Raw genomic sequence first — 121161 nt, forward strand, 5'->3', positions numbered from 1 at the left:
AACATTTTCCTTTAAATAACTCATCTTTAAAACAAAACACAATAGGTCTACATGGCCCATCAACAAGCTGTAAAAAAGCTTGAAGCAATTATAAAAATAGATTCATAATAACAAATTTCCCCAGACAGCTGTTATGCATGAGAGAATTAAGAACCACAAAAAAACTAATTTTTCCCCTTATAAAAATCTTCATAAACTTAACAAGAAAAATTTCTCTCCCTAAGTAAACTAAAAAAAGACTATTCTAGAGATAGTAAACTAATTAGAAATTTTAAGTTTACTTTGTTTCCATTGTCAGAAAAAAGACAAAGTTGTAAAGAAAAAAAATATTCGGAAGAGTTTATTTTAATTCTTACTATCATTTTCTTTTAAAAATTCTTTTAAAATTTCTTTTTAACAAAATTTTCTTTCTACTCTTTGAAAATTTTAGGCCTACTTTACCTTTCCTGTAATCCTAACTCACAACAAAAAAAAATACATAAATAATTAACTGACCCTAAAACCCACAACACTCATCAATCCGCTAATTAGGAAATCTCAAGTTTAGAAAAATCTTCAATTAACAAACCAAAACCACTACAATGTCATAATAAACCATTTGGGAAAGTTTCTCTGATTTTCTGAAGTTGTCAGTAAAGCCTGTTAGATTGCTTTCAGCTCTTGACAATCTCTTGTTGGTATTTCTCCAGTGAGTCCAACTCAGAATACACAAACAATTGTAATTCCTTTAAATCTCTCCTTGAGAGTGCTTTGGGGGATGGGAGTCAGGGCTTGTGTGTCCTGCTTGGCACAGCCCAGGCAGGGCTTTCCCAGCCACATTCCACACTCCATTTCCCAGCTGGAGCCGCTGGTGCCTCTGAGTTGTGCTGCCCCAGCCCCAGGGATGCTCTCCTTGTCTGCCCATTCCCCCACGGTCTCTGGGCAGGGATGGCCTCAGTGGGGGCTGCTGACATCCTCAGCACCTTGGAGGCTGCTGCTGAATATTCCTGCTGCAGAGGCTTGTTCAGCCTTCAGCTCTTCAGTGCAGGAATTCAGTGGTCCAGGACTCATTGACATTCAGAACAGCTGAACAAGCCAAGCCTCTGGGACTAATTTGATTAAATTTTCAAATCTTTTGTGGTTAATTAAACGAATTCCAGTAGTGTATTCAAGTTGAATAGATTCTATTTAAAGAGACAGTGAGAAAAGATTTCCTAGGTCTAATTTAGGTTTCTTCTCCCTGTTAATTTATTGATACGTGTAATCTCCAGCTGACACTGAATCTAAGTACCTCTTCATGCAGTCTGAATAGATATGAAAATCAAGACCCTCCATGGCTGACAATCAATGTGACTCTGTCCCTACCCCCACCCCACCATTTCCCCCATCCCAGCCCTGGCACTCAGAGCGGCCTTGTGCAAATCTGAGCTCCCTCCAGCCCAGGCTGCACGTACAGCTTTCAGCTCCTTGGCTCCAACTGCCACCTGCTTTCCTTGGAGAAGGAGCTGCCCGAGACACAGAGGGATGTTCATTTCTTGTCAGCCAACAAAGCCAAGGGAAGGCACAGCTCCATCAAATGCAAAAGTCATTCCTCTGCTGGATAATAAATCCACTTTGCACAGAAGATACTCTCAGAGGAATGGAAAACACCTTCTGTGCCCAGCACAGATCCCGAGGTCCCCCCAAACCCTTCCTGCCCCAATTCTGCCCAGATTTGCTCTTTGCACACACGAGTCACAGGCTGAATTCAGGAGCTCCCTCCATGCCCAGAGGGAGGAAAAGAGAGAAAGGAGATGAAGAGCTCCCCTGTGCAGAGGCAAGGTCCAAGTGCACCCCCTGCAGTGGGAACCACAACTCATCAGGTTTGTGTCCTTTGGGCTCAGGGCCTGGTGACACTCAGAGGCACAGGAAGGTTTCTTGCCAACAAATACAAGTTGAACATTTGAACAGTTTAATAACCATCACAGCTCTTACCTCAGCTCTTTGTGATGTCCCAGCAGCATCTGACATGTCCACCATCCCCAGGAGATCTCTGTTCTGGAACAGTTTTAGACAGAGACATAAGAAAATGTAATTCTGTGATAGATATAATGACAATTAGGTTGTTGTATAATGTGATATATATTTGAAAATCAGAATGTCTGGACAATTCCCTAAAGTTCAAAGCATGAAGCCATTCAGTTGAGAGGCACTTGAATGACCAGAGAGCATCTGAAGAAGGAAATCTGTGATCAATGGGAAGGTCATAGATCAGGCTGGTCGAGTGAAGAGATGTCCTTAGATGTGGCCATTCAAACATGAGAACTGGAAATACTGGAAGGAAGAGGATCATGAAATATTAGACTAAATGTTGGTGACTAACATAGAGAAGAAGACTGATATTTTTTCCTGGAATCAGTACAAGAATCCAGTAGATCCAGAAAATTCGTGTTCCTTTTGGAAAAATATGCCATCTCCTAAAAGTACTCAAGTGAGTCAGATAATAAAGATTTGCTTGTATATTAGGAAACTAACAGGTATTAAAAAACCTGTGCCCCTTTCCAGGCAGACATCAGCTGTGTGCCCATGAACACGCAGCGCCACTTGTGCCCTGAGGTGCCCAGCTGGGATTGGATCTCTCAGAGAGCACCTGAGAGAGAGCAGAGCACCTTGCAAGCTGCAGGTCCCTGACAGCCCCGCAGGGCTCCTGTCCCATCAACATCTGCTCTGCTCCAGTCTGAAACAGGGCCCAGCATGGTGCCGGGATCATCAGAGAGCTGAGGTGTGTTCTGGAATTCAATGCCCTCCCCATCCCACAGCAGCCCTGCATTTCCCTCCTGCAGCCTTGGTCTCCAGCACAGCCATGGAGGCTCTTTGGGCTCTGGACTGTTCCTGCAGCCCCCAAGGGCATCTGAGCTCTGCCTTTGGCACAGTCAGGCCTGGCCAGCGCAGGCCATGCTCAGCAATTCCCTGTGTGTGCCTGGCCTTGCTGTCAGCCTCGGCAGCAGCTGCGTGGCCCCTTTGTGGCCCTGTGCTGGCCCAGCCCTGGTGGCTCAGCCCCTGTGCAGGCCCAGCCCAGGCCAGGAGCATTGCGGCTGGGAACGGCCCCTGTGCCGTGGTGCCCACAGCAGCCTTGGGGCTCTGTACCCCATGGCCTCCCTGCTGGGCAGCCTCTGCCAGCTCCTGCAGAGCCCCTGGCACCTGTGGGGCTGCACAGACAGCCCTGCCCCGGGCTCTGCCGGCCTCTGGGCCAGCAGAGAGGCCAGCCAGGGCTGGCCATGGCCGGGAACAGGCCCTGAGCCCCGCAGGAGGATGGAGCTGGGCCACAGCCAAACTCAGCCCAGGCCAAAGCTGGGCTCAGACGACAAGGGCTGCCAATGCATGGGCAGAGAGGCTGACAAATGTCCTGGGGCCCCTCCCTGCTCTGTCCATGCCACCAAGGGCACAGAGGAGTCTCCTCTCTGGACCACTTGCCTGTTTGCAATACCTTGCACAGGCGCTGGCCCTGCCCCACAAGGCCTGGCCTGAGTCCTGCCCCTGCACGCTCAGCCAGTCTGAGATGGACACTGATGGTTTCTGGGCCAGGCTCTCTGAGCCCAGCCCAGCTCCCTGCAAGCTCTGCCAGCTGCCCTGAGCTCTGGGCAGCACCAAGGGCCTCTCCCCAGCCCAGCCCAGCCGGCTCTGGCCCCACAGCTCTGCTCAGGCCACACTGCTCTGGGCACTGCCCCATGGCCTTAGCCCCTGGCAAGGGCACAGCAGCAGCTGCAGCTGCCACAGGACTCAGCCCCAGCCATGGGTGAAGGTGCTGGGCCAAGGCCAAAGGAGGCTCCCTGGCTTCCCTGCTCCCCTTGGGCTGAGGTGCTGAGAGCTCTGCAGCCCCTGCTGCCATCCCATCTGCCCAGGGCAGCACAAGAGCCCCGGCCCTGGCACTCTCAAGAGCTGCTCCTGCTCCAGGCCCAGGGCCCATGCCAAAGCTGGGGCAGCCACAAAGCTGTGCACATTTCTGTTCATTGCTGCTCTGATGGGGTTTGATTCTCAGCTTCTTGGCGTTTGATGATGAATTTTCCTACTGTAGAGGCTTCTTCTTTCTTGAGCTCTTCAGTTCAGGAATTCACGGGAAAAGGCTCATAAACATCTGTTCAAAACACCTGTTGCCTTCTGATATAAGGCAAGGTGACCTGGTTCTGAGGAACAGCACGGTGACCCAACTCTCCAGGGTCACTCGGGCCAAAGAGCATGCTGACACCAATGTGGTGGACAGTCAAAGGCTTTTATTATCTCTTCTCGTGGGGTTTTATAATCTAAGGGGTCTGCCTACGTCAAAGGGGGTCTGCAGTACCATCTATGGTTAGTAAGGAGTGGAAAGTTACCAGGAGTGGGATGGAAAGTTACTGGCACTACTGTTAGGGGGGCTACATTCCTAGTTACATTCCTTGGGAGATCTCTTATCTTAAGGGATTAGGGGGAAAAGGAGTCCCGCTGCTTTCCGTCACATCGCGTGATCTTCTGATCGCCTGTCCCTATCTACCACAAACACCTGAACAAGAAAAGCCACAGGGAATACTCTAGGTTTTCAATTCTTTTGTGGTTAATTAGACACATTTCTGAAGTGTATTCAAACTGAATATACTGTATTGAAAACAATGAAGAGAGAACTGATTTATCCTGTTAAGTTTTCTTTTACTGTTTATACAGTGATTTCAGCAATGTCCAATTGATATTGACCGCAGCACCTTCTAATGCAGTCTGAATAAATATTAAAATCAAGAGCTTTAAAGCTGACGATCAGTAACGCTTTGTCCCCACCACTTACCAACAATTTCCCTCATCCAAACCCTGAGAATCCTATGGATCAGGAACAGGTAAGATACCCTCCCTGGAAATGTTTAAGGAAAGACTGGATGTGGCACCCAGTGCCATGGTCTGGGTGACAATGTGGTGTTGGGTTCCAGGTTGGACTTGATGCTCTCCAAGGTCCTTTTCAGCCTGGTTGATTCTCTGATGATTGTGACACTAAACAAGGCCCTGGGGAAGCAAGGGGCCATTGTGACACTGCGGGGCCTGGTAGCACTAAGGGGACAATGGTGACACTGTGTGTGACATGGCAGCACAGAGCCAAGGGGCCATTGTGACAGTGTGGGGCTGAATGGAAGCAAGGAGTCCATGGTGACAGTCTGGGTCCTCCTGGAACCACAGAGGCCACTGTGACCCTGCGGGGCCTTGTGGAACCAAGGGGCCATTGTGCCACTGCAGAACCAAGGAGACCTTTGGGAGAGTGTGGGGACAATGGAATCAAGTGGGCATTGCAGCATTGCAGGGACTCTGGGAACTGAGGGAACAATTGTGACACTGTGGTGTCCCATGGAACCAAGGATCCCGGGTGACACGGCAGGATCTTGTGTCACCAGGGCTCCATTGTGACGCTGCAGCACCAAGGAATTCATTGTGGCACTCTGAGGCCTCATGGAACCAAGAGGCCACTGTGACCCTGCAGGGCCTTGTGGAATGCCAGGCATTGTGACAGAGCTGGACCTGGTGTCATGATGGGGCCATTGTGACACTACAGGGCCCCATGGAACCAAGGGGCCAATGCTGCTCCTCAGGGACTCCTGGAAAGCAAGAAACATGTTTGACACTGTGATGGCCCTTGGGAACAAGAGGCCATTGTGACACTATGGAACCAAGAAGAGGATTGCTGCACTGCCAGACCTCGTGGAACCAAGGATCCACTGTGACACTGCAGGGCCTTGGGGTACCACAGTGCCATTGTGACACTGCAGGGCCCAAGGATCCAAGGGACTTTGTGACACAAAGGGGTCCCAATGAACTAAAGGGACATTGTGACACTGGGAGGCCTCATGGAATCGTGGAGAACATTGGGGCACTGTGGGGCCCAATGGAACTGTGGTGAAACGAAGTTGGCTGGGAGTGTGGATCTGCTGGAGGGTAGGAGTGCTCTGTAAAGGGCACTTGAAAGGCTGGATTCAGAGCCCAAATCCAACAAGGTGAGGTTTAACAAGACCAAGTGCTGGGTCCTGCACTTAGGCCACAATAACCCCTGCAGTGCTACAGGCTGGGGACAGAGTGACAGGACGGCAGAAAGGTTCCTGAAGGGACTGATGGACAGCAGGCTGGACATGAGCCAGCAGAGTGCCCAGGTGGGCAAGAAGGCCAATGGCTCTCCTGGCCTGCATCAGGAATGGTGTGGCCAGCAGGAGCAGGGCAGTGATTCTTCCCCTGTGCTCAGCACTGGTGAGGCCACACTTCAAGTGCTGTTTCCAGTTCTGGGCTCCCCAATTTAGGAAGGCCATGGAGGAGCTGGAGCATGTCCAGGGAAGGATAACAAGGCTGGGGAGGAGTCTGGAGCACAAGTCCTGTGAGGAGAGGCTGAGAGAGCAGCTGGAGTTGTTTATCCTGGAGAAGAGGAGGTTCAGGGCAGACAAGGTGGAGTCAGGGCACAGGCTGGACTTGATGATTTCCAAATATTTTCCAACCTTGCTGATTCTGGGATTCTCTGAAACCACTCTTGGAGCAGTTGCAGGATGAGTCCTGGGCCTCCTCTTCAGCAGCTCCAGCAGCCCAAGTCCCTCAGCTTCTCCTGCCAGCCCCAAAGCCCATCCTGTCAGTCCTGCAGAGCCTCTGCAGCTCCTCCTCACTGCCCAGAACAGGGAGCCCCAGAGCCAGACACAGCAGCCCAGATGTGCCCCCCTGGCCTGGGGTGCCTCTGGCAAGGGAGCAGCACCAGGCACTGCAGGAGCCTGCAGACAATTCCTCCAGCACTTGTAGGGTGATCCTGCAGCCCAAGGGACGTTCCCATGGGGACAAGTCAGGAACTGCAATGGGGAGTGGGGCCAGAGAGGAAAGGGCAAACAGGGATGGGCTGTTTGCAAGGCAGGGAACAGGGGTGGGCAAGAAGGAGAAATTTGTAGTAGGAAGAGTAAAGAAAGCAAAGTTGAAGCAGAGGAAATGCTCTGGGCAGTTTGGGGGGGGCTGCCAGGCAGCCCTGGCTCTGAGCAACAGCGTCTGCAGTGGGACAGGAAACTCCCAGCTGATGGGAACAAACTTTCTGGCTGACTGCAGAGGCCAGGACAAAGCTGAGTGGTTTCCCTGGTGTCCCCCAGCCCTTGCTGGCCCCAGGGGCTGATGGCATTTGTGCTCCCTCAGGTTCATGTCCCCACATAAACAGCATGGGGGTGCTCCCCCTGCTCTGTGCAATGCAAACAGGGGCTGCTGAGCCAGTGCTGCCGTGTCTGTGCCTGCAAGGCTGGGGCACCTGTGTGAGCTGGGGGAGAGGCCAGGGCTGCAGAGGGGGGATGTTGTTGGCAGCTCCATGAGGACGCTCTGGAACGCTGCCTCGGGCTGTCCAGCGCACTGGGGATGGATCAGCCCCTGCTCTGCTGCTCCTTCCCGTCTGCCCCAGGGCCCTTGCAGAGCCCCAGCCATGCTGTTTGCCCCCAGCCTGCCCACGGCCAGCCTGGGGCTGCTCACGGGGCTTTTCTGTGCTGAGCATTGGCCTGGGTGTGTTCTTGAGAGAGCCTGGGCAAGGAGCCTGGAGCCCCCAGGGCCTGGTCTGAGGCGTCAGCGCTGCCCCAGCAGTGCCCATGGCCTGTCTCTGCTGCAGCCCTGGCACTGCCACCCCCAGGGCTGTGCCCGGCCCCGAGAGCACTCAGGCCCTGCAGCAACACCAGGGCCACCAGGGCAGCGGGGCAGGGCCACGGCAGCAGCACTGGCAACACCAAGTGCTGCTGCTGCTGGGCACAGCTGCTGGGCCAGCACTGATCTGCCCCAGCTCTGCACACAGATATTGCTGCTGCAGCTCCAGAGAAGGCAACAAGAGGGGGAACTCTGGTTAAAACTTAACTTTGAGATCCTTTAGTTCCTTTAAAGCCATTGAGAGCACAGCTCCTCACTGACACAGTCTGGGGGCCACAGAAAATGTGGGGAGAAACAAAATGAGAAATGGAGAAACCAGTAGCATTTTATTTGGACAATATTAAAAAAAAATTATTGAGATTAGTAAACTAACCACCATATGCAACAAGAACAATAAAAGATGACATTTATTTCAAGTGATTTGCGGAAATTGGCCAGCAGTTTAATGTTTCTGATATTGTCCAGTCACCAATCTCCACACTGCAGCCTTGAGCTCCTGGTTCCTCAAGCTGTAGATGAGGGGGTTCAGGGCTGGAGGCACCACTGAGTACAGAATTGAAACTGCCAGATCAAGGGATGGGCTGGACATGGAGGAGGGCTTCAGGTAGGCAAAAAATCCAGTGCTGACAAACAGGGAGACAACAGCCAGGTGAGGGAGGCAGGTGGAAAAGGCTTTGTGCCGTCCCTGCTCAGAGGGGATCCTCAGCACAGCCCTGAAGATCTGCACATAGGAGAAAACAATGGACACAAAACAACCAAATACCAAACAGACACTAAATGCAATGAGCCCAAGTTCCCTGAGGTAGGATTTGGAGCAGGAGAGCTTGAGGATCTGTGGGATTTCACAGAAGAACTGGCCCAGGGCATTGCCATGGCACAGGGGCAGGGAAAATGTATTGGCTGTGTGCAGCAGTGAATAGAGAAAGGCACTGGCCCAGGCAGCTGCTGCCATGTGGGCACAAGCTCTGCTGCCCAGGAGGGTCCCATAGTGCAGGGGTTTGCAGATGGACACGTAGCGGTCGTAGCACATGATGGTCAAGAGGGAAACCTCTAATGACATGAAAAACACAAAAAAAAAAGAGCTGTGCAGCACATTCTGAGAAGGAGATGTTCCTGGTGTTCCAGAGGGAATTGTGCATGGCTTTGGGGACAGTGGTGCAGATGGAGCCCAGGTCAGTGAGGGCCAGGTTGAGCAGGAAGAAGAACATGGGCGTGTGCAAGTGGTGGCCGCAGGCTATGGCGCTGATGATGAGGCCGTTGGCCAGGAGGGCAGCCAGGGAGATGCCCAGCAAGAGGCAGAAGTGCAGGAGCTGCAGCTGCCGCGTGTCTGCCAATGCCAGCAGGAGGAAGTACCTGATGGAGCTGCTGTTGGACATTTTCTGTGCCTTGACATGGGGATCTGTAAGAAAAGTAACCATGGAATAGTTGGGTTTGGAGAGGACTTGAAATATCCCAGCACAGCCTGTGGGAACTTTCCCCCGACTGCCTGCCCAGGGCTCTGCTGCCTGGAGCTGTCCCTGCCAGCAGCTGCTTCCCTGTGCCCAGGGCTGGGCCCTGCCAGTGCTGCCAAAGCCCAGCCCAGCCCTGGGGGCTCAGTTCTGCCCTGCAGACCCCTCCCTGCCCAGGGGCAGCTCTGGCTCTGCAGGCTCTGATGGCAACATCACAGGAACCCTGAGGAGGCTGGAGAAGTGACATTGACACTGCCTGTGAAGGGTCCTGTGCTGATTTCTGTCACTGCTTACTTTATTCAGAGCTGAGATCAAATTATTTATTTTTTCTAAACATGAACCGAGAGATAAATATCTACGTGCAATTTTCCATCCCAGCAACCCAAAGCAGTAGGGTAATAAATTTTTCCCTTTTATACAGCCCCTGCCTTGCTGTGCTCCCTGTATTATCTACTTGGAAATATTCTGCAGTTAAATGCCGGGATGGGAGCAGTTCTGAACAATGCAGCAACCTCCACACACAAGGAGAATACTTCCAAGCCTTACCAGCTGCCTCCTCCCACCCAGATCTTGTCCCTCAGTGCTGGGAGCAGCTGCCAGGGCTGGCTGAGAGCTGTCCCTGGCAGGCAGCAGAGTCCTTGCCCCAGCACAGTGCCCTGGGCTGCAGGACCCTGCTCTGCAGGACAGCCCTGGGCACCCCTGGCTGCTCTGCACAAGAGACAATCAGAGAATGTACTCACAGGGTCTGTAGGCATGGGGATGTTCCAGCTTTAGGAGATCACTCCAGGAGCTGCAGCTGCATTGTCCTGCAGCCAGAGGTTCCTGTGCCAAGGGCTGGCAGTGATTCTGCCCGAGGCACTTCTCAGCACCTCCCCAGCCCTGACTGATTGAAGCTGTCTGTGCCTCTGTGCTGTGCCCAGGGTGGCTGCAGGCAGTGCCCCAGTCCTGCTGGGCTGGCAGAAGTGCTGCTCATCAAGAGAAATGTGCTTTTGAAGCTCTTCTTGGTTAAGAAGAGCTGCCTTTGTGCCACGAGCCCAGCCTAGCCCAGCAGCAAAGACACAGCACAAGAACTTTAATGAGCCTTTGGGGCTTTGTGCTCAGGTCCTGAACATCAGTCCCTGAGAGGGAGCTGAAGAAACCTCTCCAGAACTCCAAGGCAGAATCCAACTCCAAAGTTTCTTGGACTTTTAATGGGTCCCACTGAGGTTCACGACTGAGCAAGTGTCCCCAGGCCCCAGGAAGAGCAGAGAACTGGAGGCAGTGATGACAGGTGGGGACAAAGAGAAGCCAAATCTTGGTGCCCTGGGGCAAAGCAGGGTCTGTGCCACCAAGGGCTGTGAGGAGACACCTTGTCCTGAGGCCCTGGGGCCTCCTGGCACAGCCCCAGCCAGGCTGGGCACTGTCAGCCCCTTGTCCTGCCCTCAGCATCTCCCCCTAGCCCACATCCCAGTGCCCTCAAGGATCTGCTGGAAGGAGTCCCTGGAGAGCCTTGCTCAGGAATGGCCCTGGGGGCTCCTTCATGCTCCCTGCAGGGACTGCAGGTTTTTCAAAGGACTTTGGGTTTGGCTTTTGCCTTGGAGTCTCTGAGAGCTTTGTGCAATCATGGCCTCCAATTATCTGCTGTAATTAGTCCCTGGAGAGCCTTTATCACTAATGACACTCAGTGGGGCTCATTAATGCTTCAAGGTACTTTAGTTATTTTAAGGTACTTGGTGTTTCCCTTTTGATACAGACTCTGTGAGCAGTTTGTGCAACCATGGCCCCAATTCTCTGGTTTAATGAGTCCTTTGAGAGCTTTGCACTGACACTCAGTAGGGCTCATTAGCACTTTGAGATACTCAAGGTTTTTAAGGTACTTTATGGATTTAAGGATACTTTTAGATACTTTTATGGATTTTTCTTCCGACACTCAGTCTCTGAGAGGTTTTTGTGCCATCCTGGCCTCCAATTCTCTCGTCCAAGGAGTCCATGAGGATCCTGTGTTGGGTATCTTCCCCCTTTTCTCTTGTACAACAAAGATGGAACTGAAAGAATTTTGTAAGACTTTCTAAAAGCATCCAAACAAACATGGGACAATTAACAATGCAGCAACAACCACTAAGAGAATTAATAGTCCTGTTTTAGATAAACATCTTCCAACCCTTTAGTCCCTTGGATTGGAAGAGTTTATTTAACCAGTCGTTGTTTTCCACTTGAAGCTTCTTGAACCCTTCCTTCAGTACTTGAATGCTCTTGTGGATTGACTCGCTGTGGCTGGAGAGGTTCATGCAACACATGCCCTCAGAGTCTACACAGCCATGCCCATGTGCCCAGAGTAAAAACTCTATCACTGTTCTGCAAGGTTGCACGTCTGATGGTCTCTATGTCTGAGAGCAGGCCACTCATTGTGAGGTAGGTAGCATTGGTTTTCTTACTTAACAGACACCCAGGATGGTCTGATTGTCCTAGAGCTTTAGCTGCAGCCACCCAAAGTATTTCAAATTGGGGGTGCTACCATCTGATACCTGGATTAAAGCTTTCAAAGCCATCTCTTTGATATTATTCAATACTTCTCTGGCGATACCTACTGCTTGATCATCTGGTAGGCTGTGTTGTCATTCTCCAGCTAGATAGTTGATTTTCAATTCCGCCCTTGCTTCATTATTAGCATAGTCATTGCTATTAGCATAATAAACACTTCCACCCCACTTCCCACCGGGTGTATTCTGTAGGTGACAACAACATAATATATTTTAAATCATAGGTTGTTGAGACATGTGCTGTAAACATGGCCCTCATTAGGTCATTAAAGCAAGGTAAGTCCTTCCTATGGTCTTTAGATACAAAAATCCTTGATTTCCCTGCAAACCAGTAGCTGATACCTGGGATTCTGCCCCCTTTTTTCATAACATAACAGGGCAATGAGGAATTTTGAGGCTATGTGCCAGTCTCCTTCCTTAACTGGAGGCATGGTCCAGTGTGGAGAGGGAATGATTGACAGTGAGGGCAGGACCCGTAGTTGTGTGGTTGGAGTCTGGAGCTTTTTTCAGGGCAGAGGCGAAAGTTGTGGTAGCAGGAAGTGGAGGAGCCAAGATGGTGGGAGGGTGGTCAGGCTCCTGAGCCATATTTTGGCTCGTTCTGTCTTGAGTCTCCAGGGCATGATGCTCCAAGACAGCATGGCCATTGCCATCTTGGACCATCATTAAAGGTTTGAGAAAGGCAGGTTTGAGGGGAGTTCCCGAGTTAGGAGTTACCAACGGATTGAGTTTTCAACACACTGCTTGCTGGTCAAGTGTGGTGTGGAAGATGGGGAGCACGCAGGGTGCAATGGGGTCCCTTTTGAACAAAAATTATACAGATCAACTCCCACTGAGTCGCAAAATTCAGTGGTATGGATTTCATCAGCAGAGGCATCTGGAAAATTGTTAATGATCCACCTCATGATTGATTTTAATTTGTTCTTTGAATGACTCCTAGGACTTGAAACTCACGCCCAGTTCTTTTGGGGTAAAATCTGGCTGACTCTGAGTACAGCTGGGCTAATTCTCACATTGCTGATTTGCAATGGTCCCTTGGGACCATGCAGCCCAACAGAGCCACAATGATGTCCTTGGTTCCCTGAGGCTCCACAGTGTCACAATGTCCCTTGGATCCATGGTGCTCTGCAGTGTCACAATGGCCCCTTCATTTCACAAGGCTCCCAAGTGTCACATTGGTCTCCATAGGAAGAAAGCCACGGAGCCCCCATGTTTCAGAAGCTGATGCATGGCAACCACCAGAGGCCAAGGCAAGCCTGACCTGTCTGTCCTGGCGTGTTTGCTTGGACCACCCCTTGGATATTTGAAATTATGGATGTGGAATCCTAATTTCAGACATTTGTGCCTGGCGAAGACGGATGTTATTCTTCCACAAAAAGAAAAGCACAGAGCCCTTTCCAGTGTTTGCAAAACAGGTAAGTGCTGGCACTCAGGAATCAAAGACCAGCCAGACCTCTCTGTCCTGGCAACTTTTGTCTGGCAGTATTCCTTGGATACAGAGAAATTTGGAGGTGGAATCCAAGTTTTGGCCATGGATACCTGGAAAAGATGGAGAGTTCTTTTCTATACAAAGGAAAGCCCAGAGCCCCAGTGTTTCAGGGGCAGATGGGAGTGGCCTTCCACATTCCAAGGTCGGCCAGACCTGTCAGGTGAACCCTGGGAGTCCAAGGCAGGCACACCTATTTCATGTTCCCTTGGTTCCACAGGGCCCTGCAGTGTCACAGTGGTTCTCTTGCTTCCATGATGCCCTCTGGTGTCATAATGGCCCCTTGGTTACACAAGTCTTTAGGGATCTAAATGGTCTCCATGGTTCCAAAAGCCCAGGCTATCATAATTATCTATTGGTTCCATGAAGCTCCTCTGTGTCACCATGGCCCCTTGGTTCCATGGGCTCCAGTGGTACCACAATGATCCCCTTGGCTCCACAACTTCCCATAGTGTCACAATGGCCCCTTCCCTCCATGAGGCCCTGCAGGGTCACAATGGTCTCCATGATTCCATGGGGCCTTGCAATGCCACAATTTTCTCCACGGATCCATGGTGCCCTGCCGGATCACAATGACCCTTTGGCTCCATGAGGCCCTGAAATGCTACAATTGTCTCTTGGTTCCACAAAGCCCTGTGGCTTCACATTGGCCCCTTGGGACCATACAGCCCAACAGAACCACAGTGATGTCCTTGGTTCCATGAGGCTCCACAGTGTCTCAATGGTCCCTTGGATCCGTTGTACTCTGCAGTGTCACAATATTCCCTGCATTTCGGAAGACCCCAAAGTGTCACAATGGCCCCCATAGTTCCTCAAGTCTCCACAGTGTCATAATGGCCCCTTGGATCCATGGTACTCACAGTGTCACAATGATTCCCTTGGTTCCACAAGTTCCTACAGTGTAACAATGCCCTTTGGCTCCACAACCCCCCACATTGTCACAATGGTCTCCATAGAAAGGAAACAACTGAGCACCGGGGCAGATGAGAGGCAGTCACCAGAGGCTGAGTCTTGCCACACTTGACTGTATTGGCAGATTTTGTTTTGGAGAAACCCTTGCATAAAGGGAATTTTAGAGGTGGAATCCTAATTTCAGGCATAGAAGCCTAGACAAGAAAGAGAGCTCTTTTCCATAGGAAGGAAAGCACAGAGCCCCAGTGCTTCACAGTCAGATGAGAAGTGGCCCTTGACATGTCAAATTCAGTGGGACCTGTCAAACAGCCCCCAGGAGGTCAAAGCAGGCAGACCTGTTACATGGTTCCTTGATTTCATGGGTCCCCACACTGTCACAGTATTCTCCTTGATTCCATGAAGTCTTGCAGGGTCACAATGGCTTCTTGGTTTCATGACCCTCAACAGAGTCACAAGGGCCCTTGGCTCCATGCGGCCCCGCTGTGTCACAATGGTTCCTTGCTTCTATGGGCCCCAGTGTTTGATTTTTGACCCTTGCATCCATACTGCCCCTGAGTTGCACAGTGGTCTGCTTGATTCCATGAGGCACCATGAGGTCACAACTGACCCTTGATTCCATGAGATTCATTGTGGTTGCTGTCAGAGGCTGGATGAGATTGATGTCCCGAGACACCTTGGGATGCTCAGAATGCCCATGTGGGGCCAGGGCTGGGTCAGGCCTTGGTTTGTGGTGGGACAGAACCCCACCCCCAGCCCTGGCCTGGCAGAGCTGTCAGTCACACAGTACGGGCAGTGCTAACATAGTTCTGATTGGCTGAGCTGTCAATCAATCACACACCAGCTGCTGGTGCCTACCATGGCTCTGATTGGACATGCAACTAGCAGTCTCACCCTAGGGGTGGGCCCATGAAGGAGCAGGGGGTTAAAAGCCGGGGCTTGAGGGCAGTCCAGGGTCTGGATCCTGCCTTCTCCTGTGGTTCCTCTCTTTGCGATGCTGGAACCCCAGCAGTTGGTACCTATGTGCATGATGTTCTATGGATCTTCTGTCTTTATGTTGTTCTCTCTTTCTCTTCCTTCTAATCCTACTTACCTGGAACATTTTTGGGCAACTTCACATATTAAGGGTTTGAGACGGAGTGGAGATCCATTCTGAATTAGGTGAAGTGCCTGGAAGAGGTGAGAGGTCTGTAGGGCCAAAGCTGAAAGAAAAGCCGCATTCCAGAGACAGCAAGGAGACAGAGAAAGAAAAACAGAAATTACCGCAAGGTCGATCTGCCCCAGACCTAGGAATTCCTCTGATAAAGAAGAACTAGTGCTAAATGTCACGCGGAATGAATATGTATGAACTTATTGTGAAACTGTATGCATATGCATTTGGGAGGGGGATAAAAGACGACCTGAGGTCTTCAGAGGTACGCATGCCTTGTTGGGGGACTTGCGTCCGGCGCGTGTCGTAAATAAACATACCGGGCTTTACAACTTTTATAAAGTTGTGAGGTTTCTTCTTTTCTCCGCAAAACAGGTTAAAGGATTTTAGGTTAAACGTGTGGGAATCCAAGGCACAGGGAATATTTCTCTGCTCTGAGGGGTCCTGACGCCCAGAGAAACACTGCCTTTCAATCCCCATGGAGAGGATTTCCAAGACATTGAGATAGATTAGAATTTACCAAAGTGTGAAATAGGTAATAGGGAGTACTATAGTATGTTCCTTGGGTGAGAAATTTAGGTGTTTGGGGTTGTTAGTATGGTGTAGATAGGAAGCAAGATGGAGGAATTGGGGTGTAGTCCCTGTCTTCTTCATCTGCTCTATTTTCTGCACTGTTGGTAGCACAGGGTGATTGGTCATGGAAAGCACAGTGCAGAGGTTATATGGACAGTCAAGGGATGAGTTATTGGTAGATAAGTAGAAATAATGCACCTTTCAAGTGTTTATTGGATGAGACAATGTTAAAAGAGCTTGAAACTGTATGTTTTGGGGCCATTTTGCAGTGCTTTTCCAGTGTACTGAGCCTGGTGTGGACAGCAATGCAAAACTTTAGATGAGATAACAATAAACAAGAAGCTGAAGACTGAAAAAGTCCCATGCATCTCTTTTTACCTGGCATAGAACTGCTACAGGAGGGATTCCCCCATCCAGGGAACCCCAAGAAAGGCCCAACATAAAATGAACATCAATAAATGGTTTTATCTGAGTGGATTTTTGCGGAAACACTTGGCTGACAATGTTTGGAATAAGTTGGCTTTTTTCCATAAAATTGTTTACTGAAGGGTGTTGTCTTAATTGGCCAATCATGTGAAATGTGTTGATTAAATGACCAGTGAGGTCCACCTGTAGCAAACCAAGGTATAAAAGAACAGGGTTGAAAAAACAGGTGGCTTTTATCCCTTAGCCTTCTGATCTGAATCTGTGTCATCTCTGATTCAATGGTGACATTTGGGGATCTATGGGGGCTATTGGGAATCCTTTCTGCACGTTGTGACCCAACAGGAGTTTCCCTAATAAATTTTGCCTGAAGGTCTCACTGTGCCCATGACAGAAACCCCTGTGAGTGTCTGGGACACCCCAGCTCTTTGGTAGCCAGGGGAGTCCTGGGATGTCGCCATAGAGCCGCAGAGAGTGCCTGTGACAGATCGGTGCCTTTGCAGCCCAAGGTCCCCTGGGATATCACCATGGAATGGCTGTGACTCCCTCTGACCACAGGGCTCTTCACCATCCCCAGAAATGCCTGGCAGGTGTCCATGGAACCCCTGTCTCTGCCTGTGACATTTCAGCTCTGGAACAGCCTGGAGACTCTTGGAAAGTCCCCAGGGAACCCCTGTGATGGCCTGTGACAAATCTGATCCTTAGCCAGCAAGCACCACCAGCACCCTGTTCCTATGGTCAGTTTCCATGGCAATCATCACCAGCCCCCTCTTGCTATGGTCATTCCCTTGGCAGTTCCATGGATATCCCATGCCAGGGGTGGTTGCCATGGCCACCAGCTCAGGCCTGCAGCCAGAACTGGTTGCCATGGCAACCATTGGCAGCCCCATCCCCAGGCTCATGGGATCCCAGAACCACAGAATGGGCTGAGCTGGGAGGGACCCATCAGGACCCTCCAGTCCAACTGCTGGCCCTGCACAGGACACCCCAACAATGCCAGCCTGGGCCTGGCAGTGCTGTCCAAACGCTGCTGCAGCTCAGAGAGCCCTGGAGCTGGGACCCTTCCCTGGAGAGCCTGGGCAGGGCCCCAGCAGCCTCTGGGCAAAAACCTTTTGCTGACATCCAACCTGAGCCTGCCCCGACTCAGCTGCAGCCGTTCCCTCCACTCCTGTCCCTGGGCACCAGAGGGAAGAGGTTCGCAAAGCCCCAGCCAGGGACCCGCTCCCAAGGCTGTTGCCATGGCCACCAGGGCTGGGACCAGCTGGGATGCTCGGTTTCCACGGGCCGGGGTTCAGGAATGGGATTCACCAATTTCCTGCTCCTTCTAAAACTGCTCTGCCCTCACTGCCCTCCTGCCTCCCATGGAAAGCACAAAAGGCAAAGATCCCAGGCTGGGATAAAAACAAATTCTTGGGAACACCAACGAGATAAGAAACATACAGAACAGAAACAATATTGATAAGAGAAGAGATAAATAAAACTTTGCAGGGAAAACTAAAACACAACTTACTGGGTCTCCCTGGCCACAATTTCCCCCTGCCTGGAAAGGGCACTCCTCTCCTCAAGGAAAGAGACATAGAGAGTTCCTTTCCTGCCCCTGGCAATAACCTGAGGTTGGAGTGAATGTAATGACAGGGCCATGGCCAGACCCTCATGTTCTTCAATCCCACATCATGTCAAGGGCAGGGGCAGGACGACAGGCAGGTGTCTTCCCAGCATGGATCACAGAGAAAATGGATCACAAGGGCTCTTCTCAGTGTGGGTTCTCCCATGGATGATGAAGATAGAGCGGTGCATGAAGCTGTTCCTCCAGCTGGGGCATTTGCAGGGCCTCCCTTACTGGTGGCTCTGTTGGTGTCTTGTCAAGTGAGAGCTCTGGGTGAAGCTCTTCCCACACTGGGGACACTCAAAGGGCCTCTCACCAGTGTGGATGCGCCAGTGCCTGATGAGGGTGAAGTTGTGCTTGAAGCCCTTCCCACAGTCAGGACAGCAAAATGGCCTCTCATCTGTGTGAATCCGCTCATGCAGGAGGAGATGGGAGCTGGTGTGAAACCTCTTCCCAAATGTGGCGCACTGGGAGGGCCTCTCCCCTGTGTGGATGCGCTGGTGCCTGATGAGGTGGGAGCTGTGGTTGAAGCCCTTCCCACAGTCAGGACAGCAGAAGGGCCTCTCCTCCGAGTGAATCTGTGGGTGCTGGAGGAGCCTGGAGCTGGTGTGAAACCTCTTCTGACACTGGGAACACTCATAGGGCCTCTCCCCAGTGTGGATGCCTTGGTGGGTCACAAGGGTGGATTTGTAGCTGAAGCCCTTCCCACATTCCCCACACTCGTAGGCCCATTCCCTGGTGTGGATCATGTGGTGGCTGACCAGGTGCTTGCTCTGTTTGAAGCTCTTCCCACACTGCAAGCACTTGTGGGGCTTCTCCCTATCACGAAGCTGCTCATGAACCACCATCTCTGAGCTCTGCCTAAAGCTCTGTCCCCCTTCCTGGCTCTGGGTGGTTCTTTCTTCCTCAGAGAATCCTGGGCTGGCTTTGGAGCCCCTCCTCCTGTGGGATCTCTGTGGCATTTCCTCCATGTTGGATTCCTCTGCACTAGAGTCGCTCAAAACAGCCTCTTTTACAAGGTTCTGATGTGGAGATTTTTCCTCCCTGGTCTCCACCCTCAGCTCCTTACCTGGGGAAGGAAGGAGAAAGAGAGGGTGGGATTTGCCTCCATGCCAGAGGGAAGGGGATCCCCCCAGTGCATCACTGGCAGGATGGCACTGGCACCAGGGTTGTCCTGCAGCCGGGGGCTGTGTGGGGCTGGAAGATGGAGCAGGAGAGAGGGGGAAAGGGGCACTGACTTCCTCCTCATCTGCCTGGTGTCCCAGGGCATCTTCCTCTTCCTTGCAACTTTCTCCTCCATCAGGTGAAGGTTTGGGAATGGGAAATTTTATTTTGGGAGGAAAACAAGGGATGAGCACATTGAGTTTTGTACTGGTTTGACGGCAAACATGAGGGAAAGTCTAAGTCAGAATTACAATTTAATAAGAAAATTAGGACCAAGGCAATGATACAGAAACACTGCCTTAAACTGACAGAGTCAGGATATAACCTGACACCCTGGTAGTCAGGGTGGTGGCAGCAGTCCCATTAAATGGTGGGTGCAGTCCTGTTGGAGTGATGAACGTGATTTTGTCAAAGCAGTGATCCTGTAGAAGGGTCTGGTCTTCCTCTGAAGGTCCAGTGGTGGTAATGGAGCTCTTGTCCTCTGGGAATCCAGTAGGCAAGGTGCTCCTGGGCTTGCAAGACTCAGATTATATTCATGTAGGAATGCTTGGATCCTCCCCCTGGGCGGTGCATCACACAATGGGATGATGGAATTTTATCAGTCCTGCATTGACACTCAATGGCACATTCACAGAAGATATCTCCCTTGGAGGGCGTTATCAGGGCTGAGTCATGGAAGAGATAAAGAACACTGCCCCACCTGTTTATAAGAGTTGATGAAGATGGTGATTGAAAACATGCATTTGGTTACATCTTACATTGCACCCTGAAACAGTGGGGTAATCCCTGCTCAGGGGGTGAACACCACCCCCCTTACCCAAACTGGCTCAGGTGTAAAACCCCCACCGTGGGATGGCAACACACACACAGGGGACAATGTCACACTTGCCCTGCTCCACTCTGTCCCTGTCACTCACTTGCTCTCCCCTCCTTTTCCCTTTTTTCGATCTCTCTCTCTACCTCACATTTACTGTTTAATAAAATCTAGTTTGGATTTGGTCTCGTTAGCACCTTAATTGGTGCAGAGGCATCTCTCTACCAGTATTCTTAACCATATTGCAACAATATTTTGGCACAGTGAGTTCAGGCACTGTTCTTTGACCCCAAGTGCCTTTGACAACAGCATGGTTCCTTCCTCTGAGGAGATTGTGTTTCTTTCTGGAAGAACTCTTGGAAACTTGGACACAGTCCCTCCTTCATCCTGGGGAACTTATGGGAGAACTTATGAGGAAAATGGCTTTTGTGGATGGCCAGGGAAAAAGAAAATATTTTCTTGTCCTTCCTTGAAAAGTTTGTTAAAATCACTGGAGGAAAGGGAGGAAATGATACCAGCAAGACTGACGAGGTTCATTCACTCCAAGGTGAGGAACACAAGGCTGCTGAAAGTCCCAGAAAAAGCCCAGCTCAAGTAGCTAAATTCCTAAATAACTCCAGCCAGGGGTCTCCCGCAGGATTTTTTTGGTGAGTGTTCAGAGCCAGCAGAACCCGGACTCGAGCCCCGGATATCTCCGGGCTCCCTAAGAGGAGCTTTTTCTGGGGCAGAGGAGCTGCGATCACCCCTCAGGGGGGTCCCGGCGGGTCCACATGGGGATGGCCCGGTACAAACGGGGCAGGACATTGGTTTTGGGGATCCCTTTGAGAGCCAGGGCTGTGGAACAGGGGAGCCCCGGGGGCGGGGAGAAGGGAAGGGGCGATACCGGAGCTGGGAGACCCCCGGCAGCCCGGAGATGAGGCGGGGTCGGAACCCCCTGACCCTGACAAGGGCGTGTCCTGGGGTGACTTCATGATGCCCGTACCCCCATCAGTCTCTTTAGCCCAGAAATGAGTTCTGCACCTTGAAGGCTGGTTCTGAGACTGAAGGGCAGGAGGGAGAAGCTGCAGTTTGTTTTCATACACTGCACTCACTCCTCCACATTCCGGCTCCTGGAGTGTTGTGATGCCTTAAGGAGATGGAATAGAGGCCAGACGGAGTTAAGTGGAGTAAATTAGATATTTATTGAAGTACCTTCAAAGGTCACACCCTGGGAGTACTGGAGCCACAGATGTGGCTCTGCCTGGATGGCTCTGAGATGGGAGCAAAAGAGGGCTTGGTCACGAGATCTCACATTTTTGTAAATTTTATTACATTTATATATAGGAGTTAACTGCCCAATTAATAGCTTCAATAGCTTCAAATGATGAAGTTTTGTCTTCCTTGCTTGCTTGCCTGCCCTCCTCTTTTCATGTTGTTTATGCTTTGGGCCTGAAGTTTGAAGAGATTGTCCTTGAGTCTCCAGCTAGAACAGGATTGTTTTGTCTTCACCACTCTGTGAAAAGATATTAGTAACACTTAATATACAGCTAAAAGCTGCACACCAAAACACAATAGAAAAACTTAAAACCTAAGGTATCAGTTGTCTGCTGTGGTAGATAGGGAAAGGCTCTGCAGAAGATCATGCGATGTCGCATAAAGCCAGGACCCTTTGTTCCTCTAAAATAAGAGATTACCCTAGGAATGTGGCCCCACTAACAGTAGTGCCAGTAACTTTCCATTCCTTATCCAGTACTTTTCCATTCCTTACTAACCATAGATAAGAAGGACAAACCCCCTTTTGACGTAGAGGACCCCTTAGACTATAAGACCCCACGAGAAGAAGTAATAAAGGCCTTTTGACCGTCCATCATATTGATGTCTGGGTGTGTCATTGGCCCGAGCAGCCCTGGAGAGTGGGCCGCCATGCTGATCCTCAGAACCAGGTCGCCTGCCTTGATCCAGAAGGCAACATTTGGTGCCCGAAACCCGGGAAAGCGATCTGCGCCTGGGGAACGGGGATTCTCCTGGACAGAGGACAGCGGCTGTGGCAGCAGGTCTGACCACAGCGGGAGGGACGCCTCCAGACCAGCGTGGACCATGGAATCCACAGCGAAGGTCGTAAGTCAGGCTCATGAGCAATGGGGAATTAAAGGTGAGCTCAGGAACTCTAATCTTGCTATTGCAAGGCTCCTAGAGCTGGGGACAATCGAACGTCCGGTAAATACATTGGGAAGCGCGGGAGAAGTGCACTGCCGCCTCAGCAGAGGACTCTAAGTCCGCAGGCAGTGGTAAAAACCTCAAAGCGTGGGGGAAAGTAGAAGAGGCCCTACGCAAGATGTTAGAAGAACAGGAGACGCGGGAAGCCGCGCGTACACGTTTATTAGCTACACCAAAGCCGGGGGTGGGGGCCGCGACGCAGACCGCCTCTGAGAGTGATCGGATTGAAGGCGGGAATATGCGGGGGCCGGGCGCGTTCCACCCTTTCCTGAGCTTGAGCCCAGACCCCCCGGAGCCCCCAGGAGACCCCCCGGAACCCCCAGGGGACCCCCCGACCTTCCTGTGGAGCCTGCCGGGTCCTAGTCCTCCCGCGGAACCGTCTGAAAAAAACGCGGTTTCTCTATCCGTCTCTTCCCCGCCGGCCGCCGATCCGGCGCAGGAGGCAGAGCAGCGCGCGCGATGCTTCTGGCAGGGACTCGCAGAGGAGGCGCGGAGCGAGGCCGGATTGTCAGACCCCGCCATGATCAGTAAAAACTTGCCCCCGCCATGTGCGTTTAAAAATGGCCCCGAACCACATGGCGAGAGCGGAAGGGAGGAGGCGGGAGGCGGAAACGCAGTCAGCCTGCTTAACAACGCATGCGCAGACGAGCAGGGAGAAGGGGCGGCCCCCGTGGAGGAGCGTAAAACCAACCAGAGCGCTCTATTCAAATTAGGTCCTTATAGGGTAAGGACCTCCCCCAGCAGGAGGCGGGGGGACCCCAGGGGGAGGGAGCGGCACCACCCCCAAAGGGAGGAGCGAGGTCGAAGCCGAACAAGACGGCACGGAGCGCTGGAAGTGTACCGGCAGTCAGCTTCCGGCTCAGAGTCAAGTAACAGCTGCTCAGACAGCTCAGAAGAGCCGACCGAGTCCGGCTGGGACTCGGAAACCGAGAGAGCAGAATTAATGCGGTTTCGAGCGAAACTGAATAAAGCTTTAAACAATATCGGGAAACAATCGCAACACAAACTCACCGATTGGGGAAAAATAAAAGCAGCCTGTGGGGATCGGGCACCGGCAGCCTCCATGCATGCTTTCCCGGTGGGGGTTGCCGGAGCGCAGGGAAACCAACAAAGGGCATATACCCCAGTTAACCCAAAAGAAGCCAAAGCGGTTTCAGAAATAGGGATCAACTCAGCTGTAGTACCCACTCTTGAGGATGACCTTTCTAGCAATAACGATCTGCTCACTTTTGATATTACGCAAATAAGCCGCATGCTTTATGATGGGGCGGGGCGGATTGTATTTAAGCAGGAATGGCAGGACGACCGCGTTAGCCCAGGCTTCCGGGGAAGGGCAGCAACTCAGCGAGCTGTCCCCAGCCGGCACAGCTTTCCCTGGCAGCACCCTCACTCCTAGCATCCCGGCCCCGGGGGATTGCAAATTTATCCTGAGGGCCACTGCCGTACACCCTCCGCTGCCAATCAAATTGACTTGGAAATCATCAGACCCTGTATGGGTTGAGCAGTGGCCCCTGACAGAGCCTCGAATGGCAGCCTTGCTGGAACTGGTCAACCGCGAAATGCAAAAGAGTCACGTAGAACCCTCCACCAGCCTATGGAACACCCCCGTATTTGCGATCCCCAAAAGGTCCGGAGAAGGCTATCGCCTCGTCCGCAACCTGAGAGAAGTGAACAAGACGATCCGACCCATGGGTCCAGTCCAGACACTGCTACCCGCAAACTCAGCCATCCCCGAAGGCAGCCGTGCGCAGTACTGGATATCAAGGACTGTTTCTTTTCGATACCCCTGCACCCTGAGGACAGGGAACGATTCGCCTTTTCCGTGGCGTTTCGAAATGGCGAGTGGCCCAACCTTCGCTTCCAATGGAGAGTGCTTCCCCAAGGCCTGGTTGACAGCCCGACCATATGCCAAATCACCGTGGACAAAGCACTAATGCCAGTCCGACACTCCTATCCCACCGCAACCATCATTCAGTACATGGATGACATCCTAGTCACAGCACCATCAACAAGCCAAATAGATCACCTGGTGTCCACAATCACGGAGACCCCTCAGGCCAACGGCTTTGAGATCGCGAGTGCAAAGATCAAGAGAGGACCCTGCGTGACCTTCCTGGGAGTAGGAATTACAAGCTCCTACGTGACACCCCCGAGATGAAGGTCAACTGAGACGTCAAGACGCTCCACGACGTGCAACGCCTGGTGGGATCGCTGCAATGGCTTCACAACATTGTCCTGATTCCTCCCGAGGTCATGGACCCTCTGAAAGGAAAGCACCCCTGGGAACCCAAGGAGCTGACACCGCAAGCAATGAGCTCCCTCGACTTCATCGAAAACCAGATGTCCACTGGCACACTTGCCAGGTGGAACCCAGCCATGCCACTGGACCTGTACGTCCACTTTACACTGAAGGGGGGAGTGGGAGCACTGGCCCAAGGACTTGCTGAAAAGGCCCGGCCAATCCAATAGGTGGTCCTCGGAAGACCCGCTTGTGCATTTTCCCCAGGAATCGAATGCATCGCCAGCCTCATCATGAAAGGCAGGAGACTCGCCTTGAAACACCTAGGGACCGAGCCAACAAGCATCCACCTTCCGTTTCGAAGCAGCCGACCACGGAGTCAGGCACAATATTGGAGTACCTGGCCCTTGCTCTCTCTGGCTCCGGAGGAGAAATCTCCTACTCCTCCAAGCCACCTGGACTCAGCTGCTGACTGTAGTCGACATGGACATGCCACCGAAGGTCAAGGACAAACCGCAGCCGGGACCAATGGTCTTCACAGACGCTTCCTCCACAACTTCAACCGCAGCAGCAGTGTGGCAGGCAGGAGAGCAATGGCACTGCGTCAAAGCGTGTGACCCCACACTGTCAGTGCAACAACGGGAGGCAGCAGCAGTGGTTTTGGCGTGCGGACTCTTCCAAGACAAACACCTCAACATCATAACGGACTCTATATTCGTGGCAAGGCTCTGCCTAGCCATGGCAGGACCAGGAGTGTCAACATCTGCAGCAGCCCTAATGCTGGAAGAAGCACTCTCCTCGCGACAGGGCACCGTGTCAGTCATCCACATCAACAGCCATGACCCAGTCAAAGGTTACTTCCAGATTGGCAACGTCAAAGCGGACGCCGCAGCAAAAGGCGTTTGGACCTTGCAAAGAGCTCGTCGACTGCACGAGTCGCTCCACATCGGAGCCAAAGCACTGGCGAAGAGATGCGAAATCTCGACAGCGGACGCGAAACATGTGGTAGCCACCTGCCCTCATTGCCAGAAGTCACCCCTTTGGACCTGCGGGGTCAACCCGAGAGGTCTCAAGCCCTCAGAAATCTGGCAGTCGGACTTCACCTTATGTCAACTGCTGAAGCCCCGAGCATGGCTTGCAGTGACAGTGGACACTTATAGCGGGACGATCATAGCCACACAGCACCCCAAAACTAACTCCAAAGCCACAATTCAGAACTGGCTGACAGCCATGGCTTGGCTTGGTATCAACAAGCAGATTAAAACGGACAATGGCTCCAATTTCACCTCCAAACCAGTACAGGAATTCGCCTCGAAATAGGGCATCACGATAGTGCAAGGCATCCCATATAACAGTACCGGGCAGGCCATAGTAGAGAGAGCAAACCAGACCCTGAAAACCAAGTTAGAAGTGTTGGCAAAAGCAGAGGGCTTTGCCAAAAACACTGGGCCACTCGAACGCTAGAAGAGGGCCCACAGGTGGTAATTAGAAACGAGCTAGGCGAGTGGGAACGGGGTTGGAGGCTGATGCTCACGGGGCGAGGGTATGCAGCTGTCAAAAAGGACGGCAAAATCAGGTGGTGTCCACTTAAGTCGATTAAACCGGACCACCATAGCGAGCAGAATGAGACTGACAAGAATTGCGAGTCTTTGTTTACAGGACATGCTCGTGGGACGTCCTTGTGACGTGTACATCCCAGTTCCAGACGAAAGCGACAGACCACCAAGGCGTCAGGCAGCACCGGAAAGACCCGCACGGGTGAGACCCAAGCATCAATGGTGTTTCTATGTGCTTTTGCTGTTGGGGCTTGTCGCCAGAGGGTAAGCCAGCCCAGATCACTACCCCCATCAGCCCTTCAGGTGGGTCATGCAACACCTTAGTAGTGGCAAAGCACTCAGAGACATCACCACACCAAACACCCCATCCTTTGTGCTCCGCATCACCGACCTGTTTCCGGGACAGCCAAGGATAAACCCTTATTCCCTACATGTCACACACTTGTACCTATCCTACTGGTGCCCAGCTTCAAACCATGGGAAAAGCTACTGCAATCACCCAGGGTGGGGATATTGTGGGCACTGGGGCTGCGGAACCATAGTTACAGATGCCAGACCGTCGGGGCCTGCGTGGGATCCACAAGAGCCAGACAAATTCTTACAGTTCACCTGGGCACCCATCGGCTGCAAAACACCCTTCTTCTTTCACGAAAACTTCCATTGAAACCGATATAAAATCCCTAGATTTCGGGCATGCACTGATTACAACATGACGGTCTTGCAGCCAGATCACCCTAGCTGGGCCATAGGCAGAACGTGGACAGTAGTCCTTCAAGGGTCAAAAGAGAGGGTGAACGTGCAAATTATCAGGCTCCAGCCATCGGCACCCTGAGCGGTCGGACCCAACAAAGCGATTAAAAGCGTGCCAAAAGGGAGAAACGTAACCTACCCCAAAACCTTACCCACAGGGGTCAGCAATGTCCCGACCGGCCAAGCGGAAACCTTTCAGATGAGCCGCTTAACCGAGTCAGACTCAGACCCAATCCTTCGTATGTTAGAAGCTACCTTTGTATCCCTGAACGAATCCAACCCTAACCTAACTGACTCCTGCTGGCTTTGTTACGATGTCAAACCCCCCTTTTACGAAGGAGTCGCTCTAAACACTCCCTTCAGTTATTCCTCAGCCGACGCCCCTCACCAGTGCAGATGGGGTACCCCTCTCAAAGGAATCACCCTGAGTAAAGTCACAGGCCGAGGCAGATGCTTTGGCAATGCAACCCTAGCTAGGCCGAAAGGAAACAACTGCACCAAAATTGTCAAGCCTAACAGGAAAAACAACAAGTGGGCAGTCCCATCCGCATCTAGGATGTGGGTTTGCCAGCAATCTGGATGAGTCCTTGTGTGTTCCTTCCCAAATTCAATGACTCTATCGACTTCTGTGTCCAAGTTCTGATTGTTCCTAGGGTCCTGTACCACTCAGACGAAGAAGTGTACCATCTTCTTGAGGGACCCAGCCGGATCCACAAAAGAGAAATAATGACAGGTATAACTATCGCAATGCTGCTCGGCCTGGGAGCAGCCGGAACGCCCACGGGTTCCCTTTTGACGCAGAGACACCTTAGACTATAAGACCCCATGAGAAGAAGTAATAAACGCCTTTTGACCGTCCATCATATTGATGTTTGCGTGTGTCATTGGCCCGAACGGCCCTGGAGAGTGGGCTGTCGTGCTGATCCTCAGAACCAGGTCGCCTGCCTTGATCCAGAAGGCAACAGAGGCTATTTGGGCTGGGAGATGGAGCAGGAGAGAGGGGGAAAGAGGCACTGACTTCCTCCTCACCTGCCTGGGTGTCCCAGGGCATCTTCCTCTTCCTTGTAGCCTTCTCCTCCTCCATTCAGCCAAGGTTTGGGAATGGGAAATCCTGGTTTGGGAAAAACAAGGTGTGAATCCCTTGGATTGGGAATTCCTCCCAACCAAATCCATCTCCAGAAGTCATCTGGTGTCCATAAAAACTTCCAAAAATCAAGAAAAAAAAAAAAAAGCCACCAGGAGCATCCCATTTCCAGTCTCATCCCTCTGGGGTTCGGGTGGTTCCCCTCCTCAGGGATGCTGGGAATCCCATGGGTCCTGGGAATCACTCTCTTCAGGGTCCTGCTTAGGGATGCTGGGGGATTTCAGGGTCCCCCTCTCCAACCTCCCCCCACTCCAGCCACTTGGGGGTCCTCTGTCTTCCCACCAACCTGTCCTGGATTTGGACAAATTTGGGAGAAAACCTCCAAAAGGGTGTTCACTGAAAAGCAAATTCAAGCAGCCACTCCCCCAACCAGATCAGGAAAATATTTCCTCAGAGAAAACGGGAAAAAAACCCTGTTTATTTAACAGGCAAAGTATTCATCAGCACAAAAAATGAACAATATTAAACAATAAAACCTCTTGCCGCTACAAAAGAGATGACAAACTCAGAAACTCCCTCTGTGGGCAGTAGCTCAGCTCAGTCTCTTATCAGTCCCTCTGGCACTGGAAATGCCACAGCCCAGGCTCAGCCTAGCGGGCCGCAGGTGCAAGCTGCTGGTGCGGTCGGGGTGTTCAGTGCAGAGCAGGTTTAAACAACTCCAAAGAAAAAGAAAAACCACAGTCCAGGGAACTTCTCTGCCTCAAGTGATCTAAAAACTAACTAAAAGCAAAGGAGAGCTCTTTCCTGCTGTCTGTCTGTCAGCAGACAACTGATACCTTAGGTTTTAAGTTTTTCTATTGTGTTTTGGTGTGCAGCTTTTAGCTGTATATTAAGTGTTACTAATATCTTTTCACAGAGTGGTGAAGACAAAACAATCCTGTTCTAGCTGGAGACTCAAGGACAATCTCTTCAAACTTCAGGCCCAAAGCATAAACAACATGAAAAGAGGAGGGCAGGCAAGCAAGCAAGGAAGACAAAACTTCATCATTTGAAGCTATTGAAGCTATTAATTGGGCAGTTAACTCCTATATATAAATGTAATAAAATTTACAAAAATGTGAGATCTCGTGACCAAGCCCTCTTTTGCTCCCATCTCAGAGCCATCCAGGCAGAGCCACATCTGTGGCTCCAGTACTCCCAGGGTGTGACCTTTGAAGGTACTTCAATAAATATCTAATTTACTCCACTTAACTCCGTCTGGCCTCTATTCCATCTCCTTAAGGCATCACAACACTCCAGGAGCCGGAATGTGGAGGAGTGAGTGCAGTATCTGAAAACAAACTGCAGGTTATTCCTCCTGCCCTTCACGCTCAGAGACAGCCTTCAAGGTGCAGAACTCATTTCTGGGCTAAAGAGACTGATGGGGGTACGGGCATCATGAAGTCACCCCAGGACACGCCCCTGTCAGGGTCAGGGGGTTCCGTCCCCGCCTCATCTCCGGGCTGCCGGGGGTGCCCCAGCTCCGATATCGCCCCTTCCCCTCTCCCCGCCCCGGGACTCCCCTGTTCCACAGCCCCGGCTCTCAAGGGGATCCCCAAAACCAATGTCCTGCCCCATCAGTACTGGGCCATCCCCACGTGGACCCCCCGGGACCCCCCTGAGGGTTGATCGCGGCTCCTCACCCCGAAAAAGCTCCTCTTAGGGAGCCCGGAGATATCCGGGGCTCGAGTCCGGGTTCTGCTGGCTCTGAACACTCACCAAAAAAATCCTCCTGGAGACCCCTGGCTGGAGTTATTTGGGAATTTAGCTACTTGAGCTGTTCTTCTTCTGGGACTTTCAGCAGCCTTGTGTTCCTCACCTTGGAGTGAATGAACCTCGTCAGTCTTGCTGGTATCATTTCCTCCCTTTCCTCCAGTGATTTTAACAAACTTTTCAAGGAAGGACAAGAAAATATTTTCTTTTTCCCTGGCCATCCACAAAAGCCATTTTCCTCATAAGTTCTCCCATAAGTTCCCCAGGATGAAGGAGGGACTGTGTCCAAGTTTCCAAGAGTTCTTCCAGAAAGAAACACAATCTCCTCAGAGGAAGGAACCATGATGTTGTCAAAGGCACTTGGGGACAGACAACAGTGCCTGAACTCACTGTGCCAAAATAATGTCGCAATCTGGTTAAGAAAATTGTTAGAGAGATGCCTCTGCACCAATTAAGGTGCTAACGAGACCAAATCCAAAGTAGATTTTATTAAACAGTAAATGTGAGGTGTTGCAGTGTGTTGTAAACTTCCTTCCCCAGGTGTGCCAATACCTCTCTTCCCCGTCCCCCCTCGCCCCCTGCTGGGCTGTCAATCAGGTTTAACATTCCAGCAAGGCGTGGTGTGGTTGGTCAAGTTCAAAGGATGCCCCTCAGGCCCAGGGGTCATTGGCCTGTCTAGGTGTCATCCCCCCCTGAGACCCTGCCCCTCTCACCTGGTTGGGTGGCTCACCTGTACCTCCCCTCCCCCTGTCCCTGAGCTTAAAAGGTGAATGAGACCATGCGGTCAGATTCTGTTGGAGCAGTTGCTCACGTTCAGACCTCTGTAACCATGGAATAAACCTGTGGACATTAAACCCTCCGGCAGAATCCTCTCCTTTTTCTCTTCACCATCGCCTGAAGCTATTCCTCCTGAGGTAAACGGGGTTCCAACAAGCCTGGACTTGTTCAGTGCCCAGCTGCAACCACCAGCAAGCCAAGGTATCTCTGGGGTGATACACCGCAGTTGCTGCCTTTGGCCCAGCAGCGAGGGTCAGACTGGCCCAGGCACAATCCAACTGGTAATAATGGGAGCCTTTTTCCAATATTTGGCGTCCCTGGGTGGGCTAAGCGACTCTGCAGCCTGAGACGGACCTGCAGCACCTCGGAGAACCTTCTGGCAGCCGTGCATCCAGCTGAAAAGGGCTTTGGTTGCAACGCCCTCAGCTAGAGACTTTGGGAATATTCCCAGAAGAAGTTTCGTGGACTGTTCGGCGCTTCTGGAATGCCCAGCTCCTTTCTGGTGAGCAGATTTTCCAGAGGGAGGACAGGGTAGCCTCTCTTGCCCACAGAGAGGTCCTGTTCCGGTGAAGAGACCTGCCTGTACCCAGCCAGCTACAGCTTCCATTTCGGGTGAGTATCTCTGCTCTCGGTAGAGCAGGAGCTCAAAAACAGACTCTGCCGTGAGTTCTGTTCCTTTTTGCCTTTGCATTTTTGGCTGCGCAGCCCCACAGACGGGAATTCATTGCATTCTAGCTATTAGCTTTCTGCTGTGTGTTTTGCTGTCTTTTGGAATTTGCGCAGGAGCTCTCTGCCCTTCCCCCCGGCTCTGCAGCTGCGTGCTTGGCTCTCTCCACGTGGTCGGGGGATCTCTCTCTCTCTCTCTCTCTCTCTGCGTGGGGAAGGGGGGGCTCTCGGCTCTCTTGCTGCAGGGGACTCTCTTTCTCAGCTCTCTGTGGGGGAAGGGGGTGTTCTCTGCACACGCGGCGCGGGGGGGCCCCGGTTTCGGCTTGCCACGTGGCGTGGCTTCTCTCTCTGCTCCGCGAGGGGGCTGCATTCCACGGCGGGGGAGGCTTTGTTTCTGCCTCGGCTTGGCAGGGCGTGCCCTGCTGCTGCTGCCCGGGAATTTTAAAAGCAGTATATACAGCTGCATTGTGAAGCTTTTGTCGGCTCGTTATCGCTTTCCATCTGTGGGTTTTTTTTGAAATCGGTAGCTGATTTTAGCTTTGTTTTTGGTCAGGTGGAATTTAGTACTTTGCTTTTTATGTCCAACATGGGTTTGAAACTCAGCATTGTACAAAAAGGAGTGTTTTATAATATTGTTAGCATTTTAGACAGTGGTAATGTGAAGTTCTCAAAGGGAAAATTGAAACAGTTTATAAGATGGCTTTTCCTCCACTTCCCACAAATCTCCCCTGAAGAAATTCACAATATTCAATTCTGGGATAAAGTTGGGAATGTATTGATAACCTTAGGACAATCTGGCAATGCACCCTCAGCTAAATTTGTGTTTTGGAGTTTACAAATTTGAACAGCATTGCTCAAACAAAAGGAAATGGAGAAAAAGCCAAATGTAAAGTCATGTACCTCTGCTCTCCCTGTTTCTCCCTCTCCTAGCTCTAAAACCCCTAAACCTCTATACCCAAAACGTGGCATTTTAAAGAGAGCACACTCATTGTGAAGTCGGCTCCCAGAGTCTGTTGAAATGCCTGAGTTGCCCTGTCCACAAGGCCCTGGCCAGGCTGCGTGGAACCTTCCCCAATCCCCTGTGTCCCCTCCTCTGAAACCCACAGCACGTGTCAGCTTTCCAGAGAGCAGTGATACCCAAAATGGCCCCCAGTCCCTAGGGGGTCCACAAGATGGTGGATGCCACGTGGCATCTTCCCAAACCTGGTCTTCTTCTTCCCAAAATCCTCTTAAGCATCCCGAAATTCCAGCCCCATCCTCCTCTCCTCCTGTTCCTCGTGATACCTTCCCCCCTCCCCCTCCCTGTCCTGCAGTACCCTCAGCTCCACCCCTGTACTCCTCCCAGGGGGCGTCTGCTGACGTGATGTCACCAGGTGTCCCCACCCCCTGCCTGCCCCCTGACCCCACCCCCTGTTCCCACAGTTTCTCCGCCCCTTGCCGGCCCCCCGTCCCCACCCCCTGTACCCATTGCGTCCCCGCCCCCTCCCCGGGTTCCCACGGTGGAGACACACCCACTGCTATCCCCCAAACCTGTATCTGTGATCCCAATGCTTCCAATTCAAGGGATACAGAGCAGGGAACAGCAGACTCAATGCATAGTCCCATGTTGTCACTGGCTCCTGTTACCTTTCAGCCTGCAGCTCAGGGGGGAGCAGCTCCAACTGCTAATTGGAGTTCTTTTGGATGACAATTGATTAAAGAGATCTGTAAATCTCATAAAGAATATGGTCCACACAGTCCATATTTCCGTGGCCTTTTAAATTCTGAATTGAGTAGGACTGTAGTGATTCCACATGATTTAAAACAACTTTTTTCCTGTCTCATGACCTCCACGGAATTCAAATTATGGGAAATAGCATGGAAACAAATGCTGAATGATGCTCTCCCAGGCTTGCATTCTGATCCAAACACAGCCAAAGACAACAGTGGTAACCCTATCACCATTGAGCACCTCTGTGGTGAGGGCCAATGGTCTTCTCCCCCAATTCAAGCTACTGCAATTCCTGCAGAAACACTCGAGAAAGTAAAAGAAGCAGCTGAAAAAGCATTCTTTTCCCTACAACCTGAGGGGCCTTTTGAGCCCTATAGTAAAATTAAACAGCTACTATCAGAGCCTTTTTTGAAATTTGTAGAAAGGTTAACTAGAGCTATTGAAATACAAGTTAAAAAAGAGAATGCTAGGGAAGCAATTTTAGAGGAAATGGCATTTACAAATGCAAATGAACAGCGTCAGGCAGCAATCCTGAGCCCTCCTATCAAACCTTCTCCAACCTTAAAAGATATGCTCCTAGTGTGTAACAGGAAAGTGCCTCTGATGAGTGTGGCTGAAGACACCAGACCAAGGCTGCTGCCAAGACCACCTCAGCGTGTCCCCGTTGCCAGCCCTGCACCTTTCCCCTCAGCACAGCAGTACCCTGGGCAGCAGCGGAGACCAGTAATGGTTGAGCCCACAAAACCATGCCTGCTTTGTAACAACCTAGGGCACTGGAGTAACCAGTGCCCCCTGAAAAGGGAATTTGATGAATTTAGAAATGGCAGCGGAGGAGAACTACAAGCCCTCCCTGGGGGTCAACAACAACAAAAAAACTGAAGAGGCAGCGCCGGCCTGCCAGGCGCGCAGACACAAAAAGAGCAGGCCAAGGGAATAAGGGTAGCAAAACAAATCAAGCGCGTGATAATATTAATGTTTGTGTAAGTGAAGCAGGTGCTTCAAAGACTGTGTATGATTTAAGTGATCCTGTGTTAACCATGTCTTCTGTCAATGAGCCTTACAGGTTGCAGCTGACAGAGTCACTCCACCTGGAGGACACTGCCTGGCATTTTGTCTCTGTCAATCCTGAACAGAAAGGTACTTGGAACCGGATTCGTTGTAAGTACATCGTCATTGGGGACACCAAACACACACCACAAGAGATCGAAATTGCTCCAGGAATGACAACATCAGATCCTGAGCAATTCGTTCTCGGCCTGCATTGTTTCCACCCACCCGTGTTTCTTCCCAAGGGACAAATTGTTGCACAAGCTATCCCTGTGCCATCTTTACCTGAAAATATCAAAAACAAGGGCCCACAGTCGCCTGAGTACAAGTTATTGGGAAAGACAAACCCAAATTATGGTGTAATGTCAGTGGGGGTGGGGAGTCTAAACGCATTGAGATGCTTGTAGACACAGGTGCAGACTGCACAGTGATTCCAGTACAAGACTTGCCAGCACATTGGCCTTTGCAAAATGTTGCTGGTCACCTTCAAGGTGTAGGAGGTCTGCAATTGGCAAGACAATCCAAAGACATTATTCAGTTTGAGGGACCAAACGGACAATTGGCAAATATCCGTCCATTTGTGTTGGATTATTCGGAACCTTTGTTAGGGAGAGATTTAATGGCCCAGTGGGGTGTCACAATTGATATTCCAGACTCTCCACAGCATATTTGTACAGCAGTCATTGAACAACAGCACCCCACCCAAAAATTGAAGTGGATAACAGACAAACCAGTTCAGGTGAAACAGTGGCCGCTCAGTAAACAAAAAATAAAGGTGCTTGAAGAACTAGTAGAAGAGCAACTAAAAAAGGGCCACATTGCGGAGACCATGTCCCCATGGAACTCCCCAGTGTTTGTCATCCAAAAAGCTGACAAAAAGAGATGGCGACTCCTCTGCGACCTCTGACAAATTAATAATGTAATTGAAGATATGGGTTCTCCCCAACCTCGTATGCCATCCCCAACAATGCTTCCCCAAGATTGGAAATTAGCTGTTATTGATATTAAAGATTGTTTTTTCCAAATCCCCTTGCACCCTGACGATGCACTGCGTTTTGCATTCTCAGTTCCTTCTATTAATATGGAATCCCCTATGAAAAGGTACCATTGGACCGTTCTTCCTCAGGGATTAAAGGTATCTCCTGCTATCTGCCAGTGGTATGTCTCTTCCCTGCTTTCCCCAGTGCGTGCAGCAGCAGAGAAGGCCATTATCTATCATTATATGGATGATATCCTTGTGTGTGCCCCCAATGATGATTTACTCACACATGCGCTTGACCTAACGATCGATGCATTGATTGTTGCAGGGTTCGAGCTCCAGGAAAAGAAAATTCAAAAGATGCCACCTTGGAAGTATTTGGGCTTAGAAATTGGAAATAGGACCATTGTTCCTCAAAAACTAGAAATCAATCCAAGGATCAAGACCCTTGCGGATGTCCACAAGTTGTGTGGGTCTTTGAATTGGGTAAGACCATGGCTCGGTCTGACTAATGAAGACCTTGCCCCTCTTTTCAATTTATTGAAAGGGGGAGAGGACCCAGGTGCTCCTAGGTCTGTTACCCCAGAGGCACAGAAAGCTCTAGAAAAGGTTCAGATTGCAATGTCCACAAGACAGGCCAACTGATGCCGGCCTGACCTGCCATTCAAATTTATCATCCTAGGTAAGTTGCCACACCTCCATGGAATTATTTTCCAGTGGGAGGAAAAACAAACACCTAAGGCAAAGAACACACCAAAAAAGGACCGGGACCAGAGCGACCCTCTCTTGATCATAGAATGGGTTTTCCTCAGTCACAAAAGGTCCAAGAGACTGACAAAGCCTCAGGAGCTGGTAGCAGAACTGATCCGAAAAGCAAGGACCCGGATCAGGGAGTTAGCAGGATGTGATTTTAAGTGCATTCACATTCCAGTTGAGTTAAAATCAGGTCAAAATACTATGAAATACTGGAACAATTGTTTCAAGAAAATGAAGTGTTGCAGTTTGCTCTGGATTCCTACTCAGGACAAATTTCGGTAGCACGGCCTGCTCACAAATTGTTCGAACAAGATGTTCAATTTACCTTAAAACTGAGAAGTGCTCTAAGTAGGAGACCTTTAAAAAGGGCTCTAACTGTCTTCACAGAAGCATCCGGGAGGTCCCACAAGTCCGTTATGACTTGGAAGGATCCTCAAACCCAGCAGTGGGAGACAGACATTGCTGAGGTGGAAGGTTCACCTCAGGTTGCTGAATTGGCTGCGGTTGTTAGGGCCTTTGAAAGGTTCTCAGAACCATTTAATCTGATTACAGACTCTGCATATGTGGCAGGAGTAGTATCCAGGGCAGATCAAGCAATACTGCAAGAGGTGTCTAACATCTCACTTTTCGAATTGCTCTCAAAACTGGTAAAGTTAGTCACTCACCGAGAGCAACCATTTTATGTGATGCATGTGAGGTCACACACTGACTTGCCAGGGTTTATCGCTGAAGGCAAAAGAAGGGCAGATGCTCTTGCTGCACCTGCAGTGATGGCCACTCTCCCAAATGTTTTTGAACAGGCAAAAATCAGCCACCAGCTTTTCCATCAAAATGCACCTGGCCTGGTTCGTCAGTTTAACATCACTCGAGAACAGGCCAAAGCGATTGTGGCCACATGCCCAAATTGCCAACAACATGCACTCCCTACAGTGAGTACGGGAGCAAACCCAAGGGGACTGAACAGTTGTGAACTGTGGCAAACAGATGTAACACACATACAGTCTTTTGGACGGCAGAAATATGTTCATGTTAGTGTAGATACCTTTTCTGGAGCGGTCTATGCTTCTGCCCACACAGGAGAATCATCTATTGATGCTATTAAGCACCTCTTACGGGCTTTTTCTTTCATGGGCATCCCCAAGGAGCTGAAAACTGATAATGGGCCTGCTTATAAATCCAAGGAATTCAGGAGCTTCCTGCAGCAATGGGGAGTAGAGCACAAAACTGGCATCCCCTACTCCCCTACAGGTCAAGCCATTGTAGAAAGAACTCACCGTGATATTAAAAGGGTCCTGGACCAGCAACAACAGGTTCTGAAGGTAGAACCTCCCCACATCCGGTTATCCAGGGCACTATTCACGATCAATTTTCTGAATTGTTTTTTGACAGCCTGAACCCACCCATCCTACGCCACTTTGGGGGGAACACTCGTAGACTGATGAAAGAAAAACCTCCAGTTTTAGTAAAGGACCCTGAGACTTGGAAAATGTTGGGACCATAAAATTGGTTACTTGGGGACGTGGATACGCCTGTGTGTCCACCCCCTCTGGTTTAAGGTGGGTTCCTTCCAAATGGGTAAAGCCCTATGTTCCCAAGGTCTCAGAGAAATCTACAGAAGCACCCCAGGTTGCTCATGCTGCCTGGAGAAGAAAACGCCGCACGCGTTCTCTGGAGGAAATTCCATTTAAGCCTCCTATCTGGAATAGTTTGTAATATATGTTTGTTTCAAGTTTTTGTACCAGTTTAGATCCCACTGTTCGTGTGTAGCCTCAAGATGCCATGAGACCGAGCCTGCTTCTCGTCCTACTCGTGATCATCCCACCTGCGATCTCCTGCATAGTGCCACAGCCCAAACCACATATGGACTACCTTGACAAAGGCTCTCGGACATCAACAGAGAAACTGACAACTGGCTGAATGGACTGTTCAAAGGCTGGGGACTCTCGGGCTGGTTGGGATCTATTCTGAAAACTGTGTTTTAGTGCTGTTTATTTTTTCTATAGTTTTGTAGTTGTTAGCATTGTTTTTGGACTAATCAAACGCATGGTTCTCAAGTTAATTTCAAGCTCATCTCCCCCTCCTGAGGTCTACCAATTGAAAGCCCTCAGTGCTCCAATGGATGACCTAGAAGCCTCAGTGGAAGACACTGACCCTCCTGTAGAGGAAGAACTGATTTACCAACCATGGTTTGGCAATCATTCTGCATCACAAACACAGTCCTCTTCTTTTTAAACAAAAGTAGGGGGAGATGTTGCAGTGTGTTGTAAACTTCCTTCCCCAGGTGTGCCAATACCTCTCTTCCCCGTCCCCCCTCGCCCCCTGCTGGGCTGTCAATCAGGTTTAACATTCCAGCAAGGCGTGGTGTGGTTGGTCAAGTTCAAAGGATGCCCCTCAGGCCCAGGGGTCATTGGCCTGTCTAGGTGTCATCCCCCCCTGAGACCCTGCCCCTCTCACCTGGTTGGGTGGCTCACCTGTACCTCCCCTCCCCCTGTCCCTGAGCTTAAAAGGTGAATGAGACCATGCGGTCAGATTCTGTTGGAGCAGTTGCTCACGTTCAGACCTCTGTAACCATGGAATAAACCTGTGGACATTAAACCCTCCGGCAGAATCCTCTCCTTTTTCTCTTCACCATCGCCTGAAGCTATTCCTCCTGAGGTAAACGGGGTTCCAACAAGCCTGGACTTGTTCAGTGCCCAGCTGCAACCACCAGCAAGCCAAGGTATCTCTGGGGTGATACACCGCAGTTGCTGCCTTTGGCCCAGCAGCGAGGGTCAGACTGGCCCAGGCACAATCCAACTGGTAATAATGGGAGCCTTTTTCCAATAGTGAGGTAGAGAGAGAGAGATCGAAAAAAGGGAAAAGGAAGGGAGAGCAAGCAAGTGACAGGGATAGAGACCTCCCCTGGAGCAGGGCAAGTGTGACATTGTCCCCTGTGTGTGTGTTGCCATCCCACGGTGGGGGTTTTACACCTGAGCCAGTTTGGGTAAGGGGGGTGGTGTTCACCCCCTGAGCAGGGATTACCCCACTGTTTCAGGGTGCAATGTAAGATGTAACCAAATGCATGTTTTCAATCACCATCTTCATCAACTCTTATAAACAGGTGGGGCAGTGTTCTTTATCTCTTCCATGACTCAGCCCTGATAACGCCCTCCAAGGGAGATATCTTCTGTGAATGTGCCATTGAGTGTCAATGCAGGACTGATAAAATTCCATCATCCCATTGTGTGATGCACCGCCCAGGGGGAGGATCCAAGCATTCCTACATGAATATAATCTGAGTCTTGCAAGCCCAGGAGCACCTTGCCTACTGGATTCCCAGAGGACAAGAGCTCCATTACCACCACTGGACCTTCAGAGGAAGACCAGACCCTTCTACAGGATCACTGCTTTGACAAAATCACGTTCATCACTCCAACAGGACTGCACCCACCATTTAATGGGACTGCTGACAACACCCTGACCAACAGGGTGTCAGGTTATATCCTGACTCTGTCAGTTTAAGGTAGTGTTTCTGTATCATTGCCTTGGTCCTAATTTTCTTATTAAATTGTAATTCTGACTTAGACTTTCCCTCATGTTTGCCGTCAAACCAGTACAAAACTCAATGTGCTCATCCCTTGTTTTCCTCCCAAAATAAGATTTCCCATTCCCAAACCTTCACCTGATGGAGGAGAAAGCTGCGAGGAAGAGGAAGATGCCCTGGGACACCCAGGCAGATGAGGAGGAAGTCGGTGCTCCTTTCTCCCTCTCTCCTGCTCCAGCTTCCAGCCCAGCACAGCCCCCGGCTGCAGGACAACCCTGGTGCCAGTGCCATCCTGCCAGTGATGCACTGGGGGGATCCCCTTCCCTCTGGCATGGAGGCAAATCCCATCCTCTCTTTCTCCTTCCTTCCCCAGGTAAGGAGCTGAGGATGGAGACCAGGGAGGAAAAATCTCCACATCAGAACCTTGTGAAAGAGGCCATTTTGAGCTACTCTAGTGCAGAGGAATCCAACATGGAGGAAATGCCACAGAGATCCCACAGGAGGAGGGGCTCCAAAGCCAGCCCAGGATTCTCTGAGGAAGAAAGAACCACCCAGAGCCAGGAAGGGGGACAGAGCTTTAGGCAGAGCTCAGAGATGGTGGTTCATGAGCAGCTTCGTGATGGGGAGAAGCCCCACAAGTACTTGCAGTGTGGGAAGAGCTTCAAACAGAGCAAGCACCTGGTCAGCCACCACATGAACCACACCGGGGAATGGGCCTACGAGTGTGGGGAATGTGGGAAGGGCTTCAGCTACAAATCCACCCTTGTGACCCACCAAGGCATCCACATTGGGGAGAGGCCCTGTGGGTGTCCGCAGTGTCAGAAGAGGTTTCACACCAGCTCCAGGCTCCTCCAGCACCCACAGATTCACTCGGAGGAGAGGCCCTTCTGCTGTCCTGACTATGGGAAGGGCTTCAGCCACAGCTCCCACCTCATCAGGCACCAGCGCATCCACACAGGGGAGAGGCCCTCCCAGTGCGCCACATGTGGGAAGAGGTTTCACACCAGCTCCCATCTCCTCCTGCATGAGCGGATTCACGATTCACACAGATGAGAGGCCATTTTGCTGTCCTGACTGTGGGAAGGGCTTCAAGCACAACTTCACCCTCATCAGGCACTGGCGCATCCACACTGGTGAGAGGCCCTTTGAGTGTCCCCAGTGTGGGAAGAGCTTCACCCAGAGCTCTCACTTGACAAGACACCAACAGAGCCACCAGTAAGGGAGGCCCTGCAAATGCCCCAGCTGGAGGAACAGCTTCATGCACTGCTCTGTCTTCATCACCCATGGGAGAACCCACATTGAGAAGAGCCCTTGTGATCCATTTTCTCTGTGATCCATGCTGGGAAGACACCTGCCTGTTGTCCTGCCCCTGCCCTTGACATGATGTGGGATTGAAGAACATGAGGGTCTGGCCATGGCCCTGTCATTACATTCACTCCAACCTCAGGTTACTGCCAGCGGCTGGAAAGGGACTCTGTATGTCTCGTTCCCTGAGGAGAGGAGTGCCCTTTCCAGGCAGGGGAAAATACGTGGCCAGGAAGAGGCTGCTGTTGATATTGCAGTTTTCACTGTAAATAGCTTTTCTTTACTATTCTGTTATCAATATTGTTTCTGTTCCATTTTTCCCTTATCTTGTTGCTGTTCCCAAGAATTTGTTTTTATCCCAGCCTGGGATCTTTGCCTTTTGTGCTTTCCATGGGAGGCAGGAGGGCAGCGAGGACAGCGCAGTTTTAGCAAGAGCAGAAAATTGGGGAATCCCATTCCTGAACCCCGGCCCGTGGAAACCGAGCATCCCAGCTGGTCCCAGCCCTGGTGGCCATGGCAACAGCCCTGGGAGCGGGTCCCTAGTTGGGGCTGTGGGAACCTCTTCCCTCTGGTGCCCAGGGACAGGAGTGGAGGGAACGGCTGCAGCTGAGTCGGGGCAGGCTCAGGTTGGATGTCAGGAAAAGGTTTTTGCCCAGAGGCTGCTGGGGCCCTGCCCAGGCTCTCCAGGGAAGGGTCCCAGCTCCAGGGCTCTCTGAGCTCCAGCAGCGTTTGGACAGCGCTGCCAGGCCCCGGCTGGCATTGTTGGGGTGTCCTGTGCAGGGCCAGCAGTTGGACTGGAGGATCCTGATGGGTCCCTCCCAGCTCAGCCCATTCTGTGGTTCTGGGATCCCAGGAGCCTGGGGATGGGGCTGCCAACGGTTGCCATGGAAACGGGTTCTGGCTGCAGGCCTGAGCTAGTGTCCATGGCAACCACCTCTGGCATGGGGTATCCATGGAGCTTCCATGGAAACTGACCATAGCAACAGGGGGCTGGTGATGGTTGCCTGTTGAAGTGAGGGGGAGAACGACCATCCTATAATGCATCGAACTCCGACTTTATTGATCGATCCGTCACTTTAAATAACAGTGTTAATTAACTTCATGCATATTCCAAAATACAGCTTTATGATAGGCTAACAGAGAAAACTCTAACCACTCCTTTTGTTTTACAATACCGTTGATTGTTTACATCAAACAAAATCAGTGTTCTCACTGTGATACGAACGGTTCCCAAAACTTCCATAACTGTTCCCAGGGTGCCATCTTTTCCCAGAGAGGATGTTACCTTTGTTATGGGAAGACTGCCTGAGAACTTTATTGCTTATACAAGGATGCCTGAGAGAGACTAATTGTTTATAGAAGTCAGGCTGGAAACTGCTTTGAAACTGCTTCACAGCTACCTGTTACTTTTCTCTCAGCTGCATGGCTTCGTGGCCTTTTTCTTTAAGCCATGCTTGAACTAAACTCCCGACATTTCCCCCGTCTTTTTCTTTAAAAGAAAGGAGGTTAGTTTGCCACATTTTCTCTATCATCCTACTAACCATTTTTTGGATACAGCTACAGAAACAAGGTAATATAAGTAAAAACAATAAGAGTACTCCTAATATCCCTATAGCATATGTTATAAGGTTTCTTAGCCAGGGTCCCAATCCGAAACTTTTAAGCCACCCATCAATACCTAATCCTTCTTCTTCCTTAAGCTTATTAAGCCCTAGCCGTAGCTCTTTTATCTTAGCATGAATAGATACAGAATGATCAGATAAATTCATGCAACACATTCCTTCAAACTCTTCACACCCATGGCCTTGAGCTAATAATAAGAAATCTATAGCAGCTCTATTTTGTAAATCAGTGTGGTTAACACTTTGTACATCTGAAGATAACATATCTAATATCTGTGAAGTTTTATTTAGTTCACCCTTAGCCCAACACCCTATTTGTTTTGCTAGAGTCAATGCTTTGCTTGCAGCACCCCAGGGTAGGAAAGCTGAAACCATCACTTGTTTAAATTTACTCCAGAACCACGGATCTCCTATTTGACTACAGTCCAAGTCATGTAAGCTACGCTTTTGCCTGCTTACCTGATGACTTAATTGCATCAGCACAGATATATTAGGGTGAAATAGTGATAACTTGCCTAAATAACAAGGTCCACCCTGAGGTTGAGCAGGTATACCATTCCAGGCTCTATCTCCACAAATTAGAAATATTCCTGTAGGTAATTTCTTAGGTGTCATGATGCTAGAGCCTTTACAATGGCTGTAGAGTTGTTTAGACACTATGTTTGGCTTTAGGGCTGAATCCAAAGTTGCCCATGTTTGTTTATATGGATTCATCTTTTGAGGATTAAAATAATCAAAGTTAAACCATCCACCATCAGAAGTGCTGGTCATGCTAGCATTTGCACTTCCAAAAAGCTCTAACTCCTCAGGTGGAGAATGCAAAGGAATATTAAGAGATTGAACTAACAGGCATTGACGGTAGCCATCACTCTGACTGGCAGTATACCCTATAGGCAATTTAATATTTACCATACTGTGCATACATAAGGCACGGTTATTAATAAAACTGCAGAATTCTTGAGGAGACCATACTGGGAGTCCTACCAAACAGGTTCGAAAGGGGTTGGTAACTCCTCCAATGCTGAGACAAAGCGAAGTCTGATTAATCTGCCTAGCAAGTGTTATTCATACATTATCTCTAGGTTGATTAAACTGTATTACCCTTAATTCTTCAGCTACCACTACACCTAGCAATATAACAAAAGTAAACCTCATTTTTCTGTTTTTACTTTGACCTTTTTTTTTTTTTTTTTCTTATCAGTTTTTAACCTTTAACCCTTTTCAAAATACACTGTACCTCCCACCGATAATAAGCCAAGATTTTCTGCTCATGTGTCTCATAAAGATCTAAAGCTGAGGCAGTGTTGAGTCCTGTTGCATTTCGTAGAGCCCACTCCCAATTACATTCCCAGTTATGTCCACGATTACAGGTATCACACCACAAACGAGAAAGTGACAACTGATCCACCCAAAAGGTCTCATCACAACCTCCACAACACAGTACAACCCAAGCAGCACAATGTGGGCTGTGACATTCAAGGCAGTTCTCTTTTGCCGGTCCTTTTATATGGAAAGATGATAATGATTCAATAATGTCAATCAGTTCCCCGGTCGTCCGGCAACAGTGTTTTATCCCAAAGGGTTAAAACCACCCTCAGCTGAGCTACAATGTCCGGCCTTATCAGGCATTGCACGGTAGGTGGTAATTGGACTAAGAAAAGAAAGCTGTTAGCTGTTTTCATTTATGTGAACCTGGAGAGGAGGCGAATGGCAAGTCTGAAAACGATCCTTTCTGTCCTTGAGATTTTCACATCCACCTCTTCCCTGGGTTTCTCAAAAATGTTCAAAATCAGTTTTATAGTCTGTAATCCTTTAGTCATTTGGCTGAAATGGCATCAGCTGGGCGATTCTCAGTCCTTTGTTGATTTGGAGTGGTGAGAAAGTAGTATGCACTTGAAGCACTTAAAATACTTAACTTAGCAGACTTATTTTCAAATTAATAGAACTTAACTGGCTTCAAAATTCTATGGGCTAACTGTGCTACACTCTTTGCAACATAAGAATAGGCAGTTCTAATAACTAAATAGTATTTTCAGCTAGCAAGGTTTCTCTGATGTTTACAACAACACTTTGAACACAAGTCATAAAACAAACACCTATCCTAAAAGCATAAATCTATCTAACATCACTTAAACTTAATAGCACTTATACTTAAAATACTTAAACTTAAAATATTTAAACTTAATAGAACTTAACATTACTTAAACTTATCTTTACTTAAACTTAATAGAATTTTAAATCAACAGAACTTACATGTAAAATCTCTTAATTCTAACAAAACCACAACAAAATCTAACTGATTTTAGACTTATTTGTAAATAATGTAAGATCAAACTTAACAGAATCTAACTTATCTTAAACCTAATATGATTTAACCTTAACAGACCTCGAAACTTAACAGCAAATAAACTTAACAAACTTAACCTTAATAGTATTTAGCATTTAATTTAACTTAAACTACTTAATAACAGATAAAACTTACTATAGACATAAAATATAGCATTTACTATAACTTACTTACAGGCCCGATTCTAAAATATTAAGCTAAAATAACTTTGTTCACGTGTTTGCTATAGCATTTCTATATCAAAAAGCACACTCACAACATCTCACTCATACAATCAGTCTAACATATCTTAACATTTTTAAACTTTTCAAAATATAATTCTAGAGTCTGATGTTCCACTGACTGAGCCATCCGGGCTTCTGATGTTAAAGTCTCTGCCAATACAGGTGATTTCAAGACAGCATACCAATGCCGAGCCAAACCGGCCGAAATTTGACCCATGCATACAGTACGCTGATTCCTGTTTCACAGTCTCTGCCAGGAAAAACAAAAGTTCCTTTAACTTTCCTTGTTTACCATCACTGGTTTCTTAATTTCAACAGGGATCTTTTCCTTTTGTTGACAAAAGTTACATCCATTAGGCTGTTAGGTCTTAAACTGAAGCTTTTGCCGGCTGTGGGGGGAGGGAGAAACGCTCCCGCTGCAAAAAGCGCTCCAGTCCCGCGGCGCGTGTGTCGGAGCGGGCGAAACCCCCCCCCCTGCGCTGGGCTCTTTGTTTACTCGCCGGCAGGCTGACTCCGCTGCAGGCACCGCTGCACCCGTGGCTCCCCCCGCGGCGGCTTCGCTCTCCCCCCGCGGCGGCTTCCTGTGGTGTCGGGTTGGAGACAGAAGAAGGTGCCGATGCTGCAGCGATGACTTCTGTTGGTGCCTGGTCGTCCGAGCGGCATTTTTGGGCCCATATTATTTGATTTGCAAATGCAGCTGACGCTTGGTGAGGTGCAAGAGCAGCTAATACCTGACTCTGAGAGGACTTTGCCTGTTCTTGCAAGCCTATTCCTGACGTTGATTTCTGTTTGATCGCATCTACCACAAAAGCCTGCTGTCCCGTAGATATGAGGGCCATCTTCTCTAATGCCTCTTCTATAGTCCAATTAGTACCTAGGGTGTTAAGTACTCTCCTATTAGTAGAATTACAATTTCGGAGAGCACACTCCCTGAGCAATACTCCCCTAAGATATTTTGGCACCTCAGCTCTTTCAATTTCTGCAGCAACCTTGTCAACAAAAGAGCTAAATGATTCCTCTCTGCCTTGCTTGATTCCTATATATACAGGTCTCTCTTCTGGTTCCTTTACCCTTTCCATCGCGAGTCTGACTAACCTTATTGCCTCCCGGCACTTCTCTTGACCTATTAAGGCTTGTGCCTCAGGACGAAAGAAAGGTCCCAGACCCATAAGCTCACTAACAGTGACGCCATGGAGAGGGTCACCCTGCTGCCTTTGTACTGCCACGCACTCGCTAACGAGCGCTTGCCAATGAGCATTAAACAGCAATTGTTGATGTTGGGTAAAGATTAATTTAACTATGCCACGACAATCATTAATAAGAAGAATACTGGTGTCAAAAATATAGTCGAGCATTTGCTTGGCTGGTTCGCTTTTAAAGCCAAACTGGCTAACAGTAGCTCGCAACTGAGATAACATCTTCCAATCTAAAGCACTAATTGTCGCTTGCATACCTCCGCCAGCCTGGGGGGTGAAAATAACCGGACAAGCCAGTTCGCTCGCTAAGCTTATCAACTCCTGGTCTCCCTTCTCCATTGCATCTTTGGCAAGAGCTGCCCACGCATCCCATCTTTCCCGTGCAATCATCACCGCTCGATCGTTTTCCAACCCAGGGCTCTGATTACTTTTCGGGAACGGGACACACGTTTGTGGCCCTGGCTGCTGCGATGCAAGCAATACGGGAGACTCAGAAGTGCTATGCGTAGCCTGCGGCGAAGCGGGCAATAAAGCACCCTGCGGAGCACCCTGCGGAGCACCCTGCGGAGCTTGGCTCGTCAGGGGGGGCTGGCTCGTTAAAGGAGGCGGTAGAAGCGGCGCAGAGGGTAGTAAAGCGCCCTGTGGAGCCTGGCTCGGCGCCTGGCTTGCCGAGGGAGGAGGCGAGGTCGGTAATGAAACCGTCCTCATTGCAGGGCCAGGAGGAGTCCCCGACTCTTTATCAAACTCCCTCTCTTGATCGTATTCTTTATTACGATCGTGAGCGGCAGTAGCCTGATAGGCAGCCCTCTTTTCCGCCTGAAACTGCAACAGTTCGTTGTTAATAACCCGCCATAATTTACCCATTTTCCTAGCAGTTTTATCATCGTCTAACGTAGCCTGCCATAATATATCACCAAATTTACGCCACTCCGACAACTCGTGAACCGTGTGGGGATTCACAAAGACTCCCCTTTCCAGACCATAAGCCAAAAGACCTTGCAATTCTTTCTGTAAGTCTATACCCTTAATTTGCCTTTTTTGCAAAAATGTAATAAAAAGTTCATATGCGGCTTGTCTTTCCATACCTCTTTTTAAGTGCGCACTTTCACCTAGCAGCGTATTCCAAGACTTCTATGCCGCACGTATCAGCTGGCCCATCTAATTATGGTCGCCAGGGCACGGCGCGTATCGGCGGTTTTCTTTTTTCCTCCGCTTTAATTTCGCGCTTATTGCCGCTCCCGCTGCTTCGGAGCCTGAACCATTCCTCACTTATCCTTTGGTGTTCGCAATCCCCGTGATGGCCGCGATCGTCGTGGTGTCCGCTATCATGTCCGGGTGTCACCAATTTGTTGAAGTGAGGGGGAGAACGACCATCCTATAATGCATCGAACTCCGACTTTATTGATCGATCCGTCACTTTAAATAACAGTGTTAATTAACTTCATGCATATTCCAAAATACAGCTTTATGATAGGCTAACAGAGAAAACTCTAACCACTCCTTTTGTTTTACAATACCGTTGATTGTTTACATCAAACAAAATCAGTGTTCTCACTGTGATACGAACGGTTCCCAAAACTTCCATAACTGTTCCCAGGGTGCCATCTTTTCCCAGAGAGGATGTTACCTTTGTTATGGGAAGACTGCCTGAGAACTTTATTGCTTATACAAGGATGCCTGAGAGAGACTAATTGTTTATAGAAGTCAGGCTGGAAACTGCTTTGAAACTGCTTCACAGCTACCTGTTACTTTTCTCTCAGCTGCATGGCTTCGTGGCCTTTTTCTTTAAGCCATGCTTGAACTAAACTCCCGACAGTTGCCATGGAAACTGACCATAGCAAGAGGGGCTGGTGATGGTTGCCATGGAAACTGACCATAGCAACAGGGGGCCCCTGATGGTTGCCTGCTAAGGATCTGATTTGTCACAGGCCCTCACAGGGGTTCCATGTGGATTTCCAAGAGTCTCCAGGCTGTTCCAGAGCTGCAATGTCACAAGCACAGACAGGGGCTCCATAGAGACCTGCCAGGGCTTCTGGAGATGGTAAAGAGCCGTGTGGTCAGAGGCAGTCACAGCCATTCCTTGGTGACATCCCAGGGGACCTTGGGCTGCAAAGGCACCGATCTGTCACAGGCACTCACAGGGGCTCCACAGTGACATCCCAGGAGTCCCCAGGCTGCCAAAGGGCCAGGATGTCCCAGACACTCACAGGGGTTCCTGTTACAGGCAGAGTGGTACCTTCAGGTGAAGTTCATTAGAGAAGCTCCTGTTGGGTAACAAGGCGCAGAAAGGATCCCCAATACCCCCCATAGATCCCAAAATGTCACTGTTGAGTCAGAGATGACACAGACTCAGATCAGAAGGCTAAAGGCCAAAAACCACCCGTTGATTCTATCCTCTTATTTTATACCTTGGTTTGCTACAGGTGGACGTCACTGGTCCTTTAATCAACACATTTCACATGATTGGCCAGTTAAGACAACACCCTTCAGTAAACACTTTCATGAAAAGAACCAACTTTTTACAAACATTGTCGGGGCACCAGTTATTGATGTTTATTTTATGTTGAGCCTTTTTGGGGACTCCCTGGATGGGGTAAACCCTCCTGTAGCAATTCTGTGCCAGATAAAAGGAGATGCACAGGACTTTTTTGGTCTTCAGCTTCTTGTTTATTGTCATCTTATCTAAAGTTTTGCATTGCTGTCCACACCAGGCTCAGCACGCTGGAAAGACACCTCAAAATGGCCCTAAAATGCACGGTTTCAAGGTCTTTTAATGTTGTCTCATTCAATTAACTCTTAAAATGTACATTATTTCTATTTAACTGCCAATAACTCATCCCCTGACTGTCCACATAAACTCTACACTGTGCTTTCCTTGACCAATCACCCTGTGCCACCAACACGGCAAAACATGAAGTAGATGAAAAAGAAGACAGGGACTACAGCCCAATTCCTCCATCTTGCTTCCTATCTACAATATACCAAAAATCCCAAAACCTAAATTTCTCATCGAAGTGACATACTACACTACTCTCCATTATCTATTTCACACTTTGGTAAATTCTAATCTTTCTCAAAGTCTTGGAAGTCCTCTCCATGGCGAAGGTTAAAGACAGTGTTTCTCTGGGGGTCAGGACCCCTCAGAGCAGACACAGAAATATTCCCTGTGCCCTGGATTGCCACACATTTAACCTAAAATCCTTTAACCCTTAATATGTGAAGTTATCCAAAAATGTTCCAGGTAAGCAGGATTATAAGGAGAAGAAATAGAGAACAGAAAGACAGCAGATCCATAGAAAGACACACACATAAGCACCAACTGCTGGGGTACCAGCATTGCTAACAGAGGAACCCCAGGAGAAGGCAGGATCCAAACCATAAGCTGGCCTTGTGCTCTGGCTTTTAACCCCCTCGGCCTTCAAGGGCCCGCCCCTGGGGTGAGACTGCCAGTTGTCCAATCAGAGCCAGGGTAGGCACCACCTGCTGGGCTGTGATTGATTGACAGATCAGCCAATCAGAGCTCGGTTAACACTGCCCCTGCTATGTGACTGACAGGTCTGCCAGGCCAGGGCTGGGGATGAGGCTCTGTTCCACCACAAACCAAGGCCTGACCAGGCCGTGGCCCTACACGGGTATTCCGAGCATCCCAAGGTGTCTCAGGACATCGATCTCATCCAGCCTCTGACAATGACCACAGTGACATTACGGAACCTCATGGAACCAAGGGTCCACGGTGACATGGTGGACCTCCGTGTACTGAGGAGTCCATTGTGGCTGAGAGGCAAGATGTCTTCACAGACTATTCAACGGGTGAATGTAGGGATGTTAGCATCTTTGAAATGGGTCTTAATGTCTCTACTAACTTCAAGAAACATTTTAACTACAGAGACCGGACAGCTTGGTATAGGAACGTGCTTCTTGTTGACGGAGTGACAAAACTATTCTTTGTTTTCTTAAAAAGAAAAAAAGCTCAGAAGTTTCTCTCCTCAATTATGTGAAAAGACATTTCATAGGAAGCCTCCTGAAACAGAAAAGGGTGTGCACAAGCCTGAACTTCTGAACTCTGGGTTAAAATCACTGGTTCAAGAGGGGAATATGGGGTAGGGGGTTCAAAAAGTCTGTATCATCTGAGTACCTCAGCCAATGGGGAAAGGAAGGGGGCAACATGTGGCTAGGAGCTTTGATAAAAGGAGGCTGATCCCTCTTGAAACTTCGAGGAGAAAACTCCATGGGCATGTGCCCTGGTGGATTCTCTCCCTTTATTCCATTAAAGTTTAAGGACTCCTCTGTCTCCTTTATGGACACTGGCTTTTCATAGTGTGATTTTCCATACATGACACCATGGAACATCACAGAACCAGGGAGCCATTGTGACACATCAAGGCCCTGTTGGAACAGAAAAACCATTGCTGACAGTACAGAACTCATGGAACCAAGGGGCCATTGGAACAATGCACATCCAAGGACACCATGGTGACACTATGGAACCTCATGGAATCAGGGAGACCATTGTGACACTCTGGTACCTCACAGAATCAGGGGGACCATTACAAAATTCAGGACACCTGTGGAATCAAGGGTCAAGGATGAAGCTGTGGGGCCCATAGAACCAAGGAGCCATTGGGACACAGTGGGGCCGCAGGGAGCCGAGGGGCCATGGTGACATTGCAAGGGCTCAGGGAAGCATGGGGCTATTGTGACACTACAGAAGAAAGGAGAACAATGTGACACTCCAGGGCCTCATGGAACCAAGGAGACCATTGGGACACTGTGGGGCCCTATGCAACCAAGGGCACAGGGAACAGGTATGGCTGGTTTGGCCTCCTGGGGGCTGCTGGACAGGTCTGGCTGACCTTGGCATGTCAAGGCTGCTTCTCCTCTGCCCCTGAAGCACTGGGACTCTGGGCTTTCCTTCCTATGGGAGAGAATTGTCCTTGCCCTGCAGGAGCTCATGGCTGAAACTGGGATTCCTCTTCCAAATTTTCTTATATGCAAAGATTGTTCCCAGATGAAATCTGCCAGGAGAGACAGATCTGGATGCCTTGGCCACCCAGGGGCCACTTCTCATCTGCCTTTGAAACACTGGGATCATGTGCTTTTCTTTCTTATGGGAAAAAACCATCCATCTCGACCAGGTGCCCATGGCCAAAATTGAGAATCTGCCTCCAGAATTCCCAACATCCAAGGATAGCTCCCAGACAAAAGCTGCCAGGACTGACAAGTCTGGTTGTCCTTGGCTTCCTGAGGGCTGGCACTCATATGCCTATGAAGCACTGTACTTTCCTTCCTAATGAAAAGGACTTGTCTTCCTGTCCAGGCACCCATAGCCAAAACTGAGATTCCACCTCCAAAATGCCCTATGTCCAAGGAGAGTCCCTAGATGAAAGGTGCCAGGACAGACAGGTGTGGCTGTGTTGGCCTAAGGGTGGCCACCTCTCATCTTCTTCAAAAACATTTATACTTGGCTTTTTTTTAATTTTTGGTAAAAACCATCCATCCTGACCCGGTGCCCATAGCCAAACCTGGAATTCTACCTCCAAAACTCCGTACATTCAAGGATTGCTCCCAAATGAAAGCCAGACAGGTCTAGCTGCCCTTGCCACTTAAGAGCTGTCCCTCACCTGCCTCAAAACACTGTGGCTCAATGCTTTCTTTCCTCTGGAAAAGAACCATCCTTCTTCTCAAGGAGTCCAAAGTCAAAATTGAGATTTCTCCTCTGAAATTCCATATATCCAAGGACTCCTCCATGACAAAAGCTGCCATGACAATCAGGTCTGGCTGGCTTGGGATCCAGGACAGGAGCCACCTGTCTCCTCTTCTGCCTTTGAAACACTTGGGCTCCGTGCTTTCCTTCCTCTGAAAAAGAACTGTCATTCTTATCTACAAAGAAATGGCCAAAGTTGGGATTCCACCTCCCAAATTCCCTATATCCAAGGGTTGCTTTCATACAAAAGCAACTAGAACAGAGAGGTCTGGCTGATTTAGGCCTCTGATGGCCACCTTTTGTTTGCCCCTCAAATATTGGTGTTCCCTGCTTTCCTTCCTATGTAAAAGAACCGTGCTTCTCCTCCAGGTGTCCATGTCTGAAATTGGGATTCCATCTCCAAAATTCTGTATATCCAAGGGTTGCTCCCAGGTAAATCTGTCAGTACCATCAAGTCTGGCTGGCCTCTGGTGGATGCCCCTGCAACACTGGGGCTGGGTTCTTTCCTTGGGAAAGAAGGAAGATCCCTGGGACACTCTGGGGACCTCATGGAACCAAGGGGATCATTGTGGCACCATTGGAGCCCATGGAACCAAGGGGCCATGGTGACACAGAAAAGCCCCATGGACCCAGAGACCATTATGACTCTGTGGGGCCTGATGGAACCAGGAAGACCATTGTGACCCTTCAGGGCCTCGTGTCACCAAGGGGGCATTATGACACTTCAGGTCCTCATGGAAGCAAGAGACCACTGGGACACTGTGGGGCCCCATGGAACTGAGGGAACATGGAGCAGGTCTGGCTGCAAGTACTGAGCCCAGCTGGGGTCACGGAACCATCTGCAGGCCCCAGGTGAGATATGAACTCTTTCAGTGCTTCCATCCTCCCTTGAGTCAGAGAAAAGGACAAAGTGCAGGCACATAGAGGAATAACATGAAGACACCGAGGGCAACGAAGAGGAAGTTGAGTCCCAGATGGGAGGGATGAGGAGATGTCCTCATCTTGGGGCTGCAATCCTCTGGTAAAGCTATGGAGAAGGATATAACTGATACATCAGACTCTCTTTTTCACTGTATCACATTGAAAATTTGGGGAGATGACTTGTTCAGCAAAGCCCTCCATGCTAAAGTAGCAAATGTCAAAGTAGCTGTGATCCCATGAGAAGTTTGAACATGGAAAAAGGGAAGCGTGATGAGATCCTATGCCTTCACAGGGAAAAGAAAAAGATGTCCTCAGAGATGAAGATGATTTCAGAAATAGATGAGGAGAACCTTTGCTCTTACACAACTCATCTTTTAACTAATACCCCATAAGTTGACATGGCCCATAAACACAACTGTAAAAGAGCTTTGAAAAACTGGGAGGGATGTCACAATTGCAGATTTTTCTGGGCAGTTGCTATTCATGGAAATTGAGAGCGACAAGAGAAGTGTCTCTTCTGGACAAGTCTCCGTAGCATGAAAGAGAGACTCCTCTCCTTAATTGAACTCAAGAAAGACTATTCTAGTTGGGGTAAACTGACTGAAAATTCTAGGTTTGTCTCTTTATATTTTCAGTAACAAAGAAAATGTTGTAGGGAGAGGAGAAGTGTTCTGAAAGTTGTGTTCTTATTACTCTTTCTTTTAGTTGCTATTAATGAACTTTTCTTTATACCCTCTAAAAGATTTGAGCCTGCTTTGCTGTTCTCCTAATCTTATCACACAGGAGGAAATAAGTAACTATATTCTAGTGAGTGCACTGGTAATTAGCCAACACTGAAGCCACAACAATAAATGCTGCATGCTCCAAGAAATCTCAAATTGGCGAACCAAAACCACTACAGAAATATTTCTGATGAACTGCACTAGAGCAGAGGGAAATCAAGGCAGAGCCATGGTTTGTCAGGACTTGCTTGATCTTAATGAGCCCTGTGGTGCATTTGGAGCTGAGCCCTGGAACCTCAGGGTCTGAGAGAAGACTGCACAAACCTTTCCAGGAGTCCAAGTCAGAAGAAAATTCCAAAGTGTCTCAAACCATGGATGCATCCCACTGAGGTCCATCTGCTACACAGGCTCGTCATGGACTCCTTGCAGGAGAGAAATGGAGGCCAGGATGGCACAAAAACTTCTCAGAGATTCAGTGTGAAAAGGAAAATCGGGAGTACCTTAAAGATCTTGAGTATCTCAAAGTATTAATGAGCCCCACTAAATGTAAGTACAAAGCTCTCCAGGGACTCGTTAAAGCAGATAACGGGGGCCATGATTTCACAAAACTCTCACAGAGTCTGTATCAAAAGGGAAACACCAAGTAACTTAAAATAACTGAAGTACCTTGAAGCATTAATGAGCCCCACTGAGTGTTGTTACTGACAAAGGCTCTCCAGGGACTAATTACAGCAGATAATTGGAGGCCATGATTGCACAAACTTCTCAGAGACTCCAAGACAAAAGCCAAACCCAAAATCCTTTGAAAAACTCTGTGAGCATTCAGGAGCCCCCAGGGCCATTACTGAGCAAGGCTCCCCAGGGACTCCTTCCAGCAGATCCTTGAGGCCACTGGGATGTGGGCTAGGGGGGAATGCTGAGGGCAGGACAAGGGGCTGACAGTGCCCAGCCTGGCTGGGGCTGTGCCAGGAGGCCCCAGGGCCTCAGAACAAGGTGTCTCCTCCCAGCCGTTGGTGGCACAGACACTGATGTGCCCCAGGGCACCAAGACTTGGCTTCTCTTTGTCCCTACCTGTCATCACTGCCTCCAGTTCTCTGCTCTGCCTGGGGACACTTTCTCAGTTGTGTCCCTCAGTGGAACCCATTAAAAGTCGAAGAAACTTTGGAGTTGGATTCTGACTTGGAGTTCTGGAGAGGTTTCTTCATCTCCCTCTCAGGGACTGATGTTCCGGGCCTCAGCACAAAGCCCCAGAGGCTCATTAATGTTCTTGTGCTGTGTCTGTGCTGCTGAGCTGGGCTGGGCTCGTGGCACAGAGGCAGCTCCTGGTAACCAAGAAGAGCTTCAAAAGCACATTTCTCTTGATGAGCAGCTCTTCTGCCAGCCCAGCAGGGCTGGGACACTGCCTGCAGCCACCCCAGGCCCAGCACAGAGGCACAGAGAGCTTCAATCAGTCAGGGCTGGGGAGGTGCTGAGAAGTGCCTGGGGCACAATCACAGCCAGTCCTTTGCACAGGAACCTCTGACTGCAGGACAATGCAGCTGCAGCTCCTGAAGCCATCTCCTAAAGCTGGAACATCCCAATGCCTACAGACCCTGTGAGTACAACTCTGGGTGTTTGTGGTGCAAAGGAGGAGAAATGCTCATGAAGCTCTGACATGCTGAGAGGTTCTAATAAGTCATAGAATATTTCCAAGACAAGATTTTTAATAAAAGTGAGGAAATTTACTAAGAGTTCAAGTATTCAGTTTCCTAATATTAGAGAATGTCAGGAAGGTAGGGTTAAATATTAAAGATAGTATGAATTGCTAATCATTATATTCTTCAAGTCCCTGAGATATCCAAACTGTTGGTTTTAGCGATCAATAGATTCACAGGAGATCCCTAATGTGCTTTCAGTCACTCTGCCCATGGACAGCACCAGTGTCACCTTTGCTGGACCCATCAGGCTCAGTCTGAGCTGTCCTTTCTACAAGCTGCAAACAGAACCTGCCCCCAGCCAGTGCCCTGCAAACAGGCAGGGTTCTGTACGGCCAAGGAGGGTGCACAGAGACTTGCAGTCTGTGAGTGCTGGCAGGGAGAGATCAGGCACAGGGAAACACCTGCAGGAGGAAAACCTCCAGGAAGCAGTGAGAAGATCGGGCAATGAGAGAAAACAAAACCCAGGAATGCTGTGGCAGGGAGAGTTTAGAGATGCCCACAGGATCCCCTCCAGTGCAGCCCCTCCCTCTGAACAAGCCCCCTCCCTCCTGTGCCGCAGCTCAGCCTCCGCCCTCAGGGCTGGGGCTCCAAGGCGTGCAGCCCCTCCTGTGCAGGCAGAGCTGCAGCAATGCCGTGGGGCAGCTCTGCAGCCCCGGGCCCAGTTCCCTCTGCAGAGCGCAGGGCTGGGAGCAGCTGCCGGGCATGGGGGCTCTGGAAGGGAGCACAGCTGGCTCAGGGTGACGCTGTCCCCAGTGCCTGGCTCTGGGCAATGCTGTCAGTGCAGCCAGGGAAGGAGCTGCATCTCCCTCAATCCAATGCCATCATGAGGACACTTGGGAGTCTCCCTGAGATTTCAGTCCAAGCTGGGAGCTTCAATCCAGGGTGCAAACCTGTCCTGGAGCATTTCTGAGTTATAAGATTGATGGGGAAAGGCAGAGGTGTTGTGACACAGAAAATGCTGCTGGGTTGGTAAAATGAGCAAAGTGAGTCCTTGGCTACAAATGTGGAGCTGGGCTGTGGTGGATCCATCTGCTCTCACCAGTAGGTGGTGGCATTTTAAGGGAAGCTTAAGAAGGTGGTCACCTTCCACCTGAGAAAGTTTAAAGCCCAAAGAAACTCTGAACAGGTCAGAAGTACAGACCATCTCTCCTCAGTCTGCATTCATCATCTTGACCCAGGGAACTCACTCTGTTCTCCCTGAGGGCCTAAGACATGCTTTTGTTTTTATATCCAAAACAACCAGCAGAGACATGGGGGGAGCTTATAAAGAAAACCTCAGAACTCTTAAACATTAAAGGCAATGTCTGTGTGTTACCGAGGAGGATGTATGGGAAATGGCCTTGATTTTGTTTACAGGTACCTCCCCTAAGTATTTACTGTCCTTTCTGCATGAACAGGTCCCCATGTGCAGCCCCAGCAAATGTCCAACAGCAGCTCCATCAGGCACTTCCTCCTGCTGGCATTGGCAGACACGCGGCAGCTGCAGCTCCTGCACTTCTGCCTCTTGCTGGGCATCTCCCTGGCTGCCCTCCTGGGCAACGGCCTCATCATCAGTGCCGTAGCCTGCGGCCACCACCTGCACACGCCCATGTTCTTCTTCCTGCTCAACCTAGCCCTCAGCAACCTGGGCTCCATCTGCACCACTGTCCCCAAAGCCATGCACAATTCCCTCTGGGACACCAGGAACATCTCCTTCACAGGATGTGCTGCTCAGCTCTTTTTCTTTATGTTCTTCATTGGAGCAGAGTTTTATCTGCTGACCATCATGTGCTACGACCGCTACGTATCCATCTGCAAACCCCTGCACTATGGGACCCTCCTGGGCAGCAGAGCTTGTGCCCACATGGCAGCAGCTGCCTGGGCCAGTGCCTTTCTCTATGCTCTCATGCACACAGCCAATACATTTTCCCTGCCCCTGTGCCATGGAAATGTCCTGGGCCAGTTCTTCTGTGAAATCCCACAGATCCTCAAGCTCTCCTGCTCCAAATACCAACCCAGGGAAGTGGGACTTCTTGCTGTCAGTGCCTGTTCGGTATGTGGCTGTTTTGTGTTCATTGTTTTCTCCTATGTGCAGATCTTCAGGGCTGTGCTGAGGATCCCCTCTGAGCAGGGACGTCACTAAGCCTTTTCCACCTGCCTCCCTCACCTGGGTGTGCTATCCATGTTTATCAGCACAGGCACATTTGCCTATTTGAAGCCTCCCAATATTTCCTCCCCTTCCCTGGATGTGGCCCTGTACGTTCTGTACTCGGTGGTGCTTCCAGCCCTGAACCCCCTGATCTACAGCCTGAGGAACCAGGAGCTCAAGGCTGCAGTGTGGAGGTTGATGACTGCATGCTTTCAGAAACATTAAAATGCTGGGCAATATCTGCAAATAACTTGTAATCAAAGTCATCTTTGCTACTTCTTTTTGGCTTAAGTGTGGAGGTTCTTTTCCTTTGTTTTATGTTTAAATATAGTCCAGAAAAAATGTCATTGTTTGTGCCATTTCCCATTTTTTTTTCTCTCCAAATTTCCTGTGGCCACAGACTGTGTCAATGAGGGGCTGAACTCTGGGTGACTTTAAAGGAAATAAAGGACTTCCCAGCAGAGTTTTCTGCAGAGATGCCCTTTTGTTGCCTTCTCTGGAGCTGCAGCAGCAACGTCTGTGTGCAGAGCTGGGGGCAGATCAGCGCTGGCACAGCAGCTGTGCCCAGCAGCATCCGCATTTGGTGTTTCCAGTGCTGCTGCCGTGGCCCTGCCCCACTGCCCTGGTGGCCCTGGTGTTGCTGCAGGGCCTGAGTGCTCTCAGGTCCAGGCACAGCCCTGGGGGTGGCAGTGCCGGGGCTGCAGCAGGGACAGGCCATGGGCACTGCTGGGGCAGCGCTGACGCCTCAGCCCAGGGCCTGGGGGCTCCAGGCTCCTTGCCCAGGCTCTCTCAAGAACACACCCAGGCCAATGCTCAGCACAGAAAAGCCCTGTGAGAAGCCCCAGGCTGGCCATGGCAGGCTGGGGGCAAACAGCATGGCTGGGGCTCTGCAAGGGCCCTGGGGCAGATGGGAAGGAGCAGCAGAGCAGGGGCTGATCCATCCCCAGTGCGCTGCACAGCGCAGGGCAGTGTCCCAGAACGTCCTGATGGAGCTGCCAACAACATCCTCCCCTCTGCAGCCCTGGCCTCTCCTCCAGCTCACACAGGTGCCCCATCCTTGCAGGCACACACACGGCAGGACTGCCTCAGCAGCCCCTGTTTGCATTGCACAGAGCAGGGGGAGCACCCCCATGCTGTTGGTGTGGGGACATGAACCTGAGGGAGCACAAATGCCATCAGCCCTTGGGACCAGCAAAGGCTGGGGGACACCAGGGAAACCACTCAGCTTTGTCCTGGCCTCTGCAGTCAGCCAGAAAGTTTGTTCCCATCAGCTGGAAGCTTCCTGTCCCACTTCAGACGCTGTTGCTCAGAGCCAGGGCTGCCTGGCAGCCACCCCAAACTGCCCTGAGCATTTCCTTGGCTTCATCTTGGCTTTTTGTACTCTTTCCCTCATATAAATTTCTTCCTCTTGCCCACCCCTGTTCCCTGCCCTGCTAACAGCACATTCCTTCTTGCCCTTTCCTCTCTGGCCCCACTCCCCATTGCAGTTCCTGACTTGGCACCATGGGAATGTCCCTTGGGCAGCAGGATCATCCTACAAGTGCTGCAGGAATTGCCTGCAGGCTCCTGCAGTGCCTGGTGCTGCTCCCTTGCCAGAGGCACCCCAGGCCAGGGGGGCACATCTGGGCTGCTGTGTCTGGCTCTGGGGCTCCCTGTTCTGGGCAGTTAGGAGGAGCTGCAGAGGCTCTGCAGGACTGACAGGATGGGCTTTGGGGCTGGCAGGAGAAGCTGAGGGACCTGGGCTGCTGGAGCTTCTGAAGAGGAGGCCCAGGGCTCATCCTGCAACTGCTGCACGGGTTGTTTCAGAGAATCAATGAATGAGCAAGGTTGGAAAAGACCTTGGAGATCATCAAGTCCATCCTGTGCCCTGACACTGCCCTGTCTCCCCTGAGCCTCCTCTTCTCCAGGATAAACAACCCCAACTCCCTCAGCCACTCCTCACAAGACTTTTGTTCCAGACTTCTCCCCAGCCTTGTTGGCCTTCTCTGGACACGCCCCAGCCCCTCCATGTCCTTCCTATACTGGGGAGCCCAGAAGTGGACACAGCACTTGAGGTACTGCCCGAGCAGTGCTGAGCACAGGGGAAGAATCACTGCCCTGCTCCTGCTGGCCACACCATTCCTGATCCATAGGAGTGCCAGTGGTTGGATGAGGGAAATGGTGCGGAGGAGGTGGGGACAAAGTCTTATTGATTGTCATCCATGAAGGGTCTTGACTTTCATATCTTTTCTGACTTCATTAGAAGTTTCTGGGGATCAATATCAATTGGACATTGATGATATCAATCTATAAACTGGAAAAGAAAGCAGGGCAAAATAATTCTCTCTGCATTGTTTTCAGTGGAGTATATTGCAGTGTCAAAATGGTCTCCTTGGTTCTACAGAGCCCCTTGGTTCAATGAGGCCTTGAAGTGTCACAATGGTCTCCAGTATTTCATGAGGCCCTGCAATGTCCAATGGACCTTTGGTTCCACGAGTTCCACACTGTTCCATGAATCCTTAGTTCCATGGGGCTCTGTAGTGTCACAATTTTCTCATTGGTTCCAGGGTGCCACACAGTGCCACAATTGCTCTTTGGCCCAACAGTGCCTTATAGTGTCCCAGTGGACTCCTTGGTTCCATGGGGATGCAAAGTGCCACGATGGCCCTTTGGTTTCACAAGGCCTCCAAGTGTAAAAATGGCCTCCATGGTTTCACAAGGCTGTGCTACGTCACAATGGACCCTCAATTCCATGATGCCCCAGAGTGTCACAACGGCCTCCTGGGTTCTGCACTTTAAGAATGCCCTCTTGGTCCCTTGGAGCTCCACAATGTCACTATTGTGCCCTTGTTTCCATGAGGCCCTGCAATGCCAGAATGGTCCTTTGGTTCCACGAGGGCCCATGTGTTACAGTGGCCTCCTTGGTTCCATGATGTCTCGTAGCACAGCAATGGCCTCCTTGGTTCCACAGAGTCAGAATGGCTCCTCTGTCCCATGGAGCCCCACAGTGTCGCTGTGGTTACTTGGCTCGATGAGGCCATACCATGCAACAATGGCCCCTTCATTACAATGGGTTCTGAAGGTTTATAGTGGTCTCTGTGATTCCACAAGGCCCTGCAATATCCCAACAGACCCTTGGTTCCAAGGGACCTGCAGTGTCACAAGGCTGCCTTAGTTCCACAAGGCCCTGCAGTGCTGTAGTGGCCCCCTGGTTCCATGAGGCAAAGCAGAATCAGAATGGCCCCTTGGTTCCATGGAGCACCACAGTGTCACCATGGTCCCATTGGATCCACAGGGCCCCACAGTGTAACAATGGACCTTTGGTTCCATGAGGTTCCACTGCATCACAATAGACATTGGTTCCATGAGGTTTCTCAGTGCCTCAGTGGCCCCTTGGCTCCACATGGCCCCACACTGTCCAAATGGTCTCCTCGGTTCTGTGAAACCCTACAGAGCCACAATGGACCCTTGGTTCCATGAGCTTTCGCACTGTCAACAATGATCTGAGTTCCACAGTGTCACCATGGATCCTTTGTTCCATGAGGTTCTATAGCATAACATGACCACCTTGATTCCAGGATTCCAGAAGATTCTGCAGTGGCACAATGGACCATTGGTTCCATGCAGCCCCACACTGTCACAATGACCCCATGGGTCCAGGAGCTTCCACAACGTCAGCAATAGTCTCCTTGTTTCCCTGAGGCCTTGCTCTGATACAATGGACTTTTGGTTTCATGGAATTTCACTGCATCACAATGGACCCTTTGTTCCATGGGGTTCCAAGCGTCACAGCTGGATCCTTGGTTCTGTGAGCCTCTGCTGTCACCAAATGTCCACAATATCAGAATAAGACACCTTAACACTAATTTGGTGTTTAAGAGAGCATCATTTATTCAGGCCTAAGGTCCAGCAGGTGATAACTACTTATGTGGACATGTGAGTCTACCAGTGTATTGCTCATATACAATCACTATGTGTATATTAAATTTTACCCATTTCCATAAAACCAACCCCAAATTCCCAGATTCAGTCCTTGATTTTTCTATCACTGCATTCTTCAGCCAGATGTCTTCATCTTCTCTTCCTACCATTCCTGTTGGGAAAGCAGGCCCTGAATGCCTTGTTTCTCAGCTGAAAGTTCACAGGCACAGTAAAAATTGAATTAAGCCTTTTGATAATAAGCCCAATGCTTTGTGTGGGCAGGCAGAGGCAGGCAGGAGGCAGAGCTGTCAGCATAGGAAGGGCCCAGCCAGGTGGGGCAGCCGGGGGATGCCGACAACCTGCAGGGACAGAGGCGCAGGGCAGGGACACTGTGGGACAGCCTGGGCTGCACAGGGCACAGGGACGGGCAGCAGCTGCAAGACAGCCCTGCCAGAGCCAACTTGGGCAGCACTTTGGCCATGGCTGCTGGGACTGGGCCTGAGGCAGGAGCAGGAGACAAGTGATCCTTGCAGGCCTGGGGCCTCATTGCCTCCTTGTCCCTGCTCAGCAGCCTGGCAGGGGCTGCCCCATGCTCCTGCCCTTGGCATTGCACATCCCCACATGCCAGTGCCCATCCCGGCAAGAGCCCTGAGCAAGGAGGGAGGGACAGGATCTGCCTGGCCAGGGGCTGGGGCTCAGACCTTGGCCCTTTGCATTCCTGAAACACATCCAGGTTTGCTCAGCACCAGAGACACCTTGGCCTTGTTTGTCCCCTGCTGTCATCACTGCCTCCAGTGTTCTGCTCTGACTGGAACATGGGGACATTTTGTTTGTTGTGTCCTGACAAGGATCTCTTCAAACTACAAGAAACTTCAGTGTTTCCATGTACCTGAGTTCTTGAGGGGTTTGTGAGATCACAGAGCTGGCTGTGATGGCACAAGTAGGGTGTGAGGCCATAGAGCAGAATCTGCCATCATAGAGGGTGGCTCTGTGGCATGAGAGAGTAGGTTGTGACATCAAAGGTGGTTGTGTAACATCATAGAGAAGACTGTGACATCAGAGAATAAGAGCAACATCACATGGTGACTTTGTGACATCGCAGTCTTCTGTGACTTTGCAGCACTGTATGACATCACAGGGTGACACCACAGAGTTGGTTCTGTGACATCACATGGGCTTTGTGTCATCTCTGGACGCTTTGTGACATCACAGGGGCAGTGTGACATTACAGAGAAGTCCATGTGACATCAAAGGGGGCGTTGTGATGTCACAAGGGTAGTATGATATCAAAGAGACAGCTGTGTGACATCACAGGAGCTGTGTCATATTACAGGGGCTGTGTGAGGTCACAGAGCTGGCAGTGTGACATCACAGGGGCAATGTCATATCACAGGGGCAGTGTGAGGTCCCCTGGGAGGTCACTCTGCCCCGGCCCCCCTCACAGTTCCCCTAAGAGCAGTCCAACCCTGCTCATGCACAGCGGGGTCCCCTGTCCCCCCGGGTCCCCTCGCCCACGGCCCCACAGCCTCCCCCAGAGGATGTTCCATGAGATCGACCCCAGGGCCTGACACGGGGCCAGGGGGACCGGGGCCGTAGGGGTGGCACAGGGGGACAGGGACCCCCCGGCAGCGTCCCCATGTCCCCCAGGGCCAGAGCCTGGGCCAGGGCTCCTTCACCGTGCTACAAAAAAGGGCTTGAGAGTGCTGAAAAAGTCCCCAGCAAGGGATCAGCAAAAACCAGATTAAATATTAAGGGACAGCAGCACAAATTTTATTGGCAAGAGTCACTCTGCTCCTGCCTGGACACTTCAGGCACACCAAGGAAACAAAGCAACAACAAAACCAAACCAAATCCAGGCAATCAAACCAGAAATGAACTGAGAACTGTCCCTGTGTGTGTGTGTGTGTGTGTGTGTGTGAGAAACAAGAACAGTGAGAGCAACGATACAAGGAATATGGGCCAAAAGCTTACAGAGATCAAACTTAATAGGACTTAACCTTAAATGATACCTTCAACTTCACAATTTAGCAAAAGAACAGCACTTAACATTACTTGACCTTACTTAAAACCTATGACTTAGAAATTTAACAGAGGAATGACACTTAAAAATATTTAACTTAGCTAATAACCTAAACTTAACAACTTAGCAAAAGAACAACTTATAGCAGCATTTTACTTAACTTAGGCCTTGTGACTTAACCTTACATACAGGCCTGACTGACTCAGCTATCCAAGGCACTCAAGCCCCTCAGAGTGCAGCATTTCTGCCACATTTCCCCAGCACAGGCACTCCTGTATGCACAGAGAAACAAAGAGTCAGTGAGAGGCACCTGTGAGAAATTCCCTTGAGGGCATGCAATGCTCACTGTTGATCCTTTGGCATCTCTCCAGCAGGTGAAGGGTTGACCCTTGAGGAGTGGGGGGATCAGCCCAGGCTCCGTCGTTGTTGGGGATCCCCAAGTGCAGCAAACGGGAGAGTTCCCGGCTGGGAGAGGCCCCACTCAGAGGGAGTCGCTGGCCCAGGAGTGTCATTATAGGACATGAAAGAACACAAGCTCACATTGTTGTTCTCATAGTGAAGAAAAAAGGGGAAGTTCATTGTCTGACTCCAACATTTATAGTTTTCCAAAAGTGACAGCGGATTGGAGGGTGACAGTGACACCTCTCCAATGACAGTGGTAAAACCAACAGTCCATCAACTTTCTCCTCCTCCATAAAAGAGTGCAAAACAATGAGTTATTTACAGAAAGTGTGTGAGAAAGTTCACTACAAGAATGTCATCATCAGACGACTTAGAAAATCTTAAAATCCAGGGTGACATCTCACCCTTTTCCATTTAATAAAGAAAAAGAGAAAAGAAAATGAACAATATGAAAAACGAAACATGAACAATCTTTGGTGTCCATTTGCGGAGGAATCATCAGAGTGATCACTCTCATCATCTGCATCCGAGTCATCACTCAATGATTCACCTGCTTGATGCCTTTCAGGTTGGTCACGGTTTCTATCTTGCTCATCAGCTGAATTCTGTCTCTGCGGTCGCAGGTCAGGGGAAACACATTTTGAAGGTAACCACTGTACCCCAGTGTGTGTGGATACACAAGCATACCCGCGTCCCAAAGCGATAAGGTCATAAGGACCTTCCCACTGTTTGGTGACTAAATTCCAAACCTGAACCTTTGCTTGAGGCTGCTGTGCCTCGTCCGCAGCCTGCAACAAGTGATGGTGATCAAAACGACAGGATTATTTGAGTTCTGTGGCATGGTGAGATGATTGATTGTACTCAAAGCTTTTGCCAACCGACTGCGCGGGGTTTCACCCTGCATTCCCCATTTTTGTTTTTGAAGAACCCTCTTCAGAGTACCTTGAGCGCATTCTACAGTAGCTTGACCAGTCGGAGAATGAGGGATACCAAACTTTTGCGAGGCACCCTACAACTGCAGGAACTGCCACACTTTTGCTATGGCTAAGCAGGACCATTGTTGGTTTTCACAGCAGAAGGTGTTGTTATTACATTTCTAGAGTCCCAGCTCTCAGGCTGCCACAGCTCTCGGCTGTCCTATCTTCTATCGTGTCAGGGTCACCACTTGTTGTATTCATATCGTTGTTATCATAGTTCTAGAGTCCCCTAACTTCTGGGTGGTCTTACACACAAGCAGCTCTTCACAGCAGTGTTGTTCCTGCTTCTTTATCAGGGCTCCTCCAAGACTCTCCCTGACCAGCCAACCCACCCCCTTTTATCCCAGTAATCTTCATTAGCCACAGCTGCCGCCCAATTAAGGACATCACATCTGCAGCACATTTAGAACAACTAGGATCAGGGCAAGGCCACTTATACAATACATATATTTTACTAGGACTCCTACTGTAGAAGGTATGCCCAGAACGGCAAAGGCCTGCCTCCAGTGGGCAAGGACATCACAGGCCTTCTCCCCAGTGTGAGCAGAAGCCCACATCACAGAGGAGAACATGTCCACCGTGACATGCACATACTTGAGCCGGCCAAACTCGGCAATCTGGGTGACATCGGTCTGCCAAAGCTCCAAGGCCCTAAGACCTCTGGGGTTTACCCCTGCCAGCAAAGGTGGAGTAAGTGCTTGGCAGTCATCACACGACTCAATGTCACGAGCCTCAGTTGGTGTCAGCTGAAACTGCTTCTGCAAGGTATGTGCGTTTTGGTGGAAATACCCATGCAATGTCTTGGCCTGCGCGAGTGTATCAGGCTGAGGCACTACCCACGCTGGCTTAGCCAACTTGTCAGCCCTCGTGTTACCTTCCCCTATAAAGCCTGGCAAATTGGTGTGACTCCTCACATGCAGAACATAGAATGGATGAACCCGGGCCTGAATGGCACACCACAAGGTCTTCAGTAAATGAAACAAGGCAGGATTACTGACCTCCTTCAAAACCAAATGAGCCAACCACTGTGCGATGTCAGCCACATAGGTGGAATCCGTGACCAATTTGAAAGGTTTCTGGGAAAATTTCTCAAATGCCAGCCCTCAGTTACAACCAACTGGGCTGACCCATCCTCATGGCCTTCCAGAATCTGCCACTCAGATCCATCCCTACAAGTAACAATGGCCTTTCCTGTTTTCCCTGAACCGTCAGTGAAGACAGCGGGTCCTTGCACAGGTTCCTGGGTAGTTTTGGGCTGCAAAGGGATTTGTGTGTATTTTGCCATATGCAGTAACCTAAGACTGGGCAGATAATAAATGATCTGCCCTGAAAAATTTTCCAGAGCACTCTGCAGGGACACACTGTTTGCAAAGCTCCAGTCAAAATCCCCCGTTGCACCGGGAGTATGATCTTTGCAGGATCCACACCCATCAATTGCAAACACCGTTGCTGGCATTTGATTATCAAGCGAGCAACCAGCTCAAACAATGCAGTTGCCGTCTTCTGTGGCAGATGGGGCAGGAAAACCCATTCAAACACATGCAAGGAATCAGACCATTTGTCACTCCATTGGCCAATGATGCCCATGGGATACAAATCTGGAGTGCTGATGAACACAGTGACATCAACGGAGGGATCAATGCGATAAACTTGGCAAGCCGAAACAGCTTGCTGAACCACCTCCAACACCTTACATGCCTCAGGGGTCAGTGTTCGAGGTGACTTTAGATCAGAGTCTCGTTTCAACAGATCATACAGAAGAGATGGCTGTGCATCGGTTAGCCCCAAGTACGGACGTAACCAAGTGATGACACCTAACAATTTCTGAGCATCATTCAGTGTCTTCACAGAATGCACAAATTGCACCTCCTGGTGACAGATCATCCCTTCCAGAATTTTGACCCCCAAGTACTTCCAAGGTGGTTGTTGTTGAACCTTTTCTGGAGCCACCTGCAGTCCATGAGCATGCAAAGCATCGAGCAACCGAGGCTGAATCCTCAGCAGCTCATCCTGGGTGGGCATAGCCACCAGAATGTTGTCCATATAATGATACAGACATGCATCAGGAAACTGCTTGTGAACTCCAGACAAGGCAGGAGAATTCTGCATGCCTCGGGCAACATTCTCCATTGATATCTCTGTGCGGGTTCAACCTCGATAATCACTGGCACTGAGAAGGCAAACTTCAGTCTGTCATCGGGATGCAAAAAAATCGTAAAGAAACAATCCTTCAGATCCACAATGAGGACCGGCCAGTCTGGGGGAAGCATGGTAGGCGATGGCATGCCCACCTGCAATGTCCCCATGCTTTCCATCATGGCATTAACCTTTCGGAGGTCTTGCAACAACATCCACTTCCCAGATTTCTTTTTGATGCAGAAGACAGGAGTATTCCAGACACTGGTAGAAGGCTCCAGATGACCCTGTGTGGGAATCCACAAAATCAGAGGATTTTGGGAAAGCTTCAAGATGCAGGCCTCAGACACAGCAGAACTGTGAGCAGAGCTATGCAGCAGCCATGAGATAGGTCAGCAGAAAAATTATTTAAACTGTAGAAAAGCAAGGGCAAATAGAACAATGGTCTGTGTATTAACACTTGTCTAGAATAGCTCTGTAAGCTACAGAAAGTTTATCTAGCAAGATATTAGGAAGATTAAAGCTTAATAATGGAGCTCTTTGCATTGTGTTTTAAGGCTTACAAGCAGGTATTGTATTCAAAATAAGAAAGCATTGTTTTAACCAAAGGTACGTGTACTTATGGTGATTGGCTAGAACTGCTGTCAATGTGCTTTTGCTTTGTGTGATCGGTCAAGAAACTTATAAAGAAAGTTGTACCATTAAGTTCCTGGTCTGCTGCCTGGAATGTGAGCTGCTGGCATCTTCCCATTGTCATAACCATGTAATGAGACTGATGCTGAAAATTAAAGCAGATCGAGGCACATTCTACAGCAGCCCTGTCTGGTTCGTGGTTTGTACAAAGCCCCCCTGCCAGCTTCACCCTGATCCAAGTGCTGCTGCACCAGGTTCTGAAGGGCGACCAATTTGTCTTGAGGGAGAAGCCACTGCTTCTCCCAGACAGATTTGTGCACCAGACACCGAATAGGAGGCGTAAGATACTCTGCGCCCTTCACTGCAGTGGCCCCCATCAAAAATCTGTCCCAATGTGCACCCCCAGACAGAAGAAGATCCCTCCCCTAGAGGTTGGGAGGAGCTGAAGTAAAATGAGGCCTAACCCAGGCTGTCTGTCCCTCCGGGTTTGCCACCATCATGGGCCGCAAGCTCAAGTAGCATTGCACTGTCCCACCCAGACTTGCGTCAGACGTCCCCATTGGATCCAGGGGCCATTCTCCGGGCCAGGCAGCAAGGGAGAGAACCATGACGTCAGCACCGCTGTTGAGAAGCCCACGGAGGTGGATTTCCAATGGCGTCGCACCAGGAACAGACAGGGTACACAGCATTTCGGGACGGTCCTTGGTCAGGACAGCAGTCCAGCGAACTTGACGCGGCCCAGTGGATCCAAAGCCACCAGCTACACGCAATCGGTGAGCTGTCCTGCCAACAGAGGACTTAAAAGGCACAAGTTGAGCAAGTCGCGTCCCTTTCGGGATCGTGACGGGAGGGGGTGGGTGTGGAGACCATGGCACAAATCTGCCCTGTGAAATCTGCATCAATGAGCCCCAGGTGCACAATGATGCCCTGAAGGGTGGCACTAGATCTCCCCATCAGGAGAGCACTCATGCCCCCGCCCAAGGGATCAAAGGAATCCAGGGGAACCTTGTGTATTTTACAAGATTCTAAGACAAATGTTGCTGTGGTGCAGACATCTACACCTGCTGATCCGCAGGTGCTGGCTGCAAGCCGGCAAAGAAGACCTCTATCAGCTCCAGGGTCTGGAGAGAAGCTTGTGTCTGGGTGTGTTCCTGCTGCGCACTCCACTTCACGTTTCCGGAGCCGGTAAAGCCTGGCCATTGACATGAACAGTCGCCTTGCAGGTATTGGACATGTGATTCAGCCTACCACACTGACCACATAAGAACATGGGAAATCTGAACTTCTGTGCTTTCTTCCTCTGCTTCTTGCCAGCCTGCGCAGTCCCCTGCTGTGGCCGCCCACCCTGCAGTGCTGCCCAGACTGGCTGCACAGCGGCAGCCATGGCAGCCAACTTCCAACCGAGGGGATGATGTCCACACAGTCCTCCGCCATCTGAGAGACAGTAGGAAAATCAGGCAGAGCCACTATGACCCTCCTACAAGCATCATTCCAATTACACCTCACATGGTTTGCAATCACAATCCTCTTTGCCACAGGATCAGGCACCTGCCTCTCCACAGATACAGTCAGCATTGCTGCAAATGCCATGAAAGGCTCATCATCCTTCTGGACAATGGTCGCAAACGGCTGCCTCGGAGCAGCCATTTCCAGGGTCTGAACAATCACTGCCATGCCCAATGTGTGGCACTGGTCAAGCACAAGGGGATTGAAGCCAACGTGCCCCTGAGCATTTTCATAAAGCCCTGTGCCCAGCAGCATGTCAGTGACATCCACATGCCTGGAGTCCTGCGGCGCCAGCGCAGTATTCTGCACCACCGCTTGGGGCCGCCAAACGAGCCCACTTGGTCTCAAAAACATCAAACTGCACAAAGTCAAAAAGCGAATGTGCTACACGACAGAGGTCATGAGGTGTCAGCACATCTATAACGACCCTCCAGAGAGTCTGCATAACCTCAGCAGATTCCAAACCATGCTGAGCAACCACATCATGGACTTCCCTCTCCAGCTTATACAAAAGCGGTTCATGGGTGTTATGAGTAACACCCCTGAGCATAGGGAAAGCCTGGGGACCTTCCGACAAAGCCACATCACCTGCTGTGTCCCAGTCCTTGAGCCCTCCAGGGACAAGAGGAGATGATTGACTGGGAGCCAGGTCGACACCACTCGCCCCTGAACCCCTTGCAGCCAGAGAAGCCCCCTCCATGACCCTGCAGATGCCATGAGAAGGCAGGCTCAGACATCTCATCGGACTTGGTTTTGGCTGCTTGCCCGAAATGCTCGGGGTTCCTCAGACTCACGGTCACCTGGCACGAGGAAAGTGTCCACAAATTCAGTAAGGAAGTGCCACGGCCCCGGGAACCCACCGGTCTCCCGCCAGCCGTGTCGGCATTCACACTAAAGGTAAATACATCAGTGCCCTGTTGTGCCACAGCCCTGGCAGGGGGCGCCTTGGCGGGCACAGGTGCCAGCACGGCCTGCAAACCCAGTGTGGACTGGGATGATATGACGGTGGTCACAAGGGTTTTCAGGATGAGAGAGAGAGAAGAATGTTAACTCCATGATCAGAAGGTTTGATTTATTATTTTATTATATATATACTACATTTTAACTGTATTAAAAAGTAATATAAAGGAAAGGTTTCTCAGAAGGCTAAGCTAAGAATAGAATTGAAAGGAATGAATAACAAAGATCTGTGTCTCGTCAGAGAGCAAGAGCAGCTGTGCCGTGAGTGGTCAGTAAATCCAAACATCCACAGGAGACTAATCACGGATCCACCTGTTGCATTGCACAGCAGCGGATAACCATTGTTTACACTTTGTTGTTGAAAGGTCTCAGCTTCAGGAGGAAAAATCCTAATGAAAGGATTTTTATGAAAAGATGCCTGCGACAGGACGAGACCGGCGCCGGGCCCTGTCCCAAACATGGAGGAGGGGAGGGGTGCCAAGAGAGGTGCAGCCCGTGGAGCCACATCACTGCAGAGCGGCACAAGGGAGTCTGGCACAGCCAAATCCACCCCAGGGGAACAATTGCCATCCCCCGTGTTGGACCCGTCCCACAGCACACCATCCCAGGGTGGGGAGAGAGCTCCACATTGCACAGAAACTCAAACTTCCCCTCGTCCATGTCCGAGACAGAAGGGCTCCACTGGGAACTCCGAGGGGTACAAGAACCAGACCCCCGCCAAAGATCCTCACACTTTTTCCACTGCACCAGCAGTGATCCCACGTCTACGGTGCAATCATCAAAGAGGGCCTCCATGAGGTGTACCCCCACAAGAGACCACTCCTCCTTGGAGAATGGCTTTGCAGAGTCCGAAAAGAGCCCTCGGTCTCGGGCCCACAGAAGCAATCACTCAAAATCATTCCAGGAAATAGAAACCTGTTTCCACTCCAGGACCCCTCCTCCAGAGATCCAAAATGAGGGAATCCTCCTTGAAACCCACAGTGGTTGCCATTACCCCAAGAGCAGCAGGCAAAGCACCAAAGAGGGGAGACAATAAAACCTCACCGTCAATCCGGACTCTGTCTCAGCCTAGGCTGCAGTACACTTTGGCACTCCCCTGATGTCACTAGAGGACAGAAAAGAACAGAAGCACACATCGCTGTTCTCAAGGTGAAGAAAAAATGTGAAGTTTATATTCTGACTCCAACATTTATAGTTTTCGAAAAGTAACAGCGGATTGGAGTAACAGTGCCACCTCTCCAATGATACTGGTCAAATCAACAGCCCTTCAACTCTCTCCTCCTCCACAAAAGGAATGCGAAAAAAATGAATTATTTACAGAAATTGTGTGAGAAAGTTCACTACAAGAATGTCAACATCAGAAGGCTTAAAAATCTTAAAAAACCAGGATGACACAAGTTGGGCTAAACTTGACCTCTGGTGACTGCTTCTCTGGTGACTGCCCCTGCACCACTGGGGCTCACTTGTGTCCTTCCTATGGAGACCATTGTGACACTGCGGTGCATTGTGGAACCAATGGGCCATGGTGACACTTAGGGACTTGTGGAATCAAGAGGAACATTGTGACCCGCAGGGTACCATGAATCCCAGGGGCCACTGTGACACTCTGCGGCCTCATGGAACCAAGAAGATCTTTCTGTTCTCTTCGAACCAAGAACATGTGGCCCAGTTGGGCCTCACAGTCCCAAGGGGCCAGTGTGAAGCAGCAGGGCTTTGTGGAACCAAGAGGCTATTGCTGCATTTCAGGGCCTTGTGGAGCCAAAGGCCCATTGTGATCCTGCAGGGAACTGTGGATCCATGGAGAGCATTGTGGCATTGCAAGGCCCCATGGAATCAGGGAGACCATTGTGACCCTGCAGGGTCTCATGGAAGGAAGGGACCCTTATGACACTATGGGAAGTTGTGGAACCAAGGGAATCATTGTTGCACTACTGGGCCCCAATGGAACCAAGGGGCCATTGGACACAGCGGGACTTCATGGAACCAATAGACCATTACGGCACTTTGGGGCCATGTGGAACCATGGAGACCATTAAGATCCTTAAGGACTTGTGTAATCAAGTGACCGTTATGACACTGAGGGCACCATGTAAGCAAGGAGCCATTGTGACACTGCAGGGCCCTGTGGAAGCAAGGGAACATGAAATAGGTGTGGCTGCCTTGGCTTCCCAGGGGTCACCTGACAGGTCTGCCTGACCTTGGAATGCTGAAGGCCATTCCCATCTGCCCCTGAAACATTGGGGCTCTGGGCTTTTCTTTTTATGGAAAAGAACTGTCCATTTTTTCCAGGAATCCCTGGCCAAAATTCCGATTCCACCTCCAAATATCTGTGTATTTAAGGATTGCTGCCAGACTAAAGTTGCCAGGACAGACAAGTCTGGCCGGTCATTGACTCCTGAGTGGCAGCACTCATCTATTTTCCAAACACTGGAAAGGGCTCTGTGCTTTTCTTTGTATGGAAAAAAAAAATCCCTCTTTTCCAGGCACAAATGTTCTAAATTAGGACTCCGCATGCGTAATTTCAAATATCCAAGGGTTGCTCCAAGCAAACCTGCCAGGACAGACAGGTCAGGCTTGCCTTGGCTGCTGATGGCTGCCGTTCATCAGCTCCTGAAACAGTGGGGCTCTGTGGTTTCCTTCCTATGGAGACCAATGTGACATTTGAGAGCCTTGTGAAATGAAGGGGCCATTGTGACACTGCAGAGCCTTGTGGAACCAAGGACAGCATTGTGGCTCTGTTTGGCCGCATGGTCCCAAGGGGCCAGTGCAAAGCAGCAGTGTGGGAGTTAGCCCAGCTGTAACTCAGAGTCAGACAGATTTTACCCCGGAAAAACTGGGTGTGAGTTTCAAGTTCTAGGAATCATTCAATTTACTTAGGGTGAGCTTGAGACTTTTCCCATATGCCTTTAGAATTGTTATGCTAAGTTCTCCAAGTTCTACTCCTGTATTGGTTTATTGGTTACTTGTTTCTTCTATATGGTTATTGTTCTAGTTTTCTAGCCCCAAGTGTCTATGTTGTGACTTTGTCTTTGTCTCAGGTTTTAGGATACTGTCCCTTGTACCGTGCTCGACTTCTCCATATTTATTATTTTTCACCCTGTAATTAAAGTTCTTTTTGGGAAACTCCATCGAACCCACTCCTTTTCATTTTTGCCACCCTCGCCCTGCTGAAGTCAGCGACTCAGAGAGGTTTGTCGCAGCCACCCTCATTGTGACATTTGGCACCCGAACAGGCACCATGACATTCAGGGCTCCCAGTGTCAGTCATGTCAGCTGGGGTTAGCTGATGGATAGGTCAGTGCTCCCCAGGATTTTGGATTGTGCGGGCCTGGCGGATTCATTGTTGCTTCGAGGGACCTCGGCCTGGGATCGGCAGGGGCAAAAACGGTTTCACCTGCATAGGATTGCAGGTGGGTTTGGGGAAATGCAAGACATTTATTGCCCATTTTGCCACTGTGTTTTTTACAATATGCACCCAAGTCCCATTATTTATTTGGTGTGTTCTGGTGGCTGTTGCCCCTAAGGCGGAGAAGGAGAAAAATGGGCAGCCAGATGTCCAAAGTAGAAAGGAGCATATATGGATGCTTTAAGTTAATTCTAACAGATTGGGACAAAATATTTTCAAAGAACAAATTAAAATCAATCATGAGGTGGATCATTAAAAATTTTCCAGATGCCTCTGCTGATGAAATCCATACCACTGAATTTTAGGACTCAGTGGGACTTAAACTGTACAACCTTTCGATCGAAAGGGAGCCCATTGCAGCCCACATGCTCCCCATCTTCCATACCATCCTTGAGACCCTTCACCAGCAAGCAATGTCTCAAAAACTCAATCCGTTGGTCACTCCTAACTCAGGACCTCCCCTCAAACATGCCTTTCTCAGACCTTCCACAATGGTCCAAGATGGCAATGGCCACGTGGTCTTGGAATATCATGCCCTGGAGACTCAAGATGGAAGGAGCCTGAATGTGGCTTGGGAGCCGGATCATCCTCCCTCCATCTTGGCTCCTCCACTTCCTGCTACCACAACCTTCTCTTCTGCCCTGAACAAACCTCCAGACTCCATCCCCACAACTGTGGGTCATGTCCCTACTGTCAATCATTCCACCTTCACCCTGGGCTGTGCCTCCAGAACTCTACCCCGGAAGTCTGCCATCGTAAATCAAGACCCTTCCTCCCCAACACCTGACAAAATAGCAGTGCCCTTTGCCTCACCCTCCAGCAATAATATAACCCCATGGTCACAGATACTAAGCCCAACTGTCACACTATTTCTAATCCAAATGTTTCTCCTCCAAGTTATTCTTCCTCTCCAGAAGACAGTTTGGATTCCCCAGAGCCACCTTTCCCCTCAACCCCAGAACGTCCCTAGGAAAGGATTCAGAAGGAAGCAGTTAAGGAAGGACACTGGCAAAGAGTCTCAAAAACCCCTCATTGCCCCCGTATGTTATGAAAGAAGGGGGCAGAATCCCAGGTATCAGCCATTGGTTTACAGGGAAATCAAGGATCTGTGTAGGGCAGCTAAAGACCATAGGAAGGACTTACCTTGTTTTAATGGCCTAATGAGGGCCATGTTTACAGCACATGATAACTCCCTATGATTTAAAATATATTATGACCAAGTTGTTGTTGCCTACAGAATACAGCCTGTGGGAAAGGGGATGGAAGTGTATACTAAATCAATTAATAGCAGACTATGCTAATAATGAGGCAAGGGCGGAATTGACAATCAACTATCTAGCTGGAGAAGGACAGCAAAGCTTACGAGATGATCAAGCAGCAGGTGTCCCCAGAGAAGTATTGGATGATATCAAAGAGATGGCTTTGAAAGCTTTAATCCAGGTATCACATCGTAGTACCCCCAATTTGGACTACCTTGGGTGGCTGCAGCTAAAGCTTTAGGACAAGCAGACCATCTTGGGTGCCTGTTAAGTAAGCAAACCAATGCTACTCCCTAACATTGAGTGGCCTGCTCTCAGACATAGAGACCTCAGACATGCCACCTTGCAGAACAGTGATAGAGTTTTTAAGCTGGGCACATGGGCATGGCTGTGTAGACTCTGAGGACATGTGTTGCATGAACCTCTCCAGCCACAGCGAGTCAATCCACAAGAGCATTCAAATACTGAATGAAGAGTTCAAGAAGCTTCAAGTGGAAAACAAAGACTGGGTCAATGAACTTTTCCAATCCAAGGGACTAAAGGGTTGGATGATGTCTATCTAAAACAGGACATTTAATTTTCATAGCTGTTGTTGTATTGTTAATTGTCTCATGTTTGTTTGGATGCTTTCAGAAATTCTTAAAAAATTCTTTCAGTTCCATCTTGGTTGTAAAACAGAAAGAGGGAAGATACCCAACACAGGCTCCTCATGGACCCTTGGAGGAGAGAACTGGAGGTCAGAATGGCACAAAAACCTCTCAGACTCAATGTGGGCAAGGAACTCCTTAAAATTACCTAAAAGTATTCTTAAATCCATAAAGTACATTAAAAACCTCAAGTATCTAAAGCCATTAATGAGCCCCACTGAGTGTCAGTACAAAGCTCTCAAGGGACTTGTTAAAGCAGATAATTGGGGCCATGATTGCATAAACCTCTCACAGATTGAGTATCAAAAGGGAAACACCAAGTACCTTAAAATAACTTAAGTAAGCTGAAGTACTAATGAGCCCCACTGAGTGTTGTTACTGACAAAGCCTCTCCAGGGATGAATTAAAGCAGATAATTGGAGGCCATGATTGCACAAATCTCTCAGAGACTCCAAGGCAAAAGCCAAACCCAAAGTCCTTTCAAAAACCTACAGTCCCTACAGGGAGCATTAAGGATTCCCCAGGGCCATTGCTGAGCAAGGTTCCCCAGGGACTCCTTCCAGCAGATCCTTGAGGCCACTGGGATGTGGGGTGGGGGGGATGCTGAGGGCAGGACAAGGCGCTGACAGTGCCCAGCCTGGCTGAGGCTGTGCCAGGAGGCCGCAGGGCCTCGGGACAAGGTGTCTCCTCCCAGCCGTTGGTGGCACAGACCCTGCTTTGCTCCAGGGCACCAAGACTTGGCTTCTCTTTGTTCCCACCTGTCATCACTGCCTCCAGTTCTCTGCTCTGCCTGGGGCCTGGGGACACTTTCTCAGTTGTGTCCCTCAGTGGGACTCATTAAAAGTCCAAGGAACTTTGGAGTTGGATTCTGACTTGGAGTTCTGGAGAAGTTTCTTCAGCTCCCTCTCACGGACTGATGTTCAGGGCCTGAGCACAAAGCCCCAGAGGCTCATTAATGTTCTTGTGCTGTGTCTGTGCTGCTGAGCTGGGCTGGGCTCGTGGCACAGAGGCAGCTCCTGGTAACCAAGAAGAGCTTCAAAAGCACATTTCTCTTGATGAGCAGCTCTTCTCCAGCCCAGCAGGGCTGGGGCACTGCCTGCAGCCACCCTGGGCACAGCAGAGAGGCACAGAGAGCTTCAATCAGTCAGGGCTGGGAAGGTGCTGAGAAGTGCCTGGGGCAGAATCACTGCCAGCCCTTGGCACAGGAACCTCTGGCGGCAGGACAGTGCAGCTGCAGCTCCTGGAGCCATCTCCTGCAGCTGGAACATCGCAATGCCTACAGACCCTGTGAGTACATTCTCTGATTGTCTCTTGTGCAGAGCAGCCAGGGGTGCCCAGGGCTGTCCTGCAGAGCAGAGTCCTGCAGCCCAGGGTGCTGTGCTGGGGCAGGGACTCTGCTGCCTGCCAGGGACAGCTCTCAGCCAGCAGCTGCTCCCAGCACTGGGGGACAAGGTCTGGGTGGGAGGAGACAGCTGGTCAGGCTTGGAAGTGTTTTCTTTGTGTGGTGAGGATGCTGCATTGTTCAGGACTGCTCCCAGTATGACATTTAGCTGTACAATATTTCCAAGTAGGTTATACAGGGAGCACAGCAAGGCTGGGGCTGCATAAATTGGAAAATCTTGCTTTTTTAATCTACTGCTTTCTGTTGCCAGGATGAAAAATTGCACATTAATATTAATCTCTCAGTTAAGATTCAGAAAAAGAAAATAGCTTTTTCTCAGATCTTACTAAGCCAGGCAGTGACAGAAACCTGCACAGGGCCCCCTGGAAGCTGCATCAGTTTTGCTTTTTCAGCCTCCTCAGGGTTGCTCTGACAGAGCCATCAGAGCCTGCAGAGCCAGAGCTGCCCCTGGGCAGTGCCAGGGCTGGGAGGGGTCTGCAGGGCAGATCTGAGCCCCCAGGGCTGCGCTGGGCTCTGGCAGCACTGGCAGGGCCCAGACCTGGGCACAGGGAAGCAGCTGCTGGCAGGGACAGCTCCAGGCAGCAGAGCCCTGGGCAGGCAGTGGGGGGAAAGTGCCCCAAGGCTGTGCTGGGATATTTCAAGTCCTCCCCAAACCCAAGTATTCCATGATTACTTTTTTTACAGATCCCCATGCCAAGACAGCTCAAATGTCCAACAGCAGCTCCATCAGGCACTTCCTCCTGCTGGCATTGGCAGACACATGGCAGCTGCAGCTCCTGCACTTCTGCCTCTTGCTGGGCATCTCCCTGGCTGCCATCCTGGGCAACGGCCTCATCATCAGCACCGTAGCCTGCGGCCACCACCTGCACACGCCCATGTTCTTCTTCCTGCTCAACCTGGCCTTCAGCGACCTGGGCTCCATCTGCACCACTGTCCCCAAAGCCATGCACAATTCCCTCTGGGACACCAGGATCATCTCCTACTCAGGATGTGCTGCACAGGTCTTTTTCTTTGTGTTCTTCATCTCAGCAGAGCTTTCCCTTCTGACCATCATGTGCTATGACCGCTACGTGTCCATCTGTATACCCCTGCACTACGGGACCCTCCTGGGCAGCAGAGCTTGTGCCCACATGGCAGCAGCTGCCTGGGCCAGTGGCTTACTCAATGCCCTCATGCACACGGCCAATACATTTTCCCTGCCCCTCTGCCAGGGCAATGCCCTGGGCCAGTTCTTCTGTGAAATCCCACAGATCATCAAGCTCTCCTGCTCCACATCCTACCTCAGGGAACTTGGGCTCATTGCATTTAGTGTCTGTTTGGTATTTGGTTGTTTTGTGTTCATTGTTTTCTCCTATGTGCAGATCTTCAGGGCTGTGCTGAGGATCCCCTCGAAGCAGGGGCGGTACAAAGCTTTTTCCACCTGCCTCCCTCACTTGGCTGTTGTTTCCCTCTTTGTCAGCACTTCAGCATTTGCTTACCTGAAGCCCCCCTCCATCTCCTCCCCATCCCTTAATCTGGCCCTGTCAGTTCTGTACTCAGTGATGCCTCCAGCCCTGAATCCCCTCATCTACAGCCTGAGGAACCAGGAGCTCAAGGCTGCAGTGTGGACACTGATGACTGGATGGTTTCAGAAACATTTAACTGTTGGTCAATTTCTGTAAATCACTTGTAATAAAACTCATTTTTGGTACTTCTTGTTGGTTTCATTTTGGAGATCTGTTTCCTTTGTTTTAATATTTTCATATTGTCAACAAAGTAAAGCCATTCCTTGTGCCATTTCTCATTTTGTTTCTCTCCACTTTCCCTGTGGCCACAGACTGTGTCAATGAGGGGCTGCACTCTTGGTGGCTTTAAATTAACTAAAGGATCTCCCAGCAAAGTTTTCTGCAGAGATGCCCTTTTGTTGCCTTCTCTGGAGCTACAGCAGCAATGTCTGAGTGCAGAGCTGGGGGCAGATCAGTGCTGGCCCAGCAGCTGTGCCCAGCAGCATCCGCACTTGGTGTTGCCAGTGCTGCTGCCGTGGCCCTGCCCTGCTGCCCTCCTGGCCCTGGTGTTGCTGTAGGGCCTGAGTACTCTCGGGGCTGGGCACAGTTCTGGGGGTGGAAGTGCCGGGGCTGCAGCAGGGACAGGCCAAGTAATATAATTATTTCATAATATAAATAATTTGTAATATAAATATTCTTTGATAGTTCTTTTGGCTTTGTTCTTTTTTCCCCCTGTGTTTTAGTTTCTCAATATTGTCCCTAAAATAAAAGCATTGTTTTTCCATTTCTCATTTTTTTTTCTCCACCTTCCCTCGAGCCACCGATTGTGTCAATGAGGAGCTGCACTGTTGGTGGCTTTAATAGAACTAAAGGATCTCCCAACAGAGTTTTCTGCAGAGATGCCCTTTTGTTGCCTTCTCTGGAGCTGCAGCAGCAATGTCTGTGTGCAGAGCTGGGCACAGATTAATGCTGAGTACAGCAGCCCTGCTCCTTCTGGCCACACCATTCCTGATCCAGGCCAGGAGCCATTGGCCTTCTTGCCCACCTGGGCACACTGCTGCCTCATGTCCAGCCTGCTGTCCATCACTCCCTGCAGGTCCTTTTCTGCCTGGCTGCTCTCCAGCCACTCTGTCCCCAGCCTGTAGTGCTGCAGGGGTTGTTGTGGCCAAAGTGCACGACCCAGCACTTGGTCTTGTTCAACCTTGCCTTGTTGGATTTGGGCCCTGGATCCAGCCTGTCCAGAGCCCTGTGCAGAGCCCTCCTACCCTCCAGCAGATCAACACTCACATCCAGTTTGGTGTAATCTGCAAAGATGTCCTCGGTTCCATGGGGCCCCTCATTGTCACAATGGCCTCTTGAATATTCCAGGCCCTGCACTGTAACACTGGTCTCCTTGGATCCATGAGACCATGCAGAGAAACAATGGTCTCCTTGGTTTCATGGGGGTCCAAAATACGACAACAGACTCCTTGGTTCCATAGGGCTTCACAGTGTCTCAATGTTCTCATTGGTGTTGCAATTTCACAGTGGCCCCTTGGTTCCATGGGGCCCCAGAGTGTCACAATGGTCCCATGGTCACATGAGGTCCCACACTGTCACCATGGTCTCTGTGGTTCTACAACTCTCTTCAGTGTCACAATGGACTCCTTGTTTCCACGAGGCCACACAGTGTCACAATGTTCTTGCAGATTCCTTGAGGCTCCATCGTGTCACAGTGGTCCCTTGGTTACACAGGATCCTGCAGTGTCACAATGTCCCCTTGGTTCCATGAGGCCCTGCAGTGTCACAATGTCCCCTTGGTTCTGCTGGGCTTTGGAGTCCCCCAATGCTCTCTTTGGTTTTGCAGTGTCAAAATGGTGAAAATCCTTGGTTACACAAGGCCCTGCAGTGTCACAATGGTCTCTGTGGTTCCATGAGGACCCAGAGTGTCACGATGCACTCCCTGGTTCCATTTGGCCCTACAACACCACAGTGGACCCCTGGTTCTGTGGGCCTGCACGGTGTCACCATGGTCCTATTAGTTCCATGCGGCCCTGCAGTGTCACAATGGCCCCAGTGTCCCCCAGTCATCACAGAATGACAGAATCAAATAGGCTGGAAAAGACCTTTGGGATCATTCAATCCCACCAATGCCATAATACTGCCTTGTCACCCAGACCATGCCACTAAGTGCCACTGGAGAGGGACAGTGACTCTGCCACCTCCCCCCGGCCAGCCCATTCCAATGCCCACTCACCCTTTCTGTGAAGAACTTCTTATTGTCCAGCCTGAACCTCCCCTGGTGCAGCTTAAGGCTGTGTCTTCTTGTCCTGCCCTCCAGCAGATCCACACTCACACCCAGCTTGGTGTCATCTGCAATTTGTGAATGGTGGACTCGATCCCCTCAGCCAGATCATCAGTGAAGATATTAAACAGGACTGGGCCCAGCACAGATCCCTGGGGGACAGCACCAGTGCCTGGACACCAGCTGGGTGCAGCACCATGCCCACCACTCTCTGGGCCCAGCCTCCGGCCAGCCCTTAAATCTCCCAGCGAGGAGGGAACCTGCCCAAGCTGTGGGCTGCAGCTTTTCCAGGGAATGCTGTTAGAGACAGAGTCAAAGGCTCTGCTGGAGTCCAGATAGACACATCCACAGCCTTTCCTTCATCCACAGGTGGGTCAGCTGGTCATAAAGGGAGACCAGGTTGGTCAGGTAGGACCTGCCACCCCTAAATCCACGCTGGCTGGCTCTGACCCCTCGGCCATCCTGTGGGTGCCCTGGGATGGCACTCAAGATGATCTGTTCCATAACCTTGCCGGGCACCCAGATCAGGCTGACAAGGCCTGGAGTTCCCCAGATCCTCCTTCCAGCCCTTCTTGGGGATGGGCTCACACTGGCACCTCCAGTGCTCTGGGACCTCCCTGCTGAGCCAGGACTGATGGTAAATGATGGAGAGCAGCTTGGGGAGCTCATCCACCAGCTCCCTCATCCCCCTGGGATGGATCCCATCCGATCCCATACACCTGTGACCATCTGAGTGGCTAAGCAGGTCACCAACTGATTCCTCCTGGATTACAGAGGGGGCTGTTCTGCTCCCTGTGCCCATCTACCAGCTCAGGAGAATACTTGTCCTGAGGACAGCCTGTCCTAATATTGAAAATTGAGACAAACAAGGTGTTAAGCAGTTCAGCCATTTCCTTATCTTTACTTACTATCTTCTCCACTGCATCCAATAAAGAGTAGAGGTTCTCCTTCGCCCTCCTTTTGCTAAAAAATTTTTATACAAACTTTTTTTTTTCTTTAAAGGATGGGTCAGGTTAAGTTTTGATTGAGCTTTCACCACTCTAATGTTCTTTCTGATAACCTAAAAACATCCTTAAAACTTCCTGCCGTGCCAGTCCTTTTTGCCCCTGAGTTCCCACAACAGCTCCATGGGCAGCCAGGCCAGTAATTTTCCTCACTAGCTCATCTTTTGCCACACTGGGACAGGCTGCTCCTTCCCGCTTAAGATTACTTTCTAGAAATGTGTCCATCCTTCCTGGATCCCTTTGTTTTTAAGGGCTGTTTCACTTAAAAAATCAGGACCTTATTTGGTACTCTCCAGATCAGCATCCTAAATAGGCCAAAGTCTGCCCTTCCTAATTCCAGTGCAGAAGTTTTGTTGCTGCCCCTCCTTCTTTCACAGAACATTAAAAACTTGATTATTTCATGGTCACTGTGCCCCAGGCAGCCTCCGAGCCCCACATCTGCCACCAGCCCTTCTCTGTTTGTGAACAGCAGCAGACAGAGCTTTCCTTGGAAGTGGGAGTGTTACCAAAAATTCAGTAAACCAGAAAACTCCTTAACACCAATGTAGCATAAAGAAGCAGCATTCTTTATTCAGCTGGATGCACAGGGATAGCTTCTTCCAAAGCCGTGCATGCTGAGTACAGGAAAGTTTCTGTTTATATTCTGTATTTTGCACGCATATTCATTGATTGCCCTGGACTAAACACACATATGGTAATCATTTCCCCAAAATCATCCTCTCCCCTTTACCCATGTATTCTTCTGTCCTGGGGGTCTCTGGTGGTCCCTGGTGCTCATTAACCCCAATGTTCCAGTGGGCCTGGCTGAGCTGGCAGGACACTCAGGATGGTGAAGTTCCAGTTCCCTTCCCACACAATGGGCATTGTGTAGTTTCCACAGGCCTGGGGTTTTGGAGAACAAGCTCCAGGTGTGAGCTCACCTGATGGAGACAATTTCTCATCTGCTAACATGAGGTCAAAGAATGGGTTGTGACATCAAAGAGTGGGTTATGTGAGGTCATCACAAAGCCATTATAGACTGCCTCTGTGACATCACAGGGCAGGTATCTGACATTCCAGAGCAGACTGACATAACAGGGTTGGTTGTGACATCCCAGAGGGGCTGTGTGACATCCCAGCAGGGCTGTGTCAGGTCACTGGGTTGGTCACTCTGCCCCAGCTCCCCCTCACAGTTTCTCCCAACAAGTCCAATGCTCTTCATGCCCAGCAGGGTCCCTGTCCCCCGGGATCCCCCCGGCCCACCTGGAGCCACAGCCTCCACCAAAGGATGTTCCACAGGATCCACCCCAGAGCCTGACAGGGGACAAGGGGCCAGGGCTGTGTGACCAGGACATCAAGGACAGGGATTATCCAGGTCACTGTGGCTTGGGTTGGGTTGCCCAGGGCAGGAAAGATGTCTGGCAGCTGGAGCAGGGTCTGGGAAGGGCCTCCAAGGTGGGGCTGGAGCCCCTGGGCTGTGAGCAGAGGCTGAGGGAGCTGGGCTTGTCCAGCCTGGAGCAGGGAGGGCTGAGGGGCTCCTCATGCCAGCCTGGCTGTGCCAGCGAGGAGGGGATGGAGAACACAGAGCCAGGCTCTTCACCAGGGGGCTGGTGGGAGACAAAGCCAATGGGTAGGAGGGGAAAGAGGAGAGATCAGCCAGGGCATGAGGAGATGAAATGAGTCAGGCTGCTTTCAGCATTTCCTCAACACCAAGAGCAGCCTGACCTCCCTTCTCCATCCACCACTGACAGCTTTGCAAATCAGGAATTGTTTGAGCTGTTCTGTCCTCAGTCCAGGACAAGAATCCTGATACAAGAACTTAATTGTGTTTATATCTATCACAGAACCACATTAGTCAAAGATTAATTTTAGTATGCAAATCAGTTGTGAACAGTGGACTCATCAGACATGCTGGGACTTTGCACATAGCTCAGGGAAGAGTTTGTTATTGTGTGATTGTTATTTTAATGATGTAATTTTTATTAAGTTATATCCTGTTCAACTGTGGTCTGTTGGCTAGGTCCAGTGTGGGCTGGAGGGAGCTCAGATTTGCACAAGGCTGCTCTGAGTGCCAGCCTTGGATGGGGAAAATGGTGGGGTGGGGGTAGGGACAGAGTCTGATTGATTGTCAGCCATGAAAGGTTCTGATTTTCATACCCAGTCAAACTGCATGAGGAGGTATTTGGATTCAATGTCAATTGGAGATTGCACATTTCAATGAATTACTAGTAAAAAAAAAATTACAGGACCTAAAAAAATATTTTCTTGCTCTTTTTTTTTTTTTTTAATCAGTGTATTCACATTGAATTGGCTTCAGAAATCATACTAATTAACCACACATTTGATTTGAACACCTAAATCAAATTATCCCCAGAGATTTGGCTTGTTAAGGTGTTCTCGATGCTAATGAGCCCTGGGACACTGAATTCCTGCACTGAAGAGCTGAAGGCTGAACAAGCCTATGGAGCAGGAAAATTCAGCAGCAGCCTCCAAGGTGCTGAGGATGTCAGCAGCCCCCACTGAGGCCATCCCTGCCCAGAGACCGTGGGGGAATGGGCAGACAAGGAGAGCATCCCTGGGGCTGGGGCAGCACAACTCAGAGGCAGCAGCGGCTCCAGCTGGGCAATGGAGTGTGGAATGTGGCTGGGAAAGCCCTGCCTGGGCTGTGCCAAGCAGGACAGACAAGCCCTGACTCCCATCCAGTACAAAACTCTGTCAAGGAGATATTTAAAAGGAATTACAATTGTTTCTCTATTCTGAATTGGACTTCCGGAGAAATACCAACAAGAGATCCTCAGGAGCTCAAAACAACAAAACAGTCTTTACTGGTAACTTTAGATAATCAGAGAATTTTTGGCAAAAGATTTAATATGACATTCAATCAACACAGAACACTTGTTAAAGCACTGACTTGGCCCATTCAACTTCACAAACTCTAAGCTATTTGAATTTTACATGACTCAAATTTGCAAAAGGACCAAAATAGAAGAAAAGGACTGAAAGAGAGAGAGGCAAAAAGGATACAGAGGAGCATACACAGAGGTACCAACTCCTGGATTCCAGTAGCGTTCAGATGGAAATTCCAAGAGGAGGTAGGGTCAAGATATGTGCTTGCCTTGTGGTCAGCCTTCAATACCCCTTGGTCTTCCTGGGCCCTTCCCCCAGGTGGGACTGTGGGTCATTTGGTCCCTCAGGAGCTGGGCTGGGGCTGCAGAGGTGGCTGTGGAGCATTGCCTGTACTGTGCCAGGGACTGGCAGACACTGCTGGGCTGGGATAGAGGCTCTGGGGGGACTGGGGTTCCAGGGCAGGGCAGGGCTGGGCTTACAGGACAGGGGAGGGCTGGACCTGCCCCTTCCTCCCCTATTGGAATAAGATCCCAATATTACCAGGTAGATTGTGCCATGGCTCCTCTGATCCCTGCTCCTGGGCCAAAGGCGGCAACTGTGGTGTTTCACCTCAGAGACACTTTTGGCTGGCTGGATGGTGCAGCTGAGCACCAAAACAAGTCCCGGCTTGTGGAAACTCAGTTTGCCTCAGGTGAGAAGGCTTCAAGCTAAGGTGAGGAGGAAAAGGAGAGAGATTCTGCTGGAGGGTTAATATCAAGAGTTTATTCCATGGACACAGACATCTGAATCTTAGGTAACAGCACCAACAGAATCCCGACCGCAAGGCCTGAGTGACTTTTTAAGCTCCGGGGGGAGGGGGAGGGAAGGGACAGCTGAGCCACCAACCAGGTGGGAGGGGCAGGGTCTCAGGCAACGATGACACCCAGACAGACCAATGACCTCTGGGCACAGGGGCATCTTTTGAACCTGACCAACCACATGATGGCCTTGCTGGAATGCTAAGACTGACTGACAGCCCCGCAGGGGGCAAGGGGGAAGGGGAAGAGAGATATTGCCACACCTGGGAAGGGGCTGGGAAGTTTAAAACAGGAAATTGCAACACACTGCAACACTCCCCACACATGAAATGTCTTGAGACAAGAAATTCCTCCACTCTGTCACAATAGGGAATACTGGAGGTGAAATCCCAATTCTGGCCATGGGCACCGGGATAAGAAGGACAGTTCTTTTCCTTAGGAATGAAAGCCCCATTTCTCAGTAAATTTCTGGTTTGATTGTTTGGATTCTGTTTGGTTTTGTTGTTGCTTTGTTTCCTTGGTGTGCCTGAAGTGTCCAGTCAGGAGCAGAGTGACTCTTGCCAAGGAACTTTGTGCTGCTGTCCCTTTATATTCAGTCTGGTTATTGCTGCTCCCTTGCTGGGGATTTCTTCAGCGCTCTCAAGGCCTCGTTGGTAACAGGGTGAAGGAGCCCTGGCCCAGGCTCTGGCCCTGGGGGACATGGGGACGCTGCCGGGGGGTCCCTGTCCCCCTGTGCCACCCCCAGGGCCCTGGCCCCCCGTCCCCGTGTCAGGCTCTGGAGTCGATCTCGTGGAACATCCTCTGGGGGAGGCTGCGGGGCCGGGGGCGGGGGGACCCTGGGGGACAGGGGACCCGCTGTGCACGAGCAGGGTTGGACTGCTCTGGGGGAACTGTGAGGGGGGCCGGGGCAGAGTGACCTCCCCAGGGACCTCACACAGGCCCTGTGATGTCACACAGGCCCTGTGATGTCACCGTGCCCCCGTGATGTCACACAGCTCCTGTGATGTCCCAGAGCCCCCGTGATGTCACACTGCCCCTGTGATGTCACACAGATCCCTATGATGTCACACTGCCCCTGTGATGTCACACTGCCCCTGTGATGTCCCAGAGCCAACTCTGAGATGCCACGCTATGATGTGATACAGCTGCTCTGTGATGTCACAGAAGTCTCTGTGATGTCAGAAAGTTACTCTATGATTTCACAATCTCTACTGTGATGTCACAGCCTGTTCTATGATGTTACACAGCCACCCAGTGTTGTCACAGCCCACTCCCTGATGTCACAGAGCCACCTTCTATGATGGCAGGATCTGCTCTATGGCCTCACACCCTACTCTATGATGTCACAGCCAGCTCTGTGATGTAACAACCCCCCTCAGTGATGTCACAAAACCCTCTCTGTGATGTCATACTGACACTCTGTAAGGTCACAGCTCACTGCCAGCTCTATGATGTCATGCAGCCATGCCATGATCTCACAGCCTGTTCTGTGATGTCACAAAGTCCCCTCTATGACGCTGTAGCTGCTCAGTGACTCCACACAACAAATTTTGCGATGTCACAGCCCAATCTGTGACCTCACATAGCCCACTCTGTACTGTCCCACAGCCCCTTGCTGACATCCCAGCTGCTCTGTGGCTCTGTGACACAGCCCCAGAGGTACTGCTGTGACACAGCCCCCTCGGGGACATGCCACAGCCCCTGCCAGTGCTGAGCCCTTGTGAGCTCTGTCTGTGCCCTGCTGGTGTCCCTGAGGGGCCCTGGCAGTGCCCCAGCCCTGCTGGGCTGTGCACAGGAGCTGCTCCTGGCCAGAGCTGTCTCTCTGCAACGCTGCCCTTGCCAGGAGCTGCCTCTGGGCCAGGAGCCCGGCCCAGCTCAGCAGCACAGACACAGCACAGGGACTTTAATGAGCAGCTTTGCTGCTCTTTGCATCAGACTCAGTCCCTCGGAGTGTGCTCAAAAAACCTTCTCAGGGACTCAAAAAGAGGGTGAAACACTGAAGTTTCTCATACTTTAAATAGATCCATCTGAGGGACAGGACTGAGAAAGTGTCCCCAGGTTCCAGGTAGAGCAGAACACTGGTGGCAGTTATGACAGCTGGGGACAAGCGATGGAAAGGTGTTTCTGCTGCTGAGCAAACCTGCGCCTCTGTCCCTGCAGGCTGTCGGCATCCCTGGCTGCCCCACGTGTCTGGGCCCTTCCTTTGCTGACAGCTCTGCCTCCTGCCTGCCTCTGCCTGCCCACACAGAGCCTTGGGCTGCTCCAGGCTGCTTCTGGGGATGTGCTGTACCACAGCCCTGCTCTGACAGGGAAATTCCTTTCTGCTGGTGTTCAGTCTGCACCTCCCAAGCTGCACTTGGTGCTATTAGGTCTTCTTCAGGCTTATTCATACTGTGAAGAAAAGCTCCAGCCTCTCTGAAACCACCCATCCATCCCTCCCAGGCTATTCCCTTTCAGTCCTCAGTCTCTACACCACTGACCACAGAGGCCGCAGACTCTGCCTGCTGGTTTTGTGATGAGGCCTCCAAACCCCATTCTGGGAGATTTTTGAGTCCTCTCCAAGGTCTGTGAAAAGGGAAAAATAGCTTTCGAAGTTATTTTCTCCTAAATCCTACAGTGACAGAAAACGGGTCAGTATCTTTAAACTGAATGGGGACAAATTAACATTTGTTAGAAGGAGGAAATATTTTACAATTAAGAAAGTGGCAGGAAACTGCAACCAATTTTCCAGAGAAGTGGATTCCCCATCCCAGGAATTGTCCAAGAGCAGGAGCTTTGTGCAGCATTGCCCATTGAAACCCTCTCATCTCCAGTGACAGAATTCCTGCATTGTGGGTTCTCTGATATGCTGGGTGCCCTCACAAGGCTTCTGGCCAGAATGTCTGCTGAGGGCAGCCAGGCTGCTGCAGGGGCAGTGACCTCACAGCCATCACCATGGCAGCCCTGTCCCCTGGGCCTGGCTCTCTCCTTTCCTCTGCCCCTGTCTTGGCTCTGCGGGCATGAAGAGTTTTGTCATCAATATCTTGTCCCCAAGGTGCTGGGGCCAGTGGCTTCCCAGTCAGGCTCCTGGGGCAGAAGTGGCTTTTCAGAGCCCAGCCAGGAATGAGCCCTGAGGCAGCAGCTCTGCAGTAGTGGCCACCAGGCCGGGCTGCCAAGGGAGGCTTATGGCCATGGCCTGCAAGCAGCTGCTGCTGCCAAGGTGCCTTTGGTGCCTCAGGCTCTCCCTGGCACAGCTCCCAGCACGGCACTCTGCCCTTGTGCCCGAGCCCTTCCCTGTGCTGGGGCTGGCCTGGGGCTTTTCCTGCAGTGGGACCTGCCCTGCTGATGGCACAGGAAAGGCAGTTCCAGCTGGAGCAGGAGGCTCTGCCTGCAATGGGCTCCAACAACTCCGACAAGGTCCTGTTTGCAAAGCCCCCAGTGGGAAATGAAGGAGGGGTGTCTCACTGTTTTTGGGGTGAATAATGCTGAAACCAGCCTGACTCCTCCATCTCAAAGTTCAACATCCTCAGAGGGAGCTGAAGCTGTGGCAGAGCTGGAAAAATCCCCAGAGAAAGGAACAACCAAGTGACACCACTGAGAGCTTCTGCAGCGCTGCTGAGCTGGCCCAGCCTGGGCACATCTCACTGACAGGGCAGCACCTCAGACGAGAAAAGCCCCATCCCATATTTTAATGGCAGCATCTCCTGACATTTCCCTTCTTGAGGGGTGTGGGGATTCCTCCCAGTGGTGGGGAAACCCTCAAGGTCACTGCTCCAGGCTGAGCCAAAGGGAATTGCCCATGGTCATTGGTCTAGGGGAGTGACATCAATCTCTGCTTAATTACAGGTTTTGCTTAATACAGTTGCTTTGCAATAATTTCCTAGTGCTCTGAATAATATATTTTACGTCTCTTACATCCTGGCATAAATATGTCTGATTAAGGCAAGTTTGTCTAATCATTACCATAATAGAGAATACATATTTATATAAATATATCTGCCCATGACAGGAACCCCTGTGAGTGTCTGAGACATCCTGGGTCTTTGGCAGCCTGGGGACTCCTGGGATGTCACCGTGGAGCCCCCGTGAGTGCCTGTGACAGATCGGTGCCTTTGCAGCCCAAGGTCCCCTGGGATGTCACCATGGAATGGCTGAGACTGCCTCTGACCCCAGGGCTCTTTACCAACCCCAGAAAGCCCTGGGAGGTCTCCATGGAGCCCCTGTCTGTGCCTGTGACAATCCAGCTCTGGAACAGTCTGGAGACTCTTGGAAAGTCCCCCTGGAACCCCTCTGAGGGCCTGTGACAAATCTGATCTTAAGCAGGCAACCATCAGCAGCCCCCTTTTGCTATGGTCAGTTTCCATGGCAACCATCAGCAGCCCCCTGTTGCTATGGTCAGTTTCCATGGCAACCATCAGCAGCCCCCTGTTGCTATGGCCAGTCCCTTGGCAGCTCCATGGATACCCCATGCCAGGGATGGTTGCCATGGACACCAGCTCAGGCCACAGCCCGTTGCCATGGCAACCATTGGCAGCCCCATCCCCAGGCTCATGGGATCCCAGAATCACAGAACTGGCTGAGCTGGGAGGGACCCATCAGGATCCTCCAGTCCAACTGCTGGCCCTGCAAAGGACACCCCAACAATGCCAGCCTGGGCTTGGGCCTGGCAGCTCTGTCCAAACGCTGCTGAAGCTCAGAGAGCCCTGGAGCTGGGACCCTTCCCTGGGGAGCCTGGGCAGGGCCCCAGCAGCTTCTGGGCAAAAACCTTTTCCTGACATCCAACCGGAGCCTGCCCCGACTCAGCTGCAGCCATTCCCTCCACTCCTGTCCCTGGGCACCAGAGGGAAGAGGTTCCCACAGCCCCAGCCAAGGACCACTCCAAAGGCTGTTGGCATGGCCGCCAGGGCTGGGACCAGCTGGGATGCTGGTTTCCATGGGCCGGGGTTCAGGAAAGGGATTCCCCAATTTCCTGACCCCGCTAAAACCGCGCTGCCCTCACTGCCCTCCCGCCTCCCATGGAAAGCACAAAGGCAAAGATCCCAGGCTGGGATAATGTGGGATCTCAGCACCTCAGGACTGAGGTGCAGAGGGACCGAGACCACCCTTGGGGCTCTCGGGAGTCCTGGAATGTTGCCAGAAGTGTCTGGTGGCTAGACTTTGATCCTACACAGGAGACGACACCTGTATGGGGATAGGAGGATTTCACTGGGGTAAATGGTGAAGGGATAAGTTAATTAGAGTGTAAGACACAGGGTTTAGGATTTCTGTACAGGGGGGTCTAAAGAAGTAAGATGGAGGAATTGGGGCGTGTCCTCTTCTTCTTCTTCTTCTTCTTCTTCTTGGCCTCCATCTTCTGTGGTGATGTTGGCACTTTGGGATTGGTTATTACTAAAAGTGCATTGGTTAATAAGGGTAAAAGGTATTGGGGAAAAATGATAAATATTGTATACGTAACTTTGAGTATAAAGATAGGTGACCGCCCCGGGGGCGCTCAGTGTGCTCATGGCTGGCTGCTGTGCAGACCTTTGTCGGGCCAAGAGAAAATCTTTTAGATAAACAATTAATAAACACCGAGACCGAGACAAGATCTGGAGCCTCTTCTCATCCTTTGAAGCGCGGGTTGTCCAAGGCCACCCCGGGCCTTTCCAGGTCACCTAAACAGCTGAGAAACTGACAGGATAAGAACAATTTATTAGGAACAGGAACAAGATAAGGGACAAACAGAACTGAAACAATATTGATAACAGAAGGGATAAATGAAACAGTTTACTGGGAAAACTAAAACACAACTCACTGGGTATTCCTGGCCACAATTTCCCCTGTTTGGAAAGGACACCCTTCTTCTCAGGGAGAGAGAGAGAGAGTGTCCCTTTTCTGCACCTGGAAATTCTCTGAGGTGGGAGTGAATGTAATGACACAGCCATGATAAGACCTTCATGTTTTTCAATGCCACATCATGACACTGGTAGGGGCAGGGAAAGGGACTGGTGTCTTCCCAGCATGGATCATGGGGAACATGGATCAGCAGGGCTCTTCCCAATGTGGGTTCTCCCATGGGGGATGAAGCTGGAGTGGTGGATGAAGCTGTTCCTGCATTTGTGGCATTTGCAGGGATCCCTTACTGGTGGCTCCGTTGGTGTCTGGTCAAGTGAGAGCTGGTGGTGAAGCTCTTCCCACATGTGGCGCACTGGTAGGGCCTCTCCCCAGTGTGGATGCGCCGGTGCTTGATGAGGTCGGACTTGTACTTGAAGCCCTTCCCGCACTCAGGGCAGAGGAAGGGCCTCTCCTCAGTGTGAATCCGCTGGTGCTGGAGGAGATTAGAGCTGCTCTGAAACCTCTTCTGACACTGGGGACACTCGTAGGGCTTCTCCCCAGTGTGGATGCGTTGGTGGGTCACAAGGTTGGATCTGTAGCTGAAGCCCTTCCCACACTCCCCACACTTGTAGGGCCATTCCCCAGTGTGGATCATCTGGTGGCTGATCAGGTGGGAGCTCCGCCTAAAGCTCTTCCCACACTGCAAGCACTTGTGGGGCTTCTCCCCATCATGAAGCTGCTCATGGACCACCAGCTCTGAACTCTGGCTGAAGGTCTGCCCACCTTCCTGGCTCAGGGTGGCTCTTTCTTCTTCAGAGCACCCTGGGCTGGGATTGGAGCCCCTCCTCATGGGGGATGTCTGAGGTTTTTCTTCCCTGTTGGATTCCTGTGCGTTAGAATCACTCAAAGCGGCCTCTTCCACGAGGTTCTGCCATGCAGATTTTTCCTCCCTGGTCTCCATCCTCAGTTCCTTCCCTGGGGAAGGAAGGACAAGGACAGGATGGGATTTGCCTCCATGCCAGAGGGAAGGGGAAGGAGATTCCCCCAGGGCATCCCCGGCAGGATGGCGTTGGCAGCAGGGTTGTCCTGCAGCTGGGGGCTGTGCTGGGCTGGGAGATAGAGCAGGAGAGAGGGGGAAATAGGAACTGACTTCCTCGTCACCTATCTGGGTGTCCCGGGGATCCTTCCTCTTCCTCACAGCCTCCTTCTCCATCCAATCAAGGTTTGGAAATGGGAAATCCTGTTCTGGGAAGAAAACAAAGGGTGCGCACATTGTCTTTTGTACAGGTTTGAAGGCAAACCTGGGGAGGGTCTAAACCAGAATTACAATTTAAAAGAAATGAAGATCAAGGCAATGATACAGAAACACTGCCTTAAACTGACAGAGTCAGGATATAACCTGACACCCTGTTGTTCAGGGTGGTGGCAGCAGTCCCAGTAAATGGTGGCTGCAGTCCTGTTGGAGAGATGAACACAACTCTGACAAAGCAGTGATCCTGTAGAAGGGTCTGGTCTTCCTCTGGATGTCCGGTGGTGGTTATGGAGTTCTTGTCCTCTGGGAATGCAGTAGGCAAACTGCTCCTGGTGTAGCAAAGTGTCAGCTTATATCCAGGTAGGAATGCTTGGATCCTCCCCCTGGGCGGAGCATCCCACAATGGGAGGATGGAATTTTATCAGTTCTGCAGTGACACTCAATGGCCCATTCACAGGAGATATCTCCCCTGGAGGGCATTATCAGGGCTGAGTCATGGAAGAGATAAAGAACACTGCCCCACCTGTTTCTAAGAGTTGCTGAAGTTGGGGATTGAAAACATGCATTTGGTTACATCTTGCATGGCAACTGAAACAGTGGGGTAATCCCTGCTCAGGGGGTGAACACCACCCCCCTTACCCAAACTGGCTCAGGTGTAAAACCCCCACCCTGGGAATGCCACGCATACAGGGGACAATATCACACTTACCCTGCCCCAGGGGAGGGCTCTTTTTCCTGTCATTCCCTTCCTGTCCCCCCTTTTCTATCCCATTTACTGTTCAATAAAATTCATTTTGGGTTCGGTCTCATTATCACCTTAATTTGGGCAGAGGAATCTCTCTAACACTTTTCTTAACCAGACTCACCAGACTGTGAAATTATTTTGGCACAGTGAGTTTAGGCACTGTTCTCTGACCCCAAGTGCCTTTGACAACAGCATGGTTCCCTCCTCTGAGGAGGTTGTGGTTCTCTCTGGAGGAACTCCTTGAAACTGGGCTGCAGCTTCCTCTGAGTGACTTATGGGAGAACTGATGAGGTAAATCGCCTTTGTGGGCCTGGAGTGTAAAGAAAATATTTTGTTGTCCTTCTATTACAGCGACCTGATGAAGGTCTTCAGAGTGAGAGAAGTGGACGAGAATCTTGGTTCATGATCAGAAGGCTGGATTTATTGATATATGATATATAATACATTATAAATATACTAAAAGGAATAAAGAGAAAAGTTGCAGAGGCTTGCTAAGCTAAGAATAGGAAGAAGAGAATGAATAACAAAGTTCTGTGTCCAGCAGAAAGCAAGGACCAACTCTCCTGTGAGTGGTCAGCAAATCCAAACATTCCCAGAAGACCAATCACAGATGCTCCTGTTACATTCCACATCAGCAGATAATTATTGTTTGCATTTTTCTTCTGGGGCCTCAGCTTCCCAGAAAGGACAAATCCTAAAAGAGAGGATTTTATGAAAAAATGTCTGCAACATCCTTCCTTGAAATGTTTTTTAAAATCACAGGAGGAAAGGGAGCAAATGATACCAGCGAGACTGACAAGGTTCATTCACCCCATGGTGAGGAACACAAGGCTGCTAAAAGTCCTACAAGAAGCTCAGCTCAAGTAGCTAAATTCCCAAATAACTCCTGAATTCCCAGGCTTGAGTGCTTTGCGAAATGTGAGAATCATTTTTCTCTTCATCCCTGTCGCCTTTGTGACAGCTACAAAGAGTTTACTTTCCTTTTAATGATATCTGTCTTGGGCTGAATTTACACTTTTATCAGAATGTGCTAGCAGCTGAGCTGGAGCTGTGCAGGAACCAGTAGAACTTGGAATTGCCACAAAATTGCTTGTACTGACAGTTTATTAATGTTCGGGATTTGTTTGCATTTTCATCACATCTGACTTGTGGGAAAATCAAATATTCATCAAAGTGATTTATGCAGAGTCAAGTTTGATTTCTGCCAAATTATTTTGTCCAGTGCCCAGGGGATGCTCAAGGGGTCTCTGTGCCTCTTGCCCTGGGGGATGCTTGGCAGGGGTTTGGGGGGCTTGTCCCTGTCCCTGTCACCCCAGGCCATTCCCCAGGGGGTCTCCATCATTCTCACCCCAGAGAATGCCTGGAGGGTCTCCCTCCCTCTCACCCCTGTGCCAGGGGGTGCTCAGGGCAGTCTCTGTCCCTCTCAGCCCAGGAGATGCTTGGGGGTCTCTGTCCCCTCACCCTGGGGATGCTCAGTGGGTCTCCATCCCTCTGGCCTCAGGCAATGCCTGTGCAGGGCTGGGCACCAGGGGCTCTGTGTCCCTCTCACCACTGAGGGTGCTCGGGGCTAGGGGGGCTCTCTGACCTCACACCTGGGGAGGCCGGGGGGTCTCTGTCCCTCTCAGCCCTGCTGTGACCCCACCCAAACATCATCGGGGTCAGAGGGACAGAGACACCCCCAAACCCCCAGAAGGGCTGAGCCTGGGATTTGGTTTCGGGCTGAGGATTTAGGAAGGGGCTGGAATTGGGGCGGGGCTTGGAGTTGGGGCTGAGATTTGGATTAGCGCTGGGATTGGGGTTAAGGCTAGACATGGGATTAGCTTTAGGGCTGGGGTTGGGATTGGGTCTAGGGCTAGACAAGTCTGGCACTGGGATGAGATTAAATACAGAACTGTAAGTGTGTCTAAACATGGAGTGAGATTGAGACCAGGATCAAGGTCAGGTTTGGGACTGAGCTCACCCAGGGCAGGACAGGGGGGATGTCACTGCAGGATGTCCCTGGCGTTGTCCCAGCCCTCCTCAGGCACCTCCAAACATGGGGAGCAGCTGGGTGCCCCAAGATCCAGGTGCTCCCATACTGCCCCTCAGTACCAGGCAAGCATTCCCTGAGGGCAGCCCTGACTGTGACCACTGGGGCTCTGGGATCGGCCCTCACATCCCTGTGGGAGCAGCTGCAGACAGGATGAGAGATTCCCCCGCCCAGTTTTTCCTGTGGAAGGGTGAAGCCCAGCTGCCCTTTTCTTTTGGTGCCTCCTCCTCTCCTCAGCTGAGGATGTCAAACTCCCCAGGAGCAGGAAAATCCCCATTCCTCTTTCCTTGTGGCTGCAGCCTGGAACATCCACCCAGAATGAGGGACTTTCTGACAGCCCTGCTGAATGACACTGGCAAGATGTTTGTGAGAAGGGGAAGAAATTGTATTGTGATAGTAAATAAAAGGTGCAAAATTATTCCTTTCTGTTCTATTCCTTTTCAGTCAGTTCTGGTCTGTTTTCAGAGTGCCACCTTCTCAGCTGACTGTGTTTGTGCCCTCTTTTCTCTCCTGCCTCTCTTTGTCTGCTCTGTTTCTCTCTCAGTGTCTCCCTTGACCCAGGGATGCTCACACCAAAGACCGTGCCCAGATTTAATTCCCAATTCAGGAGCTACAACAACCATGGGGGAAGTTATGAAGGCTCGCAGTGAAATGCCACTGTAAGATCTTGCTCCACTTGGCTTTTGGCTCCTTCTTGACAGCTTTGCCCTCAAGGGCAGGAACATCTTTTCATAGCTGAGAACTGGAATTCCAGACCCTGGCAGTGTGTGCCGTGGATCCCAGAGGGGCATTCCCGAGACTCTCAGGGTGCTGCTCCTGCCGTGCCTCCCAAGGAGCTTCTCTCCCAAGGGGAGAAGATCCAGCAGCTCTGTGGGCTCCCAGAGCACACAGCAAAGCTGGCTTTGATGGACATTTTCCAGGGACTGGGGTGGGAAGGGACCCTGTCCATGGATTACGACCCCGTGTGGGAGAGACGCCTCTGCCGCACTGAAGGAGCGAATGAGAGCGTGGGACAGCAACCGACGATTATTGAGCGTGGACTGAACGGAACAAGAAATGGGGAGGATAAAGGGAGAGAAAGAAAGCGGGAAGAGGTCTCAAAGAGAGAAAGAAATAGGAAAGAGGTCTCAGAGAACAGAAAGAAACAGGAAAAGGCTCCCGCCCGGACTCCGCAGCTCCCAGGAACACCCGCAGGGAGTAGTGCCTTTTACAATTCCAGCCAATCAGAGGACGCGGTAAACAATTTCCAGCCAACCAGAGCCTTTCTCGCGGATGACTCACCGGTTGCCAGGCTGGCCCGCAGAGCCCGGCGGCCCCGGAGCGGAATTTGGGGCTCGGGCCGGGGGGACGGATCCGCCCCGGGGGGGTCCCCGAGCCCCTGCCCAGCCCTGGGGCCGATCGGGGGCTCCCCCACCCAGCAGCCGGGGCTGCGGGGCCGCGGGGCAGAGCGGTGGGACAGGGGGGTCCGGGCTGGGAGCGGAGGAAATGCGGGAGGAAGAGGAGGGAGAGGAGGAGCAGGAGCAGGAGCGGGAGAATCGCGGCGCTCGCAGCGCCCGCACGCCGAGCCGGCAGCACCCCCTGCCCCGGGAGCATCGCCCCCAGCCCCGAGCCGCAGGGGAGGGCGGAGGCCGAGCTCGCCCCGGCTCCAGCCAGGGGTCTCCGGGAGGGTTTTTTGGAGAGTGTTCGGAGCCGGCAGATCCCGGACTCGAGCCCCGGGTATCTCCGGGCTTCCTGAGAGGAGCTTTTTCGGGGGGAGAGGAGCCGCGATCGCCCCTCGGAAGGGTCCCGGGGGTCCACGTGGGGATGGCCCGGTACCGACGGGGCGGGACATTGGTTTTGGGGATCCCCGTGAGAGCCGGGGCTGTGGAACGGGGGACCCCCGGGGCGGGGAGAGGGGAAGGGGCGATACCGGAGCTGGGGGACCCCCGGCAGCCCGGAGATGAGGCGGGGACGGGACCCCTGACCCTGACAGGGGTGTCCTGGGGTGACTTCGTGATGCTCGTACCCCCATCGGTCTGTTTAGCCCAGAAATGAGTTCTGCACCTTTAAGGCTGGTTCTGAGAGCAAAGGGGAGGAGGAAGAAGCTGCAGTTTGTTTTCATACACTGCATTCCTCTACATTCCAGCTGCTGGATGGACAGAGAGCAGGACAGAGCTGTCCTTTGCTTTTAGTTCGTTTGTAGCTTGCTGAGGCAGAGAAGTTCCCTGGACTGTGGTTTTTCTTTTTCTTTGGAGCTGTTTAAATCTGCTCTGCACTGAACAGCCAGAACACCTCCAGCAGCTCGCACCTGTGGCCCACCTGGCTGAGCCTGGGCCACAGCATTTCCAGTGCTGGAGGGACTGAAAAGAGACTGATAAGAGACTGATAAGACACTGATAAGACGCTGAGTGTGGGGAGCTACAACCCAAGGAGGAACTTCCGGAGTTTGTCATCTATTTTGGAGCAGCAAGAGGTTTTATTGCTTAATATTGTTCAATTTTTGTGCTGGTAAATGCTTTGCATGTAAAGTAACTTTTTTTTCCACTTTCCTCTAAGGAAATATTTTCCCAAACTGGCTGAGGGTGGGGCTGCTGAATCAGCATTGTAGAGGAAACACCTTTTGGAGGGTTTCGACCTAATTTGGGCTAATCCAGGACAGGGTGGTAGAAAGAAGGGGGAACCCCAAGTGGCTGGATTGAGGGGAGGCTGGAGAGGGGGACCTTGGGACCCCAGAACCTCCCAGAAACCAAAAGCAGGACCCTGGAGAGGGGGGATCCCTAGGACCCATGAGATCCCCACCAGCCTTGAGATGGGGGACCAACCATAACCCAAGAGGGATGAGACTGGAAATGGGAAACTCCTGGTGGTTTTTTTTTAATTACTCTTGATTTTGGGACATCAGGTGACTTCTAGAAATGGACGTGGGTGGGAGGAATGCCCAACCCAAGGCATTCACACCTTGTTTTTCCCCAAACCAGGATTTTCCCCAAACCTTCCCACCGTAACATCCCCTCTGTCCCACTCTGGGTGAGCTCAATCCCAAACCTGGCAGTGATCCTGGTATCAATCTCACTCCATGTTTAGACACAGTCAGTTCTGTATTTATTCTCATCCCAGTTTCAGACTCGTCTATTCCAAGACCCAATCCCAACCCCAGCCCGATAGTTAATCCCATGTCTAGCCTTAACCCCAATCCCAGCGCTAATCCAAATCTCAGCCCCAACTCCAAGCCCAGCCCCAATTCCAGCCCCTTCCTAAATCCTCAGCCCGAAACCAAATCCCAGGCTCAGCCCTTCTGGGGGTTTGGGGGTGTCTCTGTCCCTCTGACCCCGATGATGTTTGGGTGGGGTCACAGCAGGGCTGAGAGGGACAGAGACCCCCCCGGCCTCCCCAGGTGTGAGAAGGTCGGAGAGCTCCTCCAGCCCTGAGCACCCTCAGTGGTGAGAGGGACACAGAGTCCCTGGTCCCCAGCCCTGCACAGGCATTGCCTGAGGCCAGAGGGATGGAGACCCCCCGAGCATCCCCAGGGTGAGGGGACAGAGACCCCCAAGCATCTCCTGGGCTGAGAGGGACAGAGACTGCCCTGAGTACCCCCTGGCACAGGGGTGAGAGGGAGGGAGAACCCCCCAGGCATTCCCTGGGGTGAGAATGATGGAGACCCCCTGGGGAATGGCCTGGGGTGACAGGGACAGGGAAAAGCCCCCCCAAGCATCTCCCAGGGCAAGAGGAACAGAGGCTTCACAAGCATACTCTGGGCACCAGAAGAAGTAATGTTTTTCCTTGTCCGAAATCAAAATTGACCCTAGATAAAATGCCTTGAATTTACTCTTCCAACAAGTCACTTGTGATGAAAAGGCAAATAAATCCCAAAATTTTATAAACTTACAATAGAAGCTATTTTGTGGCAAATCCAAATTCCTTTGGTCCTGCACAACTCCAGCTCAGCTGCTGGCACATTCTAAAAAAAGAAAAGTGGAAAATAGGCCCAATACGGATTATGAAAAGAAAGGGGAAGCTATGTGTAGCTGTCACAAAGGTGACAGGGACAAAGAGAAAAATTATTCTACCATTTGGCAAAGTCCCCCAGCCTGTGAAACAGACTTCCCCTGGAGGGGGCCAAGTGTGACACTGTCCCCTGTGTGTGTGGCCTTTTCAGGGTGGGGGTTTTACAGCTGAGCCAGTTTGGGTAAGGGGGGTGGTGTTCACCCCCTGAGCAGGGATTACCCCACTGTTTCAGTTGCCATGCAAGATGTAACCAAATGCATGTTTTCAATCCCCAACTTCAGCAACTCTTAGAAACAGGTGGGGCAGTGTTCTTTATCTCTTCCATGACTCAGCCCTGATAATGCCCTCCAGGGGAGATATCTCCTGTGAATGGGCCATTGAGTGTCACTGCAGAACTGATAAAATTCCATCCTCCCATTGTGGGATGCTCCGCCCAGGGGGAGGATCCAAGCATTCCTACCTGGATATAAGCTGACACTTTGCTACACCAGGAGCAGTTTGCCTACTGAATTCCCAGAGGACAAGAACTCCCTAGCCACCACTGGACATCCAGAGGAAGACCAGACCCTTCTACAGGATCACTGCTTCGACAGAGTTGTGTTCATCTCTCCAACAGGACTGCAGCCACCATTTACTGGGACTGCTGCCACCACCCTGAACAACAGGGTGTCAGGTTATATCTTGACTCTGTCAGTTTAAGGCAGTGTTTCTGTATCATTGCCTTGATCCTTATTTTGTTACTGAATTGGAATTCTGTCTTAGACTCTTCCCCAGGTTTGTTTTTAAATCAGTACAAAGCTCATTGTGCTCAACCCTTGTTTTCCTTCCTTGTTTTAGGAATATCCCATTCCTAAAACTTGGCCAGATGGCAGAAGACACCTCAAGGAAGATGAGAATGCCTCAGGACACCCAGGCAGGTGTGAAGGAAGTCAGTGCCCCTTTCCCCCTCTCTCCTGCTACATCTCCCAGCCCAGAAAATCCCCTCGCTGCAGGACAACCCCGCTGCCAACGCCATCCTGCCGGGGATGCACTGGGGGGATCTCCTTCCCCTTCCGTCTTGCACGGAGGGAAATCCCATCCTGTGCTTGTCCTTCCTCTACCAGAGAAGGAACTGAGGATCAAGATCAGGGACAACAAATCCCCACAGCACAACCTCATGGAAGAGGCCAGTTTGAGTGGCTCCATGGGAAAAGAATCCAATGGGGAGGAAAAGCCCTGGAGATCCCCCATGAGGAGGAGGGGCTCCAAACCCAACCCAGGGTTCTCTGAGGAGGAAAGAGCCACACTGAGCCAGGAAGGTGAACAGAGCTTCAGCCAGAACTCGGAGCTGGTAGTCCATGGGCAGCTTCATGATGGGCAGAAGCCCCACAAGTGCTTGGAGTGTGGGAAGAGCTTTAGGCAGAGCAGCACCCTGATCAGCCAGAGGATCCACTCTGGGGAATGGCCCTATGAGTGTGGGGAATGTGTGAAGGGCTTCAGCTCCAGCTCTGCCCTTGTCATACACCAATGCATCTACACGGGGGAGAGGTCCTACGAGTGTCCTCAGTGTCAGAAGAGGTTTCAGAGCAGCTCCAGTCTTGTCTGGCATAAGCGGATTCACACGGATGAGAGGCCCTTGCGCTGCCCTGAGTGCGGGAAGGGCTTCAAGCACAACTCCCACCTCATCAGGCACCAGCGCATCCCCACTGGGGAGAGGGAGAGGCCCTATGAGTGTCCCCAGAGTGGGAAAAGCTTCACCCAGATCTCTGTCTTAACCAGACACCAATGGATGCACCTGTAAGGGAAGCTCTGCCAATGCCCCAGTGCAGGAGGACTTTTGTGCACTGCCCTAACTTCATCCATAGTTGGAGGATCCATGTTGGGAAGAGCCCTGGTGATCCATTTTTCCTTCTGATCCATGCTAGGAAGACACCTGTCCCTTTCCCTGCCCCTACCAGTGGCATGGAAAAACATGAGGGTCTTGCCATGGCTGTGTCATTACATTCACTCCCACCTCAGAGAATTTCCAGGTGCAGGAAAGGGACACTCTCTCCCTCTCACTCTGTCCCTGAGGAGAAGGGTGTGCTTTCCAGGCAGGAGGAAATACGTGGCAAGGCAGACCCAGTAAGTTGTGTTTTAGTTTTCCCTGTAAACAGTTTTATTTATACACTCTGTTATCAATATTGTTTCTGTTCCATTCGTTCCTTATCTCATTGTTGTTCCCAATAAATTTTTCTTATCCCAGCCTGGGATCTTTGCCTTTTGCGCTTACCAGGTCAGGCGGGAGGGCAGCGAGGACAGCGCAGTTTTAGCAAGAGCAGAAAATTGGGGAATCCCATTCCTGAACTCCGGCCCGTGAAAACCAGCATCCCAGCTGGTCCCAGCCCTGGTGGCCATGGCAGCAGCCTTGGGAGTGGGTCCCTGGCTGGGGCTGTGGGAACCTCTTCCCTCTGGTGCCCAGGGACAGGAGTGGAGGGAACAGCTGCAGCTGAGTCGGGGCAGGCTCAGGTTGGATGTCAGGAAAAGGTTTTTGCCCAGAGGCTGCTGGGGCCCTGCCCAGGCTCCCCTGGGAAGGGTCCCAGCTCCAGGGCTCTCGGAGCTGCAGCAGCGTTTGGACAGCACTGCCAGGCCCAGGCTGGCATTGTTGGGGTGTCCTGTGCAGGGCCAGCAGTTGGACTGGAGGATCCTGATGGGTCCCTCCCAGCTCAGCCAATTCTGTGGTTCTGGGATCCCATGAGCCTGGGGATGGGGCTGCCAATGGTTGCCATGGCAATGGGTTCTGGCTGCAGGCCTGAGCTGGTGTCCATGGCAACCAGCCCTGGCATGGGGTCTCCATGGAGCTGCCGAGGGACTGGCCATAGCAACAGGGGGCTGGTGATGGTTGCCATGGAAACTGACCATAGCAACAGGGGGCTGGTGATGGTTGCCTGCTAAGGATCAGGTTTGTCACAGGCCCTCAGAGGGGTTCCATGGGGACTTTCCAGGAATCTCCAGGCTCTTCCAGAGCTGGAATGTCACAGGCCGAGAGAGGGGCTCCATGGAGACCTCCCAGGGCTTTCTGGGGATGGTAAAGAGCCGTGTGGTCAGAGGCAGTCACAGCAATTCCATGGTGACATCCCAGGGTACCTTGGGCTGCAAAGGCACCGGTCTGTCACAGGCACTCATGGGGGCTCCACGGTGACATCCCAGGAGTCCCCAGGCTGCCAAAGAGCCAGGATGTCTCAGACACTCACAGGAGTTCCTGTCATGGGCACAGTGGGAGCTTCAGGCAAAAGCTTTATTTCTTTTTTGGAGAAACTCTTGCCGAGACGTGAGGTGGAAAAATGACACTCAACAGCCACCATGATGCCTCAAACTTGTGCAGGGCCCCTAGACTTCTAAAATTCCTTCTAAGAGAGGAGTCTGGGAGTGGCTGGATCCAAGCCCACCCCCAGTCTTTCTCAAAGGTGTAAAAGATTGGACATTGGAATTGGACTTTAATGCTATTTGTCGCACAGGATTAATCATAGAATACCAGATAAATTTACATAAATACTGCTCTGATTTTTTCTGATCATGATTAGACAGAATGGTTTATTTACACCACAGAGTAAATGAAGAAAATGAGTTATTGATGCAGTCTTAGGTGGTGTGGACAAAACCTTCCTTGAGAGTGTCTTGTGCCAATGGGTAGGAACCATGAGAGCACCAGCACACAGACACACTGTAGAAGTCCATCCGAAAATCCTTCATTTTTTGCCTCACGATCGTCATGAGAAAAGACTGCCGAAGGGTTAAAACTGCTGATCCAGTTGGGAAAGAAAGTCTCCTGCTTATCCAGTGTGTTCACAAGTGATGTTTGCAGAACATGCCATGCTGTACTCAAAGGGCGCATGCTGCCCTTTTCTGGACAATTGAACTGGACTTTCTTCCAAACTCCTGACCTGGCTAGACTGAGCTCTGGAGTGGCTCCCCCCCCGCTCCATGAGAAGACCCCTCTTGCCTGTCTTCAACCACTGTGATGGACCAATAGAGATGCGAATCCCCTCATCAAGGAACCAAGAACCCCTCTGGCACCCTCATGGCACCCCCGTGGCACCCCCCTGGCAACCTCCTTCCAGAGACTGGGACTGTACTCCCTCCCAACTCAGGGAGGGGGAAAAACCTAACGTACCTGTGAGCATTCGGCCATGAAAACAATGGAACTGTTTCACCCCTCCTCCTGTTCCTATTCTTCTCCCCTCCATGGAAACCTAATTTCAGCCACCCTTCCCCCAACCAAGAACAGTATATATATTGGGGTTCGGTTCGACTGCCCTCTGAGTACTCCCCAAGATGTGTACCAGCGAGTTTCGGCGACGGGACCCCGAAGACATCATGTTTTGGTAGCCATACCCCATTCCCTGACCTTCTTTCCTCCCTTTTTCCGTTGTCCTACCCTTCTCTTCCCCGGATCCCTTAACCAAACACATATTTAGCTGTGGTTATAATCAATAAAATTGCACCTTGTTGATTTGTTACTGCAAAACCCCTGTGCCTTTTGTTGGTTATTTTTGCACCCAAAAATCATTCGTCAGCCGTTCATTTCAGGCGGACCTTCACATAATTGGCATCACAGACAGGATTTCCAGTAGCCAGTGAGATTTTGCAGGTTTTGTGTAGTTTGTAACCTCTCGCAGACTGCACACACCAAAGCCAAATCTCACCCTCGATTGAGCACACAGGCTCCGGAATTGATACAAAAGATTTTTTGGTGCAAAAGCAGGGGAAATTGTTACTGTCACTTCTGTTACTGATCTTACTGGCACGGACACTGACACTGATACTTATCCTGATATTGATGCTGTTACTGATATTGATATTGATATTGATATTGATATTGATACTGATATTGATATTGATATTGATACTGTTGTTGTTATTGTTGTATTTGAGTTGAATCCGAACCTGTTACTGTTGTAATTGAGCTGAATCTGAACCCGTTACTGTTGTTACTGCTGTATTTGTGTACCTGGACTGTCTAAAAGGGAAGGGACAGACCTGAGGAAATTAAGCTGTACCTTTTAGACAGATATTGTCCGTTCACCTACACAGGGGAGTGAGGGGCAGCCCAGTGAAGGCTGAGTGGCTTTCCCCCTGTTCTAGGTTCTGGTCCCCTCACAAAGAAAACATTTGTGTGTGTGTGTGTTCATGTGACTGCGTATCTGTACTGTCTGGGAAGGAAGAGACAAATTGGAAGCAACCTCACAGAGCCTCCCAGACTGATTCTGTCTCTTCAACTACCCAGGGAAGCAAGGGGACAGTGAAAAGGCTGTGTTATTTGTGTAACTTAAGTTAACTCCCTGGTGTAGCTTTGGTCCCCTCACAAAATGACTAGAAACTTCAGTGCAAAAGGGAAAGCTGAATTTTATGCTCTGCTTGCTAAATACAATGCCACACCTTCTCCAGGGGGAGAAGAATGGGCAAACTGCAATTGGTTTAACTTAGAAAATGTTATTGATAGCATATCTTCTTTGCAACATGAAACAAAATTTAAACTGGGCACAAATAAAACCATCTTCTGCTCAGTCTTGGGTGCCTGTCTCACAGCAGCTATAGAAACTCGCTTTAAGTGAAAAAGTGAGGAAAATGCTATCATAGACTCCCTCCAAAACCTAGTTGAAGTTTTGCAAAAACAATTGGATGAAGAAAGAAATGTAAATATCTTGTTACGGACTGCCCTGAGAGAGGGACATGTTAAAAATTCACAGAACTCTGATTCCTCAAAAGAAACAGAGGAGAAAGAAACTCCTCACACTAGTCAGAATTGTTCTCAAACAGAATTAACCCTGATGAAAAATTGCGGGAAACACTGCTGTAACAACATAAAACCTCTAATTGAAACAGAATGCAACTATATCAATAATGAAGATCTTAACCCACACAAAACCACTAAAGAAATCCCGTACACTGCTACTGAATTAACAAAACTTACAAAGCAGTACGGGCTTCTCCCCCAGAAATCTGAAACAGAACACATTTGTCAAGTGTCTCTCACTGGGGGAGATCATATTCTTTTGTCAGAACAAGAAGCCGGTGGGTGCTGGGGACATGGGGCATTCCTAACAACAGCAGACAGACACATGCCATGGTCCCTAAATCAGCACACAGCTCATTGGGCTGAGGGGCTTAACCCCTTGGGAAAAAGAGACCCTTTGGTCGGTACCCCCGACCAACTCCTGGAAAACATTCACAAATCCGGCTGCCTGCAATTGATTCATGAAAAGAAATTAATTCCTGGTTTTGAATCTCCAATCCAATCACCTGTAAAGCCTGAAATTATGACCTCTTTAACTCAAAGGCTTCCGGGAACACTTAAACCTACAGCAATTCTCCTTCAGAAAACCATAGTAGCTCTGTCTCCTATAGAAAGACCAGATAAATTTCTTAGTAACCAGAATGACCCTTTTGTTCTCCTTTATGACTTGCTGAGAAAAAGAATAAAATGGGATTGGACTTCTTCTCAGAAGGAAACATTGCAATTGCTGATTCTTGAAGTGACAGCTCACCAAGCACTGGACCCTATCCATCCTACAGACCCCTTTCAGGTGGAGTGGGGATTTGCCTCCTCACAACTTTCAGTACACATTTGGCAGCAGGGTCCTGAGGGTCTGAAAAAGCCTGTTGGTTTTTATTCCTGTGGTTTCAAAGATGCTGAGAAAAGGTACACTGCCTTGGAAGGGGAAGTGTTTGTGGTTGGCTTGGCTCCCAGGGAGATGGAGGAGAACTGGGCAATCCAAGAAACTGGGAGCTTGGGCAGCAGCCAAAATAAACCTGCCTCTGTGACTAAAGCAACCCCTCCTCTCTCCCCCGCTTCTGCTAACAGAGAGGAACAGGACAATGCCCAGGTTGGGGAACTGTTAACTGTTTGGAGTATTTTCCAAAGTGAGGGACAGAATTACTTTCTTGTCTGTATTAACACCAAGTCCTATGCTATGTTTATATTTGGGTTGCTCCAGGCTGATGCTTTTAAAAGAACTACAGGAGATAATACTGTTAAAGCAATGCAGGGATGGTTTGGGATTTTCCTAAACCCACAGGAAATTCAATCTGGTAATGTTTCTCACTTTACTGTCAAAAGTGTGCAGGATTGGGCAGAAGGTGAAAAGATTAAATGGACTTCTCATACCTCTTACTATAGATGGGGGGTAAATGAGTGCTCCAAAATCACTGGTTTTTGCCCAACAGCTCCAATCACAATTCCTTCACTACAGGAACCAGATGATTTCAAGAACCCAGCACATTACCCTGGACAACCTGTTTTTGGTGGACTCCCTGCTGCTGTAGGGGAAGTACCACTGCTGTTCAAAACCTCTCTGACAATTCCATTATTCTAACTTTTTCTGCCTATTAGTGGCAGAATCTGTTGTGTTTGCTTTTTCAGAACTCCAAGGGACATGAAGACCTGATAAACTATGATAACACTAATGATGGACAACAGAAATAATGTTTTCCCTTCCTTTATGGTAACACCAGGTGATGATATTACACATAACATGTAAATTAATTGAACTTGAATAAATTGGCTGTCACAATTAGAGATTTGATCAAAGTACAGCAACCACTGCAGTCATTCTTATTGGCTTTTGTGAACACACCAGTGGCTGCTATCAAACATATTAAATGATCAGAAATTGATAATTGATGCACTTTGTGCTACACAAAACAATGTTTCTTTGGCTCTCAGCTGTATCCAGGCACAATTATGGATGCAGTCAGTTGCTGCCTCAATTATTAAGAGAAGATGAAGAAGGCACTTTTCCTACTGAAATTCGGAAAATAATTTGGGACAGTGCCACTGACTCTGAAAGAGAATTCCAATCCTGGTGGAACCTAGTGAATTTTGACCTGTGATCCCATTTTAAATACAGCCACAGTTTTTGTGTTAACCATACGCAATGCCTCAGTACATTTGATTTTCCTTGTTATAGCATTAGAATTGAATTACGATGGAGCCATTCTCTATTTTTTCTGAACACAGAGAATGGGCCTGTCAAATTGGTAAGAAATGGTAAACTATTAATTTGGAATCTTGTGTTGCCCAAGAACAACAAGGGCTCATTTGTGAAAGCAATGCAATCATAGCTCAAGACATTTGTTAAGACAGAGAGCAAAATATCTGTCATTTTGAGATTTGTCCTAGTGAGGCTTTTGAAACAGTTCTTATATACATAGGTGATAGATGTGAATGCTTTAGAACTATTTGTGATTTTGTGCTCATATAAAATGTTATAGTAGATACTAAAAATCATTTAAATTTCTGTGCTTGTAACTTTACTAAGATAGTAGGATGCGATTTCTCTTATGAAGCTCCAGTTACTTCTCACCACCTACTGCAATCCAACTACACACTGATCCAGAAGCTGATGCCCACTCCTATCGGAATGAACCTCACCCTCGTGAGACAACTATTGCTCCATCAAGACCTGGTTGACATCCTCGAGAAAATCAAGGAGAAGACCCTGGTGACTGTTCATCACAACGTGAGACAAATACACCGGGTTATGGAGAGGGTAAAGCAGGATGCTGAGCATAGGTGGTGGGATACTCTCTTTGGGTGGTCACCTACTGCCACAGGTGTTCTGAACAGTGTGTGCCATCCAATTGTTGTTCTTTTGATCCTAGTTATGCTTGGCTTTATCGTGTCAGCAGCCCTATTCATTTTGAATTGGAGAATGATGAAAAAGCTTAAGAGACTGTCAACTGTAGTCAATGCACACCGCTTAGCTGGTGTACTCGATACAATAGATGTCCCCAAAACACTTTATACGAAACAGTTATGAATCAAGCATATGTGCTTTAGAACAACTTCTTAAATATAGTATGATTTACAGAAAGTTACTTTAATTTTTAGAAAATAATTTTAAAAGACGATGATTATATTATGATTTGTTTGTTGTTTTGATTATTTGTGATTTGTTGTAATCATTTTGAAATTGTTAAACAAATGATATTGCTTTGATTAATATTTTTTTGAAATTGTTAAAATTAATCATAATTTTTTTTTAAATTGTTATAACAGATAACCACATGGGAAATTGTTATGATGATCAATATTAATTATGTTTAAGTTTGTCGGTTCCCTTTTTCCCTCTTTCTTTTCCTTCTCTTCCCCTTTTATCCCCTCTTTCCTGTCATCCCTACTTTTCCGGGGTTATGCTACCGACGTGCAACGAGTCTCGAAGACACTCTAGAGTTCTGCTGATGAAGATTCCTCAAGACAATCGTGAGTCATGGGGTCGTGTAGAAGTCCATCCAAAAATCCTTCATTTTTTGCCTCACGATCATCATGAGAAAAGACTGCCGAAGGGTTAAAACTGCTGAGCCAGTTGGGAAAGAAAGTCTCCTGCTTATCTAGTGTGTTCACAAGTGATGTTTGCAGAACATGCCATGCTGTACTCGAAGGGGGCATGCTGCCCTTTTCTGGACAATTGAACTGGACTTTCTTCCAAACTCCTGACCTGGCTGGACTGAGCTCTGGGGTGGGTCCCCCCCGCTCCATGAGAAGACCCCTCTTGCCTGTCTTCAACCACTGTGATGGACCAATAGAGATGCGAATCCCCTCATCAAGGAACCAAGAACCCCTCTGGCACCCTCATGGCACCCCCGTGGCACCCCCCTGGCAACCTCCTTCCAGAGACTGGGACTGTACTCCCTCCCAACTCAGGGAGGGGGAAAAACCTAACGTACCTGTGAGCATTCGGCCATGAAAACAATGGAACTGTTTCACCCCCTCCTCCTGTTCCTATTCTTCTCCCCTCCATGGAAACCTAATTTCAGCCACCCTTCCCCCAACCAAGAACAGTATATATATTGGGGTTCGGTTTTGACTGTCCTCTGAGATCTCCCCAATGCGTGTACCAGCGAGTTTCGGCGACGGGACCCCGAAGACATCATGTTTTGGTAGCCATACCCCATTCCCTGACCTTCTTTCCTCCCTTTTTCCGTTGTCCTACCCTTCTCTTCCCCGGATCCCTTAACCAAACACATATTTAGCTGTGGTTATAATCAATAAAATTGCACCTTGTTGATTTGTTACTGCAAAACCCCTGTGCCTTTTGTTGGTTATTTTTGCACCCAAAAATCATTCGTCACCCATTTATTTCGGGCGGACCTTCACACACACACACACTCACACACACACACAGAGAGAGAGAGAAACGCTGAAAGTGTCCAGAGGCCAAAGAGAAAGGATTGTCCAGGGCATAAATGGAGGGAAAGAGGGTGCAATGGAGAGCACCAGGTATCCTGAGGGCTCAGGGGTGGTACAGTGGGACCAGTGGGAAATGCCAGGGTAGATGGACAGGGTTATACACCAATGGGAAGGGAGAACTCGCCAGAACATGAACATGTAAGTGTAAAAGGGGTAGAGAAGGCCAATGGAGAGGACAGGACTGGGACAAATTAACATAGTCCTGCAGAGCACCATGGGGAAGCCGTTTTTCTCACCCTGAGCTGTGAGGAGTGCCTGGAGCCTGTGGTGTGTCTTTCCAGGGCCTTGCTACTGCCTTTTCCCTGGTAGGCTCCCAGGTTTGCACAGTTGTGCAGTGTCACAATGATCTCCTTGGTTCTGCAGTCCTGCTGTGGCTGCTGTGTAACAATGGACCTGTGATACCATGAGGCTCCATAGTGTCACCATGGTCCCTTTGGTTGCACAAGGCCCTGCTGGGACATGATGGACCCTTGGTTGCATGAGGTGCCTGGGCTCCCACAGCCCCTCAAAGACCCCTATGGCCTCTCAGAGTTCCCCATGGGCCCTCATGGCCTCTCAAGGCCCTTAATGGCGCCTCATGACTGATGGCCCCTCAGAGCCCCTCATGGCCCCTCTCAGCCCCAGGCGCAGGGCTCCTCCAAAAGGAGAAGGGGTTGGGCCCTGCTTGTTCTCATTTTATTTCAGTTCCTTCACAGCCATGAGTGCAGAAAGGCTGAAATGGAGCCTTTCCCCAGCGTTTCCTTCGGGGTTAACTGTGGGCTGAAGCTCTGTGCTGGCACTGGCCCCAGCACCACCATCCCTGCAGCCGCCAGGCCTTTGCTGTTCCCCCGTGTCCGTTCCCTGTCCCCGAGTTCCGCCCGGCTCTGGCAGCAGCAGCAGCCGCAGCGCAGGGGGCGCCGGCCCGGCCCAGCCGGGGCTCCTGGCCAGGAGCAGCAGCAGCGCCGGCCCCTTCCCGCCTGCTCCTGCCTCGGCTCCCAAGGGCTTTTTCCAGCTCAGTTCTGGAGCAGAGCAACCAGCACCCACACACAGCCCTGACTGCTCAGGACCTGCCTGTGCTGCCCTGAGCCAGCCCTCAGAGGAAGAAAGGATCAGGTTCCAGCGCTGTTTTCAGCTCTGTTTGACTCACCCTGAGGTGACAGCAGGAGGCTGCTGGCGCCTTTGCCTTGGGAATTGGGGATCATGACTGCTCTTGGCCCTCTTCTGCTTGCCACCTGAATTTTATGCATAAAACTGCAAGTGCCTCTTTCAGTTGGTGCTACCCATGGTGCTTTCATGACAGTGAAGTCAGTATTTTTGTCACAGGCATAAAGATCAGCAGATACTGGAATGTCCACCAGCCCCTGACCACTAAAGTGAGGGGAATTAAAGCCACACAGGCCACATTTGCAGTGCTCAAACAGAGCCCTGTTGCTGGCACTGTTGAAATAGAATAAACTGACAGAGGCCATCACAGAAATTGCCTCCGCAGTGTGGAATTAAACTAAAAAATCCACCAGGAGAAACAGAAACCAGAACTTCTCGACTCACTTCATTGCTCCTTCCCAGCAGCAGGAAATGCAGATGCCCAGAGGTGTTTTGCACTGCTGCTGCCCCCAGTTTGAGCCCAGGCTCTGCCCAGTCCCAGTGGGAACCTGAGCCCAGCCCAGGCAGCTCAGCGCACACGGGGCCAGGACCAGAGCCCCGGGCACAGCCACCCATTGCGGGGCAGCGGTGCAGACAGAATGTCCTGCGGCCAATCCTCCTGCTCCTGCCACACAGCGCCAGCCTTCTCCCCCTCCTCCTCTCCCAGCACGGCACAAATTCCAGCTTGGAGGAAGCTGCCCCAGAGAGGGCTTCAGCTCCTGTTCCAGCCTGAATGTCCCTGCAGAGGAATAGGGCATCTTTCAGGCACTTGCACAAGCCCAGGCTTCTCACTTCATCGGGAATCAAGGATGCAGATGGCCTTGCTAAGAAAGCCAAAAGCCAAGGGAATGGATTACAGATTACTGAAAAAAAAAGTCACCCATCTTTCAGGCAAGGTTTACCAAGTCATTTCCTGCATTTCTTCTTTTCAGATTCTTTCAGTTGGCTACTCTGGGAAGTTCAGCTTGTACTGGTACTAATCATGAACTGATTGTGCTCTTGATTTATGCATCAAGACACCAAATGTGGAATCATCTATATGGAAGTGTTATGAATGATCAGTCAAAAGCCAAATTATAAAAAAGGTGAAAAGATTTCTTTATCTTTTTCCGCGACTAAAATATGGTCTTCAAAACCACCACAGCCAAAGAGACAGTGTCGAGCCCAGGTTCGGTGCTGGGTGAACCTGGATCCTACCTCTATTGCATCGGACCCTCCACCATTCATGAGAGCTGCTTCTTGTAGGGATGCTTTATATAGTTTATTATGCTTGAGCAAAGAAGTCCCAGTTTCTTTTGTAACTGCATATTCATAGTTGGTTCTTGCAGTGTGCAGAGCTGGACAATCGCCATTTCCTTGTTGATAGCCAGCACTGATCGGATTCAGGGAAGTCACGTATTCACAGGTATCTTTCTGGTGACTTTGGCTATCTTGATCGATGTTATCAACAGGGCAATGATCGCTCTTAGGCGTCTTCCGATGACTCGGGATAATGGTGATCATTGCGCTGGGTGTGTCTATTCTTGGGCTAAAGTTCTGATCGTTATCTGACCACCTTCAGGAATTTCGGAATTTGAATAGACTCCTGCCTCTCAGGTTGCTTGTGATCAGAGACTTGGTTGGATTTTGCAATCTTTATATGAAATACATGCTTTTATAGCATTAATTATTTCCCAACACATATTACAACACCACTACAATCTCACAGAAGAAGGCAATCATACAGATCAGTGTATGGTCAAATTGCCCCCTAATTCTCATAAAGTCAATCTACTCTGCATACGCTTACTTTGTATTTTTTTTTCTCAGTCATCACAGAACTGAGAGCTGCAAGAAAAAGAAAAAGAGAAAGAAATATGAAAAGTCCTTGGGTAAGGGAAATACTGGGCTGTCAGGAACTAAAAATAGTTGATAGCATCTGCATCAGGCAATTTTTTTTACTCTCTACCAGTGTCCATTTCAGGCATCCTGTTAGCATGACTTAGGATTTTGCAGCTAAATGCAATGGGCTGCAATTTGAGAGGCCTACAAGAAAAAAAACTTACCAGACTTTTTTCCCCTCTGAGTGACAGGTGCAGATTACAAAACGAAAGGGCCTACAGACATTTAAAATTTTCTAATTTTAGAAAAATATAGTATTAGCATCAGATTCCAAGGGCATAGAGATATAGGAGCAGCAAGGAAATGCTCCCAGAAATGTTTTCTAGCCTGAAGAGACAAGCTAGCTACAGGAACAAGAGAGAGCCACTTCTTTTAAAATGTGTGAATTACTGAATGCAAGAGCCATTGGCCCTTTCAGCTTCTGTTTTTAACAAAAAGTAAGCTATTAACTTGTGTTTATGAAGACTTTAGTTGGACTTCAATGTTTTTGGGACAGCTTATAAGCAAAATACGAAGAAACTACATTACATATTAGTAAATGCAGCATTTAGAATAACAACTAAATAGTCCTACCTCATGTTCAGTTCTTCATGTGATCAAGTCCATGAAATGCAGTACCTAATCCAGTTAAATCCCACCTACACCTCAGATTTGCCTGCGTAACTGATATTTTCCACTCCACTCCCTATCCCTTCTGTCACCACAGTCCTCAAGCCCTCAGCCAGGCACAAGCCAACTTCTCACCTCAACTGCTGTTAGCAATTACCAAGCACCTGTTGGTAATTACCTGAGCACCTGCCCCACCCACAGCAGCTGTAGGTCCCTGGCTGCTGGGAGAACAGGTCTGAAGTGCAGACCCCAACACCACCACCCCCCCACCAAAAAAAAAAAAAAAGAAATTAAAACTTTTCTAAATAATTTGAGACTAGTAAAAGATCAGGACATGGAGAGACTTGTTTATCCTCTTTAGGCCAATCAAGAAAAAGTTTATAGCCTTCTCTTGAAAGGGAAGACTGGGGTGTTTTTTTTGAAGGAGAAGCATGTTTTATCAGCCCAGTTTCCTTCCTCATTTGTTCCTGCTGCCCAGGAGGCCATTAACTAGGCATATATATAAATGTCTCTGTCTGAAAACACATCTACAGGAGTGCATGACTTACACTGGTGCGATTTAAAACATAGTTTTTATTGTACAAAAATGCAAAAATCTGCTTTAGGAGAGGCACATCTTGTGGAGCTGTAAGGACCCTGACAGCACATCTGCTACCAAAGCAACAACTCCTGCTCTGCAGTGGCTTAAGTGGGCTGAGATGGAAGTGTTTCTTCATCAATGCATAAACCACAACAAAGTAGTGGTGACAAGCCTTTTTTCCAAGTCTGACTGAAGGTTTGGGAAGCAGGTCTGCCTGCAGAGGGCACACAGAAGCATGACACGTTTGCCTACTGTGCACCTACAATTTCTACACCATCATATCACTACTCGGTCACTGAGCAAGCTGACTGTGTATGACAGGTTATCCATCCTGCATAGAAAGTCACAGAGAGAAGAAGAGAGGAAGAAAACACGGAAGATGACAATGCAAAAGAAGTTGAAGAAATGTGGCAAGGATCGAGCATTAAAGGACAGAAATAAGAAGAGACCACACTCTTGAACTGTAAAGTCCTGTCAGGAAACTGCAAGTACTTGCATATATGAGTTCACCACCCAGGCTTGCATGCTTCTCCACATTACCATTATTTCAAAAATTTTGCTTCCTGGACAAGCTGCCAGGTCTCCAGTACCAGTCCTAGCTCCCTTCCAGCAGTCTGCATCTGAGCAGGGAGTTGAAAATAGATCAGGGATTACCTTTTACACAGTAAGCATTCAAGACAGCCAAAGAACTTTGAGGAAAAAGGCCATACTGAGTGCCCAGGACAAAGAGATCTTAAGAAATTGGAAGAAGGAAGTATTGATTGAGGGTCACAGTTATGTTGAGGTTTAGCCTTTCAAAGGTTTGTTGCTTTTCTACTGAAAACTGCAGGTGAGAACGCCTAGGCAGAAAAGAGAAGGAGAAGCTATGTAAACAAATCCATAGCTGTACACAAGGACAGAGGCAGATTTCTTCTTCACCAGGCTGAAGAGAGTGGTTTTATTATTTGAAAACAAAAGCCAAACTACCCCAAGTCAAATGTATATTCTCCCACTACATTTAGATACTAAAACAATAAAAATGCACTATAAAACTACTGCAGTAAATTAGTCAGTTAGGAACAATAAACAGGGCACATGTTATTAGTATCCATATCTATCTTTGGAAAGATGAGCAATTACAATCTGCATCCCAGCTCATGCTCAGTATTTACTACAATCTCAAATAACAATAAAGTCAAACACAACAGATGACTCATGTACCTACCTTCTGCTTTCCAAACAGAGTTTTAAAAGATAGTTTATTGCAAAATGAGTCTCAAGTATATTCAAGGCCTTGGGAGCTCTCTAAGCTTAATTAACAACAGAAATAAAAACTATATCTTTATAACAAAGTTATAAAGATCACAATTTTAACGTCACACATATAGAATCCATTTTAATATTTGTGTAAAGCCAATATTATAATATTATAATTTGTATATAACAATCTATTTGTAATATTGCCGAAAGAAGGCACACTTTTCTAAAAACCTACTGGCTTTGGTAACTGCTAAAGGTAATGTAGATTGGGCTGTACTACTGTTTACTCGTCTTTCTGTTGCACAGAAATCTTGGATACTTTAGTGCACACATCTGTAATTCTGACATTTTCTGAAATTAAAGTGAGAGGAGAAATGGGCTAAATTCAGGTACCTAAAGTTACGTATCAACATTTGCAGATGTAAATCCAATACACAAGGAAAGCTTTTCTATGGGAAGAATGCCAGAGCAAATTGAAATATGTATTGATAAGAATAATCAACACAGTAGAAATGAAGAGCATCTGCACCATAGCAGAGTGTGTATAAAATCACACTCGGCATCAAGAAACATAATTGGTGTTTCTTCACAGCCTTCTCCCTTTGCATGCCCCTCTGCAAAGTGCAAGGGGCCTCAAGGACTGAAGGAAACACAGGGAGTCAAATGGAGACACTTGCACCTGTCTCACTGGGGGCTCCTGGGGAAGCAGTTTCCTTGGGAATCAAGCCCCTCTCTTCCAAGGGCACTTCCCCAGATGTGTACATTTCATGGGCAACACCAACCCACCCTTAAGGGCGTGGTGCGGAGGTTCAGGGACATCACAACATAACCAATATGATCCAGTGGAGCTAAATTTATTATTCCTAAAAAGACTCTATTTATAATAAATCTCTACTGTCCACGTGTCTCTAGCTAATATATGATTGGTAATCCAAGCTGTTCACATGTCTAAAATAGAATGCTGATTGGATCAACTAATTTTTTATGCATCTTGCTGTGGTTGTCTGGCCCACCCATGGCTCACTTTCCCAAGCCTGCTGACAAATTTGCCGAGTCTTGATGACTCTTCTTCATGTGTCTTTTTCAAGGATATACCGAGCTCATTTCTGAATATGTCCATAATTAATTCTTCATGAAGGTGTCCATTGTCCATTATTACAAGCAGGCTGGATTGTGCATTGGCTGAATATGGCCCTTGTCTTGCAAAAACTCCTCCATTCTGTCTCTGAGCCATCATTCGAACTGGTTAAACAAAATCCTCCCTCTCTAACTGTAAAGAATGTGGAATTAGAGTTGGAATGTGACCTTGAAATAGAAGCAGCTCAGAAACTACAGTAGAAAAAAGTTATTCCAGAAGCTATTGTAGAAGGGACTTTTCTCTCCAATGATGTAGAGGCTTTTCCTGTAGTAACTAATGCTGCAAGTAGAGTTTGAGAACCTTTCAGTTGGAAGATTTTAGAAAAATTGAGAGCTGCAATTTCACAATTTAGTTGAAAATCCCAACTTTCACAGACACTTCTGCAGTATATTTTTGCATCTAACACCTTAATTCCTGCTGGTATGCATACCCTAAAAAGACTTTGAATGCCACCCTATCAGCAGGTGATGTTTCATAAAAGCTGGGAGGAAAAGTGTGCTCAAGAAGCAGCAAGACCTAGAGTGCAGGGTATCCTCTGTATGGTTTAACAGCACAACAGTTACTTGGCAAAGGGCCCTGGGCTACTGCCACTGCCCAGGCTAGGAGCATTGATCAAGTCTTACAGATGAGCCAACAACTGGCATATGATGCTATCCTTGCACTTCCAGATAAGTTACACACTATGTCTTTTATGCAAATTTGCCAAAGAAAGAATGAAGACTTTGATAAATTTTTAGACAAATTGCATGAAGCTATCGATAATCATTCTGATTTAAATTCAGATGCAAAGACACAATTGTATGGACTTTGGGATCATTACTCCATTCCAAATGGCTTTCCCTTCAGTCACAAGAGGCTTCCATCTCTTCCAAAAACTGCCTGCTGAAACTCTTCTGCTCCCATCTAAATCAGTTTACTACTCCAGCATAACCCTTGAAGCATGGACAGACAACTCTTCGACTAATTATAGTAGAAAAGAAGGGTATTTATTGCAGCACTGGACACATGTGAACTAGTTTCCAAAGACATGTGCAAGGAGTTGCAGACTCCTGGTCTCTATTTCTACAGAAAAGGTTTTACATAAGGTTTCTAAGGACCCATAACACATAATTATTTCCTGCCTGCTTCACATTTTTATCAGCTGAATATCTACTACAGCTGCAAAATTATACTCCCTTAACTGGGTTGTTGGGATTTTGAAATGAGGGAGTGGTTGTATGGGAGGAAGAAAGACGCCTTCCTCATGGTGAACTCTTCTCCCATGGTCAGTTGGCAAGACCTTTGGACCTGCTGCTCATGGTCCAAGCCTTTCCTAACTGTTCAATTATTCTTAAGGCAAGGTATTTCTATGGTCTCTGCTTCTTCACAATTGCTTCCTCTAACCCTGTCACTCCTAGTTTTATGTTCCTAACATATTTGGTACTCTTTAACTAAGGGACGTGATTTCTGCTAGCTGTATTACTAACTTAGCTTCTTACCTCATTTTAAAATCTTAACTAAAATATGCAATCTCCTACTATCCCAAATCTATCCCCAGCTGGCCCCTCAACTCATCTGCACTTTTCAATTATCCTAATGATATTTTCAGCTAACCCCTTGACTCACCTCAGGCACAACCTCAACTGCCTCTCTCCCAGCAGCTCAGAGCTGCATTGCACAGCGCTTGCTGTGTGCCACAGAGCACAAAGCAGGCTGGCCTGGTGGGCCTGAATATTTCTGCCAAACACTCTGCATCTCACACCTTTGCTGTGGCTCAGTGCAGAACTGCAGGATTGCAGGCGCTTCCTCCCAGAGCTGCGTGAGGCGCTGGCTCCTGCAGATGGGCCCTGCCAAGCTGTCCCTGCCTCACGCTGGCCTCGCTTCCCTGGCACAAGTGCCGGGCCTGAAGGAGCTGCCCTGTGCTCCAGCCTGCCGAGCAGCCCGGCTCCCTGCCCCGGTGCCCAGAGTGCTGCACACACTGCTGGCCTTTGCCAGGAGTTGCAGGGCAGCCGGCAGAAGAGGAGGAATCCTCAGCCAGCCCAGCAGCCCGCGGCTGCCCTTGGCCTTTCCCTGCTCCTGGGCACACTCCAGACGGCCAATGCCTCCAGGCCGGGCTGTGCCCAGCACGGCTGCGCTTCCCCTCGGCAGCAGCCAGCTGCCACCTGGGAACTGAGAGCGGAAGATTCGCCCGCTCCCAGCAGGAGGCACCCAGGGCCCGGGTGCTGCCTCTTGCAGCTCTAAGGGCCTCCTTCCAGCCTGCCTCTGCCGGGGCTCAGGCTGCTCCGGCCTCTGCCGGGGCTCTGCTGGGGCTCCAGCCCGGGCAAGGCCGGGCCCGCTCTCACCTCACAGGCGCTGACAGCTCTGCGCCACAGGAGACCTTCCCGAGCACCCTCTCTGATCTTTCTGCTTTCTCACTTGAGCAAGGCTCTCCTCCAGACAAAGAGATTATTGCATTTAGGGATACAAATCCAAGTGGCAGGAACCCCATTGCTCTCCAGTCACAGCTGAAGGCCTGCATCTGCACAGGGTGTTTGGGCTGCCTCATTCTTCCTTTGGTTTTGCCTTCAAATGCCATTGCCCTTTCTGCCTCAACTAGAAATACCACAGCTGTGCCATAACCAGCCAGTGGGTCATATTCCAAAGGCAGTGCGGTCTGGAGAGGATGAATGAAGAGGAGCCCTCCTCACTTATGAAACCATACAAAGAAAGCCATATGTGTGACTTAGCACCAATAAAAAACAATTGGTAATTCAGAAAAAAATGTTGAATTTTCTGAAGGGATCAGAAGGAGGAGAATCTTCCAAGTGAGTTGATGTTTCAGAAACTTTATTAATTACAACTCTAATCTATAATTCTATGCTACAAATCTCTTTAGCAACCCTACTCTACAATCCTACTCTAAATTGGTAACAGAGATAACATCTTGACATGATTGCTATGTTCTCGTCTCCTAGGGTTAGGGTTAGGCTTAGGCTTAGGCTTCGGTTTAGGCTTAGTCTTAGGCTTAGGCTTAGACTTAGGTTAAGGTTTGGGTTTAGGTTTAGGCTTTGGCTTAGGCTTAGGGTTGGGGTTAGGGAAAGGGTAAGGGAAAGGGTAAGGGTAAGGGATAGAAATAGGGATAGGGTTAGGGTTTGGGTTTGGGTTAGCATTTAAGGTTAGGGTTAGGTTTTAGGTTTAGAGTTTAGGGTTAGAGTTATTCGTCTTCTTCACTGAGTTGATGACTTGTGCCAGGATGAAGGGTGGCTTGGCTGAAGTTACAAATGGATGCTGTCCACCGGAAAAAAAATACAACAAAGAACAGTGAACCATTACTTTCCAAGCTCATTGCTTCAGGGACTCAATCAGGATACATCAAGTTCCTGGAAAGACCCAGAAAGAGGAGCAATGGGACCATCTGCTCCCCAGTCATCCCCAATGTGCAAGACCTTGCCATCACAGGCAAACCTGGCCCAGAATCCCACTCATCTGTTTATTGTGATGTCTTCATCATGCTGGGATTTTTGCCCTGCAAGTGCTCTAGAAATGGCGCTTTCTGTCCCTGGGCTTTCTTCCTTTCAGGAAACTCCAATGACTCACATAGGTCCCTGCCTTTGAAAGACAGGCACTGTGCTGATTCCCACATGGACAGAAAGCAGTGTCTGCCTTTCCATGCCCTGCCCCTCGTGTGCTGGATGGCACCTTCCTTCCCAGCAGGGCCAGACCAGTGGCACTGGGCCCTGCAGTTCCCTCTCTGCCACACAACCTGGCAGTAACCCTGGCACAGTTCCCGTCTGCTTGAGCGTGCCAGGCAGCAGATGGGGCTGGGACAAGTCCCTCCCAGCTGTCCCTGTTTGTGTGGCAGAAACCTCTGAGGGTGGGCTGGGGGGCACCAACCAGGGCCCCGCAGAGGCTCACAGTGAGCCCCCCACAGCCCCTCCTGCCCACAGCCAAATCTCTGACCCCTAGACTGGGACTGGCTTCCTTGGGTTTCATGTCTCTGTACCCTGCATTGCTCTACTTCAATTCTTTTGCCATTAGATAAAACTGAACACTCCACCAAATCACAGAAGAGGGCAACAGACAGAGTAAGAGGACAGAGCACCTCTCCTCACAGGAAATGCAGAGGGAGCTGGAGTTATTCAGTTTTGTGAAGGACAGGCCCCGGGGAGACTTTATTGCCACTTTCCAAGACTTCAGAGTGGCTTTGAAGAAAGTGCGGGACATCTTTTATAACAGGGCCAGTTACAATATGATATGGACAAATATTTTTAAACACAAAGGGCATCTAATCTTACTAGGTCTAAGGAAGAACTTGTTTACTCGGAGCATGGTGCCACCCTGGCACAGCTTGCCCCAAGAGCTTGTAGGAGCCCCATCCCTGCAACCATTCCGGCTCCGGTGGCAAAGGGCTCTGAGCAACCTGATCTCTTTAAAGATGTCCCTGCTCATTGCAGGACACTTGCACCAGAGGACATTTACAGGGCCCTGCCAGCCCAGCCCAGTCTAGGATTCCTCACCATTTTCATTTGAAGAGCAGCAAGAGTGGAGGTGAGGAGGAAGGGGGCTCATCTGCTGCCTTGGACTTGAGTGGAGGAGAAGCCCATCCCTCAGAGCCTGTTTCACCTGCAGCCCCTTCACATTTTACCTGCAGGAGCTCCTTGGCAGACCAGCGCTGCTCCTCGTCTGTCTGCAGGCAGCAGCTCAGGAAGTCACGCAGCAAAGCCAAGAGGAGCTTGGGCTGCCGCAGCTGTGGAGTCCCTACTGTGGCTATCAGGTGTGTAGCCTGGAGAGAAAGGAGACACCAGGCTCCACCTCCTGCTTTCACATCTCTAAGGCTCTCCCAGATCCCTTTGTTTAACCTCTGTTCTTCAGTGGCAGTTTCTGCCCTGGCAGAGACCCAGAGATGACTTTCCTTTACCAACCAAAAACCCAAACCCCGATGCAGCCACAGCTTTTCCACCATCCTGCAGATCTTGCCTTGGCAGCTGATTTCATTGCCTGACCTAGTTAGTGGGAACTACATCAGCAAAAGGACATTTGCTTCTCTGAGGATTCATGCCAGCTTGAGATGGTTTTTGGAAGAGGGACTTTGCTATACTAACTGATTTCAAGGGTTAGTACATGAAAGGCATCTCTGCAGTGCTTGTTGGTCCTTTAAGCGCACGTGCCCTAGAACAAAACTCATCAAACTTTTTGTGCTGTTCTTGAAAACAATGGGAATTGGAAGAAAAGAAAGGAAATCCATCAGTTAATACCCAGGTAGGGAAACAAACATTTACAATCTCCTCTTCAACACAGACACATTAAGATGCCTGCACAAATGTATTGGGATGAAAATGCCTGCTTGGGCACACAGGAGCCACCTGCAGCTCTGTCTCTCAGCAGTCTGAAAATTTCAGCTTCCCATTTTTGCAGCAAAAGAAAAATTGTCTAGGTCGGAAGAAGGAGAGGTTCCATCCCTATGGACACCCTCTAGTCATTTGGCTGCTCAAGTCAATGCATTAATGGTAGGCCCATGCCAGAAAGTGCCAGGAAACAAACAGGAGGTTTTGGCAGGCTCTCCACATCACCAGGCTCTGGCTTGGTGACGTGCAGAATGTTGCTTGGGCTAGGAGAGAAACACGGTCACTGAGTGTTTCAGCAGCACTGCACAAGAAGCAGAAGAGACTCTGTGCATTTCACCCTCATGCCCATGTTTCCCAGTGAGAAGAAACTGCACACAGGATTAGGTTCCTCTCTAAAGACCACGGTTTTAGAAACTTTGTTGGATTTGGGTTTCCTTCCTTCATTTCTGGAAAGATAACAACACTTTTAAGATGCTTTTTTCCTGTTATTAAGGCCATCTACACAGACAAAAGAACTGGAACCACTAACCCAAAGGAAAGTGTTGAGTGAGAATGGAGTTTGTTTGGAGTTTGTTTGCATGTGGTAAGGCTTGAGTTCCCCCACTGATGCAACCAAAAGTACAGCAGATGCTGATGTGTTGCAGGGACATTTGTAGGAGGGGACCTTGGTGGAAGTAGTTCCAGCAGATGGCAATGGGATTTTGTCCAGTGGCACACAGGACATGGGACAGGTGAGAAAGACAGTGGGATCAGTGAGTATTTGCTCCTTACCGTGCCAGAACTTTCGCTCAAGTAAGGAGGTTCTTGTTCTATCATTTCAATTCCCACAATTCCAAAAGACCATATGTCCACTTTGGGGCCATATGGTTGACCTGTCACCACTTCAGGCGCCATCCACCAAGGAGTCCCGGTTACCGAGCACCGTCTGCTCTGCTCAGGGGTGAGCTGAGTAGCGAGGCCAAAATCAGCTGAGGAGAAAACAAAATACTCGTTTTATCTGAATTCTGTGCAATTAGGAAAGCAAGCAGAAG

At 49.9% G+C, this 121161-nt stretch overlaps 2 protein-coding genes and 2 pseudogenes across 2 annotated transcripts; 2 read left to right on the forward strand and 2 right to left on the reverse strand.

Moving 5' to 3' along the window:
* Positions 1–8053: 8053 nt before the first annotated feature.
* LOC131570210 (olfactory receptor 14J1-like) lies at positions 8054–8924 on the reverse strand (annotated as a pseudogene).
* A 9028-nt stretch (positions 8925–17952) lies between these two features.
* Positions 17953–91251, reverse strand: LOC131570211 (zinc finger protein 239-like). The gene is made up of 4 exons (XM_058822553.1): positions 91189–91251; positions 90354–90825; positions 69156–69165; positions 17953–18541 (listed from the first exon to the last, which is right to left on the reverse strand). Exons 1-4 carry the CDS (start codon positions 91249–91251, stop codon positions 17953–17955), a joined length of 1134 nt encoding a protein of 377 aa, XP_058678536.1.
* On the forward strand, positions 55895–56827 carry LOC131570269 (olfactory receptor 14C36-like; annotated as a pseudogene).
* Positions 76558–77775, forward strand: LOC131570271 (olfactory receptor 14C36-like; the record flags this gene model as incomplete). Its single annotated transcript, XM_058822633.1, has 2 exons — positions 76558–77462; positions 77757–77775. Coding segments are annotated over exons 1-2 (924 nt in total), but the record flags the coding sequence as incomplete, so codon positions are not given.
* Positions 91252–121161: the final 29910 nt, after the last annotated feature.

This window comes from Ammospiza caudacuta, chromosome 33, assembly GCF_027887145.1.
Source record: "Ammospiza caudacuta isolate bAmmCau1 chromosome 33, bAmmCau1.pri, whole genome shotgun sequence".
NCBI classification, from domain to species: Eukaryota; Metazoa; Chordata; class Aves; order Passeriformes; family Passerellidae; genus Ammospiza; species Ammospiza caudacuta.

Bases quoted from the DNA above. Each gene is read 5' to 3' on its own strand.
- LOC131570211 (XM_058822553.1), bottom strand. From the start codon at position 91,251: ATGGAGAAGGAGGCTGTGAGGAAGAGGAAGGATCCCCGGGACACCCAG. The intron at 90,826-91,188 runs GTCAGTTCCTAT...ACCCTGAGCCAG, and splicing joins CCCAGATAGGTGACGAGGAA to GAAGGTGGGCAGACCTTCAG.